The sequence below is a fragment of the Phoenix dactylifera genome, chromosome 4 (genome assembly GCF_009389715.1).
Source record: "Phoenix dactylifera cultivar Barhee BC4 chromosome 4, palm_55x_up_171113_PBpolish2nd_filt_p, whole genome shotgun sequence".
Lineage (NCBI taxonomy): Eukaryota > Viridiplantae > Streptophyta > Magnoliopsida > Arecales > Arecaceae > Phoenix > Phoenix dactylifera.
Genome location: NC_052395.1, coordinates 4716212 through 4855811, shown reverse-complemented (window position 1 = coordinate 4855811; position 139600 = coordinate 4716212). Strand labels below are relative to the sequence as shown.

The 139600-nt window shown below is 41.6% G+C and overlaps 7 protein-coding genes and 1 non-coding gene across 10 annotated transcripts; 5 read left to right on the top strand and 3 right to left on the bottom strand.

Moving 5' to 3' along the window:
- Window positions 1-13726: 13726 nt before the first annotated feature.
- On the top strand, window positions 13727-16676 carry LOC103714345 (early nodulin-93-like). Its single transcript, XM_039125366.1, has 4 exons — window positions 13727-13874; window positions 14394-14455; window positions 14702-14777; window positions 16332-16676. The coding sequence occupies exons 1-4, from the start codon at window positions 13766-13768 to the stop codon at window positions 16421-16423; spliced, it is 339 nt and encodes a 112-aa protein (XP_038981294.1). The 5' UTR covers window positions 13727-13765; the 3' UTR covers window positions 16424-16676.
- Window positions 16677-19626: 2950 nt separating this feature from the next.
- On the top strand, window positions 19627-28903 carry LOC103714344 (mitogen-activated protein kinase kinase 1-like). The gene is made up of 8 exons (XM_008801551.4): window positions 19627-19842; window positions 20074-20158; window positions 23350-23490; window positions 24272-24496; window positions 24593-24775; window positions 24941-25164; window positions 28307-28352; window positions 28439-28903. Exons 1-8 carry the CDS (start codon window positions 19769-19771, stop codon window positions 28535-28537), a joined length of 1077 nt encoding a protein of 358 aa, XP_008799773.1. The 5' UTR covers window positions 19627-19768; the 3' UTR covers window positions 28538-28903.
- A 15880-nt stretch (window positions 28904-44783) lies between these two features.
- LOC103714343 lies at window positions 44784-45953 on the top strand. The gene is made up of 2 exons (XM_008801550.4): window positions 44784-45081; window positions 45420-45953. Exons 1-2 carry the CDS (start codon window positions 44834-44836, stop codon window positions 45709-45711), a joined length of 540 nt encoding a protein of 179 aa, XP_008799772.2. The 5' UTR covers window positions 44784-44833; the 3' UTR covers window positions 45712-45953.
- A 1501-nt stretch (window positions 45954-47454) lies between these two features.
- On the top strand, window positions 47455-47652 carry LOC113463201. The gene has a single exon (XR_003387031.2). It is a non-coding gene; the product is annotated as a U2 spliceosomal RNA (small nuclear RNA).
- A 3853-nt stretch (window positions 47653-51505) lies between these two features.
- LOC103714342 (endoribonuclease YBEY, chloroplastic) lies at window positions 51506-75198 on the bottom strand. Of its 2 annotated transcripts, XM_008801549.4 has the most exons (12): window positions 74553-75196; window positions 72987-73238; window positions 72796-72891; window positions 56255-56432; window positions 56023-56106; window positions 55842-55942; window positions 55127-55219; window positions 54202-54273; window positions 53535-53654; window positions 53369-53419; window positions 52629-52817; window positions 51506-52010 (listed from the first exon to the last, which is right to left on the bottom strand). In XM_008801549.4, the coding sequence occupies exons 1-12, from the start codon at window positions 74922-74924 to the stop codon at window positions 51843-51845; spliced, it is 1776 nt and encodes a 591-aa protein (XP_008799771.2). In that variant the 5' UTR covers window positions 74925-75196; the 3' UTR covers window positions 51506-51842. The 2 variants fall into 2 exon arrangements, with proteins under 2 accessions (XP_008799771.2, XP_038981293.1); XM_039125365.1 differs by lacking the exon at window positions 52629-52817 and having other exon boundaries at window positions 74553-75198.
- Window positions 75199-76776: 1578 nt separating this feature from the next.
- LOC103714340 (phosphatidylglycerophosphate phosphatase PTPMT1-like) lies at window positions 76777-89678 on the bottom strand. Of its 2 annotated transcripts, none has more exons than XM_008801546.3 (7): window positions 89442-89678; window positions 89023-89303; window positions 87035-87157; window positions 86463-86556; window positions 79503-79585; window positions 79258-79347; window positions 76777-77433 (listed from the first exon to the last, which is right to left on the bottom strand). In XM_008801546.3, the coding sequence occupies exons 2-7, from the start codon at window positions 89206-89208 to the stop codon at window positions 77014-77016; spliced, it is 996 nt and encodes a 331-aa protein (XP_008799768.2). In that variant the 5' UTR covers window positions 89209-89303; window positions 89442-89678; the 3' UTR covers window positions 76777-77013. The 2 variants fall into 2 exon arrangements, with proteins under 2 accessions (XP_008799768.2, XP_008799769.2); XM_008801547.3 differs by having other exon boundaries at window positions 89023-89300; window positions 89442-89666.
- A 13832-nt stretch (window positions 89679-103510) lies between these two features.
- Window positions 103511-104671, top strand: LOC120110401. The gene has a single exon (XM_039125222.1). The coding sequence runs from the start codon at window positions 103511-103513 to the stop codon at window positions 104669-104671; it is 1161 nt and encodes a 386-aa protein (XP_038981150.1).
- Window positions 104672-135401: 30730 nt separating this feature from the next.
- On the bottom strand, window positions 135402-137412 carry LOC103714339 (acid phosphatase 1-like). The gene is made up of 3 exons (XM_008801545.3): window positions 136955-137412; window positions 136318-136530; window positions 135402-135618 (listed from the first exon to the last, which is right to left on the bottom strand). Exons 1-3 carry the CDS (start codon window positions 137332-137334, stop codon window positions 135441-135443), a joined length of 771 nt encoding a protein of 256 aa, XP_008799767.2. The 5' UTR covers window positions 137335-137412; the 3' UTR covers window positions 135402-135440.
- Between the last annotated feature and the right edge of the window lie 2188 nt (window positions 137413-139600).

The following is a 139600-nucleotide window of genomic DNA, read 5'->3' as shown; positions in this document are numbered from 1 at the left end:
AGGATTTTGTGGAATGACTGGAATGTGAACGTGGGATAATCTATGATGACGCGGAGATGAAGATGCTGGGAACAAACACGGACGGTGGCTGGCTTGATTCGGCTGGGAGGGAATCGTTGCTCACGAAGTTTGCTGGGGTCAATATGACGGAAGAGGATGGGTTGGTTGGCTGGGATGTGATCCACGGAATGGGAAGATGACTTTGTTCTATTTCTGAAACAGGGGAGGGATACGTTTGGTTGCCGTGAAGCTCGCAAGGATGGAGCTGATCCGTAGGATATTGGGAAAGAAAAGGGTCTCGGCTGATGGCTAGGGGGTTTGGGATGCTCACGGGATGAGGATGACTCCCAGGGATCAAGCCGGAAGATGGGATTTGGGTTCATCCCGTGGATCATGGGACTCTGTTTTGGGATGCAGGGAATCCGGAAGAAGATTGCTGGGAGTCTGGTTCTATTCTGTGAAGCTTGGAACCCAATCCGAACGGGAAGTGAATTTATCGAATAGAAGAGCTAATGCCATGTCATCGTGGAGAAATGTGGAAGAAATTCTTGGACATGGGAGATCTCTTTGCAGATGGAGTTGGATCGCGGAAGAAGAGGGATGAGCTGGAGCTTTATTCTGAAGGAAGAGGATGCTGGGATCTAGCGGAATAAGCTGGATTTTTGAATCCACTCCCGTGATCATGCGGGAAGTCCTGTTTTGGTTTTGTTCGTGGGACTCGGGGAACTGAGAAGGACGTGGAGGAGTCTGGAAAATGGCTTTGTTTTGAAGCTGGGAAGCTTGCGGACGCGGGATGGATTTCGTGGTAGAAGCTCATGGCTAGGGACCTCGGAAGATGAGATGATGTGAATTTAATTTGGCTGGGTTGGTTCGGAGAGGGAAGACACTTGGAAAATGCGGACGTGGGAAGTATGGCAAGGCTTGAACAGGAAGTTGGTTGTTGAGCTAATGTTGGGAAAGAAATAAGAGAATTGGAATGGACGGCTGAATCAAAATATGGGTGGATCTGATTCGTGGGGTGCATGCGATTTGGGTTCAGGATTTATCTCGAATGAGTTTGACTTGACCTGCATAGATTAGATTCGACCAAATAATTAAACCAATACTCGAATTTCCTAATAATTTATTAAAATGCAATGATGAGGGGAAACATATTTTCTTATGTTTAGATATAAGTATGTGCATTAAAATGATGATAAGTGCTATGAAAGAGAAGTTAATTTATGCATTATTTAGCACTTATCACACCCCCAACCTACATTTTGCTAGTCCTCAAGCAAAATAAAAACTAACTCACTTTCGCAGGATCGCGATGCATTTACCGTATGCAATAAGGATTTAAACCCCAGGTGGCACTAGTGGACGAGTTTGGTCTCGTGAGGGGTTTCGGCTCAGATTCCCACAAATTGCTGTCTCTATCCAAAAGATTTTATTTTAATCGTTTCATCAAAATCTAATTTCAAAATGCATTAAGTGCCAATATTTCAAAGCACACAAGTTTTAATTACTAAGTCAGCCAAATCCAAGGTCAGTACGCAACTTAAGTTGAGTTATTAAGTTTCTGTTAGAGAGTTGTATACTTATTTATACTTGGGTGCTCGGTGATATCTGGACCATACACAAGCTAAAGACTTAGATCCCCAAATACTGCTAAGCTAGTAGTTTCCAAGAATTGCTCAGATAAGACTAATCCTGATTCAAATCATCCTATCTTGCAGGATTCCGAGAGTTGTGGATGTTTACTTTATAACTCATGGGCTTTATCTGTAATATTCCAGTTTACTCGAATTTTTACACGATGGCTTTCATACTTCGTCTTTTTTCAAGATCAATATTATTTTCTCTTTTTTTTGTATTTATAAATTACGCACTTTTACTCTTGTAATGATTCCTCCGTGTAGCGAGCATTCAGTCAACCCTCCATACCAGATGGCATAAGGTGCATTAAGACTTCCCTACGGACCTATGCTCGGGTTCATCATACAAGTCCGCTGATCTTTAACAAGAGGTAGCCCTTTTCGATGTATCTGACTAACTTCACTTTTTTTTAATAAAAATAGGATAATAGTGAATTAGATAGGAATGATTCATCAGGACTCAAGGTTGCTACCAGACTTAACAATATAATGTTGAACCTAACTCTTAGAAGTGCAGGCCATGTGTATTTGTGAAATTTCCAAAGTAAAAAATTATCTTACAACTCACTAAAAGAACTTTTAATGAAAAGAACTCAAATTGCTCCACCCTGCGCCTAGCCGCGCCTGCGCGCATTACTGTAGCCACGGCAAAAAGACTCCGGCAGCGCGGCGCCCCTGTGCACAGCCCCACCAATTTGTCTCGGCGAGGTTTGTCGCACTCAGCCCGATTGCCCGTAGTCGGCCCAGTCGCCGCGCCGCTGCGCGCGTTCTGCCGAGCCTGCGCGCGCCTTCGCGCGCTGTCGCCATTGTCAGCCGGCCCGTGCGCCCACCTGGGCCCGGCCTTCTCTTGCGCCGCGCGCGCTCTGCGCCTGGCCCAACTCGGCACAGCCTCTGCCGCTGCGCACCCGCCTGCGCACCATTGCTCTGCGCACGCCCGGGCCCGCACTGCCTGCGCACGGTCCGCGCCAGGGCAGCGCCTGGCCCTCGCATGGCCAGTCCATCGCGGCGCCTGGCTTGTGCCCAAGCCAGCGCCCGTGCTACTGTGTGCACACAGCCTGTGCCGCGCCCGGCCCTGCCGTGCCTCCTACGCACGGCCCAAGCATGGTTCGAGCATCCCTGCGCGCGTGCCCGCGCGCGCTAGGCCTAGTGGCATGACAATCCTCCTCCGACCGAAGAGGTCGAGCCCTCGTCGACTCCTCCTACAAGAAAGAGAAAATCTGCTCCCTCAAATTGCCACAAGTCAGCCGCTTGCTTCCATGTAGCCTCCACCACGCCTTCGCCTTGCCATTGCACCAAAAATTCTGTGTTTCTCCCCAACCTTGTGACGCTCAAGTATCCTACGGATGGCTTTAGGATACTCCTTCCAATAGTTTGGTGGTACCCTCCACTGGAACCACTCGGTCTTCATGACTTACATGGTAAGCCGCAAGAAACTTACATGAAAAAGTAGGGTATATCTTCAATCTTTCAGCAATTTAGCTTATAAGTCACTGTCCCACTCTTGCCGACACCTTGAAAGGCCCGTCATACTTCGGCATAAGTCCTCAGTGAAGCTTGATCTTGCCCCATTTTTTCCAAATAGGTGGTGTGATTTTCAACAACACAAGATCACCCACTTGGAATTCCAATGGCCTCCTCTTCCGATCAGCAATTTTTTTCATCCTCCGGATTGCCTTGGAAAGACTTTCCTTGCATTCTTCAATCAACTCTTCCTTGTCTTGGGCCATTCGTTGAGCAAGCTGGGCATTCGCTTGTCTCATCTTGCAGCACCACATCCAAGGGGGACATGGGCTGAAAACCCATGCTCAACTCGGCTGGGCTCATCCCGTGAGGAGGACCGGTTGATGTTGTAGCTGAATTGTGCCGGTTCCAATAAATCCACCCAATTCCTCTAGCTGGCTGTCACATAATGTTTTAAGTATTCTCATCACAGCCCAATTGATTCTCTTCGTTTGCCATCTGTTTGGGGATGGTATGCGGTGGAAAAATGCAGCTAATGCCCATGGTTTTAAAGAGCTGCACCTAGAATTTTTCCCGTGAACCTTGGGTCGCGGTCGCATACCAACATCGCCCGGCACACCGAAGTACTTCACCACGCCATTGAAGAACAAGTTTGCTGCAACATCTACTGGGCATGGGAAAGGCACAGCCATAAGACTGCATATTAGAGAAGCGGTCGACCACCACAAAGATCGATCTCATTCTCCTCACTTTCGAGAGAACCCCGATGATGAAATCCATGGACAATGACACCCACGGCTTCACAGGGATAGGCAGTGGCTGCAATAGTCCGGCGCTTCTTTTCCTCTCTACCCTTGTCCATTTGGCACACATGCAAGTCTTAACATAAAGCTCCACATCGGCCTCCATCCGGCCAGTAATAAGATCTTGCAAGCAGCACCGTCATGCGCTCCGCTCCTGGATGGCCTGCCCCACTGTGGGTCATGGCTTTTCTTTAGCAAAGCTCTTCTAAGGCCACCACCCTTTGGCACAAACAGTCTCCTCCCACGAGCCAACAGCAGCCCTCCTCAATCCAAAATTTCTGGATTGTGTCCGCCTGCACCTCTTGCAGCACCTTGGCACAATCTGCATCCTTGGCCACTGCCTCCTTCAGTTGAGCCTTGAAAGTGCTGTGAAATGCAGTGAGGGTAGCAACATACCCTTCTGCATGCTTCCTGCTCAAGGCATCGGCAACAAGGTTTTGCTTGCCCGGTCGGTGCACCCAATCGAAACAAAACTCAGCAAGGTACTCCTGCCATCGGGCTTGCTTGGGGGTGAGCTTCTTTTGAGTGGCAAAAATAAGTGTTTGCCATATTGTCGGTGATGATCTTGAAGCACGTCCCCAACAAGTAATGGCGCCATTTTCCAAGCAATGGATCACGGCCGTCATCTCCTTCTCATGCACCGAATACTTTTGTTCCGTGGCATTGAGTCCGGCTCTTAAATGCCACCGGATGCCCATCCTACGTCAAAACACCTCCAATTGCAATATTAGAAGCATCGGTACTTACCTCGAATGGCTTATCAAAATCAGGGAGTGCTAGCACCGGTTCATGTGAGATTGAGGACTTCAACTCCTCAAAGGCTTCATTGCATTGGGTAGACCACGCCCAAGCCACATCCTTCTTTAGGAGATCTATGAGAGGACTCACGATCTTGGAATATCCTTTGATAAACTTCCGATAGTAGTTTGCAAGCCCCAAGAAGGCCCGCAAGTCACCAATTTTGGTTGGAGCCGGCCACTGTTGAATGGCCTTGATCTTGTCTTCCTCCATGTAAATCCAGCCCTTGCTAATTCAGTGTCCCAAGAAGGAAATCTCCTCTTGGCCAAATTGGCACTTTTCCCTCTTGAGATACAACTTGTTGTCCCTTAAAGCTTTGAATACATGATTCAAGTATTCTACATGTTCTTCCAAAGAATTGCTAAAAACAACAATGTCATCTAGATACACTACAACAAATTTATCTAAGAAAATAAAGCACATCGTTCATAAGATTGCAAAATGTGGCCGGTGCATTGGTTAGCCCAAAGGGCATTACCAAAAATTCAAAAGCTCCATACCTCGTGACGCATGTGGTCTTGGCTTCATCCCCTTCGCAATTCTCACTTGCCAATAGCCGGATCGTAGGTCAAGCTTTGTGAAATAAGATGCCTTTGCCAACCTATCAAAAAGATCCGCTGCATTAGGGATGGGATAATGGTTCTTTACCGTAACCTTGTTGAGTACCCTATAATCGATGCACATCCTCAAGGATCCATCCTTCTTCCTTTGGAAGAGTACCGGCGGTCCAAATGGTGCTTTGGATGGTTGAATCAGCCCGGCTTCCAGCAACTCATCAAGCTGCTTCCTCAGCTCTGCCAGCTCCAAGGGAGCCATTCGGTAAGGGCCTTAGCTGGTGGCACAGCCCCCGGCATCAGTTCGATCTGATGATCCACCGGCCGTCTTGGTGGAAGCACCTTTGGCAGCTCTGTTGGCATGATGTCAATGAAATCCCCCAACATTTCCTGGACTGCTGCAGGATTTCCTGCGGTTCCTCAATCTGCACCTCCCACAAGGCAGCAAGGAAAGTGCTCTCGCCTTGCTTCAAGCCTTTCTTGGCTTGCTTGGCTGTGATCATAGCACTCTTGCCCTTGTCAGCCGGCACCCATGCTTCGGTTGGGACAAAGCATGGTGCCCTCTCGTCACCCAACATGACGCCCCTCAAATGAGGCATCAAGCATGCCTTAGCCGATAGGAAAAACTCCATTCCAAGTATCAAGTCGAAGTCGTCAAGAAGTACCACCATCAAAGAACATGTCCCCTTCCAAGACCCAAGCTCAAGGGTGCATTCGCCACTCCCTTGACCGGCATAGCCCCCGAATTCACTGCTTTGATCTTGCTGGGATAGTCGGCCACTTTCAATCGCATCAAACTCCGCTTGCCACTGCGACATGAAGTTATTGATCGCGCCGGTGTCCAGCATGGCTCGGACCTTCACCCCATTAATCTTCACCTGGGTATACATCAAGCCTGAGTAAAGAGGGGTACCTTTCAGCAGGGAGCGCGCTGACCACTTGCAGTGGGTTCACTCTCGGCGTGCTCCCCTCATCCGCGCTGCCGAATCCTGCACCGGCAAGGCATTGACAGTCTTTTTCTTCGGGCAGTTCCTTGCAAGATGAGGCTCGCCACATATGAAACATCCCCATGGAGTCTTGCCCTTCTCCTGCTGCTGCTTTCGGTTCGGCCCAGCAGCAGGTGCTTTGTTCTTTTTGGCAGCAAAAGGCTTCTTCTGTTTTGGCCATACCTTGGTCGGCTTGGCGCCCGTGTCCTTTGCCTTCTTCGGCCCGCTGTTAGAGTTGGAAGCTCAGTAGTCCACCAGCCCCTCAGCAGCCGCCATGGCCGAAGGAATGTCCCGAACTCCTTGGCGTCGGAGTTCTGTTTGAGCCCATGGTTGCAAATCGCTTAAGAAGTTAAACAACTTATCCTCTTCGACATGTTAGTAATGTCAAGCATGAGTGAACTAAAGTCCTTGACATACTCCCTTGTAGATCCGGTCATCCAAAGCTTTTTGAGGTTCTCTCTTGCAATCCATGAGGTATTGCAAGACAAGAGTTGGTCCCTCAACTCTTTCTTCAAGGCTGCCCAAGAATCGACGTGTGGACGCCTCGCGCCCATGTCATCGGCCACACGAGTCCGCCACCATAGTTTGGCATCCGAGCTTAGGTACATAGTGGCCTATACAAAAACGTAGTAACAATTTTATATTCTATGGCAGAGATCTACCAACGACAGATTTTGTTAAAGATTCAAGGCTCAATAATGAATAATACAAGCAGAACATCAGTGAACAATGCCATTTCTCACTGGTTCGACCATGTTTAAATGATGGATCCTATGTTGAGTGGGTTGGCTATTACTAAAAAAGAATCAGATTTCGTAAACAACATAGAGGAAGAATGAAGAAAATATCTTGTCAAGGCAACCATATTTATACGCTCTTTTTAACCAATAGCTACATAAACACATTAAAGACTTTGTAATCTCGATATCTTTATTAATGAAGTATGTGCATATATATAGTGGAAGGAACAACTGAATGGGAGTGATCGAAGGGATAAACAATTAGTCATATCTCTGTAGATATACATGAGCAACGAACCATATACAGGAAGATCGGATGAGAGTGTGGAAGTTAAAATATCATTCGATATCTCTGTTACGCCCCCGCAAGATGTGTGTACCTTCAGTTACACCGATCTTGGAACTGAGTAGCTGAAACCGTCGACGGGGAAGAGCCTTGGTGAGCAGATCAGCCAACTGATTAACTGTGCTGATGTGAGAGACGACCATGATGCCCTTGGAAACGAGATCACGAACAAAATGAAGGTCGATAGCAATATGTTTCATGCAAGAGTGCATGATAGGATTGAGACTGAGTTGAGTGGCACCGATGTTATCACAGAATATCGTTGGTTTGGCGGGAAGCTGTTGTCTGAGCTCTAAAAGAAGAGACCTTATCCAGACTAGTTCAGAAGAAGTAGTAGCTAGTGCCCGATATTCGGCCTCAGTCGAGGATCTCGCCACAACGCGTTGCTTCCGTGTACTCTAGGAGATTGGGCAGTCGCCAAGGAAGATGAGATAAGCAGACGTGGACGTCCGATCATCCCGATCGCCAGCCCAGTCGGCATCTGAATAAGCTCGAAGATGGAGAACGTTGCTGCGACGAAGAAGAATGCCGTGATCAATGGTGTGTTTCAGATAGAGTAAGACGCGTTTCATGGCTGTCCAATGCTGTTGGGTGGGTTTGTGCATGAACTGAGCCAGCTTATTCAAGGCAAAGGCAATGTCAGGTCTGGTGAAGGCAAGGTATTGAAGAGCGCCAATGATGCGATGATACATAGTGCCGTCTACTGCTCGAGACCCATCATCCAGCACAAGACTCTCCTTCGTGCCAAGAGGAGTAGTGATGGCCTTAGCACCACTCGTGAGAACGATTCAAAAGGTCCCGAATATATTGTGTTGAGAGAGAAACAAACCTTGTGGAGTGGGAAGAACTTCCACCCCAAGAAAGTAATGCAGGGACCCTAAGTCTTTGAGGGAGAAACGGGCGCGTAGCTTGGTGACAACATGAGAGACTGCAGCCAAATTACTCCCAGTGATGATAAGATCATCAACATACGCAAGAAAGTAGATAAAGATGGAGTCCTTGTGATAAATAAACAGAGGAATCCGCTTTGGAATTGAAGAAGCCAAGTTCCAGAAGATATGAGCGTAGTTCCTGGTACCAAGCACGTGGAGCCTGCTTCAACCCATAGATAGATTTCTTCAGCCTACAGACATGGGAAAGAGAAGCCGGATCGATAAAACCGGGAGGTTGAGCCATGTAAACAGATTCAGTGAGAGTCCCATGAAGAAAAGCATTGTTGACGTCCAATTGCCATAAACTCCAGCCTCGGGAGACAGCGATGGCGAGCACACTGCGAACCGTGACCGGCTTTACAACTGGACTAAATGTTTCAGCATAATCAATCCCCGGACGTTGATGAAACCCCTTTGCAACTAGCCTGGTCTTGTACCATGCAATAGTTCCATCTGGGTGTCGTTTGATTCGGAACACCCACTTACAACCAACTAGCTTACCAGATTCCGGGCGCGGTACTAGGTCCCAGGTCCCATGACGAAGTAAGGCATTAAACTTCAGACATGGCATGTCGCTAGTGAGGATCTTTAAGGGCTTGGGAAACATAGGTGGGCTCCACTGGCGGAGAAAGAGGATGTTTGGTTACAAGATAAAGATGCTTAGGTTTGAAGATATTGTTGCGAGATCGTGTAACCATGGGATGCAGGCGAGTTGGTTCTAGAGGTGGAGCAGCAACAGGAATTAAAGCTGTGGGCACGGTGGAAGGTGGGAAGCAGGAGAAGGCAATGACTCATGTAGTCATGGAGAGGTGTCTGGAAGGATCGGTAGACGAGGACCTGCAAGAGAAGACACGTCATGAGGAGAAATAACTATAGGTGGTACCGGTGGGATCATGAAGTTTGCTACTACTGCACTAGATGGTGAGGAAGAGGAGTTATTTTGGTGGCGAAAGAAAATAGAGACTCATCAAAGACCATGTGCTGAGAGATGTAAATTTTAGAAGATTCAAGATCCATGCACTTATAGGCACTCTGAGACGTGGAGTAACCAAGGAAAAGACATGGCTTTGACCTGGGTTGAAGTTTGTGAGAGAGGTAAGGTTTTAGCCATGGGTAACACTGACAGCCGAAAACCTTGAGCTTTGCATGAGTGGGCGGTCGTCCAAAGAGCACTTCAAAAGGACAATGATTGTGAAGAAGGGGTGTAGGCAAGCGGTTAATGAGATAAACGACGGTTTGAAAAGCATGAGACCAGAAGGATGGTGGTAGAGAGGCCTGATAAAGAAGGGTAAGACCTGTTTCGACAATATGTCGATGACGCCGTTCACTCGTTCCATTTTGTTGAGGAGTATGTGGTGCGGTGGAATACCAGCTTATGCCATGTTGGAGAAGATAAGAGTAGAGCTTCACAAATTCACCCCCGTTATCAAAGTAAAGATTTCTGATTGGGAGACCGAACTGTTTTTCAAGCATGGGTTTCAGGTGCTGGAAGATAGACAGAACATCAGATTTGCAAGCGAGAGAGAAAAAATCAGCAATATTTCATAAAGTGATCAATAAAGATCACATAGTAACGATGACCATCAATGGAGTTGTGCTTCGTTGGTCTCCAAACATCAGTGTACAAATATTCTAAAGCATGAGAACTCATAAGAGAAGTGGATCGAAAAGGAAAACGATGACTCTTAGTGCATTGACAGAAAACACATAAAGAGTTTTCACCCGACGAAGATCGTCGAAAGGGAAGAGAGAAATGACGAAGGACATATGAAACTGTTTTATTTGAGGGATGGCCTAGGCAATGGTGCCAGACAGCAGTGGTGGTTCGTCGATGGATGAGTGAAAGTAGCATAGGCAGAAGACACAGGTGCCGATAGTGGATAAACACCATCCTGACAGCTACCTTGAAGGAGTGTCGCCCCGTTCTCCGATCCTTCACCAAAAAATGAAACAGATGAAATTCTAAGAAAACATCATTCTCCTTGGTGAAGCTATGAACAGAAATTAAATTCTTATGAATGGACGGAACACATATAATGTTAGATAAGTTGAAGGAACGAGTGGGATGAAAAATAGTTGTAGAGCCAACATGGGTTACGCGCAAACCTGATCCATCACCGATGACAACCTCATCTGTACCATCATACTCCGAATGAATCGAGAGATTAGAGAGGTCAGAAGTTACATTGTGAGATGCTGCCGAGTCAACAAGCCATTGTTGGTTCGAAGAGGAATTGGGAGAAGCACAGTTGACAAAGACGCTATGCTTCGGCTTCACTCGACAGGTTTTGGCTGAATGGCCATGGAGATCACAGAGTTGGCAAATAATGGACGCCTTGTCATGACAAGAAGCATTTCTAGGCCTTCCAGAGGGAGAATGAGAGCTCTTGTTATGGAGAAACTGTTTGGAGTTGGAGTTTCGACGTTGAGAAGAGTTTGCAGTTGCAACCAAGGTTGCAGTAGATGCTTCCAGGCGATGGATATAGGTTTCATGACCGAGGAGCAAATCATGAAGTTCCTTAAAGGTGAGAGGAGTCTCACGTGCTCGGATTGGTGCAGCATTATCCCGATAGTCAGAGCTGAGTCCATTAAGGACATGAAGTGTAACATCGTCTGCTGAGAGGGGAGTGTCAATAACAGCGAGCTCATTAGCAATGATCTTCACAGCATGGAGAAAGTCCGTCACGGAACGAGAACCATGTTGGATGTAGGTAAGCTCCTCTTGCAGCTGCATGACTCTGGTACGAGAGCGGTTGGCATAGAGCCGAGTAAGTTTCGACCAGGCTGTATGAGAGGTTTCCAACGTTGCAATCAGTGGGATACTCGCTTCGGAAATAGATGCTAGGATTGCATGAAGTAGAAGCTTGTCCTGTCGGAACTAGAGAAGATACGCCGGCGAAAGAGACGGCGAAGCTGAGGAGGATGAAGCGGACGCATCTTCCTTTGACGGACATGGGGTTGTACTGTCGACATAACCCATTTGGTCATAGCCAACAAGAAGGGAAACAAATTGTGCACGCCATGAAGCGAAGTTGGACGATGAGAGCTTCAATGGAAGCTGGGCGGCTGCGTTGATCGAGATTAGCTGAGACATGGTGGTGGTGGGACTGGTAACCACAACAAGTGTAGCACTGGATGAATCACTAGAGGCCATGAGAGGAGATCGATTTCTTCTCGTTGGAGGAAAAAAACGTGCTCTGATACCATAAAGACTTTGTAATTTCGATATCTTTATTAATGAAGTATGTGCAGATATATAGTGGAGAGAACAACTGAATGGGAGTAATCGAAGAGATACACAGTTAGTCATATCCCTGTAGATATACATGAGCAACGGACCATATACAGGAAGATCGGATGAGAGTGTGGAAGTTAAAATATCATCCGATATCTCTGTTACACATACCACAATATGTCTTTCTCAAATAATTAATTCTCAATGATGGATCCTTAGTTCCTAAAACTGCTTTTGCAAGCACAGGGTTGATTGTTTGCGACAAAAGCACGCAACAAACTAAGGCAGAGCCAGGGGCAACGGCAATTTCAACAATCAATGCTTTATGCAAGGAGGCTTAGGCTCTCCAACTCCTAAGGAAAGAAATATTACAAGAGTCATCCTGATACATTATAAATACGAGTTGATAAAGCTAGCATACGTTGTGCATGCTCTTTTTTTTTTCCCTCGAGCAAAAGGGTGAAAAGCTTGCACCTTTCGTTTGCTTGTTTTCTTATCATTGCAAAATCAAATTAGTTTATAGATCAAACTTAGGTTTTACCATCACTTGGTCTCTTTAGAGATATCCGATAAAACAAAAATTTTCTAGCGCGTGGCGTTTGTGCTCACATTCTAATAACCCACGAAGCTATAAACGGATGGCTCCATGATCATTAAACTAGATATTTGCACAATCCATACATGCAAGTATTTGATATCGAATGGCTGCAACTACACATTAAAAGTTCACACCGAGGTGTACTATATCTCAACGAAGCTACAATACATGCATATTGGTATTTACTTAGCAACAGGTGGAGTGTAGCCAAATCAATGCCTTCCACGGTTCCACCCGCATAAATGTTTACGTTCTTGTAGATGGATTTTAAAGCTTTTATAGTCACGGAGAGATCAACTTGAATGATGCGATGTGGCTCGAGATTATAAGCTTGTATTAGTCCGGGCCAGGTGAGGCTGCAAACGACGGCTAACTTCTAGAGCCATTTTTCATTTTTTCTTTAGAACTTGTTTGGTCAATGAAATATTTTTTTAGAAAGCTGATATTTGGATATATGCTAATGAGTAGCTTTGTAATGCTAAACCTCCGAATCAGGACTGTCCTAACTAGTTAGATAAGTTATCCGAGTATATAGTATTACACGAAAAATAAATAGTTGGGTATACTTTATTCACTGCCTAGTTCTGACATGCTGTATAAACTGATGTCAAGTTTAAAGAATCTCTCCTAAGGAAAGTGCTTTTATTATTGTTTAATAGATGTCGTAGAGGATCTCTAAGCCATCTCCTACCCTAGGTTGAACATTGGACTATACCTCTTACCTGTCTTGATGGGCGAGGGCAGTCAACCAGCTCTAGCCTTCCACTAGTATAGTTGTATGGAGCCTTTTTCCATAAAAAAAAGCCAAACTAAGTGATAAGATACCCCATATCACGTTCTATTGAAAAGAGTTGGAGCAGCCTAGATAAGAAAACCCAGAAGCCACAATTTGATCTCTATATATGAGTCGAGCATGAGAAAGTAACTTTTACATATATGTTTGGCTGAAAAAAATAATAATATTTTAGAGTAGCTTATGCTGGGTTGAGCATATATATATATATATATATATACTTTCATAGAAAAATTTATAGAACATCTATTATATTTTTAATAAAAAAATTTGTTCTATTCTATCTAAAAAGTTAAATATTTTAAAAAAATACTTTAATTTTTCTTCCTCATAAATAAAAAATTTTATTTTATAAAAAATATTTTTTAAAAAATTAATTATATATATATATATATATATATATATATATATATATATATATATGTATATGTATGTATGTATATATTCTTATTTTCCATCGATCTAGCCAACCAGACGAGTCCTTGGCGGTCCACAGTCCGAAAAACTAATCGACCAGCCTGAGTTTCCAGCATACCGTCAGCTGAAACCAAGGGGCGGCTCAATACATCGCAACTCCACCATGTGCAAATTATTTACTCTCCAGTGTATATAAATCATTCTATGCGGATGCGTAGCATTACCGTCCACGTAGCTCTCGAACTCATCTCATCCGCTTATGCTCCGAATTTGTCTACCCGCTTAGGATTTTCTACGCGTCGCATTTGGACATCTCCGTGCTCAAAACGTGGGCTAAAAACCAGCTGCCCCTCCACTTCCTTCTTTCTTTGTTTTCTTTTTTTTTAAAAAAATACGTAGGGCCCACACAGTCCTTTCCAAATACAAACCAGTTGGTCCTCTCGATGGCTTCACGTCAGGGAAGGGATGGGTGTTCCTTCGGAGTTGAGAGACGCTTGGGCGAGCAGGAGGAAACCTTCTGCGATCGCTTCTCCTAACGAGCCGACTGCCCTCCATTCCAAGAGCTCCGTAAGAGGTCGGTCGGTCGCATAAATTTCTCTATTATTTTCTTTTTTGGGGATGAAAAATAAAGTTCTCTATTCATTAAAACAAAAATTGTCCTGATCCCTTTGCTTTCCATTCTCCAATTTGGTAAATCGAATTCTACTTTGCCCGGAGAAATCACTGTAAAGTTCCTCCGTTTTGCTAATAAAACCAAAATAATCGTATTTCAAATATTGATCTGATCTTAAGATCAGAGGATTACTAAATTCAATGCTAAATCCGTTTTTAATGTCGTCCCCTCCATCAAATCTCTGTCACAAACAGCACTTCCTTTTACGCCTGTTATTAGCTACTAACCTCGTGATCAAAGCCAAACGATTAGGCATTGCAACATGAGTCACTACATAACATGAAAAAAGGGGAAAAAAAGGATCATATTTCCTTTTGAACAGAATGGATAAGGGTGTTCCCCGCCATTTTTTTTTTTTTGTATTTCATCTCTTGATTGCTGCTGCAAATTTCATCTCTTGTTTAATTCTTTGTTCCACAGAAGCCGTTCGGTCAGGAATTAAGACAGCCTTAATTACAGGTTCCGTAGCTGCTGTGCCAACGGTAAGCTTTTTCCTCTTCTATTCATGTCATGTTAGTTGTTAAGGAATATGTGATCTCTAGTTTTCCTTGCTTTCAATTCGATCATTGTCACAAATATTGGAGTATAAGGAAATGAGGAAACGGGTTTCACTTTGGCTATTCAGGCTCTTTTTCTGAAAGAAATAATTCTGGCATGAAGGTTTTTGATTTTTAATAGGCTGCTGCAATCTTTGTTTTACTTGTATCTAATTCTATTATATGTTTCAGTTGGTTGGCTGTCGTGTTATTCCATGGGCTAAAGCTAACCTTAATTACACTGCACAAGCGCTCATCATATCATCAGGTAAGTTGCGCAGGAGATACTTGAGTTTTTTCCTGGCATGATTTGTCAACACCTTCAGTGTAATGTGATTTAAAGCATGATTGTTTCGGAAAGTTAAAAAGAGTAGGAATGCCACCATTTGCTGTTATGTTGTTGGCTAGTTATCTTCCATTATTTTCTTACTTTGATTAAAACATAATGAATGTGCTTGCTTTTGCATTTTCGACGTATGCGAAGCTATTTTGTGTTGGCTGTATATCTCTTCTGACTATCAGCAAGATTTGGATGGATAGGATGGAGCCATGTCAATGTCCTTCAAATATGTCTCCTTTCATTCCAGACATACTAAGGAACCTGGTTTTTATCTAATTGTGGTGTCATATGTTTGACGGCTAAGGTTTATGATGTATCATTTGATGCCGGCAAAATCTGGAAAATTGATATCTGCTGAATGACCCAAAAAGATTCAAGGCAAAGTAGAATCTGAGTACCAAACCAAGAAACAAGCCTAGAAGGTGGTCCTGTTGATCAGTGAAAGCTCCTGAAGCTTAGGAACACCAATAGATCCTCATAAATATGTCAAGCCCTTTAGGCTATTAAAAATGTCCCTTTTGCTTTTTCCTAAAACTCCTGCGGCTATTTAATTGACCATGATTAATTTTTATCTAGCTAACCTTCAAAAGCCATTCTTTTTCTGTGAAAAAAATAAGTATTGCTTAACTGTCCAACCAAAGAATGGCTGTCTGCAGAACTTTTGCTCCAGATTATATAGGGTCTTAACTTCAGACAGCCTCCAACTCCATTTTTGAATGAACCTCAAAATTACGGGTCACTCAAATTGGAATGCCAGGAGGTTTGCAACAGTGACTTGATGGGTGATTTATTTATATAGAGTCTACCAGTGAGCCATTTAGGCCTTCTACTGTATATCTTCACCACCAGACTTCAATAGAAAATTATCAATACCGTTGTCATTCACATAGTAATTCTAAGTAAACAAAGTGTATTTCTAACAAAAAAAGTTTAAAATGTTTGGCATGTTAAAAGAACTCAAGGATTTTGAAATAATATTTATTTGCAAAAAACACCCATTTAACTTGAAGTGATCATTGACATAGCTAGGTTTCATTTTGAGTTAGAATTTCTATTTTCACTGGAAAGGACAGATTTACCTTTTCAGCTTGAGCTGAATCATCTGTGAATTTTAGAGATACATGTCTGCCTGTACAGCGAGTCCTGTTCTGTCTCATACTGCTAAGATATTACCTAAGAATTTGTTTTCTAATGGTACTGCGTTCTGTTCTCTCTATCATGTTAAGATATCACCCTAAAGCATTGTTTCCATGTTACTGTTAGTTGGCGAGTATACTGATTGCTGTACGTTAATATCGATGTTTAAGTCTTACCTTTAGCACCATAAGTCCACGTGTTAGGTTTCCCCAAGTTTGCAATGCTTTCTTTATTGAAGTGTGTTAAAGACTATTCCTGCATCTATTCATTCCAAGCACTTGCAAACTATGCTTTAATCCGAAAGCAGAATGTTATGGAGCTTACTTGAAACTCCTCGTTATGCAGCTTCCATTGCTGGATTCTTCATTGCTGCTGATCAGACTATTCTAGAGAGTGCAAGGGAAAATTCATTCCAGAAGTATGATAAAACAACTTGATGGGTTCTCTTCCCCTTGGCGTGGTCGTTACTGCTAGGAGAAATCGACCTGTTTTCTCATTTCAATGCATTTCATATCTAAGCTTGTATCTGAGATTATGCTTCAACCAAACCAGTTTGCTGTTCACATCCTTACCCTCTGAATTAATGAATTATGCTGCCTTATGTTCTTTCTATCTTTTTCTTTTGGTTACTGTATTTGGCTCTTATCGACCACCTTTGTTTATTCATTTTTGTGAGTTTCTTTTGTTTTCCTCTTCCTCTTTACAACACCAAGTTGTTAGATGGTAACACGAAGATTTTGTCTTCATCAAGTACAGTGATATTCTGCTTGTCTGCTAAATATATGTATGCTAATATGCACATATGTCATCTTGTTGTCAGGACTGCTGATTTCTTCAGTTATAGTCAAGTTGTTTAACTTCCATTTGCCTGTCTGAGGCTGATACTTGGGATAATGGAAGAATTCATTAATCCGTGGCCGTAATAATGGTGAGCTTTGTTAGTTTATCAGTAGTGATGGTCATCCTATGTATCCACAGATGCAACAGGCCGAAAAAATTCTTTAAAATGTTAAAAAGATGCCATGGTCACATCTGATTAGGTATTACAAAGCATAATCTAAGAGGGTTAGAGGCGCTGGCATGGGATTCAATGTTCTTGTGTATTGTAGTGGTGTTGGAGCAAGAAAAAGTGAGTTGCGTCCCATCCAGAGATATTGTTCGTTTTGAAAAAGAGCTCCCACTTTTTCAGGATGGTGTTCCCCTTCACGGCTTTGCCCTTTAAAAGGCGCCTCTAGGAGGAAGGAGTGTTACTTCTTCATTTAAGGTATAATCCTTTCCACTACTCCATCGATGTGGGAACTAAAAATTTTGTGGCCCCTTTTTAACACCCCTAACACTACCCCGAGTGGGAAGGATTGTGCAGGGGAGGTCCACGCACCCAAGGGCGCCTTATCTATTGGAGCAGGAAAAGTGAGTTGCGTCCCTTTCAGAGGTATTGTTCGTTTTGGAGAAGAGCACCCATCTTTTCAGGGCGGTGTTCCCTCTCACGGCTTTGCCCTTCAAAAGGCGTCTCTGGGAGGAAGGGGTGTTTGTCTCTTCCATTTAAGGCACAATCTGTTCCACTCGGAAGGTAATATTAGGGGTGTAAAGGGAGTCTACAAACTTTTAGTCCCATATCGGTTGAGTAGTGAAAAGAATTGTGCCTTAAAATAGAGGAACAACACCCCTTCCTCCCAAAGGCGCTTTTTGAAGGACAAAGCCGTGAGGGGAAACACTATCCTGGAAAGGTGGGTGCTCTTTTCCAAAGCGGACAATATCTTCTAGGTGAGACGCACGCAACTCACTTTTTCTGCTCCAACACAATATATCTAAATCTTGATTGAAGTATGGCACCCCTAATCCTTGTGGCCTCTCCTCTGACCCCTACTACCCCATCGGCTCCAATGCACCCCGCCCTCACCCTGAAACCCTTGTCCTTGTCCTTGGCCCTCGCCTTCCTGCATCTGCCTGTCCTCCTCCGCTTCGACCTCTCCACCATCAAGTAGCTCCACTTATCCAATTTTACCATGCCCCTCGCCGCTATCCTCTATGGATCTAACACCATCACTAGATCCGCCACCATCGCTGATATCTCCCTCCTACCTTTCTACAAGGAAAGGGGACCACCACCACCACCGTCCCGGCGCACCTGCTGGCAGTGGGCGAGCATGTTGAGGATCATCGCCGGTCACAGTTGCAAATATGATGTTATTAACTTTTACGTTAGGTTTCGGCCTGGATTAGGTTGCGGACAGGAGTAGGTAAGTGGTGGTGGGCGTTAACCATTGTTTAGTAATTTATTTTAATACCCTTTCCAAAGGAATGCCAGGATCCATCCTAATGTCTTGATAAAAATACTGTAAAAGTGCACACCCAGCAAGATCCATAAAGATTTCGCTGCTTTTATGTCAAAATGAAATCAAGAAATGATAAATTTTACGTGCAAAATGCTAAGATAAAAGAGTAACAACAGCAGTACCCAACAATGGGCTTTATTAATTATGATTTTCGTGCTATTTGGCATTTTCGTTAGCCCCATTGACCGATTGGGGGCGGTGTGTTAGGCGCACGGTGACCGGAGGTTGAAATTTAAAAAGAGCGAACTGCCGTTAGGAGTCTCTTCCAACCAACGGTGGTGATGGTGGTGGGGCCGCTTGCGTGACACGTACGGCTGCCAGCTAATCTTTCCTCTGACAAGAGTTAGGAGACGGATCCGTTAGGTTTGGTGGTTTTGAAATCCGGACAGCTTTGTAAGGAGTTTGCTTCCGAGGCATCAGCTTGATGGACGTGTGGCTCAAGGAAGAACAAGCGGGCAACCCAACTAAGCTCCTGTTTACCCCCTAACAAGCGATCATCACCGGAAACCCCAACTCCTCGTCATTTCAAAGTGAACTTCGATAGTAAGTATGCTAATAGAGGAGATAGAGGAGAGACGGAGTTTGTGATCCGCGAGCACAACTTCAGATTGATTGCCGCAGGAAAGGCGGTGCATTGTGGCACGACCAGTTATATGAGCGGAGCTCAGGGCGGCATGAAAAGGCATCATCTATGTGAGGAAGTATTTTAGGAGCTAGTGAGTTCACTCTGAAAGAAGACTTTGCTATGGTGATCAAATTGGATTTGGGATGCTGAGCGATAAGCTGACGGCTATCCTCTTCTTAGAGATATACAATAGATAGTAAGAAACTGTGATTCTTTTCGAGCTACTTATATGTACTAAAAGACGAACAAAGCAACTGATTGAATTATCTTTTTTGCTGCCTATTACTGTGAATAGGTCTCATAGACATAAACTGATACTGCACCTAATCTTTATGCCATGTAATATATCTTGACTTGGAAGAGGTCTCATAGATGTGAACTGATTGGTTAAGGTGAGGGTGCAACTGTTGGAAAACATAATAAAAAAAATAATAAAAATACCGGGTCAGATCCAACCCGGACCCAACTTAGCTCCTACTGACACAAGTCTGCCACGTGTCCAAGATCCGGCGGTGGCCAAACCCAACGGATCCGGGTTTTATGCATTTATTTTAATTTTTCGTTGCCAGGGGAAGTATTTTATCAGGGAACAAAGGACTGGGGTCATCGGTAGTTTGAATTTATTATCGAGCTGTCTCTCTTCGTCGAAAAGTCGCTGCTTCCTTCTTTATTTATCTTTTAAAATTTCTCTTCGGCTTTTCCGGTTTTTCCAATCCCAGTCTCCTCCGTCTGCACGCGCTCTCTAGTGCCCCCCCCCCCTCTCTCCTCGATTAAACCCTAGAAAATAGCCAGGATTCGACGCCCTCGCGAAATCCTAGATCATGAAGGGCCCGAAGCCGTTGAAGCAGCTCAAGGTCGCCGTGCCGGCTCAAGAAACCGCTGTCGACAAGTTCTTGTAAGCATTCCTCCAAGATTCTTCTCTTCCTCCGTTTCTTTCGAGAGATCCAAGTTAAGTTTTTTTCCCTCCCTTCCGAGTTTTCGTTGGCTGAAATTGGCGTTCAAAATCGAGTCGAAGCTACTCTGTTCTTTCAGGATTCTTTAATGGCTTGCCAAATATGGCCCGATCAATTTTTCAAGATTCTTTATGGGTTTGATCGTGAGAAAATTGGGGATTTTGGGATTTCAGGACAGCGAGCGGGACTTTCACGGACGGTGACTTGCGGCTCAATCAGAAAGGGTTGCGGTTGATCTCTGAACAACCCGAGAGTCGCGTAAGCTCATCTTGATTTCTTTTTTCTTTTCCTGAATTATACTTGAATTATCTTTTTTATTGTTTAACTTTCAGTGCTGCAGCAGCATAGAGAGAAGTTTGTGCTTTGAAATTATTACATTAGATTCTCAAGTCCTGCAGAGTTCTTTATGCCGACATCACGATTTACAAGCACTTTTAACTATGTTATCAGCTCGATCGTAGGAATCAGCACAAATCTTGAAGTTTTATGTATTCTTCCTAGACCTTCTTCTCATTTTTGATTTTCCTCAAGCGCTGTCAAGACTAGTTTATAACTAGTAATTTAGCAAAGAATAGTATAGGTTATAAGAAAACAGCATGCTCTGGACTAGTTGCATGAAAAAATTGAATAATGGTGAGACGGTATCAGGATTGTAAAGAAGCAAGTGAGAGAATTTCACGTTATGATCATACTGACGAACTATCCTTTTGCACGTTTGGAGTACAAAGATGTTAGGTAGCGTCCAAATGAAGAAAAAATGATGCCTAGAGAAGATTATATGATAAAAATAAAACCAGATAAAATAACAAACTGTTGAAGGTTGGTTACTGAGAGCAAAACTTTATGTGGATAATGGCTGAACCAAATCAATGTCTGCTGAAAGAAAAGGCAAGGGATGGAAGTTCAGTTATAATCATGTCTACTGGTAAGCAATACTTTGGTGGATTCCAGAATGCAAAGCATCGAGAGAAGAATACAGAAAAACTCACACTATATACTTATTTTTGATATGAGACAACTAGAGAATTGTATAAGAGAGTACCCATTGCTTCATTCATATTGGAAATCTTAATATCATGATTAACAAATTTTTTAACATATAGAATTTGACACCAATTAAATTTACTTATCTATTTTTTTGGGATAATATGCTACATAATATCTTGCATTTGCTTTGTTATCATACAGAATTCGACTCCAATTTAATTTACTTATCTGAATCTTTTTGGATATTATGCTTCACAATATCTTGCATTTGCTTTATTATTGGGTACTTCTGAAGAGCGAATTTGGAGAAGAATAATGTGCTTAGTACATGGCTATTATTGCCTCTATTTTTATGTTATTTGTGGTTGCTAAAGAAAACAATAAAGTTTAGACTTTTATATCATGCCTGTTGAGTGCAAAGTAGGTAACAGCATAAAAATCCCAAAATTTTAGGACTAGGAGCGATGGGGGCCTCTTTGATCCTCTAGAGCTATGATCCTGTCCTTTAGCATAATACCATAATTAATGCATTGATTTCATTTTGTTCTTTGAACTTGATTTTTTATCATTGATAGCTGGTTTCAGAAGTCAATTTCTTGTGATGCTTGGAGTCTTCAAAGATAAACTAAAAATTGCTAACTGGTGCATGTTGCTGGATCATCTAAATTGGCTGGCAGGATGTTGTATCAATATGATCGAGACAGATACTAACATTCATCTATTTTTGAACCTTGCCATCATTTATACTGTAGATTATGGTACATTGTACTGGCCCAAACCGGACGGTATAGGGTGTATCGTACTGGTTTGGTACCGGTACTTGGTATGGATGGCGTACCGAGTGACAGTATAGGGTGTACAGTACTGGTTTCATACCGGTATCTGGTACGGGTGGCGTACCGACACTCGGTACGTCAAAAAAAAAAATCGTACCATACCATACCGACACTGTGCTAGTGTGGCACCAGTATGGGGTTCGGTACTGAGATGGCGAACCTTACTACAAACACTGCAATTTTAGTTTGATTTGCTTTGGTAAAAAGTGGATGAAACATCTTCATATTGACCATGCCTTTTTGAAACTTGAACATTAAAGTAATCAAGCTTAAAAGGGTTTTTGGTTGATCTTTTATTTTTCTTCCTTCTCTATTTTCTATTGTGCTTTGTAGCCTTTAAATTCTGATTCTGTGACTCTCTAGCTACTTAGTTTTTCTTTAACTTATATTTTTGTTACGATGATAGTTATATATGTTCTACAAATGTCTAGTGCATAGAGTAGTGCCAATGATGTGTAAAGAGCTTTCTCTTATTAGATAATTGACTAAATTTGTACAAAATGATGATTAAAGGCTACATCAATGTCAGAGGAAGATTGTATAAGCCCGATGATTTGATTCTTTTGAGCTCTTCTATCAGATTTACTCTTTAAATGCCACCTTTGACATTATGCTTATAGGTGTCACTGATTCTGGCTTAGCAAATTCTCCGCCTATCTTTTCTTAGTAAAAATATGCACTTCCAAATTTTATAGTTTTAAATTTTAATGCTATTTTTACAATGCATGGATAGTTGGATAATAAATAGAGTTCAGGATAATATGTTTACTGTAGCAAAGTGGGAATGTTAATATGGATGTGTTAATAGAATAGATTGAGAAATTAGTGTACTAGAGGAGCTGTTGGAGTTGCAAAAATTAAGGATGAAGTGATGGAGAATCTGTTTAAAAGTTATGGGTGCATACAGTGAAGATTTAAGATGGCTCCAATAAGAAGAGGAACTTTAGTTTGGAAGGATGTAGGAGAAGAGAAGGTTGTTTGAAGGATGTAGGAGGGAAGATCTAAGGTTACATGGATGGAGATTGTGAAAAAGGATATGAAAAGCTTGAAACAAAATTAGAGGTGCCCCTAGATAGGAAATCTTGGTGAATAAAGATCCAAAAAAAGAGACACAAAATAATTGGAATAACGCTTGATGGGTATGGTTATGACTTTATGCATGCATAGATGCAGGTTCGATGTTAACTTGATAGCTTTCTTGTTTCGGTTCAAGTGAAATTTCTAGTTATCCATAATTTTACAATTAAAAAAGGTGTTCCAGTGCACGAGGCTTTTGCCGTTGTGGGGTCTGAGGAGGGTCAGATGTACGAAGCCTTTCTCCCACATGTGGAGAGTCTATTTCCATGTTTCAAACCCACGATCTCCATGTCACAATGGAGTAACCATACTGTTGTGCGAAGGCTCATCCTCATCCATAGTTATAGATAAAATATTTCCAAAATCAATTAAATTGTATTTGGCACGGGCTTCAATCTTTATTAAGCTTGAACTCTTCGTTTTACTTTTTTTAGATCCTATCCATAACATTTATCACTTGTATCTATCTATTCTGAAGCAATCTTTCATTTTTCTTTTCTTTGTCCTTTTGCTGATATTTATCTTTATGGTCGGTTTTTACCTTCTCAGATGCGGCAACCAGATGTTAAGGAGGAGGATATGCAGTTCTTGTTGGAAGACCTTGAGGCCGTTAAAGTTATTGGGAAGGGGAGTGGAGGTGTTGTTCAGCTTGTGCGGCACAAATGGTTGGGAACACTGTATGCCCTAAAGGTATAGAAGTAATAATGATGTTTATATCTAATATCTTGTTTACCTGTTTCATGTATATTGGAAGAGAGCGTGTAACTTTATAGGAAAATAAGAATAAGGGAAGGATTAGTAGATTCTCATCTGAAGGCATTAATCAGTTCATTCTCATCCCTGTCTTTCTGCAATATTCGGTCTCTCATTATTTACAGAGTGAGATTGAGCTAACCATAGGGTATATTCTTGTATATATTATAACTCTGTGGCCAGACAATTTTACTAAAGCAATAACATCCTTTATCTCAGTATTCTTAATTCCAGCCAACCAAATCTATCGGTATCTTCTATCTTTCAAGAAAAGGCTTCCTTTTAGAAGAGTAAACTGGATGAGGTTCATGAAGTCCTGACAAATAATAGGACTGGTCAGCAGCTAGATGGAGGGTAAGACCTGCAAGATTTTTCCGGACGCTGTTACAGTGGATTTCAAACTGCTGCTCTCATGCAATTCTGCCACAATATCTCTTTGTAGAGTGGAAGAATATGTATAATATTAATCTTGGTATGATTTGAATGTGGAATTACCTATTAGCCCTCTTGGCTCTATCCTTAGTTCATTAACAAAGGATATGCAAACGCACTAGGAGACAGTGCTTGCCTGACACTTGCACGTATTATGGCTGCTTTAAAGATTTCTGGCTGGTCTTAGTAATCAGTGGGAAATTAAGGCCTTGAATTCATATTTGTTTTTCCCAAATAGCATTATGTAGGACACAATGAATTGATGGTAAGACATTGCATTTTGCAGGGCATTCAGATGAATATTCAAGAGCCAGTTCGTAAACTAATAGTTCAAGAGCTTAAAATAAATAAAGCATCACAGTGTCCGCATGTTGTTGTTTGTTACCATTCTTTCTACCATAATGGCGTAATTTCTCTTGTCTTGGAATACATGGATCGAGGATCTCTGGCTGATGTAATTAAACAAGTGAAAACAATCCTTGAGCCATATCTTGCAGTTGTTTGCAGACAGGCAAGGATAATTTACAGAACTACAATATGTATGCTTCGATGCAGCTGGCGGCTCATAATGTGTTCAATAACAACATGTTTTCTCTTTGGCGTTCAGGTTTTGAAGGGTTTAGTATATCTGCACCATGAAAGACATGTGATTCACAGGGACATAAAGCCATCAAACTTGTTAGTAAATCACAAAGGTGAGGTAAAGATAACGGATTTTGGAGTGAGCGCGGTGCTTGCTAACTCCATGGGTCAGCGAGATACATTTGTAGGCACCTACAATTATATGTCGGTATGTTGATCTGCTATCTGATAATCCTCTTGTTAATTCCATGATGTGACTATTTTATCACTTCTATTAACTTTAATCATTCTAGTATTTTGTTGCCTTTTCCTTCAAAACATAGTTGACCTTAGAAACTGATATTACATCATTGTTTTCCATTTTTGCTACCAGCCTGAGCGGATCAGTGGAAGCTCATATGATTATAAGAGTGATATATGGAGTTTGGGCTTGGTAATACTCGAGTGTGCTATAGGCCGCTTTCCTTATATACCATCTGAACAAGAGGAAGGTTGGCCAAGCTTTTATGAGCTTTTGGAGGCTATTGTAGATCAGCCACCACCTTCTGCCCCATCGGATCAATTTTCTCCAGAGTTTTGTTCGTTTATATCAGCTTGGTATGTCATTGTTCTTGTATCAAGCCGTTTTATTGCTTTTATTGCATTGTCGCATGCTATCATATGGCTGATCCTTTTACATTCATATTATAATAAAATTTTACTACTATGGAGCATGTTAATTTTCGCTTTTCAGTTTTTACAAATTATTCATGTAGAGTTTTTCTTATGCTGATTTTAACCTTAAAAAATAGAATAGAAGCATGCACCTAAAAAATTTCAATGATTGGTCATATCACATTTTCTTTATTTTATTACTACTTGTTTCTTTTTTCTTTTTTTTTTTTTAATATCAGGCGTCATCATAGCTGATGAACATCAATTGAATCTTATCTCTCATTTTCTTTGAGAATCATTAAATGTTTGTTTTCTTTTTTGATATGGAAAATGGAATTAAAGTCTGTTTGTAAAATGGGATGAATGTTAGACATGTTGGTAGTAAAGGCATTTTTTAATCTATAGAGGACCATATCTTTCTGTTGAAATTATTGCTACATGCTCTATCAGTTAAAAATCTTAGGGCTCGTTTGGTTCGCGGGAAGCATTTTTCCTCCTAAGAATATGATTCCTGGGAAACAAATTCCTAGGAAGAGGATGCCTAGGAAAGTACTTTTGGCAAGTTTGGTTGACCATAGAAAAGTGACAAATTTCCAAAGTGCTTATGTTTGGTTGGCCATCCACTTTTCTGAAAAAGTTATGTATAATTCCTACTATGCCCTTAATAAAAATTAGGTTTTTAATGCCTCTTTAATTCTACTTTAATGCTGAAGGGCTTTTTTGAAAAAAAATAAAAATGGAGTGATTCCCGCCTCATGAAAAAGTAACTTTTTCATGTTTCTCCTGGGAAAGACTTTTCCATGAAATGTGGAAATCATATTTCCATAGGAATACAACTTTTCCGTCTCTCCCCTTTGAAAACTCCAACCAAACAAGAGGATCTCATTACTTTCCCGATGACCACACTTTCCCCCCTTCTTTTCCCGCAAACCAAACAAGCCCTTATAGACATCTACCAAAAAAGAAATGCACTTAAAAGGATTTACCAAGTTTCCATGATATACGCCTGCCACCTTCATTTTACTCTGCATGCTTAGAGATTAGTGGAAATGATGGCTCTTCAAAGGCAATGTTTTGCTATATAAAGAAGATGTTTTCAGCATATTAATATTGAAGGCTCTTCACATCCTCTCTGATCAATGATCTCTTGCTCTGCGACATTTGGATTGCTCCATTGCTCCATAATGACATTGTTTTTCTTCAGGCTTCACTAAATCTGCAAACACTGTCAGATTTTATCCCTTGTATGTTTTATAAGGCGAGTTGAAAAGGGTAGCGGTCCTGCCTGTACATTCTTCTGATTTAAATTGCTCATCTTGATTGTCCGTAAGCCTGTTTTCCTCGTGGAGCTCTGAATGCCATCTGTTCGAATCATGATCATGGCAAAAAATCCTTTCATCTCTTATTAAGTACCCTTAACTGTCGGGTTATACCATTATGCAAGTTGAGCCTCTTCTTGAAATCCTGAGGTCTTGGGCATACTTGAATTGATCTGGTACTTCAAAGATTTGATTCAGACATAGAAGAGCAGATTTTAGAATATGTTCGTACTGTTTTTTGATGATGGCAATCGAAGCAAATACAAGAATACAGCCACACTGAGGTAGCTCATATTTTTATGTGACTTAGGGTTACAATTTTGCACTTCACACTTTTAATTAACACTTAATATATTATAATACTTCTTCCTAATTCCATTTATAGAAACCCTCCAATAGTTTGGAATCCATATGATCCTTGGCATCTATCTAGTCTTGGGCTATGGTGATCAAATATGTCTTGTTGTATTTGTTTGAATAATCAACTTCCTCTCTAAATGAGGGATTTAACATATTTATAAATATAAAGCATCCTTTCAGATTCTGTTGTCGAGGGATTTGAGCCATTCAACCTCATAATGTTTACCATATTATTAGATGAGAAGCTTGAAACCCTTGTTGAAACATACTTGGAAACTGACTCAAATGCAACCTGTGATAAATATTTATGAGATGCTCTGGAGTCCCCTATCTCCTTTTAGCAGTATATCTGAATTTTTTTTTTAAAAAAATTCTCATAAGATACATGAAGTCGTTCATAGAGTGCAGCTCTTGGTGGTCTCTCAAAGAATCATCTTAGTGATGTGATTAGACATTTAAGAGTCCTTGCACGTGGACCACCATTTACTGAAAGTTTCATACAAGTACACATCATCGAATGAGTTAATCTTTTCTGACTTAGACCTGTCATAATGCCTTTTAAAATAATCTAGGAATAATAAATCTGTTATTTTATCAGTTTTGGTGGACTCATTTATTTAAGAAATTTTTGTCGTATTATTATCTGTCTTGACTCGTGACTAGCTTCTCTCAATTATAGGTAGTTAATGAAATTAAAACAGTTAAATTTACAACTCTACTATCTTGACTGTGTGCTTGCGCGTGCATGTGTTTATATGCCCTTTTTGTGTTTTTTTTTTATCAGCATGCATGCATAGGCCTGTCGGTGTGTGTGGCTACTCAGTTCCTTGAATCAACACCATACATATGTCTTTTAATTTATCTGCATTTAAATTAAATATTCCGAACCAGATTCCTGCAGATGTCTATGAAGTACTTTTGGGTCGTCAACATGCATACTTATTTCTCTCAATTTAAATCAAATGTACTGAATTTGATTCATCTGAATGTTTTTGCAATTTGTGATGTTTTCTGAATCTGCACCCTTTTTTTTCGTAAATGCAAGTTTAATTTATAAACTTCTACACAGTTTTTTCTTTGGATCATCACCTGTGGCAGCAACATTTAACTAGCAGGACTTACCCCATACATATGGGTTGGCTTAATTGATCATCGTTAGGCGACGTATCTCAAAACTTAGAAAAACTGTGGCTTTTTGGCAAATCTTAATATTGCTTAAGTTATATCAATCATACTCTAGCTGTGCTCTATCTAATTGGACATTGTAGATTCAAATGAAGTAGTTGTTATTGCTTTTTTATTCTGTTTTTGTGCTGCAAGTTCTACCACAGTATATTTTACCCCTCATTGAAGGCATATGATGTGGGGAAAAAAAAATTATTCCTTCTGTTCTGTCTCGTGTGCAGCATACAAAAGGATCCTCATGAAAGAATGTCGTCTTTGGAGCTCCTGGTTAGTATCATTTTCAGTTTTTGCGGCAATTTTTATCTTAAACAATTTTAATGTGCTTCTTACTGAATCGCTTCACCTGGTTCCAGAGTCATCCATTCATCAAAAAGTTTGAGGACAAAGACATCGATCTAGCAATCCTTGTTGGCAGCTTAGATTCTCCTGTAAATTTACCTGGTGATGTGTAATTATGTGATGGTCTCTACATACGCATTAAAGGTAAAATAAAAACCGGGAGCTAAAGATGCTGCAAGTTCACTTTGCCCTCCTTCAGTCTCTGGTTTGTTGCTGCTCCAGTCAAAATCATGCATATACTTAGTTTTCCTCCAGCAAAGAGCTATTAAAATCCATACTGCAATTTATGCGGATCGAACCATGGTCGAGACCGGCAATTTATATTCCAATCAAACGCAAAACATCCGAGCGGTGGTGTATTAATTTATCAGACTGGAACTTCTGAGTGCGGCATAAGAAATTTCTCATGTTTCTTGTTGCGCTGAACTTGTTTTCTAATCTATTATCTAAAATCCCACCATTTGGTTGTATCAGGATTATTTCATGCGTGGATCATACTCAGCGGCACCAGCTGAATGTTTTTTTCGGGTGATGATTTCTTAGTTGCTAAATCATTCTATTACTGGCCTTTGTCTCCTGCTACATCTAGGAGAATGGTAACTTAAGGCAGGCGATACAGCGAAACCATATCCAATGAAACAAAAGGCGATCCTATGTGCTCGTGAATTGTTGGCCCATCCTTAGACATTACGGTAACCTGGACTGAGATGGAGGATTCAATATGGTCGGTACTCCTTTCATTTATGGTCCTACCGCCAGGAAAAAATGTCACGCCTCGGATCCGGATCCGTGATACGGTCGTGTTATTGCCGACTACTGCTCACAATAGCATGCAGCCTCGTACATGGTCAACAGATAGTCAAAAGCAGTCAAACTTACATATATCAAAATGTAGGTATTACAACATACTGGTTTATATAAGGTACAGAGCTTCTACACAGTTTATGTACACAAATATGTTCATATCACCCAAATAAGGAAGCCCTGTTACAAAAGAAAAATGCTCCTAGCGGCGGTCACTGGTGGGGATCTGAAAAAAAAACATAAATGCACGGGTATGAGCTACACAGCTCAGTAAGTGGTTCTGCATAATCTTATCGGATCAACTACCATATCGATCATATTTAATCAGGATTTGAGAAGCTGACATGTATACTACTCAATAAATCATTATAATAAAATATTCATGCTGAGTAGATAAATCAGTATCCTACATTATAAAGGAATCTTGTAACATGCATATATAAAGAAAATCGTGCCACCGGCACCGGCGATCATACTCTCAGATGCTACTGCGAAGTCATTCTCGGCCACTGGCGGGGCCAAGCTCAGTTATTAGGCGGCCACTGGCGGGGCTGGCTCAGTCATTCTCGGCCACTGGCAAGGCCGGCTCAGTTGCATTCGATCAGTAGCTCTTAAGAGTTCGTAGATAATACTTCTTATAGGTGGTACCTCATGGATGCTACGGCGAATTCATTATCGGTCACTGGCGGGGCTGCTCAGTTATTAGTCGGCCACTGGCGAGGCTGGCTCAGTCATTATCGGCCACTGGCGAGGCTGGCTCAGTTGCATTCGGCCCGTAGCATCGAGAACCCTTAGGTACCCCTTGCAAGATGTGCAAATAACTAGAGGCAATTCATCATCATTCTTTATGCTCATGCTAATGAAAATTATGACATGTAATTTCCATTCATCTTACATGCATCATGAAATCTACATAAGCATGATATATGGCTAACACATGCCACTCATATATATGATTCATAATTCATATCTTAGGATATAATGTAATCTACTTATTTCGAAGGCATAATGGAAATCATAAAGCACATATAATCATAACTTGTATAACAAAGCATGCCATATACATTCACCATTCACAGCTTATAATTTAGGGTACATGACCTACAATACAAGTATAACGGGTTAAATATTATGCATGATCCATAAAAGATTAGGACATGTTACTTACCGTGGTTCGCTTTCTTCCAAGTTTCTCACGTCCTAGTGACGGATCCTGAGTCACCTAAAATCACATCACAATAAGCATATTATTCCCTTTTTACTTGTCCGAATCCTACCCGAAATCTAGCCCAAGTCCAGTGCGTCCACATTGGAGCCTTTGGGGTTCAATTCACCCCAGATTGGTTCATACGGTTAATTAGCATGCTAATTGGTCAATAAGCTTAATCCCAAGCTTAATTGGGTTTAATTTCGGGTTTAGGGTCACCGTGGCCTATTTGGGCCTGAGTCAGGGTCAATCCGGGGTCAATTTGGCCTTAATTTAGTTGGTTTTGGGCTCGAATTGGGCTTGATCTATATTTAATTGGGTCTGTTAAGACCCACATCCTTAATTGGGTTCGGGCCAGGCTTGAATTGGTCTCAATTGGGTTCAGATTTCATCCAATTTGTCATTTGGGTCCGCCCAAATAGATTGGGTTTGGTTTAATTGGGTTCACTTAACCCATTTTGGGCTTTTAGGCCTAACGGTTGCGGGTTCGAGCCCAGATTCGGCCCGCAACCCGTTATCACTATTTCCCCCTTTTTTTTTCTTTTTCTTTTGGGCTTAACGGGTTGCGGGTTCGGACTCGGATCCGACCCGTGAACCCGTTATCAGAGTTTTCCCTCCCCCTTCCGGAGGCTACCGCCTATTCATCTCCCGTGCCTCCCTCTCTCCTCCGGGTCTCCCTCTCCCTCGTTCTCTCCTTCACTCTCACCGGAGGCCTCGGTTGCTCCGGCCGGCCCTTCGGCCATCCACTCCGCCTCCGGCCGAAGCAACTCTCACTCTCTCTCTCTTTCTCTCTCTCTCTCTCTCCTTTCCTCCCCTTCTCTCTCTTCTTGGTTCCGATCGAAAGCCCTAGCTATTTCAGTCGGTCCTCCGGCCTTCTTCTTCTCCTCCGGCCAGATCTACGGCCTCTTTTCTTTCTTCTCCTGCAGGCGACCGGGGAGACGAGGCTCCCCCGATCCACCGATCGAGGCGCAGTTTTGCCCCCGGAGCGCCACCGGAAGGAAGGCCGGCCCTTCCTCTTCTCCGAAGTGATGCCGGAGAAGAGGAGGGGTGCCAGGAGATGGGGTCGCGGTTGGATCTCCTCCGGGAGATCTCCCCCTGCTCCGACCATGGCAAGGTAAGGCCGCAGTCCGAGGATGAAGCCTCTACGGTCCGGTGAGTCCATTTTCTTTTCTTTTTCATCATTTTTTTTTTTCTTTCCTTGGTCCTTCCTTCCGGCACCACCACCCCTTGCCGGAGAGGAGGTGGTGGTCCGGTCTGGGCTGGCGGCCCTGTGGCCGCCTCTGTTGCCGTCCCGGCCAGATCCGGCGGCCCGGGTTGCCCCCCGAACCCCAGGGTACCCGCGGCCGAGGCCGCGGTGTCCGGTTCGTCTGCAGGCTGAGCCCGGTTGGGTTCGGCCCGAGTGGTCATCGAGTACGCGGCCTGTGAGTCCGGCCCGACCCGGGGCTTGTGGGTTTTTCTCCTTCTCCTGTGCCGGCCTCCTCCCCTATGTTTCACTGTTGACACAGAGGGGGAGAGCACCCCACAGAGGGGTTTCTTTACTTCTGTTAAACCCTAACCCTAAAAACTCCTTACCTTGGTCAGTTGCAGTCGGGCAGTGCTTCCTCCCTAGTAGTCCCTCCTTTCTCAGAGCTTCAGGGTTTCTTTGCCTTCGGTTCCAGGGCTTCGGCTCTCTCTCTCATTCAGTGTTCTAGGGGGTCTGTGACTTGGGGTTGCCGCAGAGGCTTAAAAAATTTGTTTAAGGGATGAGACCTCCTCTGAGAGGTCCCATCCTCTCCTTCCCTCCTTGCTCCGGGACTATCAGCCGCCCCCCCGATCTCAGGCGCACCGGAATCGGCTGCCAGCAGGGGGGTTGAGGTGGCGGCTCCAGGTTCTGCATGGCTGGGGGTCCCTCAGTGAGGTCCCATCCCCCCTGCCCTCTTAGCTCCGGGAGCTTCCAGCTGCCCCCCCTTGCTCTGCCGTTGCGTCTGGCCTTGCCACGTGGGGCGTGAGGTGGCCCTCCCCTGTCGGCCAGTTGTGGCCTTATCCTTTTTCTTCTCAGCATGAGATGGCAACCTCTTCCCGGTTGCCACTCTGATAGTACTGTCCACAGTAAAAAGTTGGGCCCAAACCCCTAACTGGGCCTATTTCTTATTGGGCCTAGTAGGTTGTGGGCCCGGACATTACATCCTACCCCCCTTAAAATAAATTTCGTCCGCGAAATAATACATACCTCTATCTTCGAAGAGCTGGGGGTAACTTTGACGCATCTCCTCTTCAAGTTCCCAGGTGGCTTCCCGTTCGGTGTGGTTGGTCCACTGAATCTTGACATAAGGGATGGTGCGCCTCCGAAGAATCTGCTCCTTCTTATCGACGATGCGCAGAGGAGCTTCCTCATAGGTCAGGTCTTCATATATCTGCAAAGGTTCATACTGTAATATATGGCTGGGATCTGGGATGTACCTACGTAGGAGGGAGATGTGAAAGACGTCGTGTACTCCTGATAACTCCGGAGGTAGGGCCAGCTTGTAGGCGACCCTGCCCACTTTCGCAAGAACCTCGAATGGGCCGATGTAGCGGGGACTCAGCTTACCATGCCGCCCAAATCGAGTAACACCCCTCGACGGAGAAATTTTTAGGAAGACAAAGTTTCCCTCCAAAAATTCCAATTCCCTCCTGCCCTTATCAGCCCATCGTTTCTATCTGTCCTGAGTGGCCTGTAGTCTTCGTGTTATTAGTAGTACCTTATCTCTAGTACTCTGGACCAATTCAGGACCTAGTAATTTTCGCTCTCCAACCTCATCCCAATGCAGAGGAGATCGGCATTTTCTTCCATATAGAGCTTCATATAGTGCCATTTGGATGCTGGAATGGTAACTGTTGTTGTAGGCAAACTCTACCAGAGGTATGTGGTCGTCCCAGCCCCCACCTAGGTCCATGGTACAAGCTCCAGCATGTCTTCTAGGGTCTGGATTGTTCGTTCTGACTGACCGTCGGTCTGAAAGTGATATGCTATACTAAGCCTCAATTCGGTACCCATGGCCTTCTGAAAACTTCCCCAGAATCTGGATACGAATCGGGGGTCGCGATCAGATACAATGCTCACTGGCACTCCATGTAGGCGCACAATTTCATTAATATATATTTGGGCCAGCCTGTCCAATGAGGTTCCAACCCTAAAGGGTAGGAAGTGAGCTGACTTTGTGAGGCGGTCGACAATCACCCACACTGCATCATTTCTTTTTACTGTTCTTGGAAGCCCTGTAACAAAGTCCATAGTGATATGCTCCCATTTCCATTCTGGAATCTCTAAGGGCTCTAGTAATCCTGCCGGCCTCTGGTGTTCTACTTTTATCAGCTGACAGGTCATGCATCGGGCAACATATTCAGTTATTTCTCTTTTCATACCCTTCCACCAGTAATGCTCTCGGAGGTCCCTGTACATCTTGGTACTGCCGGGGTGGATGGAGAAACGGGATTGGTGGGCTTCTCCTAGGATTTCTTTCTTTAATTCCACATCAGCTGGAACATATAGTCGATGACAGAACCTCAGGGTACCATCTGAGTGAACTTGGAGTTCGGATCGTAACCCTCTCTCTACTTCATCCCTGAGTTGACCTGTGCGTACGTCAGACTGCTGGGCGATCTTTATTCTGTCGATTAGTGTTGGTTGTATTCTCAGAGTGGCTAACAGATTCCTTGTAGTTTGCGCAACTACTTCAACCTGTAGCTTATCAAGATCCTTCTAAATCTGCGGCTGGGCGGTGAGTAGTGCAGCTGAACTCACCGCTGACTTTCTGTTCAAAGCATCAGCCACCACGTTGGCTTTGCCTGGATGATATTTGATACTCAAATCATAGTCCTTCAGGAGTTCCAACCATCTTCTTTGCCGCATATTCAATTCTTTTTGAGTGAATATGTACTTTAAACTCTTATGGTCAGTGTACACTTCACAGTGCCCTCCATATAGGTAGTGCCTCCAGATTTTCAGGGCAAAGACCACTGCAGCTAATTCCAGATCGTGGGTTGGATAATTCTGCTCGTAGGGTTTAGCTATCTAGAGGCGTAGGCTACTACCTTGCCATTTTGCATTAATACACAGCCTAGCCCGGTTTTGGAAGCATCACTATAAATAGTAAATTCTCCATTTGTGGATGGCAGAGTTAAAATTGGAGCAGATACTAACCTCTGTTTTAACTCCTGAAAGCTTTTCTCACAACTGCTGTCCCAAATAAACTTGGCCCGTTTTTTGGTTAATCGGGTCAAGGGAGTGGCTATCTTGGAGAATCCTTCCACAAACCGTCGGTAATACCCGGCCAGTCCCAAAAAGCTTCTAATTTTCTTGACGTTGGTGGGACGTGGCCAATCTACCACTGCTTCAATCTTCTTGGGATCCACCGACACTCCATCCTCGGAGATCACATGTCTGAGGAATGCCACGCTGCTCAACCAAAACTTGCATTTGCTCAGCTTAGCATATAACTTTTTTTTTTGAAGGGTCTGCAGTACTATTCTCAAATGAACTTTGTGCTCTTCCCTGCTCCTTGAGTAAATCAGTATATCATCAATGAAGACTATAACGAACTGATCTAAATTCTGCTTGAAGACTCTGTTCATTAAGTCCATAAAAGCAGCTGGAGCATTGGTCAGTCCAAATGGCATAACCAGAAATTCATAATGCCCATACCTGGTTCGAAATGCAGTCTTTGGCATGTCATCAGGCTTGATTTTTAACTGATGGTAACCAGACCGCAAATCTATTTTGGAGAAGACTTGGGCACCCTGCAGCTGGTCAAACAAGTCGTCGATCCGGGGCAGAGGATATTTGTTCTTTATAGTTATCTTGTTCAGTTCCCGATAACCGATGCACAGCCGCATGGTCCCATCCTTCTTCTTCACAAATAGCACTGGCGCTCCCCATGGAGACACACTGGGTTGAATAAACTTTTTATCCAAAAGTTCTTATAATTGTGCCTTTAATTCTCTAAGCTCAGCAGGGGCCATCCGATAAGGAGCCTTGGAGATTGGTCCTGCTCCAGGGTGAGGTCTATAGTGAATTCGACCTCTCGATCAGGGGGTAGTCCCAGTAACTCTTCAAGAAAAACATCCGGATATTCTCTGACTACCGGAATATCTTCTAGTTTGATTTCCTTTTGGGTATCTGTTACACATGCTAGATAAGCCGTACACCCCTTCCTTAGTGCCCCGGTGGCTCGCAAGGCGGAAATGAATTGCAGTGTCGACTTGCATTGAGGGGGCGTATTGTTGCTTTGGAAGAAGAATTCTGGTTCTCCTGTTATCCGGAATACCACTTTCTTATGGTAACAGTCAATATGAGCATGATACTGGGACATCCAGTCCATTCCTAAAATGATGTCGAAATCATGCATGTCAAGCTGTAGAAGGTTTGTTTCTAATTCTTTTCCTCCCAACTGAATTATGCAGTTCTGGTATCTAGTGTCAACTATTACTGTTTCTTGGAGGGGTGTGGCAACATGCAATGGTTCTATTTTCTCAGATGTGCAATGTAGCTGTTTAGAAAAACTAACTGACACGAAGGAATGTGTGGAACCAGAGTCAAATAGAATAGAGGCATCAATCAAATTGACTGGCAGTGTACCTGTCACCACTTGGTCGCTCGCACTGGCGTCCTGATGAGTCAGTGCGAATACTCAGGGGGTGTTCCTCGGCCTCTGGCCCTCGGGTGCAGGAGGTCTGGGTGCTCTCATTGGGCAGTCACGGGCTATATGTCCGAGCTGCCCGCAGGTAAAACAGGCCCCAATTTTCTTCAGACAGGGCCCACTGTGATGCTTACCGCAGCTAGGGCAACCTCAGTTCTGTCTTTTCTTAATCATAGACCCCTTGATGCCCCTGGCCTACTGCTCTGTCCTCCTGCTGGTCTGGCCTTCGTCAGCTCATTTCTTTCTCTGTCAGGCCTCATCAAGTCGGCCTCAACCTTCAAAGCCCAGTCCAGCACGTCCCTATAGCAGGTGAATAGGTGAGAAGATATCCGGGATCTAATCCTGTACCTCAGCCCCCGCTCAAACCGGCTTGCCTTACTCCTTTCATTGTCCATGAACTGGGGGCAGAACCGGCCCAGTTCGTTGAATTTGTTGGCATACTCTAGGACGGACATCTGCTCGGACAGCGTCAGTGCCAAAAATTCATCTTGTTTCATCTGGCTAACCGAGTCTGGAAAATACTGTGTATAGAACAGCCTCGTGAAGTCCCTCCAAGTTATCCTGCTGGCGGGGTATGCGGGCTCCATAGTCGTCCACCAAAACTCGGCGCTTCCCTTCAGCTGGGGAATGGCTAATCGGACCTTTGTTTCTTCGGGGAACTGGAGTGCTTGGAACATCTTCTCCATGTCCCGAATCCATGTCTCGGCCGCTATCGAGTCCGGTCCGCTATCAAATACTGGTGGGTTCAATCATCGGAACCTCTCATAATAGGAGCTAGCTGGTTGTATGGTGGCCAGCTGTATCTGCTGCTGCTGCTGGAGGAGCTGCGCCATCAGCTGGTTGACACCAGCTAGATCTGCGCTACCTGCCCTAGAGCGTGGTGTATCCGGGGAATCGGAGTGGTAGCTAGGATCTGGGGACGGTGCCCTCCTATCATCCTCCATATCTTATAGTGATTACTGCAACCAAAATTCAAAGTAAGATCAATATATTCTAATAAGCCTCAACACACTTAACTAACCATTAACCCAAATTTTATTATTATATTCTTGTTAGTCCTAAAGCTCTGATACCACGAAATGTCACGCCCCGGATCCGGATCCGTGACACGGCCGTGCTATTGCCGACTACTGCCCATAATAGCACGCAGCCTCATACATGGTCAACATATAGTCAAAAGCAGTCAAACTTACATATATCAAAATGTAGGTATTACAACATACTGGTTTATATAAGGTACAGAGCTTCTACACAGTTTATGTACACAAATATGTTCATATCACCCAAAATAAGGAAGCCCTGTTACAAAAGAAAAATGCTTCTAGCGGCGGTCACTGGTAGGGATCTGAAAAAAAAACATAAATGCACGGGTATGAGCTACACAGCTCAGTAAGTGGTTCTGCATAATCTTATCGGATCAACTACCATATCGATCATATTTAATCAGGATTTGAGAAGCTGACATGTATACTACTCAATAAATCATTATAATAAAATATTCGTGCTGAGTAGATAAATCAGTATCCTACATTATCAAGGAATCTTGTAACATGCATATATAAAGAAAATCGTGCCACCGGCATGCCGCGATCATACTCTCAGATGCTACTGCGAAGTCATTCTCGGCCACTGGCGGGGCTAGCTCAGTTATTAGGCGGCCACTGGCGGGGCTGGCTCAGTCATTCTCGGCCACTGGCGGGGCTGGCTCAGTTGCATTCGATCAGTAGCTCTTAAGAGTTCGTGGATAATACTTCTTATAGGTGGTACCTCATGGATGCTACGGCGAATTCATTATCGATCACTGGCGGGGCCTGCTCAGTTATTAGTCGGCCACTGGCGGGGCTGGCTCAGTCATTATCGGCCACTGGCAAGGCCGGCTCAGTTGCATTCGGCCCGTAGCATCGAGAACCCTTAGGTACCCCTTGCAAGATGTGCAAATAACTAGAGGCAATTCATAATCATTCTTTATGCTCATGCTAATGAAAATTATGACATGTAATTTCCATTCATCTTACATGCATCATGAAATCTACATAAGCATGATATATGCATAATCACCAATTATATGGCTAACACATGCCACTCATATATATGATTCATAATCCATATCTTAGGATATAATGTAATTTACTTATTTCGTAGGCATAATGGAAATCATAAAGCACATATAATCATAACTTGTATAACTAAAGCATGCCATATATATTCACCATTCACAGCTTATAATTTAAGGTACATGACCTACAATACAAGTATAACAAGTTAAATTTCATGCATGATCCATAAAAGATTAGGACAGGTTACTTACCGTGGTTCGCTTTCTTCCAAGTTTCTCACGTCCTGGTGACGGATCCTGAGTCACCTAAAATCACATCACAATAAGCATATTATTCCCTTTTTACTTGTCCGAATCCTACCCGAAATCTAGCCCAAGTCCAGTGCGTCCACATTGGAGCCTTTAGGGTTCAATTCACCCCAGATTAGTTCATACGGTTAATTAGCCTGCTAATTGGTCAATAAGCTTAATCCCAAGCTTAATTGGGTTTAATTTCGGGTTTAGGGTCACCGTGGCCTATTTGGGCCTGAGTCAGGGTCAATCCGGGATCAATTTGGCCTCAATTTAGTTGGTTTGGGCTCGAATTGGGCTTGATCTATATTTAATTGGGTCTGTTAAGACCCACATGCTTAATTGGGTTCGGGCCAGGCTTGAATTGGTCTCAATTGGGTTTAGATTTCATCCAATTTGTCATTTGGGTCCGCCCAAACAGATTGGGCTTGGTTTAATTGGGTTCACTTAACCCATTTTGCGCTTTTAGGCCTAACGGTTGCGGGTTCGAGCCCAGATTCGACCCGCAACCCGTTATCACTATTTTCCCCCCCTTTTTTTTTCTTTTTCTTTTGGGCTTAACGGGTTGCGGGTTCGGACTCGGATTCGACCTGTGAACCCGTTATCAGAGTTTTCCCTCCCCCTTCCAGAGGCTTCCGCCTCTTCATCTCCCATGCCTCCCTCTCTCCTCTGGGTCTCCCTCGTTCTCTCCTTCACTCTCACCGGAGGCCTCGGTTGCTCCGGCCGGCCCTTCGGCCATCCACTCCACCTCCGGCCGAAGCAACTCTCACTCTCTCTCTTTCTCTCTCTCTCTCCTTTCCTCCCCTTCTCTCTCTTCTTGGTTCCGACCGAAAGCCCTAGCTATTTCAGTCGGTCCTCCGGCCTTCTTCTTCTCCTCCGGCCAGATCTACGGCCTCTTCTCTTTCTTCTCCTGCAGGCGATCGGGGAGACGAGGCTCCCCCCGATCCACTGACCGATGCGCAGTTTGCCCCCGGAGCACCGGCGGAAGGAAGGCCGGCCCTTCCTCTTCTCCGAAGTGATGCCGGAGAAGAGGAGGGGTGCCAGGAGGTGGGGTCGCGGTTGGATCTCGTCCGAAAGATCTCCCCCTGCTCCGACCACGGCAAGGTAAGGCCGCAGTCCAAGGATGAAGCCTCTACGGTCCGGTGAGTCCATTTTCTTTTCTTTTTCATCATTTTTTTTTCTTTTCTTTCCTTGGTCCTTCTTTCCGGCACCACCACCCCTTGCCGGAGAGGAGGTGGTGGTCCGGCCGGGGCTGGCGGCCCTGTGGCCGCCTCTGTTGCCGTCCCGGCCAGATCCGGCGGCCCGGGTTGCCCCCGAACCCCAGGGTACTCGCGGCCGAGGCCGCAGTGTCCGGTTCGTCCGCAGGCCGAGCCCGGTTGGGTTCGGCCCAGGTAGTCGTCGAGTACGCGGCCTGTGAGTCCGGCCCGACCCGGGGCTTGTGGGTTTCTCTCCCTCTCCTGTGCCGGCCTCCTCCCCTCTGTTTCACTGTTGACACAAAGGGGGAGAGCACCCCACAGAGGGGTTTCTTTACTTCTGTTAAACCCTAACCCTAAAAACTCCTTACCTTGGTCAGTTGCAGTCGGGCAGTGCTTCCTCCCTAGTAGTCCCTCCTTTCTTAGAGCTTCAGGGTTTCTTTTCCTTCGGCTCCAGGGCTTCGGCTCTCTCTCTCGTTCAGTGTTCTAGGGGGTCTGTGACTTGGGGTTGCCGGCAGAGGCTTAAATAATTTGTTTAAGGGATGAGACCTCCTCTGAGAGGTCCCATCCTCTCCTTCCCTCCTTGCTCCGGGACTGTCAGCCGCCCCCCCCGGTCTCAGGCGCGCCGGAATCGGCTGCCAGCAGGGGGGTTGAGGTGGCGGCTCCAGGTTCTGCATGGCTGGGGGTCCCTCAGTGAGGTCCCATCCCCCCTGCCCTCTTAGCTCCGGGAGCTTCCAGCTACTCCCCCTTGCTCTGTCGTTGCGTCTGGCCTTGCCACGTGGGGCGTGAGGTGGCCCTCCCCTATCGGCCAGTTGTGGCCTTATCCTTTCTCTTCTCAGCATGAGGTGGCAACCTCTTTCCGGTTGCCACTCTGATAGTACTGCCCACAGTAAAAATTTGGGCCCAAATTCCAAACTGGGCCTATTTCTTATTGGGCCTAGTAGGTTGTGGGCCCGGACATTACAAAAAAGTTCTTGCTTTTGGAAAATTTACCAAGAATCAAGATGATAACATCATCCTCAGGAGATCCCCCTGGAAACTATGGCTCCTTCAGCTGAAGGGAATTAGCACCAACTATTTATCAACATCATCGTTAGGGAATCAAACTATTTTGTAAGTTATTGTCAACTTATGGGCTGTTCACATTGACTAAGCTATTTGCCGATTACTCAAGAATATTTTATGAATGATTCCGTTGGCCAAGAAATTAATCTAAAGTAGCATTTGGCTCAAAGCTTACCTTATCCTCCCGCCCGGCTGATGTCAAGATTAGAGTTCACATGCATTTAAGAAGGGTGATTAAGCTTTGAATCCCACGTATAACAAAAATATTCATCAAATTATCTAAAAATGATTAAATTTTTTTTTTGGCTGACCAAATGCCTCTCGTTTATTCTTTGTAAAATAATTGACGAATAATAATTTAAAATTGTTCATGGGGTTCAAGAGATCTTCATGCATTGATAATTAATGATGCTACGTATATATTTTTTTTCAAAGTTTGAAAGCCCTTAGGCTAGTTTCATTCTATTAAATGTCCTCGGCATAGGAAAAGTGGTTCATATCCTTTTTAATTATAAAAGTTAAAAATTGGGGACGAGAGAAAATAAGAAGAGATACCACAATTTTTGGTGGCATAGTTGCTAATAGATGAGCATAATTGTTGTGGTGCGCAGGGAGTATAAGAGATCAGAAAATGACGTGAATTTTGGAGGAGACTTTTGCAATTGATGATAACATAAGAAATTCACCAAGAAAGATTGCTAGATGCCGTCGATAAAAGCTGAACCGTTAATGATAGTGCGTCTCCTTAGAAAATGGTATGTAATAATTAGATCCCCTCTTTCAAGGCATAAGCTTCAGCTTTTTCAGCAGAGGAAGGTGGAAAGTAAATAAAATGGCTAATGATATGATCACCACCAGAGTTTCTCATAATTATTACTACATTGGATCCCATATGATGTGCTACTGCATCCCACATTATGTGGCATCTAACCCTTAGGAGAGGCTACTATAAGCAACCATGCATTGAATTTTGTACAGTAGAATTTTTTGATGCATGGCCATCAAATATTTTTGAATTTCTAGCTTTTTGTATATGCCAAAAGATTGTAGCTGTTGAAATGAAAGGAGAATGATTTGTTTTAAAAAAAAGGCAATAACCATGAAGAAATCCTGTCGTTGAAAGATTTGGAAGCTCCTTGACTACGAACAATGTTCGGGGAAGAAAATCGCAGTGTTCATGCAAAATGGCACTCAAAAAATAGGTGCTCCTAAGTCTCCTCAAAAGTGGAAATTCTTTGTAAACCTAGGCTCCGGGAAGAACAGCCTTATCTTTCCACCATATAAAAATTGTTATTTGAGGTGTCGAGTCTTTGATCTTCCATGACAATCGCTATAGCGGATCGCATGCTAGAGAGTGTCAAAAAGATGCAAGATAGATGCTATCCCTGATCACTTTATAGATAGAGTTTACAATGAAGCTACCTTATCCATTGTTAGTTTTTCCCAAATCCATGAACCCTTAACCGTCAATAATTAAATTTTAGTCCTGCACATACTTAACATATTTTTGGACACTTCCACTTGCAGGTTGCATGCTTATAATAGTTTTTGTTCATAATTATAATATCCACATATATAGTTATATTATCTGCATATACTTAGATTTATGTGTTCAGAATTATGTGTGCATATTTTTCCTGTAGAAACAAAAGAACTGCATACATATTGAGGTACGAGCGTGCATAGTAATTAAGGATTTGGAATTAACAAAAATTTGAAACTTGAAATGGGTCTTAAAGTCCCAATCAACAACAGGAACTAAAAGTTGTAATTTGGTCCTGTTGCGGGGTTTCACCCCGGCAGCAGCCCACATACCAGCCGAGCAGGGAAAGCATCTGCGTCCCTCCCGAGGTATTGTCCGCTCTGAGATTGCCGCTTCGGGTCTCCGGGAGGTCGCCCAGGGTCTTTGCCCAATGACAGTCCCGACCCCTAACGGCGCGGAGGTCCGCGGAGGTACTATCCCTACCCTCACGGTTTTGTCCTACAAAAGGGCCCTCGGTGGGGAGAGGTTATTGAGCCCCCCCCCATTTAAGGCACAGACCTTTCCGCTGATTAGCCGATGTGGGACTAAACTGGGAACCCCATCCCACAACACAGCCCCCCCAGCGGGAAGGTTTGTGCGTGGCCGGGTCCCTTCCTCTAGCGCCAACTGCTGCGAGGTTTCACCCCGGCAGCAGCCCACACACCAGCCGAGCAGGGAAAGCATCTGTGTCCCTCCCGAGGTATTGTCCGCTCTGGGATTGCCGCTTCGGGTCTCCAGGAGGTCGCCCAGGGTCTTTGCCCAATGACAGTCCCGAGCCCTAACGGCGCGGGGGTCCGCGGAGGTACTACCCCTACCCTCACGATTTTGTCCTACAAAAGGGCCCTCGGTGGGGAGAGGTTATTGAGCCCCCTATTTAAGGCACAGACCTTTCCGCTGATTAGCCGATGTGGGACTAAACTGGAAACCCCATCCCACAACAGGTCCATAAAAGGACCAGCTATTAAAATACGTGAAAGATATATACCTAGGTGTTTATATTATTGTATAACTTTCAAATTTTTTCTACTAAACTTTAATTTCTGATTTCATCCGATACTTTTATTGTGCGCGCACTTCCCGATTGAGGTTTTAGATAAGAACGCATGGAAAACCAGATTTCTTTTTTATAACTTTCGAGTCCCAAATGCCCACCGTCCACGCCATGTGATCCAGTGGACCCACGGGTCAAAGTAAGCACGCACCTGTAGCAATCTATTCCATTTAGCGATTTTTTTTTTTTGGTACAACTGGGTGTGATATGAATGCGGCCAACAAAATCAAAAAGCAATGAAGCATATAAAAAGCTCAGCACCCTGTCGCGCTCATCCATACCAAGCTTCTGGAGTGGTGGGCCGCGTAGAATGCAACCCAACAAAAAATTAGTTTCATTATTTGTTATTTTATTTCTGCTCCCTACTCTCTCCCTCCCATCGATCCTTATCCACGCCGGACCAACCATGGAAACGATTCCATATTCCAAAATGACATGCTAGGCTCGGGTCTTTTGTGTTCCCACGCGTTATGAACAAGTCCTCGTAAAAGCAAGGGGACGCAAATCTCGGCCGTGGACTTCTGTCGGTCCCCCCTGCCACAGGAAATTGAGAGGTCCGAAAGCCTAACATGCGACCGTATAAAATCTATCCGGGATCCTGTTAGATTTTATTTGTTAGTTTCCTTGTGAATCCCTTGGTCCACCAAAGTTGCCTCTAGATTTGTTTTGTTCCACTACAATCATACACGTGAGAGATTCCACCGAAAAACCGACGACACATGCGTTGAACGGGTTATGGAAGAAAGATAGAAGCATGATATGGATGAACCCCAAGCTTGGACCTTATCCGTTACAGCTCCACAAAACAGTTTTACAGATATACCCTTGGAATGGAGGGAACAGAAAGAGCCAATGGAAACGCAAAAAAGTTAACCATCCTCTCGCTCTTCTGTTTTTTTTATCGAATATATGAAATTAAATTAAATATAAAAACTGAACAGAAGGATCAGTACAAAAATCTCATAAAATTGATTCCATATGGTTATTATCTGGACATCAACACTATTAGTTTCTCTACAAAGACATAAAATATCTACATAATGTAGCGATGAGCACATCGTTCTCCGGCAATCTTGTAATAATAATAGAGAAGTCTGAAAATAATAATTTGATAACCAACGTAGATTTTTTGTTTTCAAAAAAAATAATTTTTACCATCAAGGTGGTAGTACGATGGGAACAGAGCTTTGATTTCACCAGAGTGGCCCAGGTTCGAAACGCGCAGGCGTCGATTAAATGCGGAAACCGGATGCTCTCCGTCTGGTTTGTTCGGTGAAGTCGCTATCCGGTCTACCGTTATTTAGGTGGTGCTGGTGTGACGTACTCACACAGAAGTAGGGCTGCCACGCTAGTGAGGCTATACTACGGATAAAAAGGATATGAGTAAAAAATGTTCAATCCTCATCAAACATTTTCAGGGGGCGGGGTTACTACGCTGGTGAAAAATGATTTTTAAGCTCTTTAAGAACAACCATGGACCAATATATATATTAAGAACTAGCGCCTCGTAACGTGCACATAAATAAAGAGCCCCATTAAGAGTCCCGAAGACTTGAAGCTAGAATGGGCGAAGAGCCGAACCAAATGTTTCGTTGGTTTCCATCTGGTGACGAAGATGACGTCGAGCTACGCCAATCTTCCTCCTCCAGCGACTCCGACGAGGACTCTCCTCCATCGAAATTCAGAGAGGAGGAAGCAGCTTCTCCGGACTCTCCCCGTCCTTTGGCCGAGACGACCTTCTTGCCGCCAAAGTTCGATTCCGAGAGGCCTCTCGACGGATTATCCCCCCTCGTGGCGCAACTTCCTGTCAAGTGAGTATTCCTCCGGCATGAATTTATTTATTTATCCATGATCGCAGCTCAACCAAATACAATTTCCCACCATTGCGTCTCAAGAAATTAGTTCGCCATCCTAACCTCTATTTCATTTCATCGATCGGCCAAGAAGCACCATAATCCTAAAAAAAATTTATATTAAAAAGATATTTCATAGAGTGAATGGAAGGGCCTTTGTTGATATATAAGATTGCAGGCTTTAACTCTTCTTTTGCTTCCAAAAATATCTCATTTATAACTGCATGGAGGATTGCTATTGCTGTTGCTATCTCATCATGAATTCGTTTGATGAATATTGACTGTGGGTGCTGCAGGAGAGGGTTATCCAAGTACTATCAAGGGAAGTCCCAGTCCTACTCATCCCTGTCCGATGTGAGATGCCTCGCGGATCTGCCAAAGAAAGAAACACCCTACGAAAGGAGAACGAAGTCATGCAAGAGCTATGAAGGAGGGCTGGATGGAAGCCCCAAATCTAATCATATTCCGGGAACTTCCCGCAAGACCGTATCAAAGAAGGCATCCGGAGGTTCCTGTGCTTCTTCAATTGCAAGAAGCAGCAGCAAACCACCACCTCTTCCTGTACAGAAGAATTTATGTCTTCACTAAATTACATGAAGACAAAAAAGCTTGAAGAGTTTCGTCACCAGAATAGCTTTAGATTTTGGAGAGAGAATTAATGATGGAGCATGTGCTGAATTTATTTGTTCTGCAATCATCTTATTGTAGCTCCTTTTTTGTTTTTTTCTTTCTGTGGGTGGGGGAGAGGTAAGAATTTTATGATAAAAGTTTTTGAACAGCTTAATATGCCTTAATCCGAGAAAAGGTAGAGATGAAGAACCTTTTGCAAACGTTTCCTTCAGTAAAATTAATCTAAAAATCGCCTTAATTCTAAGCAAATTCAAACTCCAAAATTCAATGCTTCCTATCGGGTTTCCCATAGTCAACGAAATAGTTAAAAATCCTGGATGGATTATGACTTGGTAGATTATGACTTGGTAGTGCTTTTTTTTCTCTCTTTTCAATTAAGTCATACCTTTCCATCCTGGGGGATTAAATAAGTCATACTTGTGTTAGGTATTAATTAAATTTCCTACTCTTGGTAGGTGGAGCTTTAGCTCGTCTCTTTTTCTAGCTAGAGAAGAGAATCTTGCTCATTGTGACTCTAAATCTTATCCGAACACGCACACGCGCGCCCTTGTTGCGGAGTCGAGAAAATAAAATCTTAAAAGATGAGAGAAGAGAACACTGTATACGAAAAAATAGAATCCATTTTCTCATTGAACTCTTTGATTTTCTTTTTTTTTTTTGAAATGACAAAATTTTCACTTCTTCTCCTTTATTTTTCTTTTTTCCTTCTAAAAAATGGCTCTCTCTCTCATCTAGATTGGAGAAATATCACGGGTCATAGTTGTTAATCTATCATGCGACCCCATCTAATCGGGCAGGGCTCACGTTGTATGTGGGGCAGTGTTATTGAGTATAATAGTCTTGTCAATCAACTATCATTGATCAATAGATAGGATTGGACCTCTCCGATTTTTTGATTTTTTAAATATCTAAAGATAATTTAAACTTTTGTTCTCTCTTTCACCAACCAACCAATCAAATTAAGAATTGATTGCTCTCTCTCTTTCTAGGTCTCTCGATTCAAATAAAATATTATATATTTTTGTTGGATACACTCTACCCAACTTATTGATTACTCTTTTATAATTTTGATATTAAAATAATATTTGATAAATAAAATATAAATAAAAATTTCATCCTACAATAAGTGAGCTTACTCTATTGAAAAAGCATATTGTGAATTATAAGTCAAATTTCAAGCCAAACAAACAAATAACACTTATTGGCATAACATCCATACTAGCTTTTAGTAATAAATTTACTTTATTGAAAGAGCATGGCATTTAGTTTTTATACCTATTTTTCTGAAAACAGCTCTTTTTAGAATCTTGATTTGCATGCATTATTTTTGCATATAACATGTTGATAAAAAAGAAAGAAAATTATTTTTTTTATACTTTTTTTCTATAGATTGGAATGATAGATCGCATTAGAACTTAAATCTCCTATTCGAATTTAGTTTATTATGCAAATATATATATGCACCTATTCTATTATATGGTATGAACTCCTCCAATATGTCTCTTTGTGAGGCTTATCTACACTCTCCATATGCACCTATACAAATATACATAAGCTTTTTTCTTTTGTTTTCCTTTTTTTTTTGGTAATCACACGTATCACGTGGTTCGGCAGAATCCGTTTAGTCCCATATCGGCTGGGATGACGAGTGGAAGCAGGATCGGTCCAAATAAAAGAGAGGAACGGGCGGCGAACAAAATCATACCTTTCTCGGCCTTTTGGCTAAGATCAAGTGTAGTATCTGTTCTTATCAGTTTAATATCTGATACGTGGGCCATCGGCCCACCATGATATTAAATTAATTTCTTGTGGGGAAGGGCCCATCTGCAGTGGCTTGCCGCTGAGGTCCTTGCGGGTCGCCCATGCGTTGCACTACCGCACGGGCCCGGCCCACCCCTACCAAAACAAAGACTTAAGCTTCTTTATTTTATCTCTGACAGGATCTCATCCATTTTTTTCTGTTATAAAGGAATTTGTTCGAAGATAGAAATACGTATTTCAACACGTTTTTCCATAAAGTTTCACTCGCTTAATAGCTGTCCTTTATGGCTGGTCTTGAACCATGACAACGGAGACCTGGATATTATAATTTTTTTCTCCTTGGGCAGATTAAAGTTTTATTATAATTGCCTAGTTCTTTTGGGCTAGTGAGCCGGCCTGAAGAGGCCAGACCTATTAGCATTCAAGCATGTCGAGAAAATAACTTTAAGAGTCGTTGCCGATCTCGATTCTTCTCCAAGTTCTTTGTTTCTTTATTGGAAACACTACCAAGGAACCTCGGCAGACCGATATTAGCGTTCTATATTGTCTACTCTTTCTTTTCTGATTTTTTGGCCATCATTTGGCTCAAACTGAGCTGACGAATCATCAGAAAACTACCAGAAATAGGGGTGCTCTATTTTGGTTGTTTGTCTCTTATTGACCATTGCCGATCACCGGATCTGGTCGAGTTTCACCTCTCTCGGAATTTTTGGGATGGTATGACCAATTGTTGGAAAAATCGGCAATGGTTTAGGCCGAGTTTGGTAGATTCGAGAGCTTCCTTTGTGTAACTCTCTTCTTTTTTGTGATGGTCTATTGCTATCGCCAGTGATGACTGAGGTTATGGGTTGCTTACAGCCGCCTTTGGGTGGGGGGCTGGGCCATTGTGGCTGCCACTCTTTTTGACCCGAAGGAGGAAGGGGAAAAGGAAGATGAACTTTCCCATTCATGAAAAGAGAAGAGAGAGAGAGGTTTCTCTCTTCTTCCCTCTCTTCTCTTCCTTCTCTCATTCTCTTTCCTCTCTTTATCTCTCGCTTTCCTTCCTATCTCTTTTTTCTATCATTGATTCTTCCCTCCCTTTCTCTCTCTAATTACCCGAGCAATTGGTAGAAATGATTCAATGGATTTAGTGATGGACCCTAGTGGATGCCGGTAGGCAATCTAGGTTCCTAGTCCACTGTATAATTTTTTTTTTTGATAATTGAGTTTGATGCTATAGACAAAAAGTCATCTGCGTAAGAAAGTTTTGATTAGGTTACCCTGCACCCCAGCTTGTAGATCATGAAGTGGGTCAGTGATTATTGTATTTAGTTATTTTCGATAAAGATAAAAATCTCTGTACTTGATCACCAATATGTATATAACATGTTTGTTAATTTATACCGTTGGTTTTGCATCATGAGGTTTGTATTTATGGATTCGGTTTTGCATAAAATAATATATTTTATATGATTTTCGATATGAACATATTTGTATGATCATTATATGTATTAGATATTGAAAAATAACTATATGAATGATGATCATAAGTACCTTGAAATTGTGCAAAATATACTATATAATTGGAATCAATTTGATAAGGATAACATGTAAATCAAATGGAAAAAATATGATTTGGATTAACTCCGTCATGAGATAGCATCCATAAGCTTATGCATGGCATAGCTCTATAGGCTTATGCATGGGATAGCCTCCACTGGCTTGTGTGTGGAATTTTATTTAGCAGTCTTGGATTGGGTTATGATCTTGGTTTGTCCAAAATTAGAAAAATATTGATATGAAACCTAGAAATCAAGTTAATGAAAAAGAAATGACATGACATAAGAAACTATTGTTAAACAATTATAATACATATGTACATACATACATACATATATACGAATCCCATGCATATGGTATGCACATCGAGTGGCACAAATTGCATTGTATCATAAATGGCTATTGCTGGTATTACCCATCCGCCGAGAGAGTTTACAAATAAATAAAGATCCTTAGTATCATCTTCTATATGTATGTATGTATATATGTATGGTAAGATAATAATGAGGGCATATGTGCATGCTATTTGAACGAGCTTTCCAAATATTGATATAATATTCATTTTATCCAGTATTGTTTATTTAATTTTTTTTATTACTTATGGTGTAGCGGTTCGAAATTTTTACTGGGCTAAAAAAAACTCGTATTTTTCTTTATATTTTTTTTTATAGTCACAGTGTGCGTAGTTTCAGATGTGTAGGATGAGCAGCAATTAGTTAGTTAGTTAGTCAAGTCTATTTTTTTTCTGATACCGATGAACATTTGAAATTTTATAATTGAGCTGGTTGATTATTTAATGATAGTGGTTTTATTGGATTGAATTGATTATAATCGTTGGTATTATATGGATATTATTTGTCTTAGGTCTTACATGATCTCTAGGGCTTCACTTTAAGGATTATATGGCCATGTCACATGGTCGACCCGGTGACGGGTTTGTGGCACAAGCAAATATATCAAATTAAATAGCTGAGATAAGAAATCATTAAATATAGCTTAGAATTTTGTTTAATAACAATATAGATTTTGCGGTTACCTTCCTGATGGATACGAGGGACTCAATTAGAATAAACAAAATGCTTCTAATGTCATCCAAGTAAGGGTGATGAAAGATGAGACATCATCACAAGCTGAGGCCAAGTCAAGAAACCCTAAACTGAAACTGATTATGTTTTATTTGTGTAGCTTTAACTCTGTAGCTAGTTTTGGTATAATAGTAGATGATATGCGCAAAATTGATTTAGTATTCATGGTTTCTAATAAAAATTAAATATGCAAGCATCAGGTGTGAATTTCATGCACTTGAGTCAGAGCAGGTTGCGTGCGGTTACCAGTCCGAGCATTGGAACTGCCGGTACTAGCTTAGACTTTGACCTAGTAGAGTCCTGTTTAATATTTTTCTTCTATAGGTTGGTAAGCATGATTCAATTCAAATTTTTTGAGCTCGGGTTGGTTCAATTAACATGATGCTTGTTTTTAAAGACCTGAACGAGTCTAAGCGCACATATCCGTGCCGGGACTAGTTCAAATTTGCACAGAAGTGATATTTAATGCAGGATCCTAGAGAGCTATAGTATCAAATCCAGGTATCAGGATTTTCCCCTTTATCTCTATTATAAATCGATCCAGATAAACATAAATATATATAAGCAAGCATGATTCAATTCAAATAGCTCTCCGTCCCGTGCTCTACTGCCCCCTTGTCCTACACAGCGCCAAATTCGACTCCGACGGCTTTCCTGCCGCCACCGCCGTTAGTGATCTCGTCTTGCTCCCTTCGCCCCTCCGGCATGACACGGAGGGTCGAAAGGTGGCTCTAATCGTGATCCTGACTGTCCCCCTGCTGGAGAGTTTATTTATTCTTATCTTGCCCCTGTTGGCATTTGTTCCACTGCTCGCCCCCGGCACCGGTGACGGTGAAGCCGACGACGATCTGCTGGGACGAAATCCAATGGAGATCTGCTAGGAGGGTCGAAGGAGATGTCGAACCGGACCGAGGCCGAAGAGCCAATTACTCTCGAGATAGGGCGACCGAAGGTGGGCGAGGTTGTTAGAACCCAATGGGCGAGAATGAGTTGAAGCAGCCTGCGGAGGGAAAACAACTAGCCGGCGGGGATTTTTGAGGGTCCACCTCAAGCATGCCGGTGGGAAGCAAGGCATTATCTGCGATTTGCTGACAGAACCTTAACCCAAGGACTGTTTTGCAAATACAATTAAATCTATTTGAGTTGATTTATGAACAAAAATAAGTGAAGGTCTTGTATACATAATATTGACAAAATCTGATATTAAAAAAAATAAAAAACTCTATAAATTTAGGATCGATCAATTATTGCAGCACTAGAAACTCAGCAGTTTAACCTGGATCGTGCATAGCCTAGCGTTGTAAAATGCTCGGAAATCTGAAAAAGCTGGCATCTACTTGCCTCACAACATCACGCAAAGAGCGTCGTTCAAAGTCAAATGTATGGAATTCTTCCTCTATTCTCGAACATGATACATGTTTGGCAACAACAATAAAGCCCATTAAGCATGCAGAAACAGAATAATAAAAACCTTGGAAACAAAAGGGTGATCTGGCTTCTCCAGCTCAAAACAATGGTCCTAACTTCAAGAGCTATAGTCATTATATGCCCAACCAATGAAAGGGACTTTTGCTTGGCTCATCTGCTTGCAATAATCATTGCACCAGATATAAAAGAATAAAAAACTAGCATGGGCTGAATCCTGCGTATCATTGAAAAAATCGAATCAGACTGCTGTTCTGTATCTTGCCGTCAAATTGCATGTTAGAAAGCATATTCGTATATAGCTTTTGCCACACCATCTTCATCATTTGTGGCTCCAATCACGTTGGCTACAGCTTTAGCCTTCTCCGACCCATTTGCAAGTGCGACCCCTAGTGATGCTAATTGAAGCATCTCAACATCATTTTCGCCATCGCCAATAGCCATGACCTGCAAGGAAATATTGTACCCCTATAATCCCAAAGAAGCATGTAGAGAGAGAGAGAGAGAGAGAGAGAGACCTTTGGTTTCAATCAGCCTATACAGTTTAGAACACGGAGAAAAATCTGACGAGGAAAAAAAAACAGTGCAGCATATTTTTCTAGGATTTCTGTATGTTTCTGCTATATTTATCAAATTTATGTGCTAGATATTCAGTATAAATAAGGGGATGACAAAAGCACAAAAAATGAGCACATCACGGTAATAAACTCATGCAAAACGCCAATCACATTTGTCATGGTGAAAAGTAAGGATGTTACTGCCAGCACCAAGCCTATCAACCAATCAGGATTCTGCTGTCCTCTCATCATTGAAAAAAGTGATTAAAACATTATGTCTTGAACCAACCAATTATCTATCACCTACAAACCATTCATATCACTTGATAATCAACATAGGCTTAAAGCCACTAGGGCATGAAATTACATGATTTTCACATGATAAAAAAAGACCATTCAGTTAAAAGCCTCGCCATTACTGAAATCTGATGCCGTTTTACCAATTTTCATAATTGCTTTTTATTATTAGAAAGGTGGAGGTTAGAAAAAAAATGAAGGCACCTTGTACCTCTTTTCTGGTAACCCCCAGGTGATCTAGCAGCATTTTCATCCCATTTCCTTTTGAGGTCCCATCTGGGACAATTTCAAGCATATCTGGCACTGCCTGCACAACACCTGCTCGGCCTATGGTTGCTTCTGCCCAATGCGGTCGCAAAGTAGAAGAAACCCCTTCAGCAGTGTCGAGAAAAATTAATTTCTGCAAACACAGAGAGGTTGCCTATAAGACTTATCCACACCTCTGCCTTATTATAGTCAAGAATCTACAGAGCCCAATATGGAAAGAACACTTCATTCCATTTAACAAAAAGATTATGTGCCTGCCTCCCTAGAATATTTTCAATATGATCGATTTTCTACAACCACTTGTGAAAGGGCAAACATCAGGACCAGAATAGTAAGCTCAACATTACAGAGCACATTAAGATGAATCCAAAAAAATGGAGCTATCAGCCATCAGGAATGGATATCAAGATAAATTTATTTCTCAATGTAAGATTTGCCTCATATCACTTGAAGTATCAAAATGTCATAAACAAACCGGACTATTTTGGTTATTCCATCCATGACAATAATCATGAGATATTCGAACAGCACATAAGCTGCTGAAGACAGAATACTAACTTTAGCACTTCACAAGCATAAAGTTATTTGAACGTATTTGCACCATGCTTAAACCACCTAGGAACATCTTATATAAATGTTTGGAAAAGGCAGCTATACTTTTGTCAAATTTCAAAAGCAGCTTACCTGTACTTCAGCAGCTGCTAGGAGGTGCTCAACTGAAGGCATGACCTCCGCCTGCATAGCCAAATTTAGCTTAATCCACCTAAACTTTTAGATAGACACACACACACACACACACACACACACACACACACAGAGAGAGAGAGAGAGAGTTCTCGTATGCTAATACCTTTGGCTCATGATATACCGTATGCACGGAATCAACCAAAGGATGTTCGAACAATGTGAAACATCGGTCTTGGCAAAATGCTATTAGAGGAACCTCATGTTTCAAAGAATATAAACATGCCTGCAGTTCAAAAAAAACAAGAAGATTCACTTTGCATGTTACATTTGACATTTTCAAGAAAAGCAAGGCAAGGCCGTTAGTTATATCACTACTTCACAATATGGACAAATAAGTTTCAAATCGGTGGAGATATCTCCGAAGATTTTACTTGTAATATGTCTTTGAATATTAGGCTTTGTAATCATGTTGAAACAACATTGTATTGCAGACTTAGATACTGATATAATACTAACAACAATGAGCTATGCTATGAAAGAACATCTGTTTGAAAGAACAATGAGCTATAATATCAGATGACAAACTCAATGCCATCAACAGTATGAAAGACTAGATTTGTTGTAACCCTCTTCGGGGGTGATGAAAATAATTTGCTAATGTTTTCATTTTCCTCCTATTTTAATTAGTTGAATTTCTTTTCACACAACAAAATCCAGATAAATACTTAGGAAAGCTAAATGGAGATAGAGTCTGTAAAATATGCAAGACAAAGATAAAGAGATCAATTAATATATGAAAATCACTTTAACAAGTACAGACAGCTATCTACCTCTCTACAAACATCTTGATCTAAGTTTCTTCTACATATTTCTCTACCTTGTCTCCCATAAACAAGCAATCCCTGAAACCAAATTTACATCAAATAAGAATATAAAAACTGCTTAGTCAGTCATAAATAACCGAGAATGTGAAATCAGAAACTTGAACTTGTAAGGTAGAAATTTCTTTACAGATTTGAAGAATATAGAATATGATTCGGAAACTACCATGACCAATAAACTGAACAGTTATTGCAATTTGTTAAATTGGTTACTGATAATCAGTTTCTCCATCCAATACAAATGCTTCTTCATATGCCCCCATTGTTTGATGTAAGATTTCATTCTGTTGACTGTTCTAAGTCCTTTTTTTTGTAATGAATAACAATATGGAGTCCATATATTATTCAAACAATGTTTAATGAATTCCATTAAAGACGTGTATCATTGCATTTTGACGAATAATGCATTTCTGAAACTTAGGCCTCCCATTTCTATATTACATAAATTTTCTCTTTCAGAATTCTTAAAAATGCAAAATTTGTTCCTACTTCTAAATATAATCAGTCTTACTGTGTTTTTGCTACTTTAAATTCTGTAGAATGTGTATACTTCTTTAGACCCATATCCACTAAGTGTATTTAAAATTAAAGAACATCTTAAAAGGATTATACCTATCCATTGTTCCTACCAATATAGCAGTATGCCAATTTCCTTTCTAAAGGCCCCCAAAGATTAATGCTTTTAGACAAGATTTTTGGATCCTATGAGAACCATAAATTTGCAAGACATGTCCACCTTCCAGATATCAGATTAATAACTATTAGCATTGAGATTCTGTGCTTTGTAGTGTATATGTAACAAAAATGTGCACAATATTGCCAGAACATGTTTGTCATAATTATAAGCAGTCAAGCATAAGTCAAACAAAGAAACCTGGACAAATATCCCTGGCGAAAATTCTGAAACAACACCATGCTTTCCAGCCAAACCAACCATCTTCAAAGCAGTTATAGCAGCTGGACGAGTCTGTTTTAAACATCAAACAAATAATTGAAATCAACATCGGTCTACTTCTGTAGTGAAAAGCATTACATAGCAGTGAATATCAAATTACATATCCAAACCAGAAATATTTAAAAGTAGTCATTCTCCGGCAAGGTCTGCCGTACTGGTACCGCCCTGAACCGGTACCGGATCAGCGTGGAATCCGATACCGAAAGCTTATCATTCGAGAATCGGTACGGGGCCGGTATGTGACTGGTATGTGACCGTTACGGGCCGGTACGGGACTGGTATGTGGAACCCCAAAACTCGGCCGTTTAACAGGACCGGTACAGGCTGGTACGGAACCGGTATGGACCGGTACCATCCGCCACCGGTACGCCGACCAGTACCGGTACGGCAGACCTTGATTTTTTCTTTTTCTCTTTTAAGTTGCTTTATTTTTTACTTAAAAGGGTATTTCTGCAAGGCCAGATATTTTCTCCCAATGAAGGGGTAGTACGTTCACCACCGAAAAAAAGCCATTTGTGTTAGGCAAGTACTCATTAATAATATGAAGGTGACGGCTTTTGGGATCTAAAGCTCACCTAACACGTGTATCCCAGTAATGTGAAGAGCCAGATTATTATAGAGTGGTTTTTCTCACCTTTCCAGTAGCAATGACTATGTTCACTCCTCTTGATATTGCTTCTCTGATAGCTTCTGCTGTCATTGGAGTAATTTGACTTGTACTGTTCAAAAGTGTACCTTGTTCAGACAAGTACTGTCAGCATAAGTACAATAAAGAGATGACAGATACAAACTAAGTAAAAACTACTGCAGCTTACCATCCATATCACAAAAAATGTAGCTAAATTTTGGTCTATAAAACCGCAAGCTGCCCGCTTTCTTCAGACTTTTAATAACTGCTCCTGCAGAAAATTTTGAACTGCTAGGATGAGCTTAGAAGTATCTTACAGCTTAAAGTGAACTATAGAATGAATGCTTCCAGGATGATACAATTCACATGCGATGACACCGAAATTTGTAATAGTGGAATGATTATTAAGAACAATTTACCATCTGAATTTTCTGCCTGAAGCCTGCCATCACTTACAGTATCATATGCACTCTTAATTAAACCTTTTCCTTTCCATCCAAGACTCTTCAAAACTAGCTCCTCCTCCTTCTGCATCTCTGCTTCAGCCTCATCATTAATCTCATGATCAAAGCCCAGAAGATGCAACAAACCATGAACCTAGATGTCAAATTAAGCAGTCATATCATTTAAACAATTCACTGGTTTGCCTACAATTGGAAAGAAAAGATCATAATACTGCTTAGACCATTTTCATTCCATCCATTTTTCAGACTAGCCCTCCTCTCCATTTCTTGTTCAGTGAAATCACATATGTCATAAATTCTGGAAAATGATAAAGAAGAAGATGTTGGCTTTCTATAAGCAAGGAACTTTGCTTCTGCATTACATTGTAACCTCCTGTATGACCAAAACTTAGGAGGAGTGATGCAGAACAACGTCCCGGACAATGCAAATACTAGGAATCCACCAATAGGGTGTCCGGAATCCACCGAACAAGGGTAACTAAACCCGTGGAATCCATCAACGGAGTGTCGGAATCCACCCAGTACCCACAAAAGAAAATATGAGGAAGCTCTCAAAATTAATCATCCCTTTAACAAAGCCTTACAAGCCTGTATATAGGCAAAAACTAAAAAGAAAAGGCAAACCAAAATACCCCTACAGAAAAGACCAAAGTACCCAACACATAAAACATAAGAACTCTCTCATAATCTGTCACCCAGCCAAAGTGTCACTGGGTGGGCTGCCCTCTTGTGCCTGCGATTGTACACGTGTCTGATCGATGATCTGGGACTGGTGTCCGCACCAACTCTTCCGAGGTGGGAGAAACTCGACTCAGTTGAGTGGGATTGCGGGCGGCTCTGGTAGCACTCCAATATGTCTGGATCAATCTGTTGTAGCTCATCACGAGTAATCCACATGCTATCAGAATTTGGACGGTCTCTCCATCGGACTAGGAAACGGTGAGCTCCTCCTTTAGTAGTAGATATTATCTGTTCATCCAAAATAGTATCTATCTTTTCCTTTCACGTGGGTGGAAAAAGGGAAGTGTTAGGGTCAAAAGCAAGCATATCTGGTGGAGTAGGTGTGTCATATGGGCCATCTGGGATAGGCAAAGGAGTCTTGTAAGCAACTAGGTCCTCAATATTAAAAGTGGAACTAATGCCGTAATCAGAAGGGATGTCAATGACAAATGCATTTAATCCTACCCGTCTCAATACTTGGAAAGGTCCAGCACTATGAGCTTGCAATTTTCTCATGGTTCCAGATGGAAACTGCTCGGGTCTGATGCGAATCATGACATAGTCTCCAACATGAAACTCCTTAGCACACCTATGCAAATCAGCCTATAGTTTACACTGAAGATTACTAGTTTCAATTCGCTTACTGATCTCTTGATGCAACAAATGGACATGATGTGGAAATGCTTTTGCAGACTCAGAGACCCTAGCATGTGGTGACATAGGAAGAAGGTCTAAAGGTTTACGAGCTCTAAATCCATGAACAACCTCAAATGGACTCATGCCTATAGAACTATTAATAAAATTGTTGTATGCAAACTGAGCCATAGGGAGGATGGAACCCCAGTTCCTGCTATGGTCATGCACTAAACATCATAAAAGATTTCCAAGACTACGATTGACAACCTCTGTCTGACCATCAGTCTGAGGGTGGTAAGCTGTCGAGAACTTTAATTTCGTGCCCACCACGTGCCATAGAGTCTTCCAAAAGTAACTCATAAATCAAACATCCCGATCTGACACGATAGTTTTAGGCAAGCCATACAGCTTGACTAAATAATCGAAATATAGCCTGGCAACGTTTGAGGCATCAGAAGTTTTAGCGCAGGAAATAAAATGAGCCATTTTGGAAAAAGGGTCTACGACCACAAAGATAGAGTCATGCTTGCAGAAGGTACGTGGCAAACCAAGTACAAAATCCATGATCACATCTTGCCAGGGACGATCTGACACAGGTAGCGGAGTGTACGGGCCAGTGTTTTGCTTGCGATGCTTGGCCAATTGACACGTCCGACATTGTCCAATTAACTTGGCTACATCACGTTTGAGGCTCGGCTAATAAAATTGACGCTCAATCTCCTCGATGGTTTTATCTCATCCGAAATGACCAGAAAGGCCACCAACATAAATTTTTCATACTAAAAAGTCATGTATAGATGTACGAGGTATGCAGAGTTTGTTGGCCTTAAATAAGTACCCTTCTTGGAGGGAATAGCTGTCAAGAGAGATATTCGTGTCATTTAACAGAACGAGGTAAGCTTCTCCAAAGTCAGGGCAGGATGCGTAATCTTCCTTCAGTCTGTCAAATCCAGTGACTTTGATACTTATTGTGGAGAAAAGATTAACTCTTCAACTGAGCGCATCAGCTGCTTTGTTTTCGATCCCAGCTCTATGCCTGAGAACAAAAGTGTATTCTTGTAAGAATTCAATCCAACGACCATGCCTGCCATTGAGCTTTTTTTAAGAATTGCGATATCGAAGAGCTTCATGGTCGGAGTCTAGCACGAATTCATGCGGAAGCAAATAATGACGCCAATGACGCCAATAGCGCAAAGCTTGAATAACCGCATAGAACTCTGTCATATATGGAATACCTTTGTTTGGCTTCATTTAGCTTCTCGCTAAAATAGGCAACAAGATGGCGTTCTTAGCTAAGGACGCCACCTATTCCAATCCCGGAGGCGTCACATTCTACCCCGAATGCCTTAGAAAAGTCAGAAAGGCGCATCACAGGGGCTTCTATCATTCTTTTCTTAACCTCCTCAAATGCTCTAGTTGCAGACCGCATCCATTGGAAGTCACCTTTCTTGAGGCAGTGAGTATTTGGAGACATAATTGTGCTGAACCCGCGGATAAAACGTTGATAAAAAGTAGCGAGCCCATGAAAACTGCAGACCTCATCGATGTTTTGCGGCTCCGGCCAGTCGACAATTGCTTTGATCTTTGGGGGGTCAGCATAGGCTCCCTCAGACGATACCACAAATCCTAAAAAAATGACTCGATCAACGAGGAATGAGCACTTTTTTCCGTTGGCGTAGAGGTTTGCAGTACAAAGAGTGAGGCAAACTTGTCGAAGACGATCCAAATATTGCTCTCTCGACTGACTATAAATTAAGATGTCATCAAAGTATACCACTAAAAATTTACTCATGAACGGTCGAAGTACCTGCGTCATGACTCTCATAAATATGCTTGGAGCATTAGAAAGCCCAAAAGGCATCACCAACCATTCATACAGACCATCCTTAGTCTTGAATGCAGTTTTCCATTCATCTCCTAGGCGGATTCTAATTTGATGATAGCCACTTTTTAAGTCAATCTTGGAGAAAATCGTAGCTCCAACCATCATATCTAGCATGTCGTCAAGTCGAGGAATTGGAAAACGATATTTAATCGTTATTCTATTGATAGCTCGACGATCAACACACATGCGCCACGAGCCATCCTTCTTAGATGTGAGCAAATCAGGAACAGCACAAGGGCTCAAGCTTTCGCGAATGAATCCTTTCTTTAATAGCTCATGTACCGGGCGTTGTAACTCGGCATGTTCGGTTGGACTCATCCGATAGTGCGGCAAGTTGGGAAGAGATGCTCCAGGAACTAGATCAATAGCGTGTTGTATATGGCGCATAGGTGGTAAATGATCTAAAAGATCCTTAGGAAAAACATCTTGAAATTCTTCCAGTAAAGGACCCACTTCTTCAGAAGGTTGGTCAATGGTGGTATTCTCAACTTCGCGAGCTAGTAAGGCAAACACGATGGACTCTTGGTTTGCCTCTTTCTCAAATTTCTTTGGATTTATGATGTGTAATCAGTCGCATCTTTCTTGTTACCCTTGTTGGCTGGTTTAGGACGCAAAGGATTTAACTTGATTTTTGTGCCTTCAAAGACGAAAGAGCATGAGTTCGAGTGTCCAAAAATAGTCACGTCTCGATCGAAGAGCCATGGGCGGCCTAAGATAATGTGATTGGTACAATGTCGCACCAAATGTCATCCTTATAAGAAAGGAATTGGATAGGAACAAGATACCTTTCGTTGATAGCAATAGAAGTATCAACCCTAGATACTTTGTCAGGATTTGGATGAGGAGTTGGTTTCAACCCTATGCAGGACACAACGCTAGATGAAATTTGCTGTTGCAGAAATTTCTGCGGTGACAAAAGTTGCTGGTGCAGAATTAGGTTCTTCCGAAGCAGCCCTCTGCTGGTTGGTCTCTTCGTGAATTGCTGCTGCATACTCAATTGCAGCAGCAGGTTGTTGCAGGTTGGGCACTGCAAAGTCAGCTTCAGCATCATGGTTTTGGCTGTCGACGTCAAGAATGAGTGCTTGGCTGACCTCCCGCTGCTCGGACTTGCTGCTGCGGGAATCTGAAATCGCAGCAACTTCATCATCCCTCCGAGTAGTCCTCGGTTGCAAGGTGGTGCTGCCCTTGCTGCTGAAGTTTGGGAAGGCAATTGTAGGTTTTCTTGCCCCCTCTCTTGAAGCCGTGAACCCCCAAAAACTTCCTCACCATAGTCATCACCAATCAGCCCTTTCTTCCTCCTATCTATGTGTCCTCTCCAGTCTTCAAGCCTTCGAGCATGGAAAGGCTCTTCTTCGGGCTCTGTCCCCTCATCATAGTATCCCCTATGCCTCTCACCATACTGGTCTCCTTCTAACCATCTTTCTGGCACAACTCTTTGGCCCTCTAATCTTCCTCCTCGACTCATGTTCTCCCTCATATTTTTCCTCATGTTTTGCTTAGGGTCATCATCATCATCACTGTCGCTCTCATACCATACCCGGTTTCTTTGTCCTCCTATCCTCATGATCCCTTCGACCTAGAGGCCTCCGAGCTTGAGGATATCTCTCGGGCTCACTATCCTCCTCGTATAAACCCTTGGACCGATCCTCCTCATGGATACCATTGGCCCATCTATCAACCACTACATTTCCTCTTTCAACTCTTCCTCCTCTCCTTGTCTCCCTCATTTTTTTCCTCAACCCATCATTTGCATCACTCCCTTTTTCAGCAAATCTTCTTTCTAATCTCTCCATATTAGCATTACTTTCTTGCCTTATATCGGCCAAAATAGTGATCATATTTTCTAATACCTTGTCGAGTTGGGCATTGCTACTTTCAAGAGCTTCAACTATCCTTTGTTGGGTGTCAAAATCACCTCCCGACTCCATGATCTATCTATGTAAAATAAGCCCCAACAAACACAAACCCCAATCCTCCTGTGGCCGTCACCCAAGGGATGATCTAGCCCTCCTCTTTAATAAGCATTACCCCACTCAATCAATTGCAAATATCCCACGGATGGGTTTTACAAAAGGAGATTACAAGATGAAAAATCTCTCAACCCAAAGAGGTCTTTGATGCACTACTTATTTCCTAAAGCACTGTAATTGAGAAAGGCGCACAAGATACTACCAGTAGCCTCCCCGTTGCATTATCCCTAGATTGAACAAGATAGAGACAAAGATAACTCTTTTTTCCTTACAAAGAAAAGTGCTCACAATACATCAATAGACCAATATTCCCCACAATATTCAGATCTCTCCAAAGAATACAATAAAAATTCAGACCTGAATTTAAATTTCAGATCTCATAAACATATATACAAAGAAAATTCAGATCTGAAAATTAATTCCATAAATGAATAGATTAGTGCGTTACCTCTTTAGATCGCCCTTCCTTGGACCTCAACCTAGTCGAGTGCCCGACGATCTCAACGAAATCTCAAAGTAGAGTCTTCGACGGAGCTTCTCTTGGAACTTCTCCCGACGAAGATCTCAATGAAAGCACCAGTGTTGGCGGGGTCGGCTATGCATGGTCCAAGAGCCCCACGCCAATGATCCTACACTTGAGGAATTGTCGATGTCGATTGTGTAGGACCGATTTGTGGGTAACGCGACTATCTCTTGCTGCTTGAAACTCTCACCTATTCGCCTAGAATCCCATTCTAGCGCTCGACTTGAAACACACCATGCAATGAACTCGGATGGAAGAAAAGGATGTGGCTTCGAATTCCAATAACAACGAAAGAAAAAGAGATGCTAGTAAGGTCGGGAAGGGACCATCTAGCATTTACAATCTAGAGAGGATTGATTTATCCTACACTCTAGCCTAAGCCTTGCGGCCGACTCCCTAAGGGACTTACAACTCAAAAGAGCTAAATGATAATTGATCAAAGATTTATGCCTCACAAAAGGCCTAGGACTTCCTTATATAGACCTAAGACTCATATGCCATACATAGCTTATTGGCGGGATAATTAAAACTACTTCCTAATCAGCCGCATAGGGAGAAAATTCAAATTCAAACTTCTCCCATGCGAGTCATATGCTGAAAATCAAATGGGGAAGGTGAGCATGAAATACGTTTCTAATCAACCACATGGAGAAAAATTCAAATTCTAATTCAAACTTCTCCCATGCGAGTCACATGCTGAAATGCAAAGGGGGAAGCGCTCTCGGGATGCACGTGTGATCTTCTTAGGCCGTGACATATGTCCTTCATGCGGATTGTTGATGTGTCGCGCCTAGGAGAAATCCTTCAGTTGCACTTGAGCGTATGAAGATGTTCTTCCTTGTTTGGCGCATGCCCTTGGTTGGCATCCTGCGGATTCTTCCTTATTTGAAATCTCCCATGTGCTGCACATAGGCTCTAATCTTTGGCCCGCTGAATCTGGGCCTTTGCTCTCCCGGATCGAATGGCCATGGAAGAGTCCTGGGACTCCTCCACGGATTGCTGATGTGGGCATTCCCGGAATAGGGGGCTTTCCCGTTATGCCCCCACGCATGGAGCCTTCCGATGGTTGCCACTTGGCTCCATTTGCTACTGCCCGCGGCTGGCCTTGATGCACGCTGCGACAAGTGTCAAATAGAAACCCCCGAAAATAGCATAGCCATGGCACTCAGCCAGGCGAGGTCCAGGCAACACTCGAGAACCAGATCGGGCAGCTGTTGAGCCTAGAGGCTGACCAAGCCTTAGGCGGCCAAAATGAGTAAAAGCAAACAGGCACACACACAGGCCAAGACTCGCGCTAATGCGCGGCAACAACACCAGCAGCAACGCGCAGGCTGGTCCTGCGCGCCAGAATTCACCCCATCAACACAACGGGCGTCAACCGAGCAAGGCAGAGGTCGAGCGCGCTACGCACCAGCGTTTGCACGCCCGCCCAGCCGCGCGGGCTACACACCAATGTTTGCGCGCCTACCCCGCCGTGCGCGCCAGCCAAACAAAGCAACGGCCGAGTGCGCAATCCACAAGCTTCTGCACACCCAACCAGCCGCGCAAGGGCGCGCGCTCTTGTCCGAGCGCACAACCCACAAGCTTCTGCGTACCCGCCCAGCCGCGTGCGCTAGCCAAACAAGGCAATAGCCGAGCGCGCAACCCACAAGCTTCTGCGAGCCCGTCCAGCCTTGTGCGCACTCTTGTTTGACCCCAACAGGGCATTCCTTTCCTACTACCCCAGTAGGGCATCTGGCCAAAGCTCACCCCGAAGGTTCCTAAGTACCGAGGAGCATTGCAAATAGAGCGACAGCAGCTCACGGCAGCAATTTTCTCTACTACCCCAGCGGGGCATCTAGCCAAAGCCCATCCCAAGGGTTCCAAAGATAGAGGAGCATTGCAAATGGATTTAGCCTGAGCCAAATTGCACCGTGGCCTTGGCCGTGTGTGGGTGCGTGGCACAGAAGATGCATCATAGCAGCGGCCTCCTACTAACCCAGCAGGGCATTTGCCCAAAGCCCACCCCGAGGGTTCCAAAGACTGAGGAGCATTGCAAATGGATCTAGCCGAGCCATGGCCTTGGCCGTGCGTGGGCGCTCGTGGCCGTGGTCGTGGCCATGTGCGGGTGCGCGTGGCACGGAAGACGCACCGCAACAACGGCCCCCTACTATACCAGTAGGGCATCCGCCCAAATCCCACCCCGGGGGTTCCAAAAGACCGAGGAGCATTGCATGAACCTCGCTGGATGCATGCTCAGTTTCTCAGGATGCGCGACCCGGTTAGCCAGATCTTGCGAGCGAACTGTAGCCAACCGCAACCAAGAGCAACTGCATCCCAGCAACCGTATCCAACCTTGCAGTCTATAAATAGCCTTGAAAGGCAGAAGTGCGGGGCATCCCGAGTGTGAAGAAACCATGGAGAGTCCACTTGTAAGATTCGGCCTTAGAGCTTGGGCTTGGGAGAACCACATCAAGTTCTCACTAGATTAGGCTAGCAAGATAAATGTCTTCCTCTGCTAGATTGGGCTATTAGGGATTCCTTCCGAATCTTTAGTAGATTGGGCTAGTGCAGGTGCCTTGTTATGCCCCACTAGATTTATTTGACCACACTTGTACTTTGTAATCCTCATTTCAGTTCAAATGAATAGCCATTGTGCAATCAATTTCCATCCATCTGAGTGTGTGTTCCAACCAATTTAGGCGTAGGAATTTGCTGCCACTTCCAATTCCTACGAGCAAAACCTTGGCGCTTACCTTTCTATTGGTCCACGGCAGCATTGCAACCCGGCAAGAAGCCAAGAGGCAATAGAAGGCAATGGTGTGGGGCTTGGGGACCGAGAGCTCCCATCATTATTGGTGCTTTCATTGAGATAGATATCTCAAGAGGTAACGCCATACTTGAACTTTCTTTTCTTTAAATTTCAGCCTTGTAAAGATGGAGTCCGAAGGAAACTCAAATGACCACCAGCAAAGAAGTGAGGCCTTGGAAGGCCACTCGGTGCAGCCTAGCAGGGCATTGGAAACCCTATCCAATACCTTGGCCGAGATGAGAAGAGGAGTGGAGATGAGAAGGGAGACGAATGCTAACTTAGAAAGATTGGAAAGAAGAATGGAAGAGCGAGGGGGAGAAAAAAAAATCAGAGGGAGAGGCCTAGGTCGCATGCCTCAAGGCAGGCCAGGCAAGAGAAGATGGGGAGAGTGAAGGAGGCAGTTGGGGCTATGGTATGAGAGAAAACAGGAGACTGAGGAGTAGAATAGAAGGCCCCGAGGTAGTGTTGGAGAGAGGGGTTGAAGAAAATAGAGAAGGTGTGAGGCAAGAAGACTATTATGGGGAGGAAATTATGGCAGAAGAAGAGTCCTTCCCTGCTCAAAGGCCTCATGGCCGAAGGGAAAACAGGAAAAGAAGAATGAGGAGGTCAGGATGAAGACTTTGGTGAGGGGGATCCTTAGTCAAGGGAGCGAGGGCTTAAGACACCCAAAATAGATTTTTCAAAGTTCAGCTGGGGAGACCCACATGTAAGGTCCGCCGTACCGATACCGGTGGCGGCCCAGACCGGTACGAACCAGTTCCGTACCGGTCGCGAACCGGTCCCGTATCGGTCCGAACCGGGCCAAACTGGTCCCGTACCGGTTCTCCAACAATAAACTACCGGTACCGGATTCCACGCTGATCCGGTACCGATTCCAGGCCGGACCGGTACGGCAAACCATGCCCACATGAATGGTTAAGCAAGGCATATCAGTACTTTGATGTGTATGAAGTGCCAAAAATTGATCGAGTGACCTTTGCAAGTTTCTACCTAGAAAGCAGGGCAAACCGGTGGTGGAGGTGCATCCGGGCCTTGTATGAGAAGGAAGGTAGGAGAATGGGATGGTCAGCCTTTGTTGATGAATTCATGAAGCAATGGGGACCTTCTCCCGTTATCAATCATCACGGCCAACTTGCCAAACTCAAACAAGAAGGCAAGGTCCGAGGCTACATCGATGAGTTTCGGCAGCTGCAAACATTGGTCAGCGGATGGTTCGAGGAAGCCTTGCTTGGGACCTTCGTTGACGGTCTCAAACCATGGCTGGCCAAAGAGATAAAGCTCAAACAGCCGACTAGGCTGCAGGAGGCAATGCGCATGGCGGAGATTCTTGATCAAAGCTACCACCCGGAGCGACGAATGGCCAAGGAAGAGTCCGACAACAAGATCAAATTCCTACCACCCAAGACATTTCAGAGGAAAAGAGGCCGCTGCATCCAGCAGCAAGCAGCAGCCCGCCAAGAAACTCACCTAAGAGGAGCTTCAAGACTGCATCAAGCTCGGCCTATGTTTCAAGTGCAGCGACAAATGGAGCCGCGAGCATCACTGCAAGTCCGACCAAGCATACTTGCTAGACGTGGGCAGTGAGGAAGAAGCCGAAGATGCTGCAAAAACAGATGATAGCAGCAGTAGCCCAAAAACTACCGAAGAATTTGAGGAGACCAAAGAGGGATATGAAGTCGAGTTATCCCTGCACGCATTGTCGGGTGTACAGCAGCCTTCAACCATGAGGCTCATGGCATGGATTAGCAAGCATGAGGTATCACTGCTAGTCGACAATGAGTCTTCTCATAATTTTATTAATTTTGGAATACTCAGGAGAGTAAGCTTGAAAGAAGAAGCCATAGAGCCATTTGATGTAAAAGTGGCCAGCGGCGAAAAGCTTACTTGGGAGGAGGTTGTCTAAGAAGTCAGGCTAAATGTACAAGGGGTTCGAATCAAAGCGGACCTGCATGTGCTTTAGCTTGTCGGACTAAATATAGTCCAGGGCAACACATGGCTATGGAGTTTGGACAAAGTAGTCACTGGCTACGGCTCCATGACCATGGAGTGCAAGATCGAAGGACAAAAGAAGCGGTGGACAACAACTTGCAGCAAAGAGATGCGGCCTTGCGAGGCCAATGTGCTGGAGCGATGGTACAGAGGCGGAGCCAACTGCTTTGCTGTATTACTGACCAACCACGGCCAAAAGGAACCCAACTCTTGGCTACAACTGGACATGAAACTCGAGGCATTGCCTTTACCAATTTGGAGCTTACTGGAGGCACATCGGGGCATCCTGGAGGAGCCCACATCCTTACCACCACAGCGGACCTTCGACCAGCCTATCAAGTTGTCAACATTCCACCATATCTGTATGCACATTGTCAAAAGAAAGAAATCGAAAGGCAAGTGGACACCATGTTGAAACAAGGGCTAATCTGCCATAGTTCAAGTCCTTTTTCTTCACCAGTCCTTCTAGTGAGGAAGAAAGATGGAACATGGCGCTTCTACACCGACTACAGGGCCTTAAACGAGACCACTATCAAGGATCGATTCCCTATCCCGACCGTGGATGAAATGCTCGATTAATTGCATGGAGCAAAGTACTTCACACGGTTGGATCTGAGGGCCGGTTACCATTAGATATGGATGTGGAAAGAAGACGTCCACAAGACAGCCTTCCGTACTCACTCGGGGCACTACGAATACTTAGTCATGCCGTTTGGCCTGTGCAATGCACTGTTAACTTTCCAAGCGGCTATGAATGAAGTGTTCCGACCATATTTACGAAGGTTCGTAATAGTTTTCTTCGATGATATTTTGATCTATTCTAAAACCATGGATAAGCACTTGCAGCACCTGAAGTGAGTCCTACAAATCTTAGAAGAGAACCACTTTCATATCAAGCCTTCCAAGTGTGGCTTCGTTTAAAAAGAATTGGAGTACCTTGGGCACATTGTCTGCAGAGACGGTGTGCAAGTTGATTAAAGGAAGATCGAGGCTATGACTGACTGGCCTCTACCGAAGGACATCTCAGCTTTAAGGGGATTTCTTGGGCTGACTAGATACTACCGGCGATTTGTACAACACTATAGGTTGATCGCAAAGCCACTGACCAACATGTTAAAGAAGGGCAAATTCTAATGGTCCGATGCAGCAAGAGAGGCCTTCGACAATCTTAAGAGAGCCATGATGCAGACCCTGGTGCTAGCCCTACCAGACTTCAACAAAACATTTGAAGTGTATACCGATGCTAGCAGCGAAGGTATTGGGGTTGTTCTTGTGCAGGAGAAGAGACCGCTGGCCTACATCTCCAAAGCTTTAGGGCCAAGGAAGAGGGCCTGGAGCACCTATGCAAGGAAACTACTGGCGGTAGTTCATGCAGTAAAGGCATGGCGTTCCTATCTATTGGGCAGGCGCTTTACCATCATCACAAACCAACAGGCACCACGACATCTCCTACACCAAAAGATCGTAACACCAAAGCAGCAGAAGTTCCTTGTCAAGCTGCTAGGGTTCGAATACGATATTGTCTATCAGTTGGGCAAAGAGAACAAGGTTGTGGATGCACTGTCTCGGAAAGAAAGCAACCAAGTTCTATGGGTCGCTGAAGAAGTTGAACAGCCGATTTGTGTTGCCATCAGTGGAGTAGATTGGCGGATTTAGGACCAGATCCGCGAAGCCACTAAGTTGGATGCTCGAGCCCAGGAGATCCAACAAAAAATTGAAGCATCCATCGGTGGTGTTGCTAATTTCAAGCTAAGAGACGGGCTGATCTACTACAAAGGTAACATTTATATTCCTGACGTCCCTAATTTGAGACAAAGCATCTTAAACCACTTCCATAATAGTAAGGAAGGGGGCCATTTCGGCTGGCTTCGCACCTATTTGCGTGTGAAGCATTTTTTCTTTTGGGAGGGACTGAAGCAACAGGTCAAAACTCTAGTGGCCGCATGTGACACATGCTAAAGGATCAAATATGACTCAAGAGCACCTCCGGGACTACTGCACCCACTTCCCATCCAAAGCCTTATTTGGGAAGATTTGACCATGGACTTCGTAGATGGATCGCCGGCAAGTAGGGGCTACGAAGTGATCATGGTGGTGGTAGATCGGCTGAGTAAGTATGCACATTTCATTCCACTCAAACATCCTTACATAGCAAAATCAGTAGCCAAAGTATTTGTGAAGATGATAGTACGGTTACATGGAGTGCCACGAAGCATCATCACAGACCGGGACAAGGTCTTCATGAGTACCTTTTGGAAGGAACTGTTCATGCTACAAAGGAGCAAGCTAAAATACAGTTCCTCATACCACCCGTAGACCGATGGTCAGATAGAGGTCATCAACCGAATTCTAGAATAGTATCTGCGCTATTTTTTCCATGAGCAACTATTACGATGGAAAGAATACCTTACATGGGCTAAATTCTGGTACAACACTTTCCACCACTCTTCTATTAAAATGAGTCCTTTTGAGCTAGTGTATGGCAGGCCTCCCCCCAATTTTAACTTCTTATGAGCGAGGCACGACCAAAAGCATCAAAGTTGAGAAGGAATTAATGACATGAGACACGAGACAAAGTCCTTGCAAATGTTAAAAGGGAGCTTCAGAAGGCGCAAGAAAGAATGAAAAGATACTGCGCCAAGGGTCGAAGAGAAGTCATCTTCGAACCAGGCCAGTATGTCAATATAAGTTAAAGCCTTTCGAGCAACAATTAGTCAAGGACAAGTTCAGCCACAAGCTATCTCAAAGATATTATGGGCCGTTCAAGATGTTAGAACGTATTGGAGAAGTTGCCTACTGATTGAAATTGCCAGCCACATCACGACTTCATCCAGTCTTTCATATATCAAAACTGAAAGAAAAGGTAGATAACCCGACTTTGATTGAGCAAAAACTACCATCCTTTGACGAGGAGGGCCGACTGCTTCTTCAACCAATCGAAGCCCTCGAAAACCGAATACAGCGAAGAGGATGAATTCACCAAAAGGTATGGCAAGTCCTTATCCTGTGGAACAGATTACCGAAAGAGAAGGCTACATGGAAGGATTACGATGAGGTAGCCCGGACATACCCAAATTTCATCCTTGAGAACAAGGATGTTCTTGAAGGGAGGGAGATTGATGGAAACCCCCAAAAACAGCACAACCATGACACTCAGCCAGGCGAGGTCCAGGCAACACTCGGGGACCAGATCGGGCAGTTGTTGAGCCTAGAGGCTGACCAAGCCTTAGGCGACCAAAAGAGGCAAAAGCAAACAAGCGCACACACATGCCAAGACCCGCGCCAGCGCGCGGCAACAACACCAGCAGCAGCACGCAAGACTAGCCCGTGCGCCAGAATTCGCCCCATCAGCACAACGGGCGTCAATTGAGCAAGGCAAAGGCCGAGTGCGCTACGCACCAGTGTTTGCATGCCCGCCCAGCCGCGCGCGCCAGCCAAACAAGGCAACGGCCGAGCGCGCAATCCACAAGCTTCTGCGCGCCCATCCAGCCGCACGCGCAAAGGCGCGCACTCTTGTCCGAGCGCCCAACCCACAAGCTTCTGCGCGCCCGCCCAGCCGTGCACACAATCCACAAGCATCTGCGCGCCCATCCAGCCGCGCGCTCTTGTCCGACCCCTACGGGGCATTCCTTTCCTACTACCCCAGCGAGGCATCCAGCAAAGCTGACCCCGAAGGTTCCAAAGTACCGAGAAGCATTGCAAATGGGGCAACAGTAGCTCACAGGAGCAATTTTTTCTACTACTCAGCAGGGCATCCGGCCAAAGCCCACCCTGAGAGTTCCAAAGATTGAGGAGCATTGCAAATGGATCTGGCCTGAGCCAGATCGCACCGTGGCTTTGGCCGTGCGCGGGCGCCCGTGGCCGTAGCCGTGCACGGGCGCGTGTAGCATGGAAGATGCACCGCAGCGGCAGCCTCCTACTAACCCAGCAGGGCATCCGCCCAAAGCCCACCCCGAGAGTTCCAAAGACTGAAGAGCATTGCAAATGGATCTGGACGAGTCGTGGCCTTGGCCGTGTGCGGGCGCACGTGGCACGGAAGACGCACCGCAACAACGGCTCACTACTATACCAACAAAGCATCCGCCCAAATCCCAAACCCAGGGTTCCAAAAGACCGAGGAGTATTGCATGAACCTCGCCTGGATGCGCGCCCAATTTCTCAGGATGCGCGGCCCAGTCAGCCGAATCCAGCGAGCCAACTGCAGCCAACCACAGCCAACCCCACCAACTGCAACCAACTACAGCCAACCGCAACCAACTGCAGCCAATCGTAGCCAAGAGCAGCTACATCCCAACAACCGTATCCAACCTTGCAGTCTATAAATAGCCTTGAAAGGCAGAAGTGTGGGACATCCCGAGTGTGAAAAGACCTGTAGAAAGTCCACTTGTAAGATTCAACCTTAGGGCTTGGGCTAGGAAGAACCACATCAAGTTCTCACTAGATTAGACTAACGAGAAGAATGTCTTCCTCTACTAGATTGGGCTATTAGGGATTCCTTCCGAATCCTTAGTAGATTGGGTTAGTGCGGGTGCCTTGTTATACCCCATTAGATTTATTTGTCTGCACTTGTACTTTGTAATCCTCATTTCAGTTCAAATGAATAGCCACTATGCAATCAATTTTCATCCATCCGAGTGTGTGTTCAAACCAATTTAGGCGTAGGAATATGCTGCCACTTCCAATTCCTACGAGCAAAACTTTGGTGCTTACCTTCCTATCGGTCCATGGCAGCATTGCAACCCGACAAGAAGTCAAGAGGCAACGAAAGGCAATGGTGTGGGGCTTAGGAACCAAGAGCTCCCATCAGTGTCCTTCCTTGTTTGGCCATGCACATGGATTGCTGAAGTGGCGCATGCATGGCTTGATGATCATTGGCCTGCTGAATCCAGGCCCTTGCAATTCCGGGGTCGGATAGATATGGAAGAGCCCTTGCTTGGTAGGGACTCCTCCACAATTTGGCTGCTTGACTCGTGTCTGATCCTTCTTTGGAAGGAATTTTGCTGCTGCATTTGCGCCTCCATGTTGGACGCCCTTGATGCTCGCCATGTGGCACACGGATGGCCTGATGTCTCCTAGTCCCATGGGGGCTCTAGGGTCATTGGATGGCTTCCACTTGTCTTGGCCTTTGGGCATGCTTGCTAGCCGTGTGCTGGATGTGGGCACATGCATTCGGGTGTGCACAAGCTGATGGACTCGGCCCTATTGGTCGGGTCCCTCCACTCGCACCCAAGTGTGAATAGGCTTCATTGGATGCGCTCGAGTGTGAATAGGCTTGACCGGATGCGCTCGGGTGTGGATGGGCTTGGTCAAATGTGCACACCAATGTGAACAGGCTTGACTCGTTTGGGCGCAACCGCTGGCTGCAGGGCGCATGTGCGCGCGGGCGCGGGCGCTGGGCTGGGCGTCACACGCTGGCCTCTTGCTGTGGTCCTGGGCCTCGCGCAGACGTTGGGCATGGCCTGCGCGGGGTTGGATTTGCTATCGAAGTGCTTGGCCAACGGCTAAACATGCCTCCAAGCATTGGATTTGGCCCGTCCTTGGGCCGTGGTTAGTTCACACCAACGTGCCAAGATCTTGGCTTGGCGGAGCGGGGTCCTCAACATTGAGTCCATCCATGAAGCTTTCCAGATGCAGTGTTTTCACAATTCTCCATACATGCATTGCATGTATCACATTCTAGCATACAGACATACAGATAAGACATTGGAAAAATAGTTGTGCTTGCTATTCAGATTCCACTGGTTCTATTAGTCAAAGTTCATAACCTTGACAAGTGCAACCCAACCATCTTGGTGTTGTGACTTCATTAAGGCCTCTTTCACAACCTGGTACTTGGAAAACACTCTTGAATGTGTGCTGAGTGGTAAATTGTAATGATTCTGCGACCATATATGAAAAACAAGAATAACAAGCATAAAGGAAATTATTCTATGCATAATTTCCATGCAAAATGCTGAAAAATAAAATAGAGTGATAACCTACCATGAGGATTCGTATTTCATCGAGAAGTGTATGGCCTCTCTCCTTTGCTTGCCTGGCAGCTGTCTCAACGGAAATTACTATATCACCCAGCATTAGCTGTGTGGGTGAAAAAGCATGTCAAATGTAGCCGATAAATAGTCGATGAGGCTAATCAACAAATTAGACCTTTCAACTCAAAGATAAGTTCTTACAATGGGAAGATCAAGTTCAGGTATATGCTGTGACATGGACAGAACATCCGTAGCATGGTCCTCGCCTCTCCAATCTTTATTGAGCTTTTGAATGTAATCATCATTGCAAAGCAGCACAGACAGCTCAATTTTTTCAAATTTACCAACATCATCAATAGAAGATTCTCTGGTTTTATACTCTGAATCCTTGAGACCATCAAATGCAATTTTCATTGCCATGGGAATATTCAATTTTAGCATTTCTGCAATACTCTGCAAAACACCAGGAAACAAAGCATAAAGGAAAACAGATAAATGCAACTGACTACTTTAACTATATTTCAAGGCAGTATGCTAAAATGTCAAGTTCGAAGTATATCTATAGTCCTCAACAAATGTGCCATTTAACCGGTACCAAATATGGCTTAGTTCTTTCCTATATTTTGGCCTGTGAATATTATTTTTATAAGTTAAAAATGTTTCAGCATTGAGGGATGGTGATGTCTTCATCCCAAGGAAGGCCAGCCCATGCAAAAGCAGCTTAGTATAGTGCGCTCAAGTTATACATGGTAGAAGAGAAGGCTCAACAGATTTTTAGACTGGAGTATATTAGGTTGTCTCAAATTTATTGCATGAACAAATTTAGAAAAGGGAATTCAGGTGTCAGTGGCATAAAGATTTGTCCAGATAAGTTGGAGGCAGCCACCCGTGGACGCAGAACATAAGGAACATAACAATTAAAAGGATGGTCCAAATATACAGAGAACAAAGCACACTGCACACCAGCAGAGTAGCAGGAAAGTTTCCAAGATTTTATAAAGTTCGTGCAGCACACAACCGTAGGACCTAACTGATACACCAGAAAACCAGGAGAGTTATCTTTTCCTAATGTAGTCTCCATCTATGAAAAGGGAGTTACTTAAAGCTCTAACATCGCTAATCAATCATGCAGAAGAATCTGTTCTTCTAAAACATTTCTCAATTTTGATAAATCAACAGCCCCTATCCACTTAAAACAATCAAGGACCTATCAATTTAACAAATACACTTAACCCTGGGACTCCCTACCTCAGAAAAACCATTTAATCCAACCAAAACATATCCTTTACAGAATAAAGCATCGCTTTCCCATCTAAACCTTTTGCAGATTTGCAAAACAAGTTATGTATTGAAGCAGAAGCCGTGTTTCAACAAATGCAAACCAGTACCTAATAGTTGCTCTCTCAAGATTACAGAACAACAAATTGTTATAATATAAGTCAACATTATCACAAAATTGCAACAACTAAGGAAAAAGCAGACTAATAAAGCTTCTCATTAAGCTGCATCAAAAATACTACCTAGCAACGGCAAAAGTTCACCAAACTTTTCCGAAACCTAGAACTACAGGAGTCTCATGAATCATAAGAAATTTCATAAACCATTGAACCCCAAATATCAGGCAACGTCCATGAAATCAAGAACTCCCCTCAAGAATATACTTTCATCACCTTAAAAACCTAAATATCAATAAGAAGCAAATCTAGAAGTCCATTATTCCTCAACCGCAGATAATCTAAGAGAAAAAAAGAATCAATTCCGTATTACCAAAACTTCGGGATCGTTGGGCATTTCTTCTTCGATGCTGATGTTGACGTCGAGCTCTAGCTGCTTCTCCTTGGGACCCTGCTTCTTGGCCGCCAGCCTGCGCCTCGTCTTCCGAAATCCTCTCAGCGACCCGAAGAACCCCCCGAAGGGCACCGGTGAGCGCGAACACCGAGACGAGACATGAAAGCCCCTTCTCTGAGAATCGGAAGAGAAAGGCGAACAAAGAACGGAAGCAGAGAGATGAGGCGAGGCCGTCGGACCACCCGGCGGCCGCCGCCGCCGCCACCGAAGAGCGGCGGCGATCGGCGGCGGAGGAGGACGGACGAGGAATCTAGTGGCGAGAGGGAGAGCTCGGCCGACGATCCTCGCCATGGATACGGATTCCGGCGACGGATCGCCGGAAAGTGGGAAGAGGAGGAGCGATTGGGTCCAATAAGAGAGGAGAGGGGGCGGTAGGGGACTCCGTTGGACCGCAAAAAATGTGGTACTGGAAAGGATTTTAAGCCTAGGAGTGCCGGCGGAGTATCTGGAACGCCATCGCTGTTTCTCCGCCGTCCGTCTGCAATGAAGCAAGGAGAAAGATGGCCCGGTCTCTCGAGCCGGCCGTGGTTGGGTGGCAGTGAACCGGGTTTCAATCTCAGAGGCTACATATACGCGGAGTTACCTATTTATATAGCCTATAGACTAAACCTGGTCCTAAAGTCATCGAACTCGGTGCATCGCTGAAAACGTTACTCCTTTTTAGCTTTTTAACGGCCATTTCACATGGATCATCAGAGATGGTTAGCAAGTAAATATCAGCCTTGGTTGTCACCTGCACCACGCTCACAGGCCTGCACCTTTCAACGTTGACGAGTTAGATGGCAATATCTGAGTTTCTGACCTTATGACTTGTAATCTCAATTGGTATAGTGGAGAAATTCTTGTTGTGTTTCCTCCTGGCATTAATTCTTTAATCATGACAGCAGGAATTCCATTACTGGCTCCACCTGATATGCCGGGATGGGGTCAGCAAACTTCCGCAAAAATTCAGCTCTCTAAAATAGCAGTCATGGTAAGATCTTTAAGAATGTCTACCAATTGCTGTCTTATGCTGAGCTCTTCCCTAATGAATTTTCATGGAAGTGTAAGGTAGCTTCCGGGTTGGTTTCTTCTGGTGGAAAATTGCAAGGAGAATGCTAATGTGAAAAGACTATTTGGCTCATTTTGGTGCTCTATACCAACAGCATGCCTACCGTTGTAACCTGTGTCTTGATGTTGAGGAGAAAATCAATCATGTGATCTCTGAGCATTCATTTTTTAGATCTGTTTGGGAGCATGCAACACAATTGGTCTATCCTTTCTACACCGGCAAGTCCTCTCTCTCTCGCGCGCGCGCGCGCGCTCGCACACAGAGAGAGAGAGGGCATATACTTTTGTTCTTCCTGATTCCGTGTAAATTTTCAATCATTTCACTTTACTCCGTATTTCAATCAGCCTTCAAAACGATCTGATTTACTTTGTTCCATACATCAATCAGCCTTCAAAGATGTTACCTCAGCAAAAAAAAAAAAAAAAGATGTTACCTCGTGTTCAAATAAACAGCGCTATGTGAATCGCTGTGGCAATACTTCTTACCGTCTGTGTTCTTTCATCATCCATCATACCGAGGTAAGGATCTACCACTTAATATGGTACCTGGCATCCCAACAAGCCTTTAACAGTGATTCCTCTGACCACGCTTAGCATTCGCAACTTTATGTCAGAAGATTAAAGACCACCTGATTAAGTTTTGCTTTTATTACTTTCTAATCTTGCACAGGCTGGGAGAATAGAGAGATGAGAAAAGTGAAAAACATATATTCAGAAACGTGCGTAGGGAAGTGGATTCAATCCCCGACTCACTCTCAGAGAAACAGGTCACGGTGAATACAGAGACAGCCCTCAAACAAAGGGTCAAAGCCTTGAGAAATGGATCTATCACGAGTATTGGAAAAGGCCTGTTTACATAAACTTTGGTAGCAGAAAATCATGGATCAACAAATAAAACCAATAGAATAAACTGAATTGACAAAAGTAACATTCTAGTTTTTGTTTAAAATGGCAGTGACTTGGCCACCATTGCCCGAAAAATGGCTGAACAATAATAATCAGGTTAGCCTCCTGGACCTGCAAAACAAGCTAGCAGAACATTGTAGCATCTCTTGGTGACAAAATTATTAAAACCTAATGACAGAATACATTGAAAAAACAAAAAAACAACAAAAATCCACATTGAATTGATAATGAGATTTACAGAAATTATCTTAAAGTCAAAAAAAATCTGGGCAACCAGAAACAGAATTCCAGACACAGTGGTCACCTCCATCCTCCTCTTAGTAAATCTGCCATTACGACAGAAAAACTTACATTCCTGCTCTATATTCTTCTCTCTTCCTACAACCTCCTTACAGAAACTCCGGATAGGTGTTGGTGTTTGTACCTAGCAAGCACGAACCTCAGCAAACTGGCTCGCAGCTGGCTGGCAACTCCCAGAAAACTTGGATGCAAAGAGGCAAGATAGCCTCTTAATCATTGGACTCATCTGAACAATCCCATTTGACGAGACACTTGTATCTTTATAAGCATCTGCATAGGTGTCATACCCTTCTAGATCTGCCTCGGTTACCAAAACTTCATCCTCCCTGAGAGGGCTTGTTGGCATGGACCTTGCAGTCATGGATCTGGTTCGAATGATCCTACACAATGGGAGGCTGGGATCATTGCTAGCATCCTCACTCATCCCATACCCTTCTAGATCTGCTGCAGTAATTAAAACTTCATCGCCTGCGAGCGAACATACTGGCCTTGGACTTCGAATTGCAGGGAATTCTAATTTGCGCTTGCTGTATTCCTGGACAACCTGCATAAGTTACATGCACACAAGTTAAAAGATAAACCCAGCCACTGCTTCTGCTGTACATAAATGACAGCCTGTGGTTTCAGTGTTGGTTACAGAGAAGCAGCACAAAAATCAAAGGAAAAAGACTATTAAAAATATTTTGGTTGAATAATATCCAATCCATTCCATCCCAGTCACTCCGTCTCTGCCAACAAATCGGACCCCTACATTCAGCCAGCTAAATGGCCTATCAAATATTTTTCTTGTCAGGAAATCACACATATCGCATGTCTACAACACATTACCAAGCTTAAGGCCATTTAAGGTCTGTTCACATATCCACATATATTTAAGCAATCAAAAGAGAGTTCTGGCCTGTGCAAAAGAGTCCTAAGGCAATTGCAATCTAGAGTAGGGAAATAATTAGACAGAGAAGTGGATACCTCCTTTATTTTTCTTGTTACAGTATGACAATTATTTTGATGAATGGATTTGATAATTCAATGTGGTAGGCGATGCACAAACAGCAAGACTTATCACCATATGACGTAGAATCACGAAGATGTTGTATCTTCTAATAAGGAGAGCTGATATCTCACGAATAAGCCGAGAAAAGGATGCAGAATACATAAGCACCGTTGTTCTTTTTTGTTTTTCAAGAGAAGGCGGAAAATCCCACCAATAAAGCCCTCTGAAAGAAAGCCCTCTGAAATAATGAAGAAAGGCATGCAACAGTAGAGGCAAGAAAGCCCTCTGAACGGGGAGGGCATAAGTCAGAGAGCTGCCATTAGAGAAAACCAGTCTCTGGCATGTGCTGTGCACGTGATAGCATATGTATCAAAAACCTTAGAAATATGGACGGTTATGATTATTTATCATCTTACTTTTCCATAACTCCTTGAAGAAGAAATTTTTTGAATTTATTAAGAGATAACAACTATGTCGATTGAGATGCACAGAAAAGTTAGGATATCTATGATGGGAAGAAAATCAGGACTCATGATAAAAGCCAAAAAAACAAAAGAGGAGGAATACAAAGAGATGGATGTTGGTTTTTCTCCCACATGTTATGAGCACACGTCCCACACCATTAGTGAAGGCTTCATCCTTCAGAACACAGCTTCCTGTGTCCAACTCTTTAAGAGTTGTTACACTATAACAGATGGATGCAGGAAAAATTGCAAACGTGAGTAACAGGAAATGATGGTCAAGAAAGACCCTAATGTATGAAATGGGAAATGTGATCATAAAGAAAGCAAAAGTGGATGCAAACAATAAGTGAAAAATGCACAGAAATCATAGGAAAACCACCAATGAAGTAGTTTTAAATGGATTTCCACTAAATTCTCAAGATGGGCAAATTGATTTATGACAACATTTTTCTATCAAGGCTATCAAGGAGAATTTTTGCTTAGATCTTCTTTCCTTAATGTTGTTATGGATAAGTATGAGGGAGTTAAGAAAAAATGACTGGACTAGAACTGAATCAAAGTATCCTTATTTGAATGCCTCCCATCAAATAAGAATAACAATAACACAAAGAAGAATTTGGAAGTTAAGGAAAGCAGGAAAAGATTCCCAAAGTAAAGACCTACAGATAGGGCCCTTGCATATATTGATGTAATATGATCGCAAAGTTGAGGTCATCCATGCACTCCAGTTGCCCGTAGGATTCTTTAATTATTATATACGAATTTACTATTTTACTCCACCAAAAATGAAAATGACAAATGAGAAAAAGCACACTGCTGGATATAAAGACTTGCTAAACAAAAAGAAGCAATAATAACATAATTTATACTTCATTTAACTATTCTATCACGAAACAAAAGTTATTTTCCTTACTCGCCATTGTGCGGGAGCCAAAAGCACTCGAGGCCTTCTCGATCGCACATACTCCAGAGCAGCTGTGGGTGTCATGAGCTTATACTCCACCTTTAAATTTTATAAAATTAAAATGTATTAGAACACTTTCTAGAAGGTTAGCACCCATGACATCATGCTTTATTAATAGCGTTGGACTGGCTGATCTACACCTGTCAACTTGCACAATTCAGAAATGTGTTATAAGCAAATGCATAAGAGCGTACCAGATAGCATAGAACAATAGTTGTGCTACGTCCCCTTCCAGCTTTACAGTGTACATATGTAATTCTCCCATGGGATGCATTCCCTATAAATAATAATAAATAAAGTTTTAAATGTGTTATTCAACTTTAAAGGAAAGAAGAAAGAACCCATTTCAGACTCTGAATATGACAATCTGTAAAAAGGGTGTTCACATCATCAATAGTTTTTGATGGACCACATAGTGAAATGTAAATTCAGAAAAACTAAACCAGTTGGTATGGTTTGGTCTAATAAAAAAGAAACAGGATAAATGATCCATTCTGAAAAATTCTGGTTAACTAACACCCAAATTTTCTACCAGCTATGCTACCATTTTTAAGCTTCTAGAGCCAATTGAATAATTTTTAATCTTATTGATTATTCAGAAAAGAAATTTATGATTTTCTTGCTTTTTCTTTATTTTCTTGAAAAACAAAAAATTGCAGAAACTCGAAGTACTTCTACCTACAGATCACAGATGTACATATATGATACCAGATATGCCGACAACCAACATGCTTACCTAACCAATAATGCAGATACATGATCGGTCAACATATTTAAATGTTAAGAACCGTTTTACAGATCTGTATCCACATCAAACCAATTTGCATCTTAACCATACTGTTGCTCATCTTGGCCCTTCATAATTGATCTACCATTGGTCGTTATTGCACATGCTCATAGAGCCACACCATCTTATTCGGATCCCTGAAAAAAATTATCCTCTATCGATCGCGCATTGGTCATAACTGCACATGCTTATGCTGTCTTAGTTAAATTGGCAAAAATTATCCTCTAATTTTGCATCTCCTGTTCTTATCAGATCATGACAAATTTCTAGGTTTGTTTGTCTTGCCGTACATTTGCCACACCAGTCCCCTTTCAACACTAGTCCCCTTTGTTACAACATTTGTTTCTTTCAGCAGATATACAGGCAACAGCGCCTCTCAGCATCATTTCCTACATGCTGATTCTACCATAAATAACCTTATCAAAGATAAGTACTGCTAATGAGGCAATATTTTTCTTTCACTTATTTGTGATCATCTCCAGGATAAGTAGTTACAACTACCTACAACTTCATCATTCCTGTAAGACACATGCCTTATAAAAGTTATGCTTATTTATATTATCCTTAATTATGTCCTGGTGCATCTCGTTTTCTCAAATTTTCCATGTCCAACTGTCTCCAATATTTTGCACAAAAGAAGTACCCAGAACTATAGACAGAACTAAATTATTTTGAAGCTCCCCATAACCAAATAATTATGTGGTCGCAGCCCTAAAACTGTCTCTATGAATTTGATACACTTTGTTTTTTTTCTCTCTTTTTGAAAAGTGATTTGATACACTTGCTGAAGCTCTCCAGATCATAAAATATGTACTGCAGTGCTAGCCATCTCTGTGAACTGGATCACCAGTTTCGCATTTCGTCTCTAAAATTCATGCATTGAAAAGTAGGGAAAGTGGAAAAATGAACATGCAATTACAAATCCTAGTAGGCTGAATATGCCAAAGATGTCATCGACATGGTGCCCATGGGTATCATGGACTTTCATGTCACAGAAACCAATGAGACGTAACATGTCACTCAATCTAAAAATCATGACATAATATAAGAAGAAGCTAGACTAAGTCAAAGTTGTCAATGGTCCCAACCTGTACACAGTTATTATTTATAGAATTTAGTGGCTTGCAATAAAGAGAGAGAGAGAGAGAGAGAGGAGAGAGAGAGCACATATTAATTGCATCACGCTAAGGAGAATCATCTATATTAAACTCCTGAGTCATAAGTATTCTGAATTATACAAATGCTACAAAGTAACAATCATCTTGAGCTCTTGGCTGGCCCTGCATCTGCGGTGTAAGGCTGAATTGGTAAGTTTTTATCATGATATATCATAAGATCTGATGGCTACGACCAAGGAAAGAAACAATTTATGTAGCACGTGGTTCAATATTGTATTCATAAATGCTATACATGGCACTAATCGAAATCCACTGATTGGACACATGATTAAATGGTGTGTGTTAATACATGTTAAACACCACCAAATCAACATGTGGATCTTCTAACACTGTGGGGACTCCAAGATGTAAAACCTAAATAATATTGTGTTAAATCGATGCCACCCATAACTCAGGCAGAAGTACTCTTAAGCTGAGAACTCCCAAATATAAAAACACCTACTAAATAAGCATTCTAAAAGGCATGATCTGTGTGCATCACAACAAGAATGCAGTACAATGCCATTCAGTTTTCAGCTAAAGTTGCTACTGGCTTCATTTGTAGTTCCTCAAGCCAATAAGCAGTGGAAAAGACGGGTCTAGAATACCTTTCATTATCATTGATACTTTTGATAGATATCCTCAAGCTACATATAAGGCAAGATTTAGTACCTTGTATATACTAATACATATCTCTACTATTATATTGCAAACTCTCAGATGGACAAGTCTCCACCACAAAACATGGAATCTTTATGATCAAGAAAGGAGAAGGAGAGAGCATGCCTCTTATCCTGCATGCCAACTGCGATGAAGTGGCTCTACCCATCTAGAGGCTGTGATTGGAATTTTACTCTCCTTTCAAGACCCTCATTGTTTTACCAATAGGAAAAAGATAGAGAAAGAGCACTAGAGCCATGGTTTCAAAACTGCTGGAATGAGACAGTATAGTTGGTATCTTACCATTCCGATGCAAAATTGGCACTAATATTGGTGTCTGGATGCTGAAATCCTATGTATCGATCTGTACCAATGCATATCAACAATACCATACTGACCATACTGGTACGTACTAACTTTTCACTTTTGGGAAGCTGTTAGATTCGATTCATGTCATCAGTACTAGTAGTCTAGTACCATATCAATACCATACCATTTCAATGGAAAAATATTCCAGGGTTTCATACCAATATTTAAAACCTTAATTAGAGCGCTTGTCACCACGTGTGCCCTACCATGATTGAGTACCGCTAGAAATCTAGAGCCGCAATTGGAACTTTACTCTCCTTCCAAGACCAACATAAGATTCGTCCTGAGAGTACAGGACACTAATAGAATCTATGCAGCTGACCATGTTCATCTCATGTGCAAGATGCTAGCGAATATTCCCAAGCCTTATTTTGTTTAAGAAAAGACACTAGCTTTTCTTTAAATGTAAAATTAACCATCAACTAAAAAATTGACGAGATTCACCTTAGTTTTTAACTTGAACACAAACTCAAAAAATACCCGGTTTTCTCAATTAAGCACTTTTAAGCCCAGCATTACAGATTCATCAAACTCAATTTTCAAAATTTGTTTTTTTATTTGAGATGCAAACAGCACCAGATATATTTTATTTGTTTCTCTATTCATATCCATATTTATGAATCTAGATATTTAAGTTATATATTCTAATTGGAAACAGACACAAAATTCTGCAAGTGTAAATAAAGTTTCGACCTTAGGTAAATTCTGCACATGAGGATAAAACAAAAACCAAAAACAAATTTGAAATGTTGTAGGTAATAACGTATCCTAAAATAAATATCATACAGAACTTCAAATTTTGGCCAAAAAACTTCTTTTTCAGCTCCCTATTTCTTTAAGGACTTCATCCAGCTTACAAGCCTCGAATCTATAAATGTTATGTTAAATATGAAAATTATCCATATTTGATTTTTCTTTATAATGACACTCGCTATGCAAATAATAAACTCATATGATCAATAATGGATATAACTTCCAACTTTTGCTTCAATGATTGTACTCCACATCTAACAACAAAAGGCAGGTATTAACAATTATAACTCTTCTGCATCGGATTCAATTACAACACCTGGTACACACAAGCCTAAAAGTAAGACTGGTACACCAAAATAAGCCCCCACCAAGCAACCAACACTGGAAGTAACCTGAGCTGTGCAGTTAACTTGCAGTGCTTCACTATTAGGTTCCTGATACATTAGAAATCAAGTTTCATTCATTATTATGGTACAATCAGTTATAATATTCTCAGATCCAGCATTCTGCTTTTATTGGTGATAGATCAATCTAGGACCAGTAAATTGCTGTATGATACAGCAATCTTCAAACTTGTGATCACATTACAAGTAGCACCCTTCTTACCTTCTATCTGCATAAAAGTTCCTGACATGGATCACCAGAGTACAAATTATGCTTTTTCAGAGGTTCCCAATCAATTTATACTGTTGGTCATATAACTGAAGTGCTAAAATACTAATATATATAGATAGCTGAAAGTGTAGAACATTAAACGAATGGTAAATTGAACTCCTTAGTTGCTCCACAGGTTACTTGTTTTATCAGCAAAAGCAACAGAATCTACTGGTAAAGAGACACATACATGATCCAAGAGAGGCCAAGCGAAAACATACATCTAACCATATGATAATGTATGGCCACAAAAACCAACAAAAAATAAATGCTTTGAATGGACAACCCATAACTAGAACACAAAACAAAATTAACATTGTCATTATACAGTCATTTTTTTTCCGAAAACACCATGACATGCAAGCCCAGCCACAATAGAACTAAATTACTACTTGAAATACCTCAAGATCACCCAACCCTCCTCTCATCCTCTAAACCTTCCTCTTAGTAAGGTACCTTGGTTTTAAGCATTACTCATATAAACAAGAAATATGTAAACCATGGTTATGGTACATAAGTGTATTTTTCGATCTTATTCAGAACAATGCAGAAACACTCAAATATAATATCAGTCAGACAGCCAATAACCAGATTTCATTGTAATCCCTCTAGGTATCATGCCTTATTTATCTCTGTGAATAAGGGAATAAGGGATTTTTGGGAATATAGTAACAAGATCATGTATCCATCCATGCTTTCCTTGCATGCCATATATAAACAAACCTAACTAAATTTCACACAAACAGAAAATAAATCTATCCACTGCCACCATGAATCTTTTGAAGGATGGCTTGTATAAGTGGAGTCCACTCATATGCACATATGAGAACAGAAAACTTTAGATCTAGGTCAGCATTAACCTAAATATTTTGTAAGAAGCAGGAAAACAAATCCAACCATTACTGAATGGATAGGTAGGTACATAGATATTACATGAAGCTAGGTTCTATAAAGCAAATTATCAAAAAATAATGAAAACAACTCTAAATCCACCTACTTTATACAAATTAATTTCAATTAATATGATGCATTTTGAGAGATCAAGTAATTTTGTTATAATGAAATATTAAAGGCATGGAAGAATGGCAATCTAAGAGGCATGGAAGAAAAACTACTACGGCCCTGTTTGGGGGAGCTGTTGACAGTAGAGCTGTTGGAAGTAGAGCTGTCTGAAGTAGAGCTGTTATAAAAAGTTGTTTGCTGTTTGGTAACTACATTCGTAAAGTGCTGTAGTACTTTGTTTTGTGTTTGGTAAACAAACTGGGAAAGTACTTTTGTATAACAAAATTACCATAAAGGACATTGCATAGTATTATACAACAGAATATAATAAAACATAACATATATTAATACATAAATATACGATATAGTATAATATTTTTGTAATATAAAATAATATTATTATAATATAGCATAATAGTAATATAATTATTAGAGTAAATTAATATTTGGTAATATAACATAATATTAAATTATTTAACATAACATATTAATGTATTATAATGTAATGTAATATAATATAATATTTATAGTATAATACAATAATAAAGGTATAAAATATTATAATTATTAGTGTAAATAATTAATAATGTTGAAATATATTTATTTATTATCTTATTTATTCATTCATTCATTTATATAAATATTTATTTATTTATTTATTTTATTTTTTAAATTTTCTTTTCTTTTCTTTTTTTTTCCTTTTCTTTTTCTTTTCTTTTTTTTTCTTCTCTTCTTCTCCTTCCTTCCTCTCCCCCGTTCTCCTTTCTTCTCCTCCCGCGCGGCCGGCGGCGCCGGAAGGGGGCCAGGCCGCCGCGGCCGCGGGAGGGGGCCGGGCCGGGGCCGGCAGCCGGCGGCGGCCGCGGGAGGGGGCCGGGTCGTGGCCGGCGGCGGCCACGGCGGGCCCCCTGGGAAGTGCTCTCTCGCGAGGCCGACAGCGCCGGGCCGGGCCGTGGCGGACGCGAGAGGGGGGCGGGTCGTGACCGCCGGCGGCCGCAGGAAGGGGGAGAGGGAGGGGGTGCGACGGCGGGGCCTCGCAGACGCGGGAGGGGGGCCGTGGGACCTCCTTCTTCGGCACCGTCCCTTTCCGTGACGGGGACATCATCGCCGGCGGCGGCCGCGGGAAGGGGAAGACCACCTGTCTTCCTCTTCTTCGGCACCTCCCCACCATGGGGGCGGGGGAGAGGGAGGGGGTGCGACGGCGGGGCCTCGCAGACGCGGGAGGGGGGCCGTGGGACCTCCTTCTTCTTCGGCACCGTCCCTTTCCGTGACGGGGACATCATCGCCGGCGGCGGCCGCGGGAAGGGGAAGACCACCTGTCTTCCTCTTCTTCGGCACCTCCCCACCATGGGGGCGGGGGAGAGGGAGGGGGTGCGACGGCGGGGCAGAGGGAGAGGGTGCGGCGGCGGGGGAGAGGGAATGGGGTTGGGTGGGAGAGGAAGAGACCGTGAGAATGTGAGAGAGAGGTTTTTGGGAGGAATTTTTTTTTTTAAATGGGGGTATTTTGGTCAAAAATACAGCTTTCCGAAAAAGCTGAAAACAGCATTTTCGGAAAGCTCCAAATTGGAGCTTCCCCCCAAAAGCTGTTTTCAGCTTCCCGCAAAAGCTGTTTTCAGCTTCCCGCAAAAGCTGAAACAGCTTTTCAGAAAATTTACCAAACACCATTTTTTAGCTAAAAGTACTTTTGGAGAGCCAGAAAGTGCTTTTTGGCTCTCCAAAAGCTCCCCCAAACAGGGCCTACATTTGTTGAAATAGAGGTCAGATAAGATTCTTACTGTGGATGAAATCTACAGCTCGGCTGATATCCACAAGTGAAGGGGCAAAAAGATAATCTCTTGTTGGAATCACTAGATGATCAATCCCATGAGCCTGTAAACAGAAAAACCAGGTATGAGCCATACATTGACAAGAAAAAATGGCAGACTCTTTTATACAAACAGAAGACACCCGATAATCTAACATCAGAACCTTCTATTTATGTATTGAATTAGTTGATCTTTACCCGGGCTCTTGTCTGAAGCAATGATTATTACAATACATGCATAAACTTGGAACGTTACCTAAAATTATTTCATCAACATGGCCACATGTTTTTTCTTTCTCAGTGAGCCCCTTGACTGACAAGGGGTGACTAGTCACATCACCCTCTTCATAAAGGCAGAGCTCTATATGGCACAGCATTGCAACAGAGAATGCCATTAAAAGAAGATTTGCTATGCAACCTATCCTATATGCAGAGTGTCAAAAATATTATGAAGAATTAATGTTATGAGTGTTCACGCACACAAATTCATAAATTGTTGGTAAGTGATTAACTTAATATTAAACACTAAAGGAAAACATTTACCTGATACAAGGATGATCGAACTAGGGTCTCATATGGTTCATTTAGGGTGATGACTCCTCGAACCCCAAGCTGTTGAAGGCGGGGTACATCTTTGGGAAATGGAACAGCGCCAAGCAAAATAAACTAGAAAAATAGAGGGAAAACCAGATTTGGTGAACATCAGCTTATCTAGACCTTTGTGCATATGCAGCAATGAGTATAATAGATAAAATCACCATCGCACCAGCATGAAATCAAGGGCATGACAATACTAAAAATGCATTTGCTTGGCGGTCAACTGATTGACTTCCAATAAACATATTAACTAAGACGCTCTACTAAAAGACGTGTTTCATGAAGAAGTAGCCGTTGAACCTTCTTTGTTTACTAGCAGATCAATTACAAATACCTATCTGGAATTCATAATCCTACAAAAAAAGCCAAAAGATAATAGACAAAAACATCAAGTAGAGAATATGTCTAGATGCATGGCATTATGTGCATCTATAGTAGTTTTTTGATTTGTTAAGCCTTACAAGAAGAAGTTACTGAAGTTGGCATTTTGCGTAGTGTTTGTTATTGCACACCCATTTTGAAATAAAGCAAGATATGCAAGTAGGATTTTGCACTTATCATTGTAATCTGGATGAAGTTTTAAACAGAAATAAAGGAAAGATAATGCCAAGAGTTGTTATCGGGAATATTTGAAGTGAAGGATGAAAATGATCTAGATTAGTTGATTAGATGAAGATATTCCAGGAGGCCTATCACCAACCAACATGCCCTTTTTGTCTTTTTTCTTTTTTCCTACTTCTGTGTTTTTCCTTTCACAGCTCACAGGATAGATACCTGCGTTGGGATGAATAAGTGATATCAGCGCCACGGCAATGGAGAAAATAATCAATCAATAGAAGGCTTAACCTCAAACAGCCCACCATACACCAACCAATGGGGCCAGCTCCGTGGATCTAGCAGTGATCCATTTGTTTTGTGAACTAGCAGCCATGGATGAGAGACATCAACAAACAGTCACAAGCTTTGGGCGAAACTTTATAATTTGCTTAAAAAGGAAATGTTGCTAGGAACTATGTTACATCAGATCATCATCGAGGGGTTACGAAAGTATCTATGGCATGCATAGTCCATTAACTTTACAATCGAGCTGGCACTTGTAACTATATCAAATAGAAACAGAACAGCAAGAGATAAAGATTGACTATCTGGAAGGTTTCAGGTAAGTAATCATCCGCTAGCAAGGAATTCCAAAGCATGCATGGATAATGCTATCAAAGTGAAACAAGTTTTGCAGAATGCATTGATAATGCTGTCAGAAGTGAAACAAGTTTTATTTTGCAGAGCAATATGATGCCGTAAAACTGAATTGATATTACTTGTGGTGGCCCCTCGTCAAATATCAATATGTCAATCAGGCTCAAAATTGTGCATATCATTAACTCAGGCATAAACATCTTATCACCCAAACATAATTATTATCATTAATTTTTTTGAAGCAAAAGGGGCGTTGTGTCACTGATGCCTCTCATCATCACACGAAAAAAATTTGAAATTCAAAACATAATTTATCATTAGCATTAAAGGATTGCACTGTGACACAAAGAATCTTCCTAACATGGATGAGGGAAACCACTAAATTAATAGGCACTCAAAAATTGGTTCATATGGAGCAATATAATCATTTTTTTTTTGCTGTCACAATAGTTTCATGCACAACCTAACCCCATGCACCAGGCGAATTTTTATCAGAATATTAAATAAGCAACCTACGAGGCTACGACGTTGTTAATATGTTTACGAAGCCAAATATAAAGAAAAAGCCAGAAATATCTTCCGGCATGTCAAAGCTACCAAAATCTTATCCAAAAAACAACATGATTTCAGCACCACTGGAATTTTGCAGCAATCAAATTTATCCCGTCAAAAGAAGCCCACGTTAAAAAAAATTAAAAAACAAAAATAAAAACAAAAAAAAGTTAAGGAGAAATCGATACCTGATCGACTTCGTCCCACCACCGGAACTCCGCCTCCATCTTGTTCCGGAAGACATTGTAGAGAAGTGTCGGATAGAAGAGAATCCTACCTCCCGCCCCAACCAGCACCCTCTTCGCCTTGACGGGAACGAGCTCCCGACCACCAGAATCCTCAGATCCCCCGTCGTCCAATACCGTGATTCTCATGATAGGTTATCCAAAATCGAACCCCTAAAAATCACGATTCCTCCTCCAAAATCGATCCAATGGCGCACCAGCACCAGCAAGAAAAGACGACCCTTCTGGAACAAGAATCTAGTCAGAAAATCTCTAATCGTTGGAAAAAAAAGCCGATGTAAGGAAAGTCTCGTCGGACGAAGCCACGGCGAGACGACCGCCACTCTAGAACCGAAATCTAAACGGATTCGAGCAGAAATTACCTCGATCGCGAGCTCGTCGAGAGCAAATTCCTTTTCCGACCACGGATTCCAACGATTCCTCCAAAAATCCTCTAGAAATTGGGGGAAACTCTCTAAAATCTCTCTCACTCCTCTCTTGAAACCCTACGATCTCGGCCACTCGGACGACAAGAACGATGGGGAACAAAGAAAGCCGACTGGTAAGAAAGCCGACCGCCAATAGGAGACGCATCGTATAAACGCCGTTCCCTCCTTGCCAAAAATACTCCACGATCAAATGCTCCTACAGAAGAGTTTAATTAACATATGCACTCCCCCTCGCTATCGTAGACTTTAATCTGGACCGTCTACGATTATCCAGTTGTAAACGTGTCTCGCGGGACACGTAAACGGATCCTCTAAGTTTAAAGCTCGATCTTGACCGTTGAGAAAAGATCTAAGGGCATACAATGGTTCTTACGAGACCGCAGAGCGGTCAAAGCTTCGATATTATCGCGTTAGCTGGGGCACCACGTCAGCCGTTACCGCAGCTGACGCTGGAGCTCTCTCACGATCAGGGCGCGGGGCCCGCGGGTGGGCCACCGAGTCGCCTACGCGTACCTTCGGCTGTGGAAAGGGGGAACTTGTGGGGCCACCGAGCCTTTCGTGTGGTTTCGCCAACCGGGGCCCACAGGCCACGGATTATGTCGCTGTGGGCCCACTAAAAATCCAGTTCAAACCAACACATAAAGTAACGGCCGTTAAGTTCTATGAGGACATTAGATACAATTTTTCTTGGAAACTGACATTAGTTTGTCTTGAAATTAAAAACATTGGTTGTCCTTTCCGTCACCGTGTAATAAAGGATGGATTTTATTTGACCCCAATTTAATACTCGAACTTCCTCAGCATGGCAACAAATACTGTTATAACAAAAAAAATTAACAGTTTCCGAATTTATTTATTTATTTATTTTTGACACATCCTTATTGTGTTTGGTCCCAATTACGGAAAAAGTTGCAGGTATAGGGTTGGATTGGTCCGTTCGAGAGCGATGGTAGCCCGGATGGGGCGCTTTCGGATAAGGACGCACCGAGACCGGTTTCACCGGCGTCGGAAAAATCGGCGAGCGGTAATAGGTTTGAAGCCTTGAAACGACTCCGTCTGCTCTCTTGCCAAAAAGCTAACTCCGGCTACGGTGCTTTTTATGACGGTACAAAGTGGTGGCTCACGAGCCGAGACTCTCCAGGACCCGTTAAAGCAATATTATCTGCTGCCGCCAGGTGGCATCCATCTGGTTGTCCCCGGTGCAGTCCTCTTTTTGTTAGGTAGTAGAGCATTGTTCCCGCATGATGCTAACACGTGGCCACTGTGCTCATCTGTCCGTCCGACATGGCGCTGGTGGAGCACTCCACTGAATCTTACCAATTGGATCCTGCCACGTTTGAATGGTAAAGAGATCTATCCAAATAATGCTGCACGTGACCACTTTGTTCCAGGGCGAGGCTGATGCTGCGTCCAATTATTTACCAGCCTTCGTGAATTGTACGAACCGACATGTATCACATCAATTGCATGGGGCCATATTTCAGTGGGCAGGAGACCGGTGAATAGCGGCAATGTCTCGTATTAACCATCCAAGTAGAATTAGTACGGATGAGATTTCATTTGCATGATCCCTTTCAAATCGGGGTCATGATCCGATTGGAGAGGCATGTCATTTTCCAGAGAAAGCAATGCATGCATCAACTTTTGTTTTTCTTTAAGGACATGTGGGGTTTGGATAGGACTATGGTGACATATCATTTTTCTGGGTAAGGAGGAGGCATATATCAACTTTATAGGATTGCATCGAACTAGGGCAACCACATTTGGTTGGAAAAATTATATGCTACATAGTGTGCACCATATGGTCGTCTATACAGCCAATCACAGTCGCTCATTTTTGTAACACTTTTTGTATAAACACTCATCTCGGTGAACTGTTGCAAAAACAAATGGTTATGATTGGTACGAATAGGATGTAATTTCTCATTTGATTGGAAGTAATCTAGCATGAAAAATTAATTTTCGTATTAGTTTATTATGTTTTGTACGAAAGGTGAATGAAATACGGTAAAATAAATAGTGCATCCCACTTCTATTTTCATAAGAAAGAAGGTAATGGATTACTAAATGGAGGTAATCTCGAATTATCATGTCTTGATAGAAATGCCCTCAATTATATCATATTAATATATATTAATTATATTAATATATATTAGTATATTATAAAAATATTAATATATTAATTAATAAATATGTATAAATAGTAATATATTTAATATATTAGATATATTTATTAATGAATATATTTATTAATAAATAACTAATAAATTAATTTTTGAATATCAATAAATCTAACATAGGATTTACTCATATTTAATACATTTATTTATATACTAAAAAATACTACAATTTATTTATAATGAGAAATATATTTTTTAATATATATAATTAAATTTAAAAAATTTATTAACTCATGTAAATATATTTCGATATTCGAAATAGTGACACCATTTGTGTAAGTGGGTTATAAATCACTAATAAATTGATTGAAAAAATATTATTACTTGAATTATTTGTTCAAAGATATTATTAAAAATTTGGTAATATTTTCATATAAGATTACTTCTAACGATATATGGTAATCCTTTTCTAATACTATTTTTCTGAGTATTTTTTTTAAAAAACCATATATTGTAAATTTATTTTTTCCCCCAATCATTTTTTTTTGGATAAATAATTTTTAGGAATCATTGGATTATCTTAAAATCTAGTATACCTGTGGAGTGATTGATCATAACCCTATTTGATTTTGATGAGCTCAAAGCATCTGAGTATATCTCTTGTTTACTAATGAATTCAATTGAGTGTTTCAGTGAAAATCTTGTCTAAAGTGTTTCTAGACTTGGTTCATAATATTTTGGATAAGTTAAGAAGTCAGTTTGAACCAAAGTCTGAGACTCGAGTCGACTCCGGAGTATTACGAGTCGACTCCAAGCGTATCAAAATCACTGGCACGGGCTCGAGTCGACTCCGGATCATTACGAGTCGACTCCGACTGAGAACAGACAGACGAGCAGAAAGCATCAACTCAAAACCTGTCAGCGAGTCGACTCCTGAAGTGCGCGAGTCGACTCCGATGTTTACCGAGTCGACTTCGGAGTAGTATGAGTCGACTCCAAGGAGTTACAGACAGAAAAGTCAGAGAGCGAATTTCGACCCTGAGATTCGAGTCGACTCCTGTGGAACGCGAGTCGACTCCGATGGTTGGTAGGTCGACTCCAAAGAAAGCGAGAGTCGACTCTCAGTGGTTCACAAGGCAAAAGTCAGAAAGCAGTTTTCGGACTCTGAGATTCGAGTCGACTCCCGCAATGCGCGAGTCGACTCCGAGACAGCGCGACCCCAAAAAGACAGAAGACCGAATTATTGTCTCTGAGAGCCGAGTCGACTCCCAGACAGCTCGAGTCGACCCCAAGGCAGCGCTACACCAAAAAGGCAGAAGGCCATGTTTCGGAAACTGAGAGCCGAGTCGACTCCAGAACAGTCCGAGTCGACTCCAAGACTAGACGTGTAATGTCCGGGCCCAGAACCTACTAGGCCCAATAAGAAATGGGCCCAGTTAAGGGTTGGGCCCAAATGTCACTGTGGGCAGTGCTGTATAAGGATTGAAAAAAAAAAATATATATATATAAAAACGAAGGGATAAGACCGACAGGGAGGGGTGACCCTCACCCCTGCTGACAGCCGCTGCCGGCGCGCCGGAGACAGGGGGCGGCGGCCAGTCCCGGAGCAGGAGGGAATGGAGAGGGAAGGGACCTCTCAGAGGGGGGTTTTATCCTCTAAACACTGATTTAAGCCTCTGCCGGCAACCCTAAGTCACAGACCCCAAGAACACGGAACGGGAGAGAGAGCCGAAGCCCTGGAGTCGAAGGCGAAGGAACCCTGAAGCTCCAAGAGGAAGGGCAAAAAGCCAGGTAAGCCCCCTGCCTTCTCTCCCCCTGTTTTGTGCAAGAATAACAAAGAAAGAAACAAAGGAAGAAAGAAGGGAGGAAGGGGGGCTGCTGGCAGGCCGAGGGCGTGGCCGCAGGCACGGCTGAGGACGCCGCGAGCTCGGCCATGGCACTGCCGACTGTGGCTCGGCCCTCCCAAACCCCCCTTCTTCCTTCACAGGGGAAGAATGGAGAGAGGAAGAGAGAGGGTTTGGGAGTGAGAGAGAGAGAGAATATGGGGTGGTGCCGGAGGGAAGGACCGAAGAAAAGAAAGAAAGAAAGAAAGAGAGAGGAGGAAGAGAGGCCGTGGATTCGGCCGGAGAAGAAGAAGAAGACCGAGGAATCGGCCGAAACACCCACGATTCCGGCGAGGGCGAGGAAGAGAAAAGAGTGGAAGAGAGAAAAGAAGAGGGAGTGACCGAGAGAGAGAGGAGGCCGTAGGAGAAGAAGAGGGCCGGAGAATCGGTCGGAGGCTAGGGTCTCGGCGAAAACAGAGAAGAAAAGAAAACGGGAAGAAAGGAAAGAAGGAAAGAAAGAAGAAAAGAGGGAGAGGGGACTCATCAGCTCGGCGTCGTGTGCGGTGGCCGCCGGCTTCGGCTGCGAGCACCGTCGACACGAGCGTCGACCGTAGGCGCGGCCGAGAGCGTCGTAGGTTGGCCGCGGACGCCGCCGGTCGTGGGCCGTCTCCCTCCGCTCGCCATCCTCCCCTCCGCTCGCCGTCCTGCCATCGTCGGAGAAGAGAGGAAGGGGGAGATCGGGAGAGAAGGAAGGAAAGAGAGGAGGAGGGGAGGAAGCTTCGGGAAGGAGAAGAAAAGAAAAAGGAGAAGAGAAGAGAAGAAAAGAAAAAGGAAAAAAAAAAAAAAAAGAGAAAAGAAAAGAAAAAGAAAAAGAAAAGAAAAGAAAGAAAAAGAGAAGAGAAAAGAAAAGAGTGGGTTAACGGGCCGGAATCGGGTTCGGGTCCGAAACCCGTTAAGCCCAATAATAAGAAATTGATTTAGCCAATTGAACCTGAACCCGAGCCTAATTAAATTTGGGCTAAGTCTGGACGAGCCCAAACTGCAAATTGGGTCAAATCCGAACCGAATTAAGCCCAAATTGATTTGGGTCCGAACCCAATTAAATTGAGTTAGTTCCAGCAGACCCAATCTGGTTTTAAATCGAACCCCAAAGGCTTCAAATTGGAATTGGGCCTGCCCCGCCAGTGGCTGAATAGTAACTGAGCTGCCCCGCCAGTGGCTGAATAGTAACTGAGCTGGCCCCGCCAGTGGTCGAGTCTGACTTCGCAGTAGCATCCGAGAGAATGGACCACGGCATGCTGGGGGCACGGTTTCATATGCATATTTTATGAAAAATTTTGTGATTTGCACTACTGCTTTGTTTAAATTGCATACTTATTATGCCAGGATGATTTTTTAGATAAACATGCATGTCAGCTTCTCAAAACCCTGATTTACATGTTTAGTCTACTGGTTGATCCGGTAGGATTATGCAGGATTACTTACTGAGCCGTGTAGCTCATATCCGTTTATTTACTTTTTTCTTTCAGATCCTCACCACTGATAGCTGCCAGAGACACGTTAATTTGGTATTAGCGCTTCTTTCTTTTGGGGTAAAGCAAGTATATACTTTTGTGTATATAAACTACGTAGAAGCTCTGTATTTGGGTACTGACCAGCATGTTGTACTAGATGAATACACATGAAAAGATTTGGTTGGTTTGACTACCCTATTTCCCAGGTATGAGGCTGCGTGCTATTGTGGGCGGTAGTCGGCAATAGCACGGCCGTGTCACGGATCCGGATCCGGGGCGTGACATTTCGTGGTATCAGAGCAATAGGTTAACCATGAGTAAAAATTTTAAGCTTTAATAAGGAAATGGGTAGTTAAGTCTCATTTAGTGAGATTCCGCATAACCGGAAAGGAAAGAAAAGATTTTATTGGTCGTATCATCGGTCAGTCACGAAAATTGCTTGACACAAATATTTTGATAGGTGATAATGAGCAACAAAAAGAAAGAAGCTAGGACTAATACAAAATCATTCGAGGGGCATGATTATGACAGGTATGGTATCAGAATTCAAAATTCAAGACTACAAAAAATTTTTGATGTTTTCAAACAGAATGGTAGCGAGCCATGCCAAAATAAGAATAAGCTAGTTTGGAGATTTCTCGATGGAGTAATTTGTATTTTGGATTATGATTAAAGTATATTTTGACTGATATTAAGTGGAGTACTAGCTATGGAATATTAAGGTACATGGTGATTATTGGTGTATCAGTATATAGGTGATTTTGGAAGTTTAACTTGATACCGGATACTGTGGATAATACTTCTAGTTTGAAGTTAATTATTTTGATGGCAAGATAGGGTTCATTCATAAGTTGTAATAATAAAAGATTTGATCTGTTTTCTTCTGTAGTAGGATTTTCCTTGATAAATGAAAAGAAAATGATCGGATTTTTTTTGGGATATCGCTGTGCTACCTTAAATTCTCCAGTTTTATGTCATGCTAAGAAATTCTTAGCATCCCGAGACTAGAATTAACGGATCATCAATTTTGATCTCAGATCTGGAATATGCTGATATAAACCTCCGTCCTCCTAAACTTGAAGCTTGAGTTTCTTTAATTAATATCAACCCTCCATCTGATTGAAAGAAATTAAGGTTGTCAATTGACTTTGATGAATATCTATCAAGGGTGGATTGAAGTTGTTTATGATCTAATCTTGTGATAGATCGGGTAATCGAGAGCAGTTGATACTTTGACAAAGAAACTTGATCTTCTTATTCAGAATTAAGATGTTGATTCTATGAATAATCTAGAGAGAGAGCTGTATAATCTTCACCCGTGAGTTTTTCTATTATTGGTAACTCCCGGGAGAATCTTGGCATCTTAAATTTAGTATTAACGGATGGATGGTGCCTTGGTTGGGCTTAGACCTGAAATGTTCCCTACTTTTAGCTATGACATCTTCGATCTACCTATCTAAAAGGGGTTTGAAGTTTTGCTAGGATAAAAGTTGATCATAAAATTGTAGGCAGGGTTAAGAGAAGAAAGAGGATTATAGATTATGAAAAGTATTTGATGCTAATGCTCTCACCTATTTCTATTAACCCGATTACGACCGTTGTGTGGACTTAATCGAGAGCAATTAATTTCTTGGGCCAAGAATCATAGCATTTAAAATCTAAGGTGGGAAGATTAGTCTTCTTTTGGGAGAGATCAAAGAACTCCTACGTGTCATAGATGGAAAGGTTCAAGTTTTGAGGTGCCATGATTTTGCCAAAATCTTATCAGCAAGCATTTTAAGAGGGAGACTAACCGAGAACTAGAAGATGACTCAATGGTTGACTACTTTTAAAAACCAGAACCTAAGGTATGTTTAATTTCGAGGACGAAATTTATTTTAAGGGGGGTAGGATGTAATGTCCGGGCCCAGAACCTACTAGGCCCAATAAGAAATGGGCCCAGTTAAGGGTTGGGCCCAAATGTCACTGTGGGCAGTGCTGTATAAGGATTGAAAAAAAAAAATATATATATATAAAAACGAAGGGATAAGACCGACAGGGAGGGGTGACCCTCACCCCTGCTGACAGCCGCTGCCGGCGCGCCGGAGACAGGGGGGCGGCGGCCAGTCCCGGAGCAGGAGGGAATGGAGAGGGAAGGGACCTCTCAGAGGGGGGTTTTATCCTCTAAACACTGATTTAAGCCTCTGCCGGCAACCCTAAGTCACAGACCCCAAGAACACGGAACGGGAGAGAGAGCCGAAGCCCTGGAGTCGAAGGCGAAGGAACCCTGAAGCTCCAAGAGGAAGGGCAAAAAGCCAGGTAAGCCCCCTGCCTTCTCTCCCCCTGTTTTGTGCAAGAATAACAAAGAAAGAAACAAAGGAAGAAAGAAGGGAGGAAGGGGGGCTGCTGGCAGGCCGAGGGCGTGGCCGCAGGCACGGCTGAGGACGCCGCGAGCTCGGCCATGGCACTGCCGACTGTGGCTCGGCCCTCCCAAACCCCCCTTCTTCCTTCACAGGGGAAGAATGGAGAGAGGAAGAGAGAGGGTTTGGGAGTGAGAGAGAGAGAGAATATGGGGTGGTGCCGGAGGGAAGGACCGAAGAAAAGAAAGAAAGAAAGAAAGAGAGAGGAGGAAGAGAGGCCGTGGATTCGGCCGGAGAAGAAGAAGAAGACCGAGGAATCGGCCGAAACACCCACGATTCCGGCGAGGGCGAGGAAGAGAAAAGAGTGGAAGAGAGAAAAGAAGAGGGAGTGACCGAGAGAGAGAGGAGGCCGTAGGAGAAGAAGAGGGCCGGAGAATCGGTCGGAGGCTAGGGTCTCGGCGAAAACAGAGAAGAAAAGAAAACGGGAAGAAAGGAAAGAAGGAAAGAAAGAAGAAAAGAGGGAGAGGGGACTCATCAGCTCGGCGTCGTGTGCGGTGGCCGCCGGCTTCGGCTGCGAGCACCGTCGACACGAGCGTCGACCGTAGGCGCGGCCGAGAGCGTCGTAGGTTGGCCGCGGACGCCGCCGGTCGTGGGCCGTCTCCCTCCGCTCGCCATCCTCCCCTCCGCTCGCCGTCCTGCCATCGTCGGAGAAGAGAGGAAGGGGGAGATCGGGAGAGAAGGAAGGAAAGAGAGGAGGAGGGGAGGAAGCTTCGGGAAGGAGAAGAAAAGAAAAAGGAGAAGAGAAGAGAAGAAAAGAAAAAGGAAAAAAAAAAAAAAAGAGAAAAGAAAAGAAAAAGAAAAAGAAAAGAAAAGAAAGAAAAAGAGAAGAGAAAAGAAAAGAGTGGGTTAACGGGCCGGAATCGGGTTCGGGTCCGAAACCCGTTAAGCCCAATAATAAGAAATTGATTTAGCCAATTGAACCTGAACCCGAGCCTAATTAAATTTGGGCTAAGTCTGGACGAGCCCAAACTGCAAATTGGGTCAAATCCGAACCGAATTAAGCCCAAATTGATTTGGGTCCGAACCCAATTAAATTGAGTTAGTTCCAGCAGACCCAATCTGGTTTTAAATCGAACCCCAAAGGCTTCAAATTGGACTTGGGCTAAATCCTTGGATAGGACCCAAGCAAGTAAGTTCATAGTATGATGAACTAAGAAATTTTATAATAAATGAAGGGGGAATAATGTAATCCCTATGATGTTGTTTTAGGTGATTGAGGATTAGTCACCTGGACTTGAGCAATTTGGAAAGCGAATGGAGGTAAGTAATCTGTCTTAATCCTATCGTAGATCTTGTAATACGTTTTATAAGATGAACCAGTGTTTTTTATACAATTTGAATTGTATGCATGATTAGTGAAGAATGTAAGTAACCTGTTCTAATCCTATTATGGATCATGTCATGTTATTAATGTTTTCCTAAGCATTTATTTTAAGTACATATGTTTCATGCATGATATGTTACAATGCATAAGTAACTTGCATGATCCCAGAAGCTATGGCTATGTATGCAACATGAGGATGCTGATATTTTAATCATGCATGCAAGTTAGTATAATGAAATACTAGCTAGCCCCAGAGGCACTATAATGGGCTCAAAGATGCTACTGAGAATGACTGAGCCGCCAGTGGCTGAATAGTAACTGAGCTGCCCCGCCAGTGGCTGAATAGTAACTGAGCTGCCCCGCCAGTGGCTGAATAGTAACTGAGCCTGCCCCGCCAGTGGCTGAATTGGAATTGGGCCTGCCCCGCCAGTGGCTGAATAGTAACTGAGCTGCCCCGCCAGTGGCTGAATAGTAACTGAGCTGGCCCCGCCAGTGGTCGAGTCTGACTTCGCAGTAGCATCCGAGAGAATGGACCACGGCATGCTGGGGGCACGGTTTCATATGCATATTTATGAAAAATTTTGTGATTTGCACTACTGCTTTGTTTAAATTGCATACTTATTATGCCAGGATGATTTTTTAGATAAACATGCATGTCAGCTTCTCAAAACCCTGATTTACATGTTTAGTCTACTGGTTGATCCGGTAGGATTATGCAGGATTACTTACTGAGCCGTGTAGCTCATATCCGTTTATTTACTTTTTTCTTTCAGATCCTCACCACTGATAGCTGCCAGAGACACGTTAATCTTGGTATTAGCGCTTCTTTCTTTTGGGGTAAAGCAAGTATATACTTTTGTGTATATAAACTACGTAGAAGCTCTGTATTTGGGTACTGACCAGCATGTTGTACTAGATGAATACACATGAAAAGATTTGGTTGGTTTGACTACCCTATTTCCCAGGTATGAGGCTGCGTGCTATTGTGGGCGGTAGTCGGCAATAGCACGGCCGTGTCACGGATCCGGATCCGGGGCGTGACAAGACGAGCCAAAAGACAGAAGATCGAGAGTTCGGGCTCTGAGCGCCGAGTCGACTCCCAGGATTGTCCGAGTCGACTCGAGTGGGCCAGGTTGAAAATTGGCTCCGTGGACTTCATGGGATGAGCCGACTCCGAAAATGCCAAGTCAGCTCCAGAAGTTGGCGAGTCGACTCCAGGTCAAGTCGAGTCGACTCCCAGTCGAAGAGGCCACTTTAATTCAAATCCGGAACAGTTGCCGAGTCGACTCCAGAAAAGCATGAGTCGACTCCCGCCACAGCCGAGTCGACTCCTGATCGCACGAGTCGACTCCGACCCCCAACGGACATATTGTCAGGTTGTGCAGAGTGTGCAGAACGGGCAGAAAAAGGTGTCTAACGGCTAGTTTCTGTGGGGGATGGCTTAAATAGCCATAGAGGACTGTAGCAAGGTAGAGAAGCACCATTCCATTCAAAGAAATCAAGCATTCATTCTCTGCATACTTGTCTTCAACGAAAAGAGGGAAGAGCGCCATTAACTCCATCCAACTTCCTCTTCCCAGCATTTAAAGAAGCCTCCTCCTGCATTCAAGTCGACCAGACATTCCAGAGGAGACTCAAAGTTCAAGAAGCCCTACTCTACTCCAACTCAAAAGTATTTGAGGGCTCTTAACTTCTCTCTAGTTTATATTGTAGCAAATCTGCTTCTTAAGAAGCTCAGTTTTTCTGTTTGTTTCTTATTCTTTCCATATTATCTTTGCTTGGTTCAATCGGGGGATTGAATCAAGGGTGTAGAGGTTGGTTGGTGAGCCGAGTGTAAAACCAACGTGTAAGGGTTCGATTGTGATCCCGGAAAAACAATCGGGGTGGTTCTAGTCGGTGAGCCAGGAAAAACCGACCGAGTTCGTTGTGAGCTCGTAAAACAACAAGTTTGGTTGTGAGCTTGTAAAACAACCGGCTGTAATCCAAGGGGTTATAGTGAATTCCCAAGTGAGACTTGGGGAGTGGACGTAGGAGCAAGGGTTAGCTCCGAACCACTATAAAAGCCTTGTGTTTGTGATTGTTTGTCTCTTTCTTTTACTCTCATTTCATTCACAGCACATAGCAATTAATTAATCATCTTGGTAACGCATTAATTAGTCATCCACAACGTTTTAATTGCAAAATTATTTTAAAGGGTTTTTTGCATAGATACCCTTCTAAATGTTAGATTTTGTGTGAATACCCTTCCAAAATTGATATTTGCATGTATACCCTCGTAAAACTCTGTTATTGTACAAATATCCTAATGTAACGGTTGTTCTAACGGTGTTTTAAAAAAATTATATTTATATTAATTAAAAATAAAATAAAATTCGAAATGACATTATTACCCTTAACTCTTCCACCTCCACACCCCCGCGCCTGGGTTCCCCGCGCCACCACCCCCCCCGGCCCGGCTTCACCACCCCCCCCGGCGCCCGGCTTACCCACCACCGGCGCCCCCCCCCCCCCCCCCCCGGCGGCTTCCCCACCCCTCGCAGGCTTCCCCCCCGGCGCCCCCCTCCCGGCGGCTTCCCCCCCCCGGCGGCTTCCCCACCCCCACGGGCTTCCCCCCCTCCCGGCGGCTTCCCCACCCCCCGCGGGCTTCCCTCCCGGCGGCCGGCTTCCCCAACCCCCGCCCCCACCCCCGGCGCCCGCCCCGCCCCCCACGAATCGGGATCCCGATCGCGGGCGTCCGCGAGATCGCGACGCTATCGCGGGCGTTCGCGAGATCGCGACGCTATCGCTGGCGTTCGCCCCGCGGGAGACGCGATCGTGAAGATCTTGGCTGGTTCGCCCGCGGGCGTTCGCGGATGGCGAGATCGCGATCCCGCGGCACATGGCAAGCGAGAGCTGCCCGAGATCACGAGGCCGCTCGCTTCGGGATCTCCGACCCCCTTCCTCCCTGTTCTGGAACCCAACAAAGAATAAAGAAAAAAAATTTCTGGGTTGTAAATCTTTCCTCTCCAAAGACGCAATCGATCTTTCAAACCTTCAAAAACTCTGCCATCTGTTGATCATAAACCAAAGTTGATCATAAACAAAGGTATTTCAATATCATCTTTTCCTCTCTTCTCTTTCGTTGATTTATACTATTTTTCTTCTATTAATTGAACCAAAAAATAATCATTACAAGTGTTGGAACAACAATAATGATTGTTGTAGCTGATTTTATTTCATTCCTATTTTTCGCTGTGAACCTATATTGAAACTCTTTTGGTTTCTAACTGTATACCATATACTTTATTTGGGGGTAAGAAAGACGAACCCATTTTTGATTGATTGTTGAAATATAATATGGTTGTATATTATTCTTTTTTCTTTTATTTTGTTAGAATACATTTGGTTGATAAACACTCTCTTACAATTTATATCGTGCATATTTATTTATTCAATGTACAGGTTCTTAAATGGAGCAACAACTATTCAAATTGAAGGTAAAATTTGGAGGATATTTTAAGAAGGTTAAGAATTCTACAAGACTTAAGTACTACTTTGGAAGACAAAAGAGCTGGTTAGTTGATGTTGACTGTTATTGCTATAAGGACCTATATGATGATATAGTGCATACCTTCAATTTGAAGCTTGAAGAGACTATAAAGATTTGGTCTGTGATTAGACATTTAATGCCTAAGTCTTACATGATATTAGACACAGATCAAAAAATTAATGAGTTTATTTGAGGAGTATAAGGATTTAAAAGAGTGCTTCATATTTGTCACAAAGAGACCAATATTATACAACTTTCTCAATCAACACTAGGCAGCCAAGATCAAATTGAAACATGTAGAAGCACTGCAACTGCAATAGAAGAGATTCGAGAGGATGAAGTAAGAGAAAACCAAAGGTACAATGAAAATGAGCATCTAGCTACAATAGGCATTGATACTTTAGCTACTGCTATTGAAAATAATGACTTTGTTGGGGTAAATGATGAAACTTTATCTCAAGAGGAGCAGGAAACAGATACTGAAATTTATGGTTCTGAGAGTAGCTATCACAGTATTTATAATAGCGATTCTGATGATGATGATGAAAATATCATAGAGTATGAGGGAGAGACATATGAGATGGACATTGTGGATCCTAACATGGCCGTAGGGACAAAATATACAAGTCGAGAACAGTTTCAAGGTGGCACTGAGTCAGTATGCTATATTGAATGAATTTGCCGTAAGAGTTCTCAAAAGTGAGCCTGGTAGAATGACAGTGAGTTGCAAAGATGAAGCTTGTAATTGGAGACTTCATGCTTCACTATTATGTGATGGTCATACATTTCAGGTATTATGGTTGAAATATGTTAGCTTTTAATTACAGGGCTTATGAAAAATATTGCATGTATTAATATATTATTTTGTTTGTATGTGCAGGTCAAAAAATTGAAGGAACCTCATACGTGCTCATCTATAAACAAATGTGGCAACAAGATGGCCACACAATTTTGGATATGTGATAGGATCATTGGTTGGCTACGAAAAGAGGGTGACCTGTCGCCTATTGAGTTAAAAAGGAGATTGTTGCAATTCTATCATCTTGAGCTTCCATACCACAGAGTTTGGAGAGGAAAGGAGCTTGCCATGTCTATGATTCATGGTAATTGGGCAGATTCTTTTGAGAGAATGGAGGATTTCAAGGAGGAGCTTTTGAGAAGAAACCCAGGTAGTGTAGTAAAGCTAAAGTTAGATGTGGTCGATGACAAGCATTACTTCCACCGCTTCTTTATTTGTCTGCAAGCTTGCAGTACGGGCTTTTTAAGCTGGTTTGTAGGCCTTTCATAGGCCTAGATGCGTTGCCACTTAAAGGGAAAGTTCAGGGGTGTGATGATGGCTGCTACATCACTTGATGGAAATAATGGTTTGTTTCCAGTTGCTTTTGGTATTGCAGAATCTGAAAATAGTGATAGCTGGACTTGGTTTTTGGAGGCACTTAAAGAATCAATTCAAACTCCAGAAGGTCTAGTACTTGTATCAGATCGACAAAAGGGACTCGAAGAAGCAGTGCAACATATATACCCTCAAGCAGAGCATAGAAAATGCATGAGACACTTGTACAAAAACTTTCAAACAAAGTTCCAGGAGACTGGCTTAAAATTAAGGTATGGGGAGCTGCAAGGGCATATACAAAAGTCCAACATGACGATATCATCAATCAAATTAAGGAGGCTAGCTTGGAGGCATTCAAGTATCTTAATGCTGAAAATATTGGCTTATGGAGTAGATCTCAGTTTGGCATCACAGCCTAAGTGCTCCTATATAACAAACAACCTTTCGGAGTCATTCAATGCTTGGATTTCTGAGGCTAGACATAGGCCAGTTCTTGATTTATTAGATGTCGTAAGACAAAAAATTATGGTGAAAATGGAAGCAAGAAGGAGAATGGCTGCCCGTTGGAAAGGAAATTTAGTTCCTGTGGTAATGAAGTATGTAAGAGACATTAGCCTTAAGCTAGGTGATTATAATGTTTATAGAACCAGTGATTATAGAGCAGAAGTAATTGAGACTAATGGAAGACATGAAGTAATTCTAAATGAACAAAGGTGCTCTTGTCGTCTGTGGGAGGTGTCGGGCATTCCTTGTGTGCATGCTGCAGCTTTTATTTGTAGTATGAGAGGTGCAAATTTGGAAAATTATGTCTCGGAGTACTTCACTGTTGCCAAGTATAAGACTGCCTATGCATTAGAAATTGGACCATTACCTCACAAGGTCCAATGGATAAAAGTTGATATTGGACATAAGGTATTGCCTCCTAAGCTCAGTCTAAGACCTCCAGGAAGGCCTAAAAAGAAGAGAATTAGGGGTACAGATGAGAATACATCGAAGAAGATGCACAAATGTAAGCGTTGCGGTGATCTTGGGCATCATGCAAAAACTTGCAAAAATTCAGTAGTGGAGGAATCTCAAGCTTCAATGTCCTCTTCTTCTGCACCGAAGAAGCTTGGGAGGTAACATATAGCACTACTCTAACTTAATGATGTTTGTGTTTTATCACTTGGTTATCATTAAAATATTGCAGGCCTAAGGGAAATGGTTCAAGAGGAAGAGTGTCATGTTCAGGAGGCACACATGCAGTGTTCGTAGCACCAAGAGGAAAAAAAAATAAAGGACGACCCCGCAAGCAAACTAAGAGAATGGAAACTTTAGTTAGAGAAGATAATGCCTACCCACAATCTTGATTGGTACATGTTGGATATACCTATCCTAACGTTTGCACCTTATTTGCTTTCAAGTTATTTGGATCACTTTTAGCATTATTACTAAATATAATTTATTTGTTGATATAGAGTTAATTCTCATACTTATTCTTTTTCATTTTTTTGCTAATTGCAGATTTGATCGCATGTTTTGCTGGAGCAGTGAAGATTATGTTGGATATAGATTTGTTTTTTTTTCTCTAGTACAAGTAGGTTGGTAGAATTAATGCTATTATTTCTACTCCTACCTATTCATCTTGGTTGGTGTTTAATGCAAATCTTGGTACAAGAATATCTCTTCTTTACTACAAACATGGTGACTGTTTTGTTTTGTTTTTTTTTTTAAATTTGAAGAACTATTGGTGCTTTTGGTTGATGTATAACTATAGGATAAGGTGGTTTTCTTCTGCATATTTTCAAATTACTGCTCATAGATTACGTATGAGAAGCTGAATGATTGAGGAGGTGATCGCAGAGGGGAAATATATATATATATATATGTGTGTGTGTGTGTGTGTGTGTGTGTGTGTGTGTGTGTGTGTGTGTGTGTTTTCGTTTTTTCAGAGATTCTAAAGCCATAGCATGTCGGAATGAATTTTAATCTGATAAGATGGGATTAGGTAAAAGAAGAGAAGTTATCATATATTGTTTTTAAATAAAATATATAGCCCGGCAAAACTAGAGTACATATGTTTCCCAGTATTCCATTAGTTACTTATTTTGAGCATTCTTATCATTCTTGGTCCTTGGATGGGGGACTGTGGGATGTACTCTTCAACTATAATACTATATACACCAAATTCGTTTACTTTGAACATCTTGGGATATCTACCTCCATTTGTTACCCGAATTCGTAGATATCAGGCATACCTTTAGCAAATACATACAAAGACACGTGTGTGTGTGTGTATGTGGAGATTGTTTTGTTGTTCCTCAAATGATGACAACCATATTAACGTATCTAAATTCTTTCCATCTACTAGGACCGGGTGCATTTTCTAATAAATACAGAATTATAAAGGCTATCACATTAATTAATGTATCTAAATTCTTTCCATCTACTAGGCTTTTTTTTTGCGTATATACCCTTCTAAATATAGGAAATTGTATGAATATCCTTATAAAGTTACTATTTGCTTGTATACCCTTATAAATTTTTTTATTTGCACGCCTACCCATTAAGGGTATTTTAGTCATTTTAATTTGAAACCGTTAATTTTTTAACGGTGTTAGATGGCATGGGTACATATGCAAAAATAAGAATAAAAAAGGATAACATAGCAAAACAAGTATTTTACGAGGGTATACATGCAAATATCAATTTTGGAAGGGTATTCACGCAAAATCTGATATTTAAAAGGATATCCATGCAAAAAACCCTATTTTAAAAACCCAATTCATCCCCCCCCCCTCTTGGGTTGTCTATCTGGGCAACAAGTGGTATCAGAGCCTAAACTCTTCTACCCTAAGAGTAAAAGATCAAAATGACAACCCCATTTGGATCTTCCCACATTGAGGGTCAGTCCACCCAAAGACCCCCATTCTTTAATGGATCCGACTACTCATATTGGAAGGCTAGGATGAGAATATTCATCCAAGCCCAAGACTATGAGATGTGGACCATTGTAGTAAATGGACCATACATCCCATCCATCTATGTAGAGGGTGTCACTGTACCTAAACTAGAAAAGGATTGGGATGAACATGACATGAAAAAGGCACAACTCAATTCTAAAGCAATGAATGTGCTTTACTGTGCATTAGATAGGAATGAATTCAATAGAGTCTCTACTTGCAATTGTGCAAAAGAGATTTGGGACAGACTTGAAGTGACCCATGAGGGCACGAATCAAGTCAAAGAATCCAAAATAAATATATTAGTTCATAAGTATGAACTATTTAAGATGGATTCTAATGAGACAATCACTAGCATGTTCACTAGGTTTACTGACATTGTCAATGGCCTAAAAAGCCTTGGCAAAAACTACACTAACAGTGATCTTGTCAGGAAAATTCTTCGCTGTCTACCAAGGTCATGGAAAGCCAAGGTGACGGCAATCCAAGAAGCTAAGGACTTGAACAAGCTTCCACTTGAAGAGCTCCTTGGATCCCTAATGACTCACGAGCTAACAATGAAGCAGCACAGCGAAGAAGAGTCCTCCCATAAGAAAAAGGTAATAGCTCTCAAATCTACATTATCTAACAAAGATTTGTCTTGCAGTAGCAGCAGTGAAGAAGAAGATCATGAGGGAGATGATGATGAGGCTCTTCTTGTGCGCAAGTTCAGAAAATTCATCAACCACAAGAAGTCCTATCATCAAAGGAGAGGCCCCTCAAATTCCTATCGCAAGGATAAAGGTAAGAAAATGGAAAATGAGGGGATTGGGTGTTATGAGTGCAAGAAGCCGGGGCACATCAGAGCTGAGTGTCCCTTACTAAAGAAGGGCAGCAAGTACAAGAAGAAAAAAGCCCTTGTCACCACCTTATCGAACTCCGACGCATCATCTTCATCATCGGATGAGGAACAAGAAGAAAAGGCCAATTTCTGTTTCATGGCCAATGAAAATGAGGTAACATCCAACACGCATCTCGATTTTACCTTTGATGAATTGTATGATGCATTTAATGACTTAATGATTGAATATAAGGCTATAAATCTTAAGAATAAAGAACTAAAAATAGATAATCAATCTTACCTACATAAATACGATAAGTTAGTTAAGGATAAGGATTGTATCACCAAAGAAAATGCAGAACTTAAAACAAGCAACCAAATCTTGATACAAAAGAATAATACCTTAACTAAAGAAAATGAAAGGCTGAACAAAGAAACATTAGAATCCAAAAACTATAAACATATAAATGAGAGTATCACAAAAGAACTAAATGATCTAAAAGCAGAAAAACAGACACTAACTAAAGAACTTGAGAAATACAAACTCTTGGTTGAAAAATTTACATATAGTTCTGAAAAATTAAATATGATACTTAATAGTCAACGAGCTGTATTCAATAGAGCAAGTCTAGGATACAAACCTAAAAACAAGCAAAAACTTCTTAGTAACTTCTTTGTTAAAGCAGGAGAAAGTAAAATTAAGAAAATAACATGTTTTTGTTGTGGAACTGTAGGACATAAAGCAAATGTATATGACTATAGAAAAGGGAAAACTAAAAGAAAAATCAAAAGGGTATGGGTTCCAAAAGGAACCAACATGACTAACCATGAAGGACCCAAGAAAACTTGGGTACCTAAAATTATATGATCTGCTTGTGTAGGAGTGTCTTGCAGCCAAGGTCAACAAAAATTGCTGGTACTTGAATAGTGGCTGTTCAAGACACATGACGGGTGACAAGGATCAATTCTTCACCCTTGAAGCTAAGAAGGGAGGTGCTGTGACTTTTGGAGACAACAACCAAGGTCACATCATTGGTATAGGTAAAGTATAAATTACCCCTTCTACTTTTATTGATAATGTTAGATATGTTGACGGTCTTAAGCATAATTTATTAAGCATTAGTCAATTATGTGATAAAGGTTATGATGTTATGTTTAAACCATCACTATGCATCGTAACAAACCCAAATGACAATAGTTTAGTTTTTAAAGGAATAAGACGTGGAAATGTGTATGTTGTAGACCTTGAGGATCTTGCCAAACACAACCCATGCTTAGTTGTTAATGAAACTAAGGACAATGATGCTAGTTGGTTATGGCACCGTAAGTTAGGTCATGCAAGCATGGACACAATATCTAAACTAGTTAAAAGAGATTCAGTGATAGGTTTGCCAAAATTAAAATTTGAAAAGAATAAAATATGTGAAGCATGTCAATTTGGCAAACAATCAAGGAACTCCTTTAAATCTATAAATTGTGTCTCTATCTCTAGACCTTTAAAACTACTACACATGGACCTCTTCGGACCAACTAGAACCACAAGTCTAGGAGGAAATAAATATGGTCTAGTTATCGTAGATGATTACTCTAGATTCACTTGGGTTATGTTCTTAGCACATAAATATCAAGCTTTTTCAGTCTTTAAAAAGTTTCATAAGGAAGTAACAAATGCTAGAGATTCTTCAGTCATAGTCATTAGAAGTGACCATGGAACCGAATTTGAAAATCAGTTATTCGATGAGTTTTGTAGTAAAAAGGGGATAACTCATAATTTTTCTGCACCTAGGACACCACAACAAAATGGAGTTGTGGAGAGGTGATGACCCAAAGATTGATTCATAGATTGATTTTGATGATCACAAAACCTTGAAGTATAGATACTAATGTTTATGTTGCAAGGAGAAAGATATTTATTTTGCAAGGAACATAGCAAGTTGGGAGAACACAAGAAGGCCTCCAAAGCTCTCAAGTTGGAAGAAAGCTACAATTTATTGGCCCAAGCTTAAAGTTCAAAGGATTCAAATTGGAGGAGTAAAATCAAAAGAAAAAAGAACAGTCTTCGAGTCGACTCCAGTGGAATTCGAGTCGACTCCGGAGAAGTATGAGTCGACTCCGGAGAAGTATGAGTCGACTCCTAGGAGTCACAGGCAAAAAAGTCAGAGAGCAGTTTTCGGGTCTGAAATTCGAGTCGACTCCAGTGGAACGCGAGTCGACTCCGATGGTTGGTAGGTCGACTCCAAAGAAAGCAAGAGTCGACTCTCAGCGGAATACAAGGAAAAAGTCAGAGAGCATTTTTGGGACTCTGAGATTCGAGTCGACTCCCGCATTGCACGAGTCGACTCCGAGACTCCGCGACCATCGACAGACAGAAAACCATGTTACTGCCTCTGATATTCGAGTCAACTCCCAGACAGCTCGAGTCGACTCCAAGACAGCTTCACATCAAAAAGGCAGAAGGCTGTGTTTTGCAAGCTGAGAGCCGAGTCGACTCCAAGGAAGTTCGAGTCGACTCCAAGACTGGACGAGCCAAAAGACAGAGGATCGGGAGTTCGGGCTCTGAGATTCGAGTCGACTCCCAGGACAGTCGAGTCGACTCGAGAGGACAAAATTCAAAATTGGATCCACGGACTTCAGTGGAAGAGCCGACTCCAGAATTGCCAAGTCAGCTCCAGAAGTTGGCGAGTCGACTCCGGGTTAAGTCGAGTCGACTCCCAGTCGAGGCAAGCACATTAATTCAAATTTGGAACAGTGGCCGAGTCGTCTCCGGTAAAACACGAGCCGACTCCTGCAACAGGCGAGCCGACTCCTGATCGCGCGAGTCGACTCCGATCCCAACGGTCATATTGTCAGGAGGTGCAGACTGGTTCCAACGGCTCTATTTTTGTCTCTAACGGCTATATTCTTGTTTCCACGTTATCAAAAGCTATAAAAACAAGAAGAGAGCTAGGAGAGAACTCATGGAAGTGGGAGAGAACTTTTAGGGAAGAGATTCCAAACAGATTACAAGGGAAATCTCCCAAAAGCACAAAAGGGCCATTCAAAGTGAAATAGAGGGAAGAAGAGCATCCAAGTGAATCCCAAAGCTTCCTCTCCATCCGTGTGCTGCCTCAGTGATCCTCCACTTCGTGCCAAATCAGAAGAGGGTCAAGTAAAGAAGAAGTCGAGCTCCTTCATCTTCCAAACTCGTTTGAGGACTTCACTTTACTCTATTTGCTTATAGTGTTATATTTGCTTGTTTAAGAAGCTTTGATTTATCTTAAACTTTGTTATAATATCTTGTAACTTGATTCAATCACGGGATTGAATCAAGGGGTAAAGGTTTGTTGGTGAGCCAAAGGGAAAACCAACGGTGTAAGGTTTGTTGGTGAGCCAAAGGGAAAACCAACGGGGTTTAGGTTTGTTGGTGAGCCGAGGGTAAAACCAACGTGTAAGGGTTTGATTGTGAGCCCGGGAAAACAATCGGAGTGGTTCTAGTCGGTGAGCCTGGGAAAACCGACCGAGTTCGTTGTGCGCTCGTAAAACAACAAGTTGGGTTGTGAGCTTGTAAAACAATCGGCTGTAATCGGTAGGATTATAGTGAAATTCCCAAGAGGTCTTGGGGAGTGGATGTAGGTGCTGGGGTGCACCGAACCACTATACATCTTTGTGTTTGTGATGCCTTATCTCTTGTATTTCATGCCTTCCATTCATGCTTGATTGTGTAATATCTCTAGCTTTGTTTTCTATAGAGTTATAAGTGATTTGCTTAGCTTCCACTCCATTCTTACCATACACATAGATTAAGATTGATCATACAACTATAAGGTAATTTTAGATCAATTGCACCCTAAAGCCATAATATAATTGCTCTAGCTTAATCTTCCACTGCTTTACTTGTAATTGCCTAGAGCTTAAGTAAATAACATCCTATTATTCTGCTGCAGTCTATTCAAAGTAAAAATTAGGGAACATAATTTTTAGAAAACCCAATTCACCCCCCCTCTTGGGTTGTCACCTTGGGCAACAAGTGGTATCAGAGCAGGTGCTCTAAGATTAATTATTGATCTCACGATCAGGAGCCAAAGATCATGACAACTCAAATAGATAGTTTTCTAGGAGAAGGACAGTTAATTGATAGGCCTCCACTGTTTTATGGCATAGACTACACATATTGGAAAGCACGCATGCGCATTTTTATTCAATCACAAAACTATTATTTATGGAAGATCATAATAAATGACCTTCATACACTCTCTAAAACTATTAATGAAAAGGACTTAGCACAATTGAATGCTAATGCTATGAACATATTATATTGTGCTATTCATGAAACGAAGTTTAATGAAATTTCTGCATGCTTATCTGCTAAGGAGATCTGGGATACTTTAGAAACTATTTATGATAAATCTCAGATTAGCTCACATGTGCTTCAATTGCGTACTAACAATGAGATTGCAGAATCCTCCACAGTAGCCGAGTCGACTCCCAGTTCGTCCGAGTCGACTCCTAGAGGAGAACAGTCTGAAAGGCAGAGACACAGTCTTGAAGACCCTGTGAACGAGTCGACTCCAAGTAGTTCCGAGTCGACTCCCAAGTTAGCCGAGGCGACTCCAACAAGGCTCGAGTCGACTCCGAGGCAAATCAGCTTCCTAAAGACAAGGAAAAAGAGGAAGCAAGAAGAAAGGAAGAAAGAGATAAAAAGGAAGAAAGCCTTGACCAAAAAAGAGTCAAGCCAAAAAATAAAGGTTAGGAGCAACAATGATGATATTAGCTCCAAGAAACTACAAGAGGTAACTGACTTGTGCTTTATGGCACAAGAAGACAAGGTAAAATATGAATCTACTCTTACCTCAAATGATTTTCAAGAAGAATTCTCTTATGATGAATTATTAAATGCTTTTCATGAGTTGTATAGTGAATGTAGAAAATTAACTGTAAAGAATAAAAATCTTAAGAAACTAAATTCTGAAAATGAAAGCTTAAGGTCATTTTCAGAAGAATTGATTCAGAAAAATCATAGCTTAATTAAAGAAAATCAAAACTTAAGTAAAGAAATTAATCAATTAAAATCTTTTATTAACAAATTCACCGTAAGTTTAGACGATTAAAAATGATGTTTGAAAGCCAATATGTTACTTATGATAAATCAAAACTTGGCTTGACTTCTGTACTTAACAATAAATCTCTAGAGAAAAAGGTTATTAATTCACCAAACAAACCATTAAATAAGATAACTTATTTCAAAAACGAAAAGAATGGGCATAACAACTTTACCTATCGTTCTAAACACAATTAAATCAAATGGTAAAGTTATTAATATTAAACAGATATGGGTTCCAAAAGGAACCATATGTCCTAACTCTCAAGGACCCAAGCAAGCTTGGGTACCCAAAATGAGAAAATGAGGATGAACACATAGGTGTACCAAGATACCCATGGAACAAAAGAAACTTAAAATATACTTATGAAAAGTTATTAACAAAAATCAGTAATCCTTGCATCTCATCATTATTTTTGCTTAGTATTTGATATAAAAATTGCTAGTAGTGATCAATTTTGTGATATAGAAAATACTTTTGGAAATATAATCAAATCATTTCATTTATAGTATACTTTACTCACTATTGGATAAGTTGCTAAATGATTAATCAATTTATTAAGAATAACTCTATGAATTCTCTATATGCTTGATTGATAGTTATTATCCATGGCATTATTGTTTATTGATCATAGATATGATAATGTGTACTTGGTATGCTTTTGAATATATGCACTATGAATACCAAGAAACCATCCTTGGCATATAAAATCAACTCATGCTAGTATGTACTTAATCTCAAAAGACCTTGCCATTGGCTTACTTAGATTATCTTCTGAAAGGTCAAAGTTTGCTATGCATGTTAACTAAGAAAACAAACAAGAATCAATTTCTAAATCTAAAGATGTTGTTTCCAACACTAAGTTTTCAAAAGTTTACATTAGTCTTGTTCTTGGCACTCAAATTAAAATATTTTCTGCATTGGCACAAACTCACAAAAAGCGATCAAATGATAAAGGTTTGCAAACTATGAAAGTAATGTATCATGGCATAGTTTTGAAAACCAATTTTATGTCAAGTTGTGCACAGAAAATAATATTAAATTCGATTATTTCAGCACCAAGGACACCTTAGGTAAAATAGGATTAATAGAATCTTTGAAGAATTGAAAAAGGCAATGTTGTATGATAGTCATCTACTTAAATGATTTTTAAAAAGCTATCATCACTGCTTGTCATACATATGACTTCTATTAGATCTATCTTTGATGAAAACTTCTCTTGATCTTCTGAAAAATAGAAAACGAACTATTGCGTATCTCTCATATTTTTCAGTCGTACATGTTATGCTTGATATGTTCTCTTGAAAAATAATGCCAAATCTAATAAAGATATTTCTATCTTTGGATATCATTCATCAAGCAATGCATATAGAACATTCATGAAAAATTCTAGTTGTAGAAGTATCAATTCATTTTATTCCTTATAAGACTAATGATTTATTATCAAAATACTAAAATCAAATTATATGGTTAATCTTTTACATATGCACTTAATGAAGAAAAATTAATGACTACTAAAAGACTAAATCAAGAAAAGAGGAAATAGATCTTGATAAAGATTCTTGCATGATTAGAAGTAAAGATCATCATTATCATGTGCTTGCTTCATGAGCTTTATATTCTGTCAAATGAATGTGTAGAATTCACTCCTATGTGGTTACTTCATTAAAAAGGAGATCTATGAAAAATAACCACCATATTTAAAAATACACATTACATATATGATAAAGCAATATGTGATTTGGAACAAGCATCAAAAGCATGATAGCTTAAGTAACCTTTTTGATAGAAAGTAATCGTGATAAATCTATGCATCAAAAAGAAGAACCTGTGAGGTCTTATTTGCTCAAAGTATACATAATTTTTGGTTCTACTAATGAAAAGTTATATGAAGATTTTACTTAGCTCATGTTAAGTGAGTTTGAAATATATATGATGAATGAATCAACATCTTCTCTCAAACTCCAAATTAAGACAAACAAGAAAGGGGATCTTCATTGACCAACATTAGTCCACAAGAAAACTCTGATAGAAGATTGGCATGAAGAAGGTATGTCTATGACCCCATCTTGTAGAATTTGTAAAGGATGAGCAAAGTAGATCTATTGTTTAAAGCTGTATTAAAGCATGATAGAGTAATTATTTTATCATACAGCTAATAGACCAGATTGTATGCTCATTATGTGACCTTGTGCAAGACTTCAATCTAACTTTAATTAATCATATTTTATTGATAACAAATACGTCATAATCTGAATTTTGATAGAAACAAACGTTTAAGATAAGTTGATTAAAACTTGGTTAACACATCTTATTGATAATTATCTTAAGCAAATAGAATCTAAACTAAATTGAGTTGACCTTGATAAATCTGTCTATTGCCTCACATGCTTGTCCTTGAACTATCTTGGTTAATGAATCTATCTCTTTAGTTCAAGTGATATGTGCTTGCTTATATTTAGGCAATCTCTTGAGTAAAGTGACTCAACATGCAACTATTGTCATATCTTATATTGAGTCATCTAGTTAAAAATATATATGTTGGATGAATGCTTTGTATCTTAAAGAAACTAATAACCTTCCTTCAAGAAAGAAAAATGAGAAATTTCAACTTGAAGGATATCTTCATGTAAGATATACTAAACATTCACATGCAAACAAGAGAGAGGACCTTCTTCAGCCAAAAGTTCATACATAAGAAATCTAGTAGGTATTTGACTGAAGAATGCAGAATGAATTGGTAATTCTAGATACTTCTCTCATAAATTCATTGAGCAAAGTCAAAAACTTAAATCTTATTATGGCATGATTAAGGTCTTTAATTATTAATTTTTGATATCATGTCTATATATACATATATTGATTGACTTATACTTTTAGAAATTGTTTCATGGTTTGCCCAAACTATAATATATCTTTGCCTATGTCATAATCATGAAATACACAAGTTTATGCATAAAATTTTGATTTAAAATAACTTGTGAGAAGTTATGAATCCTTGAGCACAATGAAAATATTGTTTGCATGATATACATCTATATGATACATAAGATTATTTCATTATTCTGCTCTTTCATGTAAATTACTTGAGAATAATGAAGAGAGAGAGAGATAAAGAAAAGAAAATGGATATTACTCAAGAGATGAAAAATCTAAGCAAAAGCAAGTACTCCAATCTTAAGGAAAAGCAAAACAAGCATAATATATTCGGCATATTTGGAAGTGATAAAATCCATAGTTAATTACACTTAAACAGGGAGAGTTTGAAGTGAACATTTTAACCTTTCTATATTGCTCATCATAGGGATGGTGCCAATGGGGAGGCTAGTGGTAGTACCCGGCACTATTTGACCCAACTATTCGGTGTAGGGCATATTAGGGACGGCACAAGAGGGAGGCTAGTGGTAGTACCTCGTGCCCCTTCCCAACTCCACCGGATAGGGAGCAAATAGAGTATAGAGCATAAGAAAGTTATAAATGAAAAACAAAGAAAATGAAAGTAGAATTAAGTCAAATTTCTTAATCACTTGAAAACACACTTTAAGGATGAAATCATTGCAAGATTATATTTAAATAGGGGGAGTTTATTTGAAAAGTATTGATTTGGATCCTTGACATGCTTGTTCTTAATATTTTAATGCATAATTTAACACATGAGATGTTTTGCATATGGTATGATGTCTTGATTTATGGGTTCTCAATATTTTGTAATGCTTCATACTTGGACAATTTGATTGAATGTTTGAATTGCTACATAACATCTTTTGTTTGATCCTATTGAAAAGAAATTTCAGATTTGTCATTCACAATCATTGTTAAAATCTGAAAGCTAAATAAAATAGATTCATTCACAATCATTGTAGAAAGGAGAAGAGAAGAATATCTCTATTTAGGGAAAATAAATTGATTTTGATCTATCTTTCTACTCGCCTAACTTTGATACATAATGTCCTAATACTTGTTAAAATATCCTTTATTTTGTATCAAAACTCAAAATTAAACACAAAGATTCTGAAAGTGCTTTAATGTTATTGAAATATGTATTTTTCAATCGTAATAATTTAAGATGAGCCACAATATGAAAGATACATATCTCAAATTATGACTTAAAAGGGCTCTATTGAAAATCTTTATGAAATTCAGAATTTGATTTTGTATAAAAGCTTAAACTCCATATGATTACTAAATAAAATGTTAATGTAAGAAAAACAGAATTTATTTTGATTGCTCCGATACGCATCCGAAACATATCATTTCTTATCTTCAAAGTATACTAATTTTGATTCAAATGATGTGTCTTACGATGATCCTGATTGCAAGTAAATATTTTTAAAATATATGACTATTTTAATATTTAAAAATTTATTGAGCTTCATGAATACATTGCTGAAAAAAAAACTGTGATTAAGAAATTGAGTTCTATAAATATATATACCTCAATGATCATCTATATGTTTTTCTCCCCTACATTCTTAAAGACTTCCATCAGAATATATATATAGAGTGAATGATCTTAAAGCTAGAAATATTTCAGCTCACTCAAATAATTCTTAAAAGAAAGAAAATGTAAATGTTTTTGAAAGAAACTGAGCTACAAATGAATCATTTTCTGATTAATATTTCTAGACATTTTCTCTAAGATTAGGAGAAAGCATAACTTGTGCTTAAAAGATTAAAAAGGGTGATTGCTATAAATTTTGAATAATTCTTGATCACTCTACATTCTCGATATCATAGAATTTCAGTTTTATTCACGCTTGTCATTAAAATCTGAAATTCAACAAAAGAAAAGAATGATTGAAAAGGAATGCATCTTTTGAGGGGGAGCTTTAGATATCTTATCCTAAAGTTACTTTAATTTGATGCATACCTTGATTTTTATGGATTGATTTTGATGAACATCCTTATATTGCAATACATGCTTTAATTATAAGTTTATACCTTAAGATGAGTTCTATAAAGGTTGTCCTATCTCAAACCTTGAGTCTTATGAAAATAAACTGAAACTTATAGAAAACATATTTTTGAGATTGACAATTTTATTGAACATTATCTTAGGATTCTAAACTCTTAAATGGAATGATCAATTGAGGGGGAGAAAGAAAATTTCAGAAGGAGAGGTCTTATGGAACTTAATCGCATAAATCTATAACTAAAGGAGAGAGAAAGAATACTAAATGAAAAGTGATTCTAATACTCTCCAATATGTATCATCTGAAATTTAAATCTGAAAATCTTTATGATACACCTTGAGGCGTGTTATTTGGTTAGTATATCTCATGCATCACTCTTGAACCAAATTGCAAATCTTAAGAGCCTCTAATTTAATAAAACAGGGGGAGAACAATGTATTAAATTTTCTTGAGTATCTCTTAGAAAATCTATTTTGAACCTCACTAATGAGTTTTAATTGGCTTGCTCTTTAGAACTTCTATTTTGTGCCAATTCATTATTTTATGTATCAAATTGTGTTTTTTTTTAGGAATAGAAGAATAAAGTCTTTAAAAGAGCTTTAAAAGAACCTTCAAAGCCTTGAACTTTATGTATACTCTAAGATGTATTATAAATTGCATGAATTCATATTTTGGTATTTATACCACAATATTTTTACACCATAAAAAGAACTTTGCAATCATACTTAATATATTGTTCTTATACTCAGAAAATTAGTTAAATTGCTCTCATGTTGATAAAATACTTAATAGATTGGGCACAAGATCTTAAATGAACAAGCTTTCACACTTATTATTGAAGAGAGGTTAGATTTCCACTTCTTGAATTAACCTAAGGAAGATCCCACCTACACTTGATTAGAAAACTATCTGTGGTATCAACTTAGAAAAACTTCTTGAAAACTATCTTAATTGGCTCTGATCTGTGCTCACTAATCTGATCCCAATATTATTGCCTTAAGTTATATGATTCATATTCTTGCAATAATTTAACATTCAAATCAGAGTACAATAAGGAAAAGAAATATTTGAGTGTTCTTATCTTTGTGCTTAATGTTTTCCTATCTTTTTGATGTTGTCAAAAAGGGGGAGAAATATCTAAGTATATGCAAATATCTAAGTATATGCTCATAATGCCTTTATGCTTTGAATTGAATACAAATCAGCTTAAATTGAAATATGTTGATTGTGTTAAGCTGATTAAATCTAAAGCATTATCATGAAGTATGTTTTAAAAATATATGTTTTCTACTTCATGCAACTTTGCTATGTATTACTTCTAGAAAACAATATCTTTTATATTATCTTTTATATTGCATATACTCCAAGTTTTGTCATCATCAAAATGGGGGAGATTGATGACCCAAAGATTGATTCATAGATTGATTTTGATGATCACAAAACCTTGAAGTATAGATACTAATGTTTATATTGCAAGGAGAAAGATATTTATTTTGCAAGGAACATAGCAAGTTGGGAGAACACAAGAAGGCCTCCAAAGCTCTCAAGTTGGAAGAAAGCTACAATTTATTGGCCCAAGCTTAAAGTTCAAAGGATTCAAATTGGAGGAGTAAAATCAAAAGAAAAATTCAAAAGAACAGTCTTCGAGTCGACTCCAGTGGAATTCGAGTCGACTCCGGAGAAGTATGAGTCGACTCCGGAGAAGTATGAGTCGACTCCTAGGAGTCACAGGCAGAAAAGTCAGAGAGCAGTTTTCGGGTCTGAAATTCGAGTCGACTCCAGTGGAACGCGAGTCGACTCCGATGGTTGGTAGGTCGACTCCAAAGAAAGCAAGAGTCGACTCTTAGCGGAACACAAGGAAAAAGTCAGAGAGCATTTTTGGGACTCTGAGATTCGAGTCGACTCCCGCATTGCACGAGTCGACTCCGAGACTCCGCGACCATCGACAGACAGAAAACCATGTTACTGCCTCTGAGATTCGAGTCGACTCCCAGACAGCTCGAGTCGACTCCAAAACAGCTTCACATCAAAAAGGCAGAAGGCTGTGTTTCGCAAGCTGAGAGCCGAGTCGACTCCAAGGAAGTTCGAGTCGACTCCAAGACTGGACGAGCCAAAAGACAGAGGATCGGGAGTTCGGGCTCTGAGATTCGAGTCGACTCCCAGGACAGTCGAGTCGACTCGAGAGGACAAAATTCAAAATTGGATCCACGGACTTCAGTGGAAGAGCCGACTCCAGAATTGCCAAGTCAGCTCCAGAAGTTGGCGAGTCGACTCCGGGTTAAGTCGAGTCGACTCCCAGTCGAGGCAAGCACATTAATTCAAATTTGGAACAGTGGCCGAGTCGTCTCCGGTAAAACACGAGCCGACTCCTGCAACAGGCGAGCCGACTCCTGATCGCGCGAGTCGACTCCGATCCCAACGGTCATATTGTCAGGAGGTGCAGACTGGTTCCAACGGCTCTATTTTTGTCTCTAACGGCTATATTCTTGTTTCCACGTTATCAAAAGCTATAAAAACAAGAAGAGAGCTAGGAGAGAACTCATGGAAGTGGGAGAGAACTTTTAGGGAAGAGATTCCAAACAGATTACAAGGAAAATCTCCCAAAAGCACAAAAGGGCCATTCAAAGTGAAATAGAGGGAAGAAGAGCATCCAAGTGAATTCCAAAGCTTCGTCTCCATCCGTGTGCTGCCTCAGTGATCCTCCACTTCGTGCCAAATCAGAAGAGGGTCAAGTAAAGAAGAAGTCGAGCTCCTTCATCTTCCAAACTCGTTTGAGGACTTCACTTTACTCTATTTGCTTATAGTGTTATATTTGCTTGTTTAAGAAGCTTTGATTTATCTTAAACTTTGTTATAATATCTTGTAACTTGATTCAATCACGGGATTGAATCAAGGGGTAAAGGTTTGTTGGTGAGCCAAAGGAAAAACCAACGGTGTAAGGTTTGTTGGTGAGCCAAAGGGAAAACCAACGGGGTTTAGGTTTGTTGGTGAGCCGAGGGTAAAACCAACGTGTAAGGGTTTGATTGTGAGCCCGGGAAAACAATCGGAGTGGTTCTAGTAGGTGAGCCTGGGAAAACCGACCGAGTTCGTTGTGCGCTCGTAAAACAACAAGTTGGGTTGTGAGCTTGTAAAACAACCGGCTGTAATCGGTAGGATTATAGTGAAATTCCCAAGAGGTCTTGGGGAGTGGATGTAGGTGCTGGGGTGCACCGAACCACTATACATCTTTGTGTTTGTGATGCCTTATCTCTTGTATTTCATGCCTTCCATTCATGCTTGATTGTGTAATATCTCTAGCTTTGTTTTCTATAGAGTTATAAGTGATTTGCTTAGCTTCCACTCCATTCTTACCATACACATAGATTAAGATTGATCATACAACTATAAGGTAATTTTAGATCAATTGCACCCTAAAGCCATAATATAATTGCTCTAGCTTAATCTTCCACTGCTTTACTTGTAATTGCCTAGAGCTTAAGTAAATAACATCCTATTATTCTGCTGCAGTCTATTCAAAGTAAAAATTAGGGAACATAATTTTTAGAAAACCCAATTCACCCCCCCTCTTGGGTTGTCACCTTGGGCAACAAGAGGAAAAATAGAACTCTAGAGAAAATGGCTAGAACCATGTTATGTGAAAGTAACCTCCCTAAGTACTTTTGGGGAGAAGCCATTAATACTTCTTGTCATATATTAAATAGAGTTTTATTGAGACCTATTATAAAGAAAACACCTTATGAACTTTGGAAAAACAGAAAACCAAAGGTAAACTATTTTCATATCTTTGGATGTTAGGTGTTTTGTTCATAATAATGGGAAAGATAATCTAGAAAAATTTGATTCTAAATCTGATGAGGGCATATTCTTAGGGTACTCTACAACTAGTAAAGCATATAGAGTCTTTAATAAAAGAACCCTAGTTATAGAAGAATCCATACATGTTGTCTTCGATGATTCTAGTGATATCTCTTCTAGTAAGAGAGTTAATTTTGATGATGATACGGAAATTCTTGAAGAAAAGATTGACGAGATGACATTACAAGATAACAGTCAAAAATTAATTGAAGATGCATCATCAAGCCAAGAGACTATAGTAGATCATGGGCTAACTAAAGCTTGGAGGTATGCTCATGGGCATCCTAAGGAATTAATTCTAGATGATCCGTCTCAATCTATTAGGACTAGAGCATCCCTTAGGAACTTAAACAATCATCTAGCTTTCGTTTCACATTTTGAGCCTAAACGCATAGAAGAAGCTGAAAAAGATGTAAATTGGATAAATGCAATGCAAGAAGAATTAAACCAATTTACTAGAAACAAAGTATGGAATCTAGTTGAAAGACCTTCTGAATATCCAATTATAGGTACCAAATGGATTTATAAAAATAAACTTGATGAAAATGGAATTGTCATAAGGAATAAGGCTAGACTAGTAGCAAAGGGCTATAATCAAGAAGAAGGTATAGATTTTGATGAAACCTTTGCTCCTGTAGCTAGACTTGAGGCTATTAGATTATTATTAACATATGCATGCTCTAAGGACTTCAAACTATTTCAAATGGATGTAAAAAGTGCATTTTTAAATGGGTATATTAATGAGGAGGTATATGTAGAACAACCTTCTGGTTTTGAAAATCATCAATACCCTAATCATGTATATAAATTGAACAAAGTACTTTATGGTTTGAAACAAGCACCTGGAGCATGGTATGAGAGGCTTAGCAATTTCCTATTAGAACATGAGTTCTCTAGGGGTAATGTAGATACAACACTATTTCTGAAAAAGCAAAACAAAGATATGTTATTAGTGCAGATTTATGTTGATGATATTATTTTCGGTGCTACTAACAATCGCCTCTGCGAAGAATTTGCTGATTTGATGCAGAGTGAATTTGAGATGAGCATGATGGGAGAGCTGAACTACTTCCTCGGGTTTCAAATCAAACAGTCTGAAGGAGGCATCTTCATCAATCAAGCCAAATATATCAAGGAGATGCTTAAAAAGTTTGATATGGAGGGGAACAAGTCAATCAGCACCCCCATGAGCTCATCATGCAAATTAGACCAAGATGAATCAGGTAAATCTGTAGATCAGAAACTATATAGAGGTATGATAGGATCTTTATTGTATCTTACTGCAAGTAGACCTGATATCATGTTTAGTGTTTGCATGTGCGCTAGATATCAGTCTAATCCTAAGGAATCACATCTAATTGCAGTTAAGAGAATCTTTAAATACCTAATAGGAACTAAGAATATAGGTTTATGGTATTCTAAAGAATCTAGCCTAAAATTAATAGGATACACAGATTCAGACTTTGCTGGATGTAAACTTGATAGAAAAAGTACCAGCGGGTCTTGTCAATTTCTAGGAGAAAACTTAATCTCATGGTTTAGCAAGAAACAAAACTCGGTTGCATTATCTACTGCTGAAGCTGAATATGTTGCAGCCGGGAGTTGTTGTGCTCAAATCTTATGGATCAAACAACAATTAGAAGATTATGGCATTAAACAAGATAAAATACCCATTAATTGTGATAATACAAGTGCCATTAATCTAACTAAGAATTCAATTCAGCATTCAAGAACTAAACATATTGAGATAAGACATCACTTCATAAGAGATCATATACTGAATGGTGATATGACACTACAATTTGTTTGTACTGATGATCAATTAGCTGACATTTTTACAAAACCCCTAAGTGAAGAGAGATTTAGTGTGCTTAGGAGGGGATTAGGAGTGATTGATCCATCCTAGTGGTATTTTCCACTAGATTCATTTGATTTTGATGATTAGATTGTGATTAATAATCAGATCATAATTTAGTGATTTTTCTCATTCGGCACGAACAATAGCATGATTTTTAGGTGCGTGCCAGAGTTCGAGACGACTCGAGCAAGTTTCAGAGTCGGCTCGTAAGGGGGAGTCGACTCGCGCATTTGCGGGAGTCGACTCGAGATCGATGGCAGCAGAGGGGGAGTCGACTCGCATACAGACGGGAGTCGACTCGAGGTTAACAGGCACATAAGGAGAGTCGACTCGCGCATATTTGGGAGTCGACTCGAGGTCGAGTCGACTCGCGACTCAGTGGAGTCGACTCGCAGTCGGGATCCGACTTTTTAACCCTAACTCCATCGTTTAGAAAACACTTATTTTCACCGCCGCCACTGTTCAAAACCCTAGAGCCGACTCCTAGAACGTCTCCGGCCGCCCCTAGGTCCTTTTCCCGTTGATCCTTCATCGTCCATTAGGATTTCATACCATTCTAGGTCAACCATGCCTCGCAAAGCCACTGTCCCAAGCCGGAAGAGGCCCCATTCCGCGACCGGTGCCGAGCGGCGTTCCAAGGCTCGGAACGACCCCGTGAGGCCACAACCTCCGGCTCGTTCCCCGCCGAGGGCCGTTCCCTCGAGGCCGTGCGCCGGGAAGGCGGTCTCCACCGGGAGATACGTCGATTTCGACTATCTCTCCTGGGAGGGCTTTACGATAGGAGAGAGACTTAGGGCCCAGGGCTTGGAGTATTTCCTCACCTTAGATCTCCCCGCATACCCTGGACTAGTTAGGGAGTTCTACGGTACCGTCCACAGGGGCGATGGGGGTATACAAGGCACGGTAGCCGGTGTCCCATTATTCATTTCGGAGGATATCATTGCTCAGGTCCTCCATCTTCCCCAAGTTGGGGTGGCACCCGCACACCCTGAGGATAGGACTGAGGCCCTTACGGCCATTCTAGGGCATCCACCCCAGTCCCCCTTGGATGAGGTATCCGCTAGCTCACTTCCAGTTGAGGTGCGGATCCTCCTGAGCATCCTGTCTAGGTCCCTCTTCCCGAAGACTGGGCGCTTCGACTTTGTTTCTGAGAGGGACCTCGCCCTTATGTTCTATATTCTCCAGGACACCCCAGTCAACTTTCCAAAACTTATTTATAGATATCTATGTGAGCCACTAGATAGACCTAGGCTCACCCTCCCCTACGGCATGATGTTCACCCTTTTGTTTAGGGAGGCCGAGATTCCCATTCCTGAGGGGGAACCCTCTCGTGCATTGCGATGGACAGATCGCATGCGTCCGGGGACCCTACACAGGATGGGGTTTCGGAAGGTAGAGGGGACCTGGGTTAGGAAGTCTTCCACCTCCACACATACTACCAGACATTCCCCTAGTCCTGAGCCAGACTCAGATTATCCTGACTTTCCCTCCACTTCTGCTCCTACCACCTCAGCCGGACCCTCCTCCTCAGCTCCACCTACTCAGCCCATGGAGGTCCGGATCGCTCCTGAGCAGCTCCGGGAGTTGCGCCAGGAGATAGTTAGAGACCTGCGGGATGATCTACTTCGGGAGCTCCGGGGTTCAGTGCCTGCTCCCTCTCCTGCACCATCTTCAGCGTTGGTCCCTTCCTTGACAGCCGTGACTGACATGACGGCCCATGTACGGAAAGAGATCTACAACGTGAGGAGCTTGATCCAGGCCCAGTTCTCCAGTATGAGTGAGGTCACGAGCACCACTCGGAAGATGCGCGATGACATAGGACATGACATGCGCACCACTACTCAGGGGGCAGAGCGCTTGGCGAATGTACTGATCGCCAAGCTGGACACACTGCAGGAGACCCTGACTGAGCTCTCCACTACACATAACAGGGCCACCTCATCCATTATCTCTCAGCTCGGGCATGTTACAGATGCGGTCACTCTCCTCATGGAGCAGAACATCCTCGAGAGGAGGAGCCACATCCTCGAGGAGACCTTAGCTGCTTTTTGCTTTATTTTGACATGTATTCCTTTTTGCTTTACTTATTGTATTCTCAAATGTATTTACATACAAATCAATACAATGAGTAGACGTATTCTCTTCAATTGTGTGCAATTTGATCTCTAATTGATTGTTTGTTCTGCTTACCTCCTTTTTGATATGATGACAAAAAGGGGGAGAAATATTTAGTAAATATGTAAATGGAATCAACATAAAAGAACTCAAAATGAGAATCAAAAATTAAAACATAATTTGTTCTTAGTGGATTTGGTACCTCGAGGCTCATTATCTCTCTGTTGGGGCTCCTAATGGAGTAATCTCCAGAATCTATTCAAGGGATATTCGGAGATTAGCTGAATCCTACTCAAGAACAAATTGACAGATTTTCCCTCTAAAAACCAAAAATTTCAGTTCAAAAACTTCAATGCATTAAAAGAAAATTCAGAGAATCAAAACAAAGTTGAATGCATATGTTGAGGGGGAGAATCTGAATTTTTAAGAAAGCTAAATCATTAAATATATATAAGCCAAACAATTGATTGCATGATATGAAGGCTTATATAATTCCAAATGAAAGGGGGAGCTTTAATTCCAAAATTTATTGTTTCACACCTTTCAAGCTTGGATAAATTAAATAACCAGACACTTGAATTCATTTATGGATTTTATTTCCTTGTTTATTGAGCAATTCACTTTACATATACTCAATGTTTTGTCATCATCAAAAGGGGGAGATTGTGGAGTGATTGATCATAACCCTATTTGATTTTGATGAGCTCAAAGCATCTGAGTATATCTCTTGTTTACTAATAAATTCAATTGAGTGTTTCAGTGAAAATCTTGTCTAAAGTGTTTCTAGACTTGGTTCATAATATTTTGGATAAGTTAAGAAGTCAGTTTGAACCAAAGTCTGAGACTCGAGTCGACTCCGGAGTATTACGAGTCGACTCCAAGCGTATCAAAATCACTGGCACGGGCTCGAGTCGACTCCGGATCATTACGAGTCGACTCCGACTGAGAACAGACAGACGAGCAGAAAGCATCAACTCAAAACCTGTCAGCGAGTCGACTCCTGAAGTGCGCGAGTCGACTCCGATGTTTACCGAGTCGACTCCGGAGTAGTATGAGTCGACTCCAAGGAGTTACAGACAGAAAAGTCAGAGAGCGAATTTCGACCCTGAGATTCGAGTCGACTCCTGTGGAACGCGAGTCGACTCTCAGTGGTTCACAAGGCAAAAGTCAGAAAGCAGTTTTCGGACTCTGAGATTCGAGTCGACTCCCGCAATGCGCGAGTCGACTCCGAGACAGCGCGACCCCAAAAAGACAGAAGACCGAATTATTGTCTCTGAGAGCCGAGTCGACTCCCAGACAGCTCGAGTCGACCCCAAGGCAGCGCTACACCAAAAAGGCAGAAGGCCATGTTTGGGAAACTGAGAGCCGAGTCGACTCCAGAACAGTCCGAGTCGACTCCAAGACTGGACGAGCCAAAAGACAGAAGATCGGGAGTTCGGGCTCTGAGCGCCGAGTCGACTCCCAGGATTGTCGAGTCGACTCGAGTGGGCCAGGTTGAAAATTGGCTCCGTGGACTTCATGGGATGAGCCGACTCCGAAAATGCCAAGTCAGCTCCAGAAGTTGGCGAGTCGACACCAGGTCAAGTCGAGTCGACTCCCAGTCGAAGAGGCCACTTTAATTCAAATCCGGAACAGTTGCCGAGTCGACTCCAGAAAAGCATGAGTCGACTCCCGCCATAGCCGAGTCGACTCCTGATCGCGCGAGTCGACTCCGACCCTCAACGAACATATTGTCAGGTTGTGCAGAGTGTGCAGAACGGGCAGAAAAAGGTGTCTAACGGCTAGTTTCCGTGGGGGATGGCTTAAATAGCCACAGAGGACTGTAGCAAGGTAGAGAAGCACCATTCCATTCAAAGAAATCAAGCATTCATTCTCTGCATACTTGTCTTCAACGAAAAGAAGGAAGAGCGCCATTAACTCCATCCAACTTTCTCTTCCCAGCATTTAAAGAAGCCTCCTCCTGCATTCAAGTCGATCAGACATTCCAGAGGAGACTCAAAGTTCAAGAAGCCCTACTCTACTCCAACTCAAAAGTGTTTGAGGGCTCTTAACTTCTCTCTAGTTTATATTGTAGCAAATCTGCTTTTTAAGAAGCTCAGTTTTTCTGTTTGTTTCTTATTCTTTCCATATTGTCTTTGCTTGGTTCAATCGGGGGATTGAATCAAGGGTGTAGAGGTTGGTTGGTGAGCCGAGTGTAAAACCAACGTGTAAGGGTTCGATTGTGATCCCGGAAAAACAATCGGGGTGGTTCTAGTCGGTGAGCCAGGAAAAACCGACCGAGTTCGTTGTGAGCTCGTAAAACAACAAGTTTGGTTGTGAGCTTGTAAAACAACCGGCTGTAATCCAAGAGGTTATAGTGAATTCCCGAGTGAGACTTGGGGAGTGGACGTAGGAGCAAGGGTTAGCTCCGAACCACTATAAATGCCTTGTGTTTGTGATTGTTTGTCTCTTTCTTTTACTCTCATTTCATTCACAGCACATAGCAATTAATTAATCATCTTGGTAACATATTAATTAGTCATCCACAATGTTTTAATTGCAAAATTATTTTAAAACCCAATTCACCCTCCCCCTCTTGGGTTGTCTATCTGGGCAACAATACCCTACCCAAACGAACCTTCAAGTTATATTTTTTCTGTTATTCATTATGTTTTTAATCCAAAAAAGCTCAAATCTTTGCAGTTTATTATATTTTATAAAAGTGTTGATTCACAATCACCACGGACTGAAAAGTTTTTCTTGTCTTCTTAATTAACTAGCAAAGCGGTGACGCCGGCAATGCTCTCAAAGAATGATCAAGCGCATGCTATTGATGCCAACTACCATAAATAAATTATTTAGGGACCATTCGGTTCGCGGCTAGAATCAAAATCGAAATTGAAATCGGAACGAAAATCGGAATTGCTATATCCCGATGCACTTGGTTTGTGAACTGAATCGGAATGAGTTTTTATTGTGAGGGAAGAGTAAGAATTGGAGCATTTTTATTTCTCTCTAAAAGTAGAATAGAAATAAAACTCTAATCAACCAAAGTCCCACATTTCCCAACTAAATATATCTTAATATAGTTGTCGACAGTGATTGCTCTAATTTGGGCCATGAGTTGTAATTTATTTATTGCATTATTGTGAACTTCGGTAACAAGGTTTGTCCTTGATTCTGGTTATAGAAAGGTTACAGGTTTATCTCATTCATTATCGGTAAAATGAAACAAGTTGTATTTTCCTTCTATTTGCTTATTTATCGAAGCATAGTCTTCAATCACTACTACTTCAGAGGAGACAGATGATTCAAGAACCGAGACCTAACTTTGATACATCAACAGAGATGATTATTACTTGGACCATTTAGATCTGTCAATATTCTGGAGCTAATTAACCCAGCTTCTTACTCTCCTTCTTAGCCTAACCATAATAGCAACCAAGGATTTTCTCAGGGTATATTCAGGGCCAGTAGCCAGTAATAACCATCTGGAGTCTATAGCTTCCCTAGCACCAAGTGGAACAAACAAGACAACTGTTTTTTTTTGCTCTCCAGTGTTCTTTCATTTTTTTTTTTATAAAAAAAAGGCTTTCAAGTTCATGGTACAGAGAAGCCACAGGCATTGCTAAATCCCATCATTTGGATTATATTTCATGACGACAATTATTGGCATGAAAAACTCTGCTCAAAAAAGAACTCACCTAAAAACATGTGTGAGGGAAGCTCTGCTTGACTTGACACGAATATTGATGAAACTTCAAGATTTTTTTCAGCACTAAAATCAGGAAGACATATTTGTGATCAACTCTTTTAAGAATTATATAGTTTGAGGAATGGCCTCCCGAATAGGACCGAACCGCCCGATTTATTTCTTGCCGAACCGAACCAACACAGAATCGATATGGTTTGGCGTTATTTTTCGAAAAATAACATAAACTACATAGAATCGGACGCTTCAACGCAGAAGTGGTGTGGACTGCACAATATACATTAGTTTGAACGGGTTCGGATCCTGCTCTTCCTCTTTCAACATCTCAAAAAGTTTGAATCATAATATATTGAATTAAGATGAACCACTTGGTTCATCCCGTACCGAACCAGTAACTGACCGGTATGAGTTTCGATACCAGTTTGACTAACCTTAGTTAGTGGTCTTGTGCATGGTATATTGTGGTGTATAGTATAAGCATTGCATTTATGCATAACAAACTTCTACCTTAGGAATTACAAAGGGCTATGACCTAATGTTCTAATCAAGAAGGAAATTACTCTAGAAACATTTTCCTCACTTTTATATTTTTGCTCACTCCACAGTTCCACTTCCTATTGTTTTCACTAATTTAATCATAGCTGAACCTGTCATCGTTCTCAACAAAGATAAATTATTTCTAAGATGCCAATTAGTCTCATCAGAGAAGAGCAATGCACTAAAGCCTGTACCAATAATTTTTCTTAGTACTAGCTTAGATTTTTCTGATTGTCGTGATCAAACAAACCACCAATAATTGCACACTATTGGATGTCCCCTTTCTGATGTTTTCCTCCTTTTGGTCCTTTCTTCTTACACACGATCCTTAGCCGGATACTGAGACGGACGCATCAGTGGAAGCTGAGAAGGACCGTGAACGGAGAGACTGGAACGGCCTCAAAAAAAAAGGTGGAGCACTAAAAAAACGCAGTTCCATGAAGAAGCTGTGGAGCAGGAAAAGATAGAAATATTGTACAATTAAGACTCATTTGGTTCGGAGAAAAGAATGAAAAAAAAAATGGTAAACAGAAAAATAAAAAAATATCTTTTTTTTGTTAGAGTTTTTAAAGGAGAGAGATGAGAAAATAGTTTTCACTCCCATATTTTATGAAAAAAAAATTCATATCAAACGTGGAAAAGTTCAATTCCCACCGGCGAGGAACTAAATCTTTTTTCCAACAGTGCTTTCAAGCTTTTGGATAGAACGCTAACCTAATAAACGTCCACTGTGCTCCAACTGCTCCTCCGGCCACTGCTATCGGTCCTCCGGCTGTGCCGATGTCGGGTTGGAGGCCTCCTCCTCCCCTTTCCTGTCTCTCGGTGGGGTGGGCTCTCGCCCCCGACCCTTGTTTCGCGATGAAGAGAGGAGAGCGATAGAGAAAAAAAATGAAAAGAAGAAAAGAAAATAAAAAAATAGAAAGAAAGAAAAAAGAAAGAGAAAATGAAAAAGAGAAAGAGAGAAAATTTAAATAAATAAATAAATCGAGAGAGAGGTCCCATTCTTGGTTTAATTTTTCTCTTTCTACTTGATTTGTAGATCCTATACCAATTTACCCAGTCGGGACTTGAAGCCTGCTCAACTCCATTTGTGGGTTGCTTAGAGTTTTTTAATTTGTATTTAGATTTTTAAATAGTGAATAGCAAGTAATTTATTCTTCTTAAACGATTTTCATAGATGCGGCAGATTTGTCCATTTGAACCTAGTGATCTTTATCTCTGGGCGAACAGAGGTAAGTGATCGTGGCATAAACCTTATTAATTTTAAATTACTGATCAATTTTAAGTATAAAATTATAAATTATATTTGACATGATTGAAATTTAATATGCTATATTTTTTAAAAAAATTTAGGATCAAGCATATGATTGTAAATGTTTCATATTTTTGGCCAAATAGTATTATTACTGAATACTTTATTATAAATGATTTATCTATGAATTATGATTATGAAAAATTGCATATTACTATGTAAATGATATATATGGCATGATTATGCACTTTAAACTTTTACCATGTCATTTAGCATTTTCAATATATTTATAAAGGTATGATTTATAAAAAAGTGAAATATTTTACGAGCTCTTAGATAGTCATGACCGCCTCTAAAAATGGAGGCTAATCGACACCTTGGAGATAACATCCAACGAAAATGGCTCTCTACCAATGGGCTAAAATTGGTAACGAATGCGAACTATGATATCTTGTTGATTACGAAGATGCCCTATCACAGGCAAAAATATGACTGTAGCTTGAAAAAAATATGTGAGCACTGTTTTAAATAAAAGTATAAATAAAAGGCAAACATTTGACGATTATGAATATGTTAAATTGCACTTTTAGTTTAACGAACTTGCATAATTTATGTATACATAATTGGTTTGCTACGACACAATTTGTTATTATGTTTATGAAATATTTATTTTACAATATAATTTTACTATTCAAATGATGCATTGAACCATATAAAAATTTATGCTTGATCCGGTAAGGTGGTGCATGGTTACTTACTGAGGCACTAAGCTCATTTGTCTCTTTATATTTTTTTTCAGATAATTAAGGTTGCTAGGAGAGAGGAAGAATAAATAAATGAAGGATGAAAGAATAAAGCTCGAAGCATAGTTATAAGCTATCAATAAATATAGTTATGACTATAAAGTTTGGGTTATGTAGTCTTCAATATTTAGAAGTTCGATTTAGATGCTTTGTACTCGCTTCTCCTTATTTAGCAAATGAAATTGGACTAATTTTATTATTCTATAATTTTTTTGTATGAAGCTTTTTTTTTTAATGTGGGCTCCATGTTGTTGTGGGCAAAACCCTACGGTAGCACAGTCATATCATGCTCCAGATCTGGGGTGTGACACAAGGGCTTAAATGGGAGGAGAGTTCCACATCGGCTATGTATCGGATAAATCTTGGATAATTTTATAGAATTAAGAAACCCAAATAATATTTTTCGACTAGCTTTTTTTAGGTGAGGTTCTAGATTGTTACAATCAAATTATCACCAAAACCAAAGTAACCTTAATAAATTATTCAATCTCAATATCTTCCTATCTTGCATGCTTTATTAACCCATTACATGCTCACAGACTGAGGATCAATAATATTAGTTCCATGCCTTCCACTCAGGTAGCCAACGGATATAGTCATAGTCAGTGGAACTATCTCGAACCACTCAGTTTGGGACGTATCGAGCCGTACCGACGATAAATCAAGATAATTTCGGCAACCAAAATGAGAAACCACCAATGGAGGGAGAGAAGGTGAAGGAGAGAGAGGAATAGAGAGAGAGGGGGGAGGGAGAGTGAGATGAAGGAAGGGAGTGGAAGGTGGAGGCCTGCTGACGGAGGGTTGCGTAGAGCCAAGGAGCCGTACGGAGGAGGCAGAGGAGGGGCTCTACCTCTAGTTTTTCTGTTTCTTTTGAAATAGGGGTTAGGGGTCTCGGAGGGGGCTTTGTTTTACTTTCACGATTTTTAAAGTGAAGTCAATACGGCTCGTCGCGAAAATAAAAAGGTCCCCTTCGGAACCTCTAGTTCAAACAAAACAGGGAAACCAGAGGCGAAGCCCCTCATCCACCCCTTCTTGCGGCTTGTTGGCCCTTTGCTGGCCTCCATCCTTCTTCTCTCTCACACACACATTTTCTCTCTCCTATTCTCTCTCTCCTCCACTCCCTTTAATGTGTCAGTAACTCGGTATAGGCCCAACATAGAATGGCATAGGGTTGCACCAACTCATGCCACCAGGCAACTGGTCTAGGCTCTGTTTCTGGCACAACAGTCCTTGAATATAGTATTCAAGGAGGACATTTTTAGTTAGCAGGAAGTGGAAGGCTTGAATTCGTGTGTTCCGGTCCCATGTATTTGGTCAGCGAAGTGGGGATTGAATTTAGAAACTCAAGCATTGAACTCCTCAAAAATCATCTGAAATCTGAGAAAAGGTGTCGAACATCAGAAAGGAAATAATGTCGAGGAGCAAATATGACTGTTAGAATCCATTGATTGATTGATTGTGCCAAACCTAGTCAGCCTTACCAAACTAAACATTGATTGATTTGTGATTGATTGTACTAAACTTAGTTGGCCTTACCAAACTTCATCAGCCTCGTAGTTTATATAAAGGTTGCTTCTGTACATTATAACAAGTTGGCAGAAATGCAATTCTCTTTTCTTTTTGTCTTATATTTCTCTTCTTTTCCAAATATTTCAACATGGTATCAGAGCCACCGATGACATAACCTATTGTCGTCCTCTCTTCTGCCTTTCCTGTGGTCGTCGTCGCTCGTTTCTATTTCTTTTACCTCATTTGGGGTGGTAGCCAGGGCTCCAGCCTCAGCGGCTTTCAAAGCCTCCTTCTTCTCATCGAGATCCTGATAAAATCTTAACCTTCTTTCTTTCTTCTTTATCTCTTTAATTATTTTTTGTTATTTTCTCATTATTTTTTGTTGACTTTCAATTAAAAAAAAAATTGTTGGGCTGCCGTGGGTGTTTTCTTCATGTGGCGGGGAAGATTTTTCTTTTTTTTTGGCGTCTTTCTTCTCTGGTATCCCGTTTGCATGATCTTCTCTGCATCTCATTTCTCTTAGTTTGGTTGGCATGCCTTTCCACAGTGATCGCTGGTTTATGGGTCCTTTCTATTAGTGGGACCTGCTGCAATTTCTTGATCTTGTTTTATATATTATTTGTTTCGCCGCACATGATTCCTGTTCCTTCGGAGATGAGGGAGTTAAGCTCTCTGAGCACTAGTACTCCTGTTGAGGGAGTTAAGCTCCTTGAGCACCCGCTTTCAGTACTCCTGTTCCTTCGTATTGGTGAACTCCAAATCTCAGTGGCGCGTCAAACCGTACCGTTAGAAGCTTGATGGGTAAACTTGGTAGGCACGGTCCCGCTCCAAACCCCTACAGCAGTGCGTCAAACCGTACCGTCAGAAGTTTGGCGGTTAAACTTAACAGGCGCGGTCTCGCTCCAAACCCTAATAGCAGCGCGTCAAACCGTACCGTCAAAAATCTGGCGGTAAACTTGGCAGGCGTGGTCTCGCTCCAAACCCCAGCAACAACGCATCAAACCGTATCGTCAAAAGCTTGGCAAGTAAACTTGGCAGGCACGGTTTCACTTCAAACCCCAGCAGCAACGCGTCAAATCATACCGTCAGAATCTTGGCGAGTAGACTTGGCAGGCACATCTCGCTCCAAATTCCAGCAGCAGCACGTCAAACCGTACCGTTAGAAGCTTGGCGGATAAATTTAGCAAACACGGTCGTGCTCCAAACCTTAGCAACTCCTACTGGTACTCTTGATCTAGTACATTAGTTTTTTAGTACATTCGTGATCCGGTTTCCACGGCTGATCAGCTTACGGACGTCTTCGCCAAAGCTCATCCTCCTGGTATCTTTCGATCTCTTGTTTCCAAACTCAAGTTGGTGTCTACTTTACCACCTTAAGTTGAGGAAGGATGTTAGAATCCATTGATTGATTGATTGTGCCAAACTTAGTCAGTCTTACCAAACTTTATCTTGATTGATTTATGATTGATTGTACCAAACTTAGTCGATCTTACCAAACTTCGTCAGCTTCCTAGTTTATATAAATGTTGTTCCTGTATATTATAACAGAGATACAGAAATACAATTCTCTTTTCTTTTTCTTCTATTTCAACAATGACCATGTCAAATTTCATAACAAACTAAAGGTCTGCCTTCGCTTGTGGCACTAGGAATCTGCCTTCGCTTGTGGCACTAGGAATCTGCCTTCGCTTGTGTTACTAGGAAATTCTTACTCCGAGTGGACTAGAAAATCCTAGCATATAAGTTGGTCCACGCAAGACTCACTCGAGAAGAAAGGTGAGCCAAGAGCCTATCTACATATTTTTGCACTATCGGTTAACCAATTCGCTATTAGTTCTCGTTACATAAGTTAGAGTGGACGATGGGGGAATAGTTGAGCTTATCTCTCTTGGATCAGCTATGGTTCTTTGAAGATAGAACGGTACATAGGATCTCTCTCTTATATTGGGATGGATGGTCTTGATGCGTCTCAAGACCATCTTAAGGCCCTCTTCCATATCTCTTTCCTCTACCATCAAAATTTTGGAACCCTGTACAAATCTGTAGATTTTAAAAACATTAACATAGGCTTGCCTTGATCAGCTCACAGTATGCCGCCAATCTAACTTTCACCATTGGATGCCAACCAATAAACAAGCTTCTTGTAATGAGCACCATTTTAGCATGAATCTGGCATCTTTATTGATGAAAACTTCCGTCCCTTGGAGACCACAAATATATTCAAATGAATGTGACCATACATGATTACCAGGAGGGTAACTAGTATACAAATTATTTTGTTAGCAGGGGAATTAGAGTGCCATAAGGGTTAACATTTTCTCTGCAAATTATTTTCTCAGGTTCCCAAGCTTTAAGCACTCTTCCAAGAGAAAGATTGTTTTTACCAAAAAAAGAGAGAGATTGTTTAAATAAAATTCCATCATAAAATATTTTAATATAAGTTAAGTTAGAAGCTTATTTTAAATTATAAGTATGACATGGTATAAGAAGCCTTATAGGAGGAAGGCGAGCCAAGGGACTACGGAATATGGTACATGGGGTTTGGTAACTTAAAGGATCGCTTGGCCATTGGTGGACCCAGAAGATCACTCCACTGGTCTCCAGAGCTCCCGTGAATCCTGTACCCTTCAGCCTCTAACTCTGCTCGCTTCTCTGATTTATATGTCATAGCTGTCTTGGTGGCATCCAAGGATTCCCTGCCTCACCAGAAACACCATCAATTAGCTAATATTTTTGATAGAAGATCCATCAAGTAGATAACATTGTCTCCATACACATATCTACAACAAATATACATACATTTAGTTTCAAACAAGCAGTGAAAGAACATTTTTCTCATGAAGAGGGTTCAATATATCATAAGGTAGTATCTGTTCATATTAATGGGAAAACACATAACAAATTGCCAGAAAGTATTCAAAATTTAGAACTTGTTTTTCAATTATTTTTCTTCAAAATGGCATGGTAAGTTCAAAATGATGCAGCAAATTCTTTATATATACATATGTTTGGAATGTTCGTCGACTATACACCCTTCTGGTCTACTATATCCCCACTTTTATTCCAAGCTTATATCTCAAGCTTGCATCTTTTCCCTTTTGCATGAGCCTAACTCCTCCCTTTCTCAAAATAAATTACAATCAATGTTCATACATGTCTTGTTTTCTGTATTCCACTGCAAATCAAATACTTCAAACTCACTCATTATCTCATATTACCAAATAATAATTAAACCGTTAAAGTGCGCCCATTTATTGAGATAATGAAAAAAAATCATCTCTTTTTTATTAAATATTTTCATTTCTTTACTGCCATAAAAATAACAATGAGATATATCAACAAATGTATAGAAAGGAAGATACATGATCAAAGCTAGCGGGGCCAATGTATATTACCTCAAGATTAGTTTTTTCCATGAACGATAGCCAACAGCCATCAAATTCTGCTCGGTGGAGTTGCGATGATGCTCCTTCCGACCCGTCAAGAGAACCAACTGAAATCCAAGACTCTGGAGCTTTCTGTAGAGCCACAAGCTCCACGGCAATGCCGTCGCCTTCCCCGAATTGACCCATTGATCGTATGCCGCCGTCTCATTAGACATTCTCGAGCTATGAGACAGAGATACAAACGTGAAAAATTTGTGCAAGTCCTACATATATATATACACAATTACAATGGGAGCTTTGATCCAATTTTTCTGAAAATTGTGTTTGCTAAACTTGTAAGACATATCCACTTTAATCTATCTACCAGCCAGGGTATGATAGGATGCAAGATAAAACATCAACCCATCAAGCACTAACTAGCAGCAAAAAATGGTCAATGACGAGCCCAAAGACCACCGAACGCTGACCACTTGTTTTCTGCATGCAAAACCAATCGGCCATGCAGTTTCCCAGTCAAACAAGGCTTTTAAAACCCCATTATCCCAGCCATCTAGCTAGGTATATGTGGGTGGCCCGTGATTCTTTTCGTGAGAAGAAACATTTGAAATTTTATAATAGTAGTAATTAATTATAATGATACGCTTACTCATATCCATGCACGGTGTAGTGCAGGAAATTAGAGATCAGAGTCTCGTCGACGTCAAAGACCCAGAGGTCCTTGCCATCGCCGGCAAGCTTGACAGTCTTGGCATAGGCGTGGGATAGGCGGGCGACCATCTTGGAATCTATCAAGTACTGGGGTCCTTTGATGTAGTCCGCTACGACGTCGACGCACCGAGATGGCACCTTCTTCCACTCGCCGGCGTTGTTGGTCTCCACCGCCAGCCGCCAGCTCTCGCAGTACTGGACTTTTGGATCCTCCGCCAAACCATCGATCGGGTCCTCCGCCACCGTCTTCAGGTAGGTTTGGGATGCAGCAGCAGAGGCAACGAGAGAGAAGAGGAGAAGATGATGGAATTGTGGCATTATTTGTTCTTTGGGTGAATGACAGTCGATTGATGAGGTTGGCTTAGCTCCGATTGGAAGCTAACTGTTGGAAGTTTTCTTAAGAGCTGGAGGTAATGGAGAGCTTTAGAGTTCCAAGAATGTTTTTATAAGCCTGGGAAGGCCTGGCATTTTTGGTAATCCGGTGTAAGTAGTGGTTATTAGTTGGAGCGATGGCCGATGAGAATGGAACGTGTTATGCGTTTAGTTCAAGCTTGGTGAAGTGTAGGTGGTGCTATTCATGTGTCCGTACATGTATGTTTCAATTAATTCATCTTTTCTTATATATATATATATATATATATAAGGAGTGTTATAATAAAAAATGAAGAAGCATTTGTTTCATGAGGAGCATACCATTCTTTATATATATAATATATGTATCTATATATTATATGTTGTTAGCTTTTTCTTATATGATCACATCCATTCATACCATCTTCACGTAATATAAAAGCCGGATATTACACTACTCGAAACTGAGATGAGATTGCATGATACGAGCCTGATCTGAAATATTATTTATTGGATTAGAGATTCACGATCACAATATTTTCCTTATTATGTTTTGATTGTACCATGCGATGGTTGCAGCTGAAGGTGGTTTATATGTAGTCACTGCTTTAAAATATCCATAAAATTCATAATTTGCCATGTTAATGCATAATGATGGTGCTATTTAGTTTAAAAGGAAAAAAATTGTTTTTAGGCAATCGTGGCCACATTCATGCTCAAGTGCAGAAAAATAGAACTATGCATACGTAAAAGATATTGGGCTTGTTTGGTTCGCGGGAAGCATTTCTCTCCTAAGAATATGATTCTTAGGAAGTAGATTACTGAAAAGAGGATGCCTGAAAAAGTACTTTTGGCATGTTTGGTTGACAATGGAAAAGTGACAAATTTTCAGAGTGCTTATGTTTGGTTGACCATCCACTTTTCTGGAAAAGTTATGTACAATTTCTATTATACCCTTAATAAAAATTAGGTCTTTAATGCCTCTTTAATGCTGAAGGGCTTTTTTGGAAAAAAATAAAAATGGAGTGATTTCCGGCTGATGGAAAAGTAACTTTTCCATATTTTTCATGGAAAAGATTTTTCTATGAAACGTGGAAATCATATTCTTATGGGAATATAACTTTTCCGTCTCTCTTATTTGAAAACTCCAACCAAACAAGAGGTATCTCACCAAACGAGCCCATAGTTAAGCAAGAGTTTAAGATGCTTGCAACGGCAATTAAGTGATAATGAGGGTTTATGGAACAACTGCAGAGAATAAAATATGGTATATGTCATAGACAAACACCAAATTTAAATCCTGCCACTAATCCAACTACATAATTTAAACCACATGGTGAAGATTTTCTTGAAAAAATAGAGAAGAACTGGATGCATAAATCAGGTCAAGTTCCGAGTGACTTCCTGCACTAGTAGAGTTACCTTATTCCGGCCACGTACGTTCACCTTGAGAGCTACGGATGGAAGGCCAATGGAAGGTTCAAGCAGTACTGCAGAGTAGTCGTCGGCTCGTTTAGGTTATTTTGAAAACTCGCGTAAAGCAAAGACCTTCTGAAAAATGTGTGTAGGCCATCCTTCCTAATTGGCCGCCAGCATTATAACCTTTTTTTTTGATAGAAGGTTATTAGAATACTTTTTGTTCTCTCGTGTGGGTTCTCCATGCCTCTTCTTACTGAAATATTTATTCTTAGAAGCTAATGCTTGATATATGATACATAGAAAAATAGTTTTTCACATATTTGGTTGATTATGAAAAAATGACATATTTCAAAATAGCTTATATTTGGTTGAATAACTACTTTCTTAAAAAAATTGTGCAAAATACCTGTTATGCCTTTAATAAAGAGAAAAATGTAACTCATTATATTTAAAAACTTAAAAGTATTTTTGAAAAGAAAAATTATGTACCTCATTTACAACGGTGAGAGTTTTCCCATATCCCTTCTTTCTCATAAAATATGAGAATCTTATTTTCATGGAAACGCGACTTCTTCATCTCTCTCATTTGAAAACTTCAACTAAATCTAAAATATTTTTTCTATTTTTTTATTGAATATACTTTCTTCCTCCGCTTTTCGCAAACCAAATGAGTCATTAGTGTTAGACAAGCTATTGCAAGTATAAGGAACATCTTCAGAAAACATGAGCATATGGAGTATCACTTGACCCATGAAGAGGTCTTTCCTATGGAGACTACAATTGATAGGTGATTGCCTCGACAACTAGCTAGCTT

Bases quoted from the DNA above. Each gene is read 5' to 3' on its own strand.
- LOC103714345 (XM_039125366.1), top strand. From the start codon at position 13,766: ATGGGTGTTCCTTCGGAGTTGAGAGACGCTTGGGCGAGCAGGAGGAAA. The intron at 13,875-14,393 runs GTCGGTCGGTCG...TTTGTTCCACAG, and splicing joins TTCCAAGAGCTCCGTAAGAG to AAGCCGTTCGGTCAGGAATT. The intron at 14,778-16,331 runs GTAAGTTGCGCA...CTCGTTATGCAG, and splicing joins AGCGCTCATCATATCATCAG to CTTCCATTGCTGGATTCTTC.
- LOC103714344 (XM_008801551.4), top strand. From the start codon at position 19,769: ATGAAGGGCCCGAAGCCGTTGAAGCAGCTCAAGGTCGCCGTGCCGGCT. The intron at 23,491-24,271 runs GTATAGAAGTAA...TGCATTTTGCAG, and splicing joins GAACACTGTATGCCCTAAAG to GGCATTCAGATGAATATTCA. The intron at 25,165-28,306 runs GTATGTCATTGT...TCTCGTGTGCAG, and splicing joins TGTTCGTTTATATCAGCTTG to CATACAAAAGGATCCTCATG.
- LOC103714343 (XM_008801550.4), top strand. From the start codon at position 44,834: ATGGGCGAAGAGCCGAACCAAATGTTTCGTTGGTTTCCATCTGGTGAC. The intron at 45,082-45,419 runs GTGAGTATTCCT...TGGGTGCTGCAG, and splicing joins GTGGCGCAACTTCCTGTCAA to GAGAGGGTTATCCAAGTACT.
- LOC103714342 (XM_008801549.4), bottom strand. From the start codon at position 74,924: ATGGCGAGGATCGTCGGCCGAGCTCTCCCTCTCGCCACTAGATTCCTC. The intron at 55,220-55,841 runs GTGAGAAAAACC...TGTTTAAAACAG, and splicing joins TAGTCATTGCTACTGGAAAG to ACTCGTCCAGCTGCTATAAC. The intron at 52,011-52,628 runs GTACAAGGTGCC...ATTTCCTTGCAG, and splicing joins TGGGGGTTACCAGAAAAGAG to GTCATGGCTATTGGCGATGG.
- LOC103714340 (XM_008801546.3), bottom strand. From the start codon at position 89,208: ATGAGAATCACGGTATTGGACGACGGGGGATCTGAGGATTCTGGTGGT. The intron at 87,158-89,022 runs GTATCGATTTCT...CTATTTTTCTAG, and splicing joins GGTGGGACGAAGTCGATCAG to TTTATTTTGCTTGGCGCTGT. The intron at 86,557-87,034 runs GTAAATGTTTTC...TTCTGTTTACAG, and splicing joins TTCGATCATCCTTGTATCAG to GCTCATGGGATTGATCATCT.
- LOC120110401 (XM_039125222.1), top strand. From the start codon at position 103,511: ATGCGTTGCCACTTAAAGGGAAAGTTCAGGGGTGTGATGATGGCTGCT.
- LOC103714339 (XM_008801545.3), bottom strand. From the start codon at position 137,334: ATGCCACAATTCCATCATCTTCTCCTCTTCTCTCTCGTTGCCTCTGCT. The intron at 136,531-136,954 runs GTAAGCGTATCA...TCTGTCTCATAG, and splicing joins TACACCGTGCATGGATATGA to CTCGAGAATGTCTAATGAGA. The intron at 135,619-136,317 runs GTAATATACATT...CTGGTGAGGCAG, and splicing joins TGGAAAAAACTAATCTTGAG to GGAATCCTTGGATGCCACCA.